Source organism: Carassius carassius, chromosome 6, assembly GCF_963082965.1.
Source record: "Carassius carassius chromosome 6, fCarCar2.1, whole genome shotgun sequence".
Classification (NCBI taxonomy): Eukaryota; Metazoa; Chordata; class Actinopteri; order Cypriniformes; family Cyprinidae; genus Carassius; species Carassius carassius.
In genome coordinates this window covers 23,087,921-23,232,099 of record NC_081760.1, presented here as the reverse complement: position 1 = coordinate 23,232,099, position 144,179 = coordinate 23,087,921, and the positions used below count along the sequence as shown (strand labels likewise).

The 144,179-nt window shown below is 37.5% G+C and overlaps 4 protein-coding genes, 1 long non-coding RNA gene and 1 pseudogene across 6 annotated transcripts in view; 3 read left to right on the top strand and 3 right to left on the bottom strand.

Annotated features, from left to right (window-relative positions):
• pnpla4 (patatin-like phospholipase domain containing 4) overlaps positions 1 to 2,261 on the top strand; it is a 17,772-nt gene extending 15,511 nt beyond the window's left edge. Inside the window, exons 6-7 of the mRNA XM_059551578.1 lie at positions 1,571 to 1,723; positions 1,832 to 2,261. Coding sequence (XP_059407561.1) covers positions 1,571 to 1,723; positions 1,832 to 1,963 — 285 coding nt within the window. The 3' untranslated portion in view covers positions 1,964 to 2,261. The remainder of the gene's footprint in view (positions 1 to 1,570; positions 1,724 to 1,831) is intronic.
• A 4,838-nt stretch (positions 2,262 to 7,099) lies between these two features.
• LOC132141670 (steryl-sulfatase-like) lies at positions 7,100 to 17,771 on the bottom strand (annotated as a pseudogene).
• A 23,769-nt stretch (positions 17,772 to 41,540) lies between these two features.
• LOC132142513 (anosmin-1-like) lies at positions 41,541 to 70,165 on the bottom strand. 2 transcript variants are annotated; one of them, XM_059552446.1, is made up of 14 exons: positions 69,779 to 70,165; positions 64,651 to 64,698; positions 57,030 to 57,092; positions 53,460 to 53,682; positions 52,037 to 52,221; positions 50,260 to 50,389; positions 49,943 to 50,139; positions 48,148 to 48,289; positions 47,878 to 47,994; positions 45,324 to 45,412; positions 44,666 to 44,837; positions 43,723 to 43,943; positions 42,840 to 42,984; positions 41,541 to 42,506 (listed from the first exon to the last, which is right to left on the bottom strand). In XM_059552446.1, exons 1-14 carry the CDS (start codon positions 69,959 to 69,961, stop codon positions 42,457 to 42,459), a joined length of 1,965 nt encoding a protein of 654 aa, XP_059408429.1. In that variant the 5' UTR covers positions 69,962 to 70,165; the 3' UTR covers positions 41,541 to 42,456. The 2 variants fall into 2 exon arrangements, with proteins under 2 accessions (XP_059408429.1, XP_059408430.1); XM_059552447.1 differs by having other exon boundaries at positions 43,723 to 43,940; positions 69,779 to 70,164.
• Positions 50,517 to 51,698, top strand: LOC132141928 (uncharacterized). The gene is made up of 2 exons (XR_009433968.1): positions 50,517 to 50,822; positions 50,913 to 51,698. It is a non-coding gene; the product is annotated as an uncharacterized LOC132141928 (long non-coding RNA).
• A 29,191-nt stretch (positions 70,166 to 99,356) lies between the features above and the next one.
• Positions 99,357 to 102,349, bottom strand: LOC132142512 (alpha-internexin-like). Its single transcript, XM_059552445.1, has 3 exons — positions 101,117 to 102,349; positions 100,192 to 100,316; positions 99,357 to 99,948 (listed from the first exon to the last, which is right to left on the bottom strand). Exons 1-3 carry the CDS (start codon positions 102,152 to 102,154, stop codon positions 99,693 to 99,695), a joined length of 1,419 nt encoding a protein of 472 aa, XP_059408428.1. The 5' UTR covers positions 102,155 to 102,349; the 3' UTR covers positions 99,357 to 99,692.
• A 13,310-nt stretch (positions 102,350 to 115,659) lies between these two features.
• On the top strand, positions 115,660 to 142,978 carry LOC132142511 (cytosolic purine 5'-nucleotidase-like). The gene is made up of 18 exons (XM_059552444.1): positions 115,660 to 115,824; positions 117,669 to 117,790; positions 120,967 to 121,040; positions 131,475 to 131,592; positions 131,715 to 131,810; positions 131,918 to 132,009; positions 134,068 to 134,125; positions 134,770 to 134,863; positions 135,060 to 135,113; positions 135,214 to 135,297; positions 136,030 to 136,071; positions 136,168 to 136,275; positions 136,771 to 136,837; positions 137,145 to 137,315; positions 137,892 to 137,943; positions 138,983 to 139,043; positions 140,799 to 140,975; positions 141,907 to 142,978. Exons 2-18 carry the CDS (start codon positions 117,690 to 117,692, stop codon positions 142,132 to 142,134), a joined length of 1,677 nt encoding a protein of 558 aa, XP_059408427.1. The 5' UTR covers positions 115,660 to 115,824; positions 117,669 to 117,689; the 3' UTR covers positions 142,135 to 142,978.
• Positions 142,979 to 144,179: the final 1,201 nt, after the last annotated feature.

Below are 144,179 nucleotides of genomic sequence, written 5' to 3'. Positions count from 1 at the left end.
TCCGTGCTAGCAGCGATGACGTCATGCGGCAGGCTTTGGATGGCAACGCCACCTTAGTCCGCCGTCCAGCAGAGGGCGGGCAAAGGTGAGCTGCTATAGCCTGTTCCACCGGCGGAAGTGACAGGTAGCCTCTGTTCTTAGCACCGTCCAGTGTGGAGAATGCTGGCGAAACAGATGAACGGATTCTCGCCGAGAATGGAGCGTCCCAAGCTTTCGCCACTTCTTCGTGAAGCTCAGGAAGAAAAGGGGCGTGCTTTGAGCTTGAAGAAGAACGCTCATCCGGAAGATAGCTACCATCCAGCCGGGAACGTGAAGGGGGCGCTGGTGCAGACCACTCGAGGCCGAGGCTCGCCGGGGCCAGAGCGAGTACACGCATCAGCTCCTTATCGATATCCCCCCGTCTGCTGGGCCTCTGAGCAGAGGGCGCGAGATCCACGGAGCTCGCCCAACCCTCACTGCCCGAAGCAAGCAGAGAGCACGTGTCCTCTTCCTCCGACGCGGGCCTGAGATCCACTTCCTCGGATGACGCGTCGGCAAGCAGCGGACGCTGAACATCGGGAAGCGATGCAGGGGAGGCTGGCGAAGCGGAGGGAACCGGCAAGCTCGGCCGAGTTGGAGGCGGTTCTGGTAGGCGCTGCGAGCGGCGCTTCTTACGGCGCTGCGGCACAGCGGATGATGCAGGCTTCGAGAAGGACGCCCAGCGAGTCCTCAGAGTCACCTTAGGCAGTAGCTCGCAATGAGGGCAGCCGCCATCAGCGAGCGCGAGCGCTGCATGGTCCTCACCCAGACAGGAGACGCAGATGACGTGACGATCTCCTTCGCTGAGCGGGGCTCTGCACGAGCCGCACGAGGGTATCTTTAAAAAGACGCAGCTCTTTTTTGTGAGTGTGCGTCGCAGGGCGAACACACACAGGATATATATGGATACAAGGATATAAAGGATATAGGCGCCGGATAGCGCAGCAGGAACGGTAGTGGAAGGCGGCGATGCCAGCAGCTTCAGAATGGCTTGTCCTGCTGATATGCTTTCTCAGACGGCGCTTGCTTCCTCCGTGATCCAGCGATGCGTGAGCTTCGCTGAAGAGATGAAAAATCAGGTGAGTCAGCCTTTTCGAGCTCCTTTTATAGGTTGGGCCACACCCGTTTCGGCAGGAAGTGGCAAGAAGCTTATTGGTCTTATGTTGCATCAGCCTGCGCTCGATAGGCTGTGCAGTTGCCGCAGAACAAGCCAATGAGCGAACGAGCCGTCTCGCCTATGGCTGTGTACTGCTGCAAATGCGCTTTACAAAAATACAAAATTAAGGATAATTGTTTTGCTTCAGTATTTCGTGAAAAGAGACTTTTCCCGTACTGTCTTAGCTAATACGCAGTACGAGAGAGCTCTCGTAAGAGAACTGCAATAAATAAACTAATACATAGTTTTTTTTTTTTTTTTTATGCAATAATATTTCTCAATATTACTGTTTTTATTGTATTATCAAATAAATGCAGTTTGGGAGCATACGTGACTTTCAGAATTTCTGAAAAATCTTATTGACCCCCGACTTTTAAAAATTATAATTTTCTTCAGAAATGGATAGATGGGGGATTTACAGACAGTCTTCCTATTCTTCCTGTGGGACGCACAATCATGGTGTCCCCATTTAGCGGCCCTCAGGATATCTCCCCAGCTCATAAAGGTATAAGTAAGCTTCACCTCAGACTGGCCAACATGAGCGTTGTGGTAAGTTTTTAGCATAACTGTTTAAGTATATACACTATATATCTCCTTCCAAACTGACTTTGTCATAACCTGACATGTTTTTAAATTTCAATCATTTTCCACCCTCAGTTCTCAAAAGACAACATCATAAGGCTGAACCAGGCTCTGTTTCCTCCCTCATTACCCAGACTCAAAGCAGTGGAACATCAGGGATACCAGGATGCTGTTCACTTTTTAAAGAAAGAAAGATGGATGCAGTAGCTGATTTTCAAATTTTTTGCAGTTTTAAGCCCTCGAATGTCTAAAATGTGGCATATTGACACCACTTTCCTGATAGCAGTTCCTCTATGGCATGCAATATTTGCTGTGTGTAATGGAATAATCGTACTTTGATTCGGTGTCTGCTTTCATTCTCCAGATTAATGCATCAATACATCATGTATTTTGGGAGACCGAATGATCATTTTCTACTGCACAGCTTTAAAGTCACTTCTGTTCTCAGGGCACTTACAATACACAGTGTTCCTTACAAATGACTAAATAAATATTTCTGAAACTCTTCTCTTCTGAAAAATCAGTTTATAATGGATTTTAAATCTCAGTCAGATCCATGAACAACAACAGCTCATCTTTGGCTGCACATATCAGTGCAACGTTTCTGTAGGTCCTTGAGGACAGCCGTGGAGAACAAACCTTTGAAGTAAAGCCACGGGAGAGGCTGTTTGAACTCCATGAGTCTTCACCCCTTGGAACAATCGCTTTACCTGCACTTGATTCTGCAAGAGAATTTTATATATATTTATATATATTTTCTTAATATATTATATATTTAAATCAGTCTTTAAATGTGTGATGCACACATTTATATGTGCTAGGTTGATCTATGAACAGCAGGGGAATCTAATGAAGTTATCACAGAGACCGTCTTCTCATACCTCATATGCGTGATGTCATGTACGATGTACATTTTCAGACATGCTGCATGGTTAGTTTTTGTGCAGTGCACCAATGTGCATACACTCCAAAAAAAAAAAACTATTGGTTGAACATGATTCATTCATAGACAGTGGTTCCACGTGTTTGAATCGTGTCATTTGGACATGTCTAATTTTAGTTAAGTTAACTCTGTTATGTTTTAGTTCGTCCTACATGAAATATCTGAATAGAGATAACATTTGTCCATAATGTAGAACCACTGTCTATGCTAGTTCAGCCAAACTGTTAAAATAATAACATATTAACTAGTATAATACAGCTTTTCTTTACATATGATGTTTAAGTTTAAGGATGGCATGTGTACATCCCTAGCACTCCCACTGGAGTTTTTTTTTTTTTTTTTAAGTTTTTTTTTTTTTACTCTTTTTAGCAGGTTCTCAATCCAACCACATATGAGCACAATCGTAACTCGCCCAAAAACAACATAACAGAAAGTCTTTTAAAATGCTAACATAATAGAACATTAGAAAAAAATATAACACTTTATTTCAACATTTTCTCTCCCCATATCCACCACAGTTTAAAGCATGATGAGAAGTATAAAACAAATTTTAAGCTACTGGACTGAATCATGTTCTTTCATAATGAAAACAGTGAGTCAAGGCAAAAAGTAACCATTCCAAGTCTGTTTTTTCTGTGTTTTTAAATTTGTGGGCATTTTCACATGGTGGGTGTTTCTACATCATGCATTGAAAATTATGACACTAACCTGACCCCACCCCTAAACACAACCATCACGGTGACATGAGCAAGTCAGGTAACATGGTCGAAAGCCTCGCCCACCAATCTGATAACTCCCATTACTGTCCTGCAGAGACCAACTGAAGTGAGGGGGAGGGACAATGATGTTTTTGAAAGATTACAAGGACACAAATGTGCATTTAAATCATTTATAATGAATACCACAATGTTCTATACTGCAAATGAAGCCAATTTCATGGTGACTTTAAATACTTCTATCTTTATCTACTGGGCAAATCCATTAACTATATTTTGCTTATTGGGAAATCAAAAACATGACGTGCCTTGAAGTGCTTTTACAGTAATTTCAGTATTTTAAACAAGTGAAACCTGCAGTCATATAGGTTAATTGCACTGGTACAACATTCAGCCGCAGGTAAAACACATTTGCAATCAAACAAACTAGCAGAACAACCCTTAATTGTTAATTACAAAAAAATAAATAAATAAAAACCTTGCAACTCAATTATGTACTGTTTGTCAGAATAAATTCCAAAATATATTTTAATGTCATTCAACAATAAAAAAAAAATAATAATAATTTAAATTCAGTTGGCTTATGGAAGGAGCAGTTTTCAGTGCAGTAACAGACTGTGCTTTATTGAAGGAAAAGAGAATATGTTGTTAGATGGCAAATGAAATCTAAGTTTATGCTCAAATACACTTGGTGTCACATCTGCCAGGGGAATCGGCTTAACTGTCATAAGATTCTATTTGTTAAAACGAACTTGGAGTCCATACCAGCCACCCACCCCACATCATCTCTCCATTAATACATATTTACTTAGTGTACGAAATTTCTAGGTTTCAAATGTGGCTGTTTTCAAATTTTTACGTTGTATTCTGCCTACACAGAATGTCAAAACAAGTCCGTCACCTTGCCAGTGTTCCCTGTTTCTCCTAATTTATATTCTTCTAATGTGTGAATATCAGTGGTCCCATAAGACAACAACATACAAAGAATGAGCGGTGAAGGTTGCGTGGTGCCAGGTGCAGTGAATAAGGCGACTCTTTATGGTACACGTGGGCACTGGCCTTGTCAGGCTGTGTGGTGTAAATGATCATTTTAGCCTAAATTGCCAGAGGCTGAAAGTGGTTACAGGAAAAACACATAAAAACACAGGAGCCCCGCCAAAGCCTAACTCAAATTAACAGCAGTTAATGTCAAAGCAGAGGACAGAGCTGACGCTGTCTGCTTCAACGCTCAGACAAACAGTGAATCTGGCTGTCTGAGTCATACACATTGGCAGCGTATAGCTGAAACACGTCAGTGAGGAATCAGAGGTCAAAAACTGCTTGTTTACCCTTAACAAAGTTATCAAAAGTGCACTAGAATTAAAACAGTGCACTTTATAACATATATAAATGACATATTAAGGTTTACTTTAAAGTACAGTTTAAACCATTGTTTTATTAATATTTTGTCATGCTTTAATACTTTTGTCATGTCACTTATTTTGACTTAACACATAGCACATGAAAACTGTACTTTAACTTAGTGTGTTCTTGGATTTTAATATATTTTAAATGCACTAAATTGCAACTTTATCATAAAAAGATTGGGTATTACAAATATATTTTAATACTGTACATAACATTTCAGAATGACATTAAAGTATAATTTAGTTAACCAAAAAAGCGTATTTGGCCATACACTTTAACCATATATCAGACAATATAATTGAATGAATGAATGTGTCAAAAAAAAAACTAAAACAAAAAACACAACTACAACTAAATGCATTTAATAAAAAATTTAAACTACATTTCAATTTAATTTTAAGTTTTCGAAAACAGCATTCAGTTCACATTTAAGTATTCTATTAAAGTACATTATTTCCATACTACTGTATTTTTTTAAGGAATTTAATGCAATTCTGCAGTCTAAATTCAAACAAAATATATCAGACAAATGTCATCAGACAAAATAGCAAAAATAATGTCTTACTCATTTACCTTTTTTTAACCAACTTTAAATTAAGAAAAAAAAATCCAACTTCTATATAGTCATTATAAATCAAGTTTCTATAGGCTTTAGGGACATATCCTTAAGCAGAGCTCATGTTCTCTTTTGGTGCCTTTGATGATTTAAGCAAAGCCGACCTCCTATAATGCAACTGATTGATCTCTTCCTTCTGCAAGAGTGCCCGGAAAATCAGAATGATTGAACTTGTCTATTTTGACATAGACCTAGATCTTTTTCATTTTGAGAAGCCCCATGGTTCAATCGCTTTCAAGGCTCCCCTGGGTACCGCCATCTGCTCTTTTAGCTATATCTTTAAAAGTCAGTATCTGTTCACATAAAAGTGATACAGTTTAGTAGACAGGCTGTAAGAAGTGGTCAAAATATCTTCAAATATGATTCATATATAGATGCTAGCAAGACTTACTTGATCACAAGTAACACCCACTTGAAACTATTTTAAGAAACTGCACTATTTATTCAGGACCATGGATAATCATGAAATTTTGAGTAAATTATGTATGAAACTATCAAACATATAGTTAAAGATTAAAAGCTCACAGAGTTGACATTCTTAAATATGAAATGTACCTTATGCAAGTTACTATGAGTATCTGATTAGCAAATATATTCAATATTACAGAAGCAGTGATAAATACATTAAGGCATGAAGTACAGCATAATATCAATAAATATCACATCTGGCTCTTAAAAAAACAAAACAAAAAAAAAACATCTTTTTATTTCCTGCCACAGACATTTTTAATGTGACGAGATTAGTGTAATGAACATGATGTTGAGATCGTGGAGAGCCTCTTATGGCTGGCAAAAATTGTAAACCATTCAGCCCGATTAGTCATGAAAAATAAGCAAAACAGATTGGATACCAAAAATACCGCAAGAAAAATCCTTAGAGCACCAAAGCCTGTAAGAGGCATTATGGATATTGAGTCGTTACCGGTTGCAGGCTAGATGAAAGCTTACGAAAATAAAGGTAGTAATTACTGCTTCACAAAATCCCTCATTTTACGATGTTCAATAAGGATGATGCATCTCCAGCCTAGGAAAAATACAGAACTCACAACAGATCAGAGAACCTGGCTGTACTTACAAACACTGTTGCCACAAATGACCTTAGATGTGCTATCTTGAAAAAAAAAAATGTGTGCAGTATTGTTTTTCCTTTCCTTTTCTTCTCTTTCTTCCAAACCTGTATAGAATAATATAATTATTTAGATTGTTTACAGTGAATTTGCACACTTAGCCCATTACAGTTCAGTCGAATAAGCCAAATTTTTCATCAAAGTATGATGCATAGCTCACACAGAAGTCACTTTTAAATGTTGTTTAGAGAATTTTGTGGATGAAATGCCATAATTTCAATCGAATCGACTGGGATTTTTTTTGAGGGCGAAACTTCAGTCCACCCCAAAATTCTTTATCTTTATTCACCCTCATTTCGATCTGAACCATTATGACTTAATTTTTTCTATTGAACCTAAAAGATTTGGAACATAAAATTCAGTGGTCACCAAAACTGTCTGATTACCTTATTTATACATACTGTATACTTCTGAGACCCAAAATATCTTCTTTTGTGTTCCACAGAAGAAAGTAAGTTATACAGGGTTTGGATGACAGGAGGATAAGTAAATAAAGACAGAATTGTATTTTTACTTTATTTATCCTTTTAAGTATCACATGCCCTTAGTGTGCATTAAAGCCATAGGATTTTGAGTACCTGACTTTTCTTTTTGAAGCTCATTTTGAAGCTTCTCTATCTTATGATCTCGTTCACGTGTGCACAGCTGACTGAGAGACAAGCAGCAGGGTTGGAGCCAGGGCTTCCATACTATTTGTAGAGGAGAAACTTGTACTGGAACAGGCTTCAGACTCTGTGCATGACGGCTCACTGCTGCCCTTATGACCTCCAGAACGCAGTAGAACTGGGGCTCGGTGTCTGGGGTGCTTTCTGACGGGTCATAAAGCACGGAGGGTCATGGAATGTGATGTATGGCTTGATGCAGAAGCAGATATGAGTGTGGAAGCAAACAGAGCTGTTCTCTGGGTAGAAGTCAGGGGTAAAGCAAAAAGGCAATGTAAAGAATCGGTCATCACCTTTATCTATTTATCATGTACAGAAAAAAAAATCTATTTACCCATTAAACTATTTTACAGAAAATAAACACCAACAACTGGGAGCTATCTGAAAGTGTTCTCTAATTTTGATTAGTGTTCTTTTTCAAATACCTAATTTAAGTTTTTTATACTGTGCTTCACAATATATTTAACTCATAAAATATGCTTAGCAAACTGTGCTTTTACTCCTGTTAGGATCACTTCAAATAGGACTAAGCAGTGACCTCGAAATTTAGGAAATTGTAGGTTGTTCTCTAATTTTGATCTCCAATGTACTTTTTGGTAGACTTCAATTTATATAGTTTGAAGAGCAACCCAGAGCAATAACTGCTCAAATTACTAATTATTAAGATTGTCAAAATATTGGTAAAACTTTACAATAACCTTCCATAGTGCATTAACTGGAATTAAATAACAAGCAATACATTTGTTAAAGTAAGGACTCACTGTTAGTCGGGTGCCATCTGACAGCATTCAGTTGGGCATTGCAGTAATGAAACATAAATTCATGTTCAGAACACTCCACTTGCCCTTGCAGCAGAGGCAAGAGATCATGACAATCAATTGCCGAAATTACCCGGAACATTTGTACCAGGAACTTTTTTTCCCAGGAACTTTTTTCCCCCAAGTCCCATTGCTTTCTGCGTTTCCACCGCGGTGTAAAGTACCGGGAAGATTAGGCAAATAGACTGGTGACGTAGGTCTGCGGGGGTTTCTCAATACAAAGTACGCTGATTTTGGACTTGCATCCTCAGTAATTCAGACTTTGTGCATTCGACTCGGGAGTGTGATGTCCGCGACAATGCAAATCCAGTAATTCTGCAAACAGCAGCGTACTTGATAACATCAGTCAGCTCGTCTTGGCTACTGCAATTTTCCTCTCTGTATATTTACAAGAAAACGAAATAGGATATCAAATACCACTGCCTTTAGTTTTCATTTGAACATAATAATAGCCGCAGAAATGTACTTCGTTCAGGGAAGTGTATATATACAGTCATTAAAATGAAACGAAATATTATATCAATTTGCCTTTTTAATTTTAATTTTAACATATAGATAAATTGAATACAGACCAAAGTTTACCTGTTAGATTTACCCAAAACGAATTATATTTTGTTTAACCACTAAAGAGACATCAGAGCCAACGGCACGGTGACTCTGTAATGAAAACAAGTGGTAATGCACTGCAACTGCTAGCCTAGTTACATGCTCATTATATAGGTACTGTATATATTATATTATTAGCCTAGCAATATGCTTATCTTATTAACTAACTGAAAACACATTCTAATCTATTGACTTCTGTATATCAAAATATTTCAATCTACCTCCAGATTAGTAGCATCCATTTTATCTACATCTGTTGTCTCAGTAACCAAATCCTTGACTGGCAGATCTTGTTGCTAGGCGACATGTTCTCACCTGTTGCTGGGTATGGAAGCATCAGCTAAATTCAGCACCGTGGGGAAAATATCCATGTTGCTAGTGGGCTCATCAATGACCTTCCCGGCAGGTAAGACCCCTGGCCAATGAAGAATCCCTGGTATCCGAATCCCACCTTCCCAGTTGGTTGACTTGCCAGCTGCTCAAGAGATGGCACGGAAAAACAAATGGGATGAAACCAAACATTGTTACTGTTCACCTCATATTTAAAACTGAAAATAATGCTGAAATGTGCTATAACCCCCATGCATTTCTTTGTGAATGGAAATCTCCTCCAGGTGAGGCCCCTGATCTGAAGTCATGTACACCAGTGAGTTTTCCTTCAAGTTTAAGTGCTCCGAAGTATGCATGATCTGACCTAACAAAAGCAACAACACTATGAGCTGTCTAACTGTCAATTAGATCAATATTAAAATCTTAAAACCAACTTGGTGCAACATTTAGCTATAACTACTGGAAAAGCTACATCTTCCAGTGCAATGCAGTATTGATTTTTATCAAAATTGTCATTTGGGCTTTTTTTAAATCCATAACACCAAGGTTGAAACTTCTGCAATTCATTAACACAAGGCACAAACTATTACTGTACATAAAACATACAACTGAAAAACACCATAAGCATTTTACAAGGCCTAACAAGCCGAAATATAGGGAAAGAAGAGTGATTTGTGTTTAAAGAAAGTTCAAAAAAATAGAATAAGCCACTACATCTGCAGATAGTTACAACTTAAAGGGGTAGTTCACCCAAAAATGAAAATTCTGTCATCATTTACTCACCCTCACGTCGCTCCAAACCTGTATGAGTTTCTTTCTTATGTTGAACAAAAGATGAAAAAAAAAATAATAATTATATGGAAGTCAATGGCAACTACCAACTGTTTTATTACCAGCAATCTTCAGAATATCTTCTTTTATGTTCAACATAAGAAAGCAACTCTTATGTAAAGTAAAAGTAAAGATGGGCAGAGGCTCTCCAATCTGTGAAAGACTGCGTAAAAAAATTGTGGAAAACTTTAAAAACAATGTTCCTCAACGTCAAATTGCAAAGGCTTTGCAAATCTCATCATCTACAGTGCATAACATCATCAAAAGATTCAGAGAAACTGGAGAAATCTCTGTGCGTAAGGGACAAGGCCGGAGACCTTTATTGGATGCCCGTGGTCTTCGGGCTCTCAGTCGACACTGCATCACTCATCGGCATGATTGTGTCAATGACATTACTAAATGGGCCCAGGAATACTTTCAGAAACCACTGTCGGTAAACACAATCCGCCGTGCCATCAGCAGATGCCAACTAAAGCTCTATCATGCAAAAAGGAAGCCATATGTGAACATGGTCCAGAAGCGCCGTCGTGTCCTGTGGGCCAAGGCTCATTTAAAATGGACTATTTCAAAGTGGAATAGTGTTTTATGGTCAGACGAGTCCAAATTTGACATTCTTGTTGGAAATCACGGACGCCGTGTCCTCCGGGCTAAAGAGGAGGGAGACCTTCCAGCATGTTATCAGCATTCAGTTCAAAAGCCAGCATCTCTGATGGTATGGAGGTGCATAAGTGCATACGGTATGGGCAGCTTGCATGTTTCGGAAGGCTCTGTGAATGCTGAAAGGTATATAAAGGTTTTAGAGCAACATATTCTTCCCTCCAAACAACGTCTATTTCAGGGAAGGCCTTGTTTATTTCAGCAGGACAATGCAAAACCACATACTGCAGCTATAACAACAGCATGGCTTCGTCGTAGAAGAGTCCGGGTGCTAACCTGGCCTGCCTGCAGTCCAGATCTTTCACCTATAGAGAACATTTGGCGCATCATTAAACGAAAAATACGTCAAAGATGACCACAAACTCTTCAGCAGCTGGAAATCTATATAAGGCAAGAATGGGACCAAATTCCAACAGCAAAACTCCAGCAACTCATAGCCTCAATGCCCAGACGTCTTCAAACTGTTTTGAAAAGAAAAGGAGATGCTACACCATGGTAAACATGCCCCGTCCCAACTATTTTGAGACCTGTAGCAGAAATCAAAATTGAAATGAGCTCATTTTGTGCATAAAATTGTAAACTTTCTCAGTTTAAACATTTGCTATGTTATCTATGTTCTATTGTGAATAAAATATTGGCTCATGTGATTTGAAAGTCTTTTAGTTTTCATTTTATTAAAATTTAAAAAACGTCCCAACTTTTCCGGAATTCGGGTTGTAATATAGAATGAGATATTATCACAATAGTCCACAAAACAATCCACTTTACAGCCCAGGTATAATACAAAAACATATATATATATATATATATATATATGTTTTTGTATTATACCTGGGCTGTAAAGCGAGAGAGAGAGAGAGAGAGAGAGAGAGAGAGAGAGAGAAATTTGTCAAATTTGTAACTGAAAAGAGAATGTATCTCTTAATTTTGCTCTCATAGTGCAACAGATTAATGCATGGACCTATTGTCTCTCTTTATTTGTTTCACCAAATTGTTAAAATCTTTTCACACAGACATTCACCTGCAAACAACAAATTCCTCATGTTTACCTGAGACACGGAACTCACAAATATCAAGCAATAGCTTTCGGGCTCTCTCTCATCCCTTGGGGGTTACAGGTGGCTTTGAGAAATGTCAGTTTCAGAGTGTCTGCTTATTTAGACAATCTGCTTCTCAGCACTCCCTCACAGAATGTGGAGGGACAAGCTGATTCCTTCGGGATGTGCCTTCGTCTGTTCGGCTTAATGGTTTTGACATGGGCTGTTATTCTCCTGGGGTTTTTGCAAAACCGGGTTTGGACAGCAACCCAGCATTGCCCACCCTAACCTCAACTGTCAGTTGACTCTTCAGCTTACATGCAAGACTCCTCATTTCTAATAATTGTAACATAGGTCCCAATTCACAGAGGTCGAAGGCAGAGCAATGAAGGGCTTATGGCCCCCATAATTTCAAGGGACACATTAGCTTAAATTATTCTTCTTGTTTTGAATCTGCAAACTTTTTCTGAAAACACTGCATTTTGGTCAGATCGGACAACTCCACAGCGGTGGCATGCATAAATCAGCAGGAGAGCACGCACTCGTCACAGCTGCACAGTGTGGCAGCTGAGTGGAGGAGTGCACATTCCCATTCATTTTATGCAACTGTAATCAACTGGTGAATTAAGTGTGCGAGAGATACGGATATTTCATTTTATGAGGGATGCAAATTGTCTACAAACCACTAAACCCATTCTCGGATCTAACTGTGATTCTGAACATGACTCTTTCAGCCCCCTTTTGAACCAAACCGTGATTTCCTAGAAAAGATGAAAAGCATTTACTGTTTCCTGCAGAGTGAGTTAGCAAGCTGCATACTCTGTCATTCTGTTGCATGCATTTTGTTCTTAATTTTTCTTATTTCTCACAAATTTTGCTTTTCCTTGTCATTTTTAAATATGTCAACATATACAGTCAGATATCATAACTAATATTTATTATAAATTTTGACAAATCTAGCATATAAATGAGCTAATTAATTAAAAAATAATACCTTTATTCAGCAAGACTGCATTAAACTGATCTAAAGTGACAGTTAAGAAAAAAAAAAAACATTTAAAATAAAACTGTTCTTTTAAACTTTCTGTTTAGCACAGTATCACACTTTTCATGAAAATATGAAGCACCACAACATGTTTTCAACACTGATGATATGAAGAAATGTTGTTAACTGTCACTTTCCCGTATACGGGACGCCTAAATTTACCTCAATATATTACAATTATATCCTAATCTAATTATGACAAACTATATATCGTTGGAAAGGTCTAAGACTCCTTAATAGATATTTGACCCCTTTTTGTTGTTAAAAATTATGAAGGAACAGTAAAAGATTAATTTATAAAAAGAGTGCACCTCAAAACATATACATCATAACAGGAGTTCTGACCTTTGTCACAAAAAATCTACTCCGCTTCCTTTTTCCCTAACACATGTTTTAGTAATGATCATAAATTATATATCATTTGAAAGCTTAAATACTCCAAATTCATCCTATGAAAACCATTTTGAAATCGGACACTGCGTTACCATGGAAATCGTACTTTAAAATATTTTAGCGTGCCCCCCCCCCCCCCCCCCCCTTAGTGGGAGGGGTCATATTCCAAATATATTACGGTCTTTTAGAATCAAAACTTTTCATAATCTTGACAAAATACATATCGTTGGAAAGGTCTGAGTCTCAAGATTCCATATTTGGTGGTTATTTTGTCATAGACATAATATTGAGAGAGAAATTGATACATTTGTGACAGAAAAATGCATCCAAAAAATTCAATGGAGTTTCAATGGCACCCGGTGGCTTTTTGTGGTATAACGCCTAAACAAAATTGCATATGAACCTACATTTTTTTTATATCAACTTCAAATTTGGAACACAACTTATTTAGACATATGGCTTTAATTTTATAGCAATTTTGGATTAAAAAATATTTTATAAAATATTTTTATATAAAATATAATAAAAATAAAATAAGAAATGTATTTACAGTAAATTTAAACTTCTATAACTTGTTTATACTTTCATTTTTGAAATGATTTCACTTCTGCAATAATCTGCAGATTGTCTTCTTTAAAAAGAGACCAACCTTTGGTCTGTATTCAAAAGCGTTTATGAATTATAACAATTTAAGTGTGAATAGTGTACTTTCACGTCTATGTTCAAAAATGGGGGTGACAGTTAAGAGGTTAAAGGAGCTATGTGGAGGTTTTTACTTAAAAAAAAAATCTTTAAGATAATGTTTTTATTTGTACATGTATGAGCCAACCATGATGTAAAAAAAGAATGACACCTCGACTGTCCACCACAGTTGCCTCTATCAGCCTGTAGGCTCAATTGTGTGTGGAGGAGTCGGGCCCGAATTGGCGCGAAAATTCACAAAATGTGACGTCATGCGCGTTCTCATCTACTTGGGCTTACAACTGTACGGCACACCAGCCATTATAGTAAGCAGCGGCAATAGTGTTTTCAAATGGACTCTGCGGATGGAAAGAAGCGACCAGCCTCCAGCACAATTCAGACACCCACGGACACTCCTCGTAAGTAAAAAAAAAAAAAAAAAAAAAAAAAAGAGCGTGCGCACTGAGAACGAGCATGAGACTGGCTGCAGTTCCTCTAACGGCCACTGGTTTCAGTAACGGTTAGAAATTTCAGAACCTACGCAATGCTCCTTAAAGCAGCAAATCAGCATATTAGACTGATTTCTGAAGGATCATGTGACAGACTGAAGGCTTGAGTAATGACTGCTGAAAATTCAGCTTTGCATCCCAGCGAAAAATGAAATTTTTAAAATGCAGAGAACAGTTATTTAAGATTACAATATTTCACAAATATGTAGTTTTGATCGAGTAAATGCAGCTTTAGAAATAAGACACTATATCAAATAATCTTATAGACTCCAAACTTTTGAACAGTATATGTTTCATAAATATTTACAAATAGAAACACATATTTTAAGTACGCATACTTATATTTATCTTGACTTTACTATATCTACAGTATATATAGGAAGTACAAATTATGGTCTGAGAATAGAGATTTTTTTGTAATAATTCTGATAAAAAACAAAAAACAAAATGGTTCATACAATAAAAGGGCATGTGTGTATTAAGAACGTTCTATAAATAATACTGAGTTATTTTTTACAGCAGAAATGTTGCTGTTTTCAAATCCAGTGTTAAGTTAAATCGATGGACACCTTTTGTCCCATGTCCCAAGAATCCGTGAAGCCAAATTATAACAGCATGAGCTTGCCCCAGGAGGGTTTAAGCAATCAATCTACCTTATAGATACTATTTAACTGCATATCAGTCCAAAGATATAAGCACCAAGTTAGCTTGCACATCACTGCACTCAATCATGAGATTTTATAGGTTGTATAATACGACACTGATCCGAGTCCATTGTTTAAAAATAAATGTACACAGAATTACATATTTTTGAAAAGAATATCCCAATTTTTCATTAACAACACTAGTTACTAGAATATCTGAACTATGAGCTGTTTATATACCTAATGAGATCCCAAACGATTTTTAGGTTAATAGTATAATTACAATTCACTGATAGAAAGTGACGATACACGATACACTCGATACACTTCCCTCCATGCAATTAGAATGAACAAGAGATATTTTAAGAATTGCGTAACAACAGGTGACCCTTGTCATTCACGTGGCCTTTCTGTCAGCCACCATGCGTATTGTCATTGGCCACGCCTGAGGCATTTTCCACAGTGACATATTTACAGGACCCTGTAAAGATAACCAGAGTTATGCAAGTAACATACCAATCACAGCAGTGGAATAGCCTTGCTCTTCGACAGCCTTGGCAAAGGTGATTTCCTCTTGCGGAAGACCCCCTGACGATGCAGAAAGGTCCAATTTGCTAACAAACCGCAAATTTTTTGAGCCTGGTTTGGTTTTATGAATATTAAAAAGAAAAAAGACTGGATGGATTTTTATCATTCTGATGGCGGTCTACACATAATTCCAACACCTTGCAAAACTGGATTTTGTATAATAGGTGGCCTTTAACACTAAGTCTCAACAATGCTTTAAAAATTGCATGTTGCTTATTCTAGCAGTACTCAAAGTGCAGTAACTCCAGTACGGACCTGACCAGACAGGGTATCTGCCTGTGAGGAACACCACCCTGCTGGGAGTGCAGCAGCTGTGTTGGGTCAGTTTCACCCCTTCCAGAGCCAGTCTGTCAATGTTAGGTGTCCTGCAGACCAGAACATCCACAATACAACACAGTCTCATTATTCCTGCACTGAAAAAATAATTCATTCAGCCAAAAAATTAGGGTAATGATTCACATCTATATGTTTTAACTTGATTCAATAAATAATAAATAACTTGCTCTTAGTGCAATTAATGTTTTTCCCATTGGCTCAGGTTAAAGTTGAAACTCTTTTTTTTTATCCTGTGGCAAATCAAGCTTCCAAAACAACTTTATTCAGCTTTGAAACACAGTTGATTGGTCAACCGATAGAGCGTAAATTACGTTTTAATAATCAACACTTTTGACCTTTAATCTTTAAGTATGTCCAACAACACAGCGATTTTCAGTGTCAGCTTGATTTGAAAGAAGCGCTCACATAAAATGTCCATGTAGAACCCGGAAATGTCGTGTAGCGCAATGTAGCACCAGTGATCTTCAGGAACCCTGTTTTCGCCAAAGAACAGGTCTTTGGTTCCAGCTTCTGCTATCTTGTTTGGAGACTTTCGCTTTTGTTGTGTAGGTTTGTCTGCCGCCACATGCGTAGAGATTATAATTATTTTTCAGTGAAACAGCGCCACCTCTCGCTCATTTTTTATATACAAGCCGTCTTCCACGCTCTCTATCGGGATTTCTGTGGTCTAACTTTACCGTTTTCACGACAGGCAAGAGATCAAGCTATGACAAGCTTGTCAAAACACCGTTTTCAGCCGATAATCCCGCTGCATATTAGCATAATATTTAAATGTTAACTATAAAAGCTCACATATCACAGGCTGACAGAAATTGCTCTAAAATTAGCTCTTTTGAGGTTTATTTCATTGTGCTGGGATCGTGTGCGTTGATGGGAAATGAGCTCCCTCAGTGGAAATGTGTTGTGAGTTGTTTTGGCTAAGCATACGGCAGATCCCACAGATTTACTTTAAACACACAACAGTAGTCCAGTCTCACACTGATCAACTCAAGAATATTCTGAATCTGCAATCGACAGCACTTTGTGGCATAATGATTCCCAAAAAAATATTAAATTACTTTTTCCTTTAAAAAAAAAGACAACCTTACAATCCAAACAATACATACATTTTAACAGAAGAAAAACGTTATTATATAAAACATAAGCATCACATTTTTGGTGTTAAATCCTGCAATAACTGCATTGCATTGCTTCACTGTGCTTTTTTTTTTTTTAAGAAATAAGGGACAAGACTAAATTATTGTATTTTTATATTGTATATTTATTTATTTATTATTAATTGTTGATGGGGGAATTGAATAACCAGCACTCGCTTCCACCCTCAATACCATGACTGATGTGAGACCCTTGAGCAAGGCACCGGACCCTTAAATGATCCTCGGGCGATGCAAAAATATGGCTGCCCACTGGTTACCATCATTCTTTAAAATACATTCTTTTGTATTTTACAATAGATAGAAACAAGGTGATGCAGGTTTGGAACAAACAATTGTCATTTTACGTTAACATCCATTGAACCCAATATATCCCATTCATTTCTCTTTTCTGTCTCCCTCAACCTGATAGACCATATCCTGTTTGTTTCTCTGATCTATTATTTTGCTCTCAACCATTCTCTTTCTACAGCATCTTTATAATAATTATCTATCAAGTTGACTAGATCCACCCACACTGTTTGCAGGCTACACAGCCTAGCATTTATTTTCATGGGATGCATGCAGCCTTATAAACTGCATTATTCTTCTGTTCAACTTTGAGGCCACTGGGCCTTCCGGGGGTCATTTGCTAATATTTATCCTCAAGCACTCTGACTGTGCTTTGAGTTGCTAACCAGCCGTTGGTGCTGAGCACACTTCATATTAAAGTACATAAAAGGAAAAAGCTAACTGCATAACACACATCCAGGCCATTTCACTGCTTTGTTTGCAATCAAATCTGGCTCATGGGCATAAACGTACCAGCTGCCTTTACCATTTTAAAAGGTTTCCCTGATTCATTGTGTAGGCTAATAAAACATCATTCCCCCAGTTTGCTGCCACGTACCAGTGCACAAACAGATGTGTTGACATTATACATTACATTGTTTTACAATTTCACTGCATCTCACAGTTAAATGCTCACATAATAGGCCTCAAGAAACTGTGAGGCACAGACTCTCAGGTATGATTTGAAAAAAAAAATTCTGTCAATTACTTTCCCATATGAAATGGGATCTAAATAAACTTTGAATTAAAACTCTAACTGCATGAAAAGCTAAAGCTTCTGCCATTCAAGTGAAAATCCTTTTAGGGAGTTATTGATAGCTGCAATGTACAGTACATTGATCAAACACAGGTCCTCCTTTTGAAAATTGCAGGAAGAAAGATTTGAATGAGTACAACTAAAGTCTGTTGACGTTTCACTATAATGTCACTTTACAAAGTCACTGGAAAACCCTTCAACAGCAAGCCTCCTGTTATTTGATCAAAGGAATATGGTGGGGATGCATGATATATATATTGGTTAAAACATTTGTTTTTGTTTTTTTCTGCAGTCCTTCTACAATATATACCCCATTTTCACATTTAGATAATGCTTGTTGTTTAATGCTCAAGTAAACATATTGTTTAAAATTTTAATAACACTGTAAAAATGTAATCCAGCAAATTAAATATAAAAATTAATATCAATTTTCATACTGTACAGATAAAATAATTAACTTTTTAATTTATTGTTTATCATCTTGCGTTAGTGTTGTATCTTAAATGTATTGAAGACAGAGAGAGAGAGAGAGAGAGAGAGAGAGAGAGAGAGATTTCAGTATATATGTATGTATGTATACAGTATAGTTGTGTGTGTGTGTGTGTGTGTGTACGTGCGTGTGTTTGGGCAGGAAATCAGCATATTAGAATTCAGATTTCTGAAGAAGAACGTGACACTAAAGACTGGAGAAATGCCTCCTGAAACACTGGATTTGTGTTCAAATAAATGCAACCTTTCGTTTATTTTTTATTTTTTTTTATTTTTTCAAAAACAACAATTTATATGACATTGTATGCATTGGATGTTAATTTTCGTCTTAGAACATGAACACAGTTACCATTTAACAGTTTATGTTTTAAACTCAAAAAAAGCAGCATCCAGTCAATGTAAGATGTTGACCAGTTGATGGCAGTATCGGCTTTCTGACATGGAATTTCCTATCATCTCTAAGCTTTATTATACTGAAATAGAAGTTTACGTTCTAAAATCTGTTCTATTTGCCTACATTTCAGTAAAAATAAAAAAAATATCTGTATGGTATGTCCTTGATTTATTAAACTGAAACACTCAGCACACACTGACTATGGATCACCCAACAAAGAGGTGGCCAACAGAATCACTTTTCTGCACCGTGCATAAAACAGAGCTGAAAGCACTGCAGCATAACACAGAATTTGCACTGATGCAAGATGCACAACACACAAGCGTATTTAAAAGAAGCTGCTGGGCATCACAGTGTATTAAGTTTAAGAAAATTTTACACAGATAGACTGAATAAAGACCGCAGTGGACTGCAGAACCCAATTCTGATTATTTGTCCTCAAATGGCACTCTATAGTAATGTGATCCACCCTATTCTCTCTTTCAAAAAGACCAGATCAGCATGTTAATTGTTCGTAGTTCCTCCACCTTCTCCAACCAGGGTCATGCCACCGTCACTCAACACATGGGGGTCTCCTATGAGCAAGAGCCCAAGGCTCCTGTTTCAGCAGGTAGTCCCCTCTGGCTCATGTTGGCGTGTTCCAGCACAGATGGCCCACCCAGGTGGAACAGACCATTGCATATCATGTTAGGGTCCTGAACTCACCTTTCATGCTTGGTGGTCGATCTTATCATAAAGGGAATCTTATCATGAAAGATAACACACCTGTATGGGCCTCTGAATGATAGCAGGGATTTTGAAAACATTTAAAACAGGGTTAATCCACTTATATTTTAGGAGATTAAATTAAGTAATCAGTTTAGTAATCTTTTTCTTTCTTTCTTTTTTTCTTCTTCTTCATTCTATTTAATCTCACGTTTTCTCTTTCTTTTTCTTTTGTCTGCCTGAACAGAGCCTGGTGCATTGCTAGAGGCCCACATTCCCAAACTCCTGTAATGACTGAATAAAGTCAATTTGTCAAACATGAGTGAATGCCTTAAGGGAGATAAAAGAGATAGGAGCATCTAGCACAGTTCCTTCACAGAAGCCCACACAATGCATCATAGAAAAGTCCCCTTAGAAGTGGCCAAAAGGTTTACTCTGATCTTGTATTAACATGTCCTTATTGTAAAAAGTAATATGGTCCACAGAACCTTAGGGTGCAATAAATCAGTATCAGTAAATGTAATTATAAGATGACCCTCAATTTAATTAGATGTATTATTAGAATTCATTGAATTAGTAATAATATGCCGATTAGATTTCTTAAAATTTACATCTGCTAAGTACAAAGTGTCTAACTGAATATGTTTAAATCATCCCTTTTTAATTCGACCTAGCTGTTTTTTTAACTGAAGCAAGAGTTTATTTATTTATTTTATCTCAAGTCAGTGTTTTCTATTAGAGGCTTGTAGATCCAGTGTTTAAAACTGAGATGCACGGCAGTAAAATAGAGAAAAATCTTGAGACAGGTTTTTAAAATGTTGGCCTTATTTTAGCTTTTATTTTATATATATATATATTTTACTCATAATGTGCACATTTGAATTTATTTATTCATTCATTCATTAATGTATCACTAGATACACTAGATGTTTCAACATCTTGTCTCGAATCATTTCACGTATTCCAAGAACATTCCAAGCTAAGTTGTATTTGCAAGTTGTGACGTTAATGAATCAGTGACGAATCATTGTCATCGATTTGAATTCTGTATGTAAATGTAGGTTTATTTGGGTTTTTCTTTTGTTTCCCAGCATTAAACCCAATTTAAAGCTTAAAGAATATATATGGAGAATATATACAGGTGCTGGTCATAAAATTAGAATATCATCAAAAAGTTGATTTATTTCACTAATTCCATTCAAAAAGTGAAACTTGTATATTATATTCATTCACTACACACAGACTGATATATTTCATATGTTTATTTCTTTTCATTTTGATGATTATAACTGACAACTAAGGAAAATCCCAAATTCAGTATCTCAGAAAATTAGAATGTAACTTAAGACCAATACAAAGAAAGGATTTTTAGAAATCTTGGACAACTGAAAAGTATGATCACGAAAAGTATGAGCATGTACAGCACTCAATACTTATTTGGGTTTCCTTTTGCCTGAATTACTGCAGCAATGCGTCATGGCATGGAGTCGATCAGTCTGTGGCATTGCTCAGGTGTTATGAGAGCCCAGGTTGCTCTGATAGTGGCCTTCAGCTCTTCTGCATTCTTGGGTCTGGCATATCACATCTTCCTCTTTACAGTACCCCATATCTATGGGGTTAAGGTCAGGCGAGTTTGCTGGCCAATTAAGAACAGTGCGCAGGTGCCAAGTCCTGTTGGAAAAAGAAATCTGCATCTCCATAAGAGCCTGTCCTCCAACAAAAAACGACCATATAGGTCGTTTGTGCAAGCATTTATTACGACCTATATTCACGTTTTAAAGTTAAGCACCCTCTAGCGGGCGTAAAAATAATGACAGTATCGTGTTGCGTCTGTCGTCATGAAATGACGTATCACGTCATTACCAATCAAAACGCACGTTTATTTAAATGCAATGTGTGGGCTTTTTACACCGATCTCACAGTATTTCCTACATATTTTACTAGGTGGCTTATTCGTTCGAATGACCACACCTAACCCCACCCCTAAACCTAACCCTCACAGAAATCATGCTAAATTATGATTTAATTTTGATTGAGCATATACATTTTCGTGCATATCCGTTCCCTGGGATCGAACCCATGATAGCATGATTACATATCAAGGTATAACGCAATAATCTACCAACTGAGCTACACGAAACACAAACCAGAGTGCAAATAAAAGAATACAAAACATTAATATGAAAACGATGTTTTGCCGATAGGGGCACAATTGTAGGATACGCTCTTATGGGGCGTATTTCAGGGATTTGGACAAACGACCTATACGAGCGTATTGGTTGGAGGACAGGTTGCTCCATAAAGTTGGTCAGCAGCAGGAAGCATGAAGTGCTCTAAAACTTCCTGGTATACGGCTGTGTTGACCTTGGACCTCAGAAAACACAGTGGACCAACACCAGCAGATGACATGGCACCGCAAACCATCACTGACTGTGGAAACTTTACACTGGACCTCAAGCAACGTGGATTGTGTGCCTCTCCTCTCTTCAAAATTTAATGCAAAATTTACTTTCATCAGAGAACATAATTTTGGACTACTCAGCAGCAGTCTATTCCTTTTTGAAGCGAGATGCTTCTGACGCTGTCTGTTGTTCAAGAGTGGCTTAACACAAGGAATGCGATGGCTGAAACCCATGTCTTGCATACGTCTGTACGGAGTGGTTCTTGAAGCACTGACTCCAGCTGCAGTCCACTCTTTGTGAATCTCCCCCACATTTTTGAATGGGTTTTGTTTCACAATCCGCTCCAGGGTGCAGTTATCCCTATTGCTTGTACACTTTTTCTACCACATCTTTTCCTTCCCTTCACCTCTCTATTAATGTGCTTGGACACAGAGCTCTGTGAACAGCCAGCCTCTTTTGCAAAGACCTTTTGTGTCTTGCCCTCCTTGTGCAAGGTATCAATGGTCGTCTTTTGGGCAACTGTCAAGTCAGCAGTCTTCCCCATGATCGTGTAGCCTACAGAACTAGACTGGGAGACCATTTAAAGGCCTTTGCAGGTGTTTTGAGTTAATTAGCTGATTAGAGTGTGGCACCAGGTGTCTTCAATATTGAACCTTTTCACAATATTCAAATTTTCTGAGATACTGAATTTGTGATTTTCCTTAGTTGTCAGTTATAAACATCAAAACTTAAAGAAATAAACATATGAAATATATCAGTCTGTGTGTAATGAATGAATATAATATACAAGTTTCACATTTTGAATGGAATTGGTTAAATAAGTAAACTTTTTTGATGATATTCTAATTATATGTCCAGCACCTGTATGTATGCATATAAAGACATACATATATATATATATATATATATATATATATATATATATATATATATATATATATATATATATATATCGTGACGAGTCAGCTGCCTCCTTCCTGATTGTCACCGGCACCCCGTCCTAAATCGCCGCCCTTCACCAGGCTCCAGACTGGAGTGGGTGTGTGAGAGGAGGGGCGCTGGACGAGTCAGGGCTGGCGGCGTGTGATGGGGCACACCTGAAGGAAATGGAGCCTCATCACCGACGCTGTTTAAAAGCCCAATGCGCCTCTCTTCGGGAGACCGGTCTCTTCCCCGTGCATGCACACTGGTGTCCTCGTGGGTCCAGGAAGGGTGCATTGAGGGACTCCCGCGCCACAAGAGACGTGAGCTGCCGGACCCGCGATCCAGATGGGAACCGCACCCGTTTACACGGCCGTCGGGCCAGGATGCCGGGCCGTCCATTCCCTGCCCGCTGCGGCCAATGAGAGTGATGCGGCCGCTAGAGGAAGCCGCCGCCCCTCGCGCGCCGGGCCGAATAGGGGAGTGCGTGCGGCTGCCGGACTCCGCCCCTTACCTGGACCCTTCCTCCATGAACACTGTCCGACCCACACGAACCCCGCAGCACGACGAGGACACCAGATTCCCAGTTTATTTTGGACAGTCTTCCCCTTTGGCCACCTTTATCCCGTTTTATTTTATTTTCTGTTAATAAAAGCCTCTCCGAGGCCTGACGCCACGCCCACTGTGTCTGTCTTGTGCTCCTCCCGTCAAAGTGGTGGAGAATGCGGGCAACGCGGAGCCTAGACAGCGCAGTTGGGAAACATCTGGTGACGTCACTCCCTCTTGCTTCCAAATGTTCGTGAGAACCCGGACTGGGACGGAGGAAAACCGGGGACAGCCTCCCAGCCACAAAGGGGGAAGTGACTTCTCTGTTATTGTCATTTTACCCTGTGGTTGGTTGAGGCTGTCACTAAAACCCGGTTTCTCTGTCCCTGTTCCGGTGCGCTGCGAGAGGGAGGACTGCCCGAAGAGGAATCCCCGCCCACTCCGACCGTTTGGAGCCTGGTTGAGGATGGTAGCACTCCCGTGTGGGTGGCGCCCTGATGACGGGGATGTCGCTTGGGAGGGGGAATGTGACGAGTCAGCTGCCTCCTCCCTGATTGTCACCGGCACCCCGTCCTAAATCGCCGCTCTTCACCAGGCTTCCGACTGGAGTGGGTGTGTGAGAGGAGGGGCGCTGGACGAGTCAGGGCTGGCGGCGTGTGATGGGGCACACCTGAAGGAAATGGAGCCTCATCACCGCCGCTGTTTAAAAGCCCAACGCACCTCTCCTCGGGAGACCGGTCTCTTCCCCGTGCATGCACACTGGTGTCCTCGTGGGTCCAGGAAGGGTGCATTGAGGGACTCCCGCGCCACAAGAGACGTGAGCTGCACCCGTTTACACGGCTGTCAGGACAGGATGCCGGGCCATCCATCCCCTGCCAGCGCCGCGGCCAAAGAGAGTGATGCGGCCGCTATATATATATATATATGTGTGTGTGTGTGTGTGTGTTTGTGTGTTTATAAATATAAATGTGTTTTTACCCTGTGTTTATTTTCCATTTGGCTACTTAGATTTCAAATGTAAAAAAAATGTTTTTGAGCAGCTCCTTATTTTTCCTTTTATTCATTTCTATTCTCTTTACTTAATGACTTCGGTATCTTCTCAGAGATGAAGATGGTCTAAGGAAATCCCATTTCGAATGTAAACACAGTTTTTATTAGGTGGGGTGGTTCTCTTTAAAGGAATCTGAAATGTTTTATGGGAAGAATGCTTTTAAGAGTATAACTTCCAGGTTTCATCTGGTCACTTTTGGGAAATATTATTTGAGACAGCAAACTGTTAACAGAAAAAACAGCATTAAAACAATTTGTACCAACAAAATGCTTACTTGACAACTTTGAAATAAAAAAGTTTTGGATATTTTTTTTTTTTTTGGCAAGCTCATGTTGGCCCATGTTTTCTATATAATCATCAGACATATTTCTGTGGCAGGATCATTTCGTTCTATTAAAATAAATTGCTAAAAAATGGCTTTCTGGCTCAAAAGGGCTCTCGTGGGAAACAGGGTCGTTTGTTGTGTATGAGGCTTTGTCATTGGTAGACACAATAGTGGCTTGTGTCCCATTGCTGTGTCCAGTAACATACTTATAAGAGGGTTCAAACCTTTTTACATTTAAACAACAAATAAAATATCAAAATGGCCTATTTACTTGATGAGCTGAGTAATTTAGGCATTTTATTTATTTTAACTCATGAACTGTCTGACCTTCTCTAGTGGTGCAAAAACCACAATAAATGATTTTATAGTTTTTGTAAAAATCTCACAAAGGCAAAAATGTAATCTTTTCTGTTCCGAATCAAATGGAAAGCAAGCATGGACCATTAAAGGCAAATAACACTGGTTTATTGTAAGGAGGATTTGGTTAAATCAGTCACAACCTCTTAAAATTGTGTAGACAGAAATTGGGAATGATTTCCAAACAGTCAAAGAGTTTTTTTAAGACTAATCTTCATAAACTCTTCAAGCAAGCCCACAGAACACTTTGCCCAAGCAGTCTTTTTTTGATTATGTGTAATAAACTACACTGGTATCAGACTTCGAATTCTGTGAGGAACTGTCACTGAATGTCAGAGGAAAATTATAAACATAACAAAGAAAGTTTTCAACAAGCATAGTAATGTTTTCTTCTATATGCAGTTCTACAAAAAACAAGGTTGTGACAAGAACAGCCTTTCTCTCTCTATTAGACGTCATGTCATCACTTGTCGCTTCTTGTTTATTCTGCTTGGGCTGAACTCTCCCTCCTGCTTTCTTTTCATCTCTTGTTGTTTTCGTTTCTTGCTCTGTAGATATTACCACCCCACTGTATCCCTTTGACACCTGAATATGTATAAATATATTGCAAACTGTAAACATTAATGCAGGCCTACAGTAGTAAAATGGTTTGCATGTAGTGATGTGTCACTTTGAGATGATATTCTATGACTATAAAATGGATTTCAGATGTCATTTTCTTTATTAACCCATTGTTGTGTTTCAAACAACTTGAATATTAATGCAAACATTGGCGTTCCAACCAACAGCATGATTTTGAGGGTCATGCTTGGAGACAACAGTTCAATAAATAATTGATAAATAATCATAATAAATAAATAATTACATTTTAGACATAACATTAACATTAACAGTTTTTACCAGTTCCAAAAATGGCATCTCTGAGCTACAAAGCTCTGCATATGACAAACAAATAGATATTGTAATAATATCTATTAAAATAGAAATAGTTACCTGAAAAATAAAAAATTGCTGAAAATTCTGGCGGCAAACATTCATTGCAGAGGATCTATTGGTGAGCAAATGATGCAATGCTAAAGTAATCCAAATCTTTTAATGAAGAAGCAAATACATACAGTTCATCATGATGTATCGTTTTACATCTTGGATGACCTGACAATGAGTGCACCCTCAGCAATCCTTAACTATTTTACGTTTTGTTGAATTGGTGGCTAATTTGTATGAATTAATGCTGTCTAAATCAAAAGTTTCCATACATTCTGCTTACACACCAGGTTGGCATGTCATGTGCAAGGCTTGCTATACCTAGCATTTTTTTTTTTTTGCGGTCATAACTTTTGCTCAAACCTCTGTTTTAGTGCAAATCAGACTGTACAAACTCTTAAAAAATTGCCATCTCGTAATTCATATGAGTACTCCCAACAGCCTGTCTGGAACACAGACATGGACAATTGGAGTGATTTAAGTAGTCCCAGTCCCTTTTGGAACACCAATCGGCCTATTCAAGTTAAAGACCTAAAAAAAGGGTTATATGTAAAGTTTAAATTGGAAATTGGAAACAAATGGATACTTTGTATTAACAAGTCAGATCAGTCCAGTATTGGTCCAGGTATAATAAACTAAACATCACTGAACTGTCTTGTGTGGTCCTGATGAATAAGATCATTGTGGTATACAGCAGAATCCACATTCCCCCCCAGAATCCACAATATTGTTTAGACACAACACAAAAGAGATGGCCTTGAGCTATGTCTGCATGTGTGTGTTCTGTGAGTGTCAGTCCCCCACAGTCCAGTAATGCTCTAAAAACATAGCATGTGCCTGAAGGTCGATGTGGCCCCGTGTCCTGCACGCATCTACCGTAGCGTCAACCAAAATGAACCACTTAACTTGAAGAGTCGTTTCCTGCACATCCCTTTGAAAACAAGTGGTTTGATCCCTCTCCACAGAGCTGTGCCACAATCTCAGCACTGCAGTCTGGAGCAAACGGAGACCATTAACACAGCAGGCAGTGACAGTCTCTATTATTTCTTTTACTATGAGAAAAATGTGGCCTGGGGAAGCAATCACACTCCCTTCAAATGGTGGCGTATGTTTTTTGTCATCAAGCTGGCCTACGTTTTCATGCACTGTAGAACAACCCCGTAAGGCTTTTTTTTTTTCTGGCCCAAAAAAAATGTATATATGCTAAATGCGTTATAAATAAAATAGGCTTAAAGATATATATATATATATATATATATATATATATATATATATGGTTTAAATATGAAAAAAACCTGGCGACTGGGTTGTTTTGAGCCAGCAGTTAAATGTTTAAATGTTAAATACACAAACTTCTGATTAGTTTTATTTAACTAATCTATTGTTTAAAAATTATTATATTGCTAGCTTAAAATGAACCAAAAATAGGTTGTAAATTAAAAATCAGATGCATAATTACAAGAAGAATCAGCAATAATCAAAATGTGAATATTTATTATTAATAAGCAATTATAATATATATATATATATATATATATATATATATATATATATATATATATATTATTTATTTATTTAACTTAATAAATGTTGATTTCCAACCTATTTTGGTTTCATTTTAAGCAAGAAAGAAATGTAAAGAAAAGTAAATAAATAAATCTTATTGGAAACATATTTATCACAAATTTTAAAATATATATATTCTCTTGTTTACATTCTGTATAAAAATGTACCTGAATATCAGTCATTGTCCATCTTTCTGAGGAGGAAGAGAAGTGTCGCTGTGGCAGTGACAGAGCCAAAGGTGATTAGAGGATCTCTGCACTGTACAGCTGCTACTGACAACTTAATTGTTTCTTTAAAACACATGTGAACTGATCCAAAGAAAACTGCCATCAAGGTCTGCTAAACTCAATAGACTTTTTGTTCGTTTTACATAAATACTCTGTAATTGTCAGTGTTTCTTGCTTGAGGTGTGAAACTTGTCAACTATTTTATTTATTTACTGCAGGAGCAGAAAGAAAACTTCAGTTCTGAAAAGTAGTGACATGCTGTCTGAATGAATTAAGTTCCCACATAGGGATTTCACTCAAATCAAATAATTACTTAATCTCTTTGAAGTTTCTAATTTAATTTTAGTGCAAAATACAAATTTCTCTATATGTTTTTGTAATGTTGATACTACATTGTCTTGTTTCATGTTGCCCCCTCACTGGTCTACTTTAAGGTGTTTAAGACTAGTTAGGATTCATTCCCTTAAGGTGGTTTGTCTAATCTGTAGTTGCTGAATTCTCGGTTTTCATTATGATCGCATTTTTGCCTTCAGCAATCATAACTGGGACAGTAGAAAATGGCAGTTTTGAGGGATGACTAGCACTCACTGATGTGCGGGCGTTAAGTTTTCATCACCTCAAACCTCTGTCTCGCAGGTTTAGCAATCTTATAAACAATCGTAGAGGTGTGGTGAGGACCAGGTGCCCTTCACCATCGAAACATCTGGCACATGTCACCAGTCCTATCAGGTGTACTGTATATGCGTTGATGTCTTTGGAGAGCTCTTCCTCTGTTTAAGCTGATCTGTTATTTGTTGTGAGGCTATGATTGGCAGCAGCTTTGACTTGTTTTCATTGTAATGTTGATTCTGAGTAATCCCAGTACTATCATCACCGTCAAGCTGATGTTTTCTGAGGAGTTTGAACAGAAACCACACCCCAGAGAAGCATCTTAACATCTTACAGTCTTCCAAGTTTGACTTTTTTAGGGCAAGCGGTGTTTTCATGTCTATTCTTCAAATAAATCCGAATAATAATCACTTTCTGACCAAGTGCTGGTACTCTTGTTATGCTGCTGGTCAGGTTCCTTTCTTTCTGACCTCATGAGTACAGTGAGATCATCATTCATCAGGTCTGCTCCTATGATATGATAATACTTGATCTGTAGGAGATCATTTGAGGGTCAGTGACCAATAACAATGTTCACAATAAAAGAAAAATCTTTTCAAAATAAAGTTTTAAATGCCAAGTTCCAAGTAAAAATGTACTCTTTATGTTGGTTTCATATGGTTTTGAGAAACCAATCTCGCTTTGTCATAAAAAGCTCCAATTATCTGATATTTTAAGAGTCTTAATGATCTTGAGATGAAGTTATGAGGGTCTTCAGGGTCCTGTTTATGATGAAGGTCACGTCTTTCGTGTTTTTTTTTTTGAAGCTTTGATTGTGTTTACAGTGTGCAATATAACATGTGTTCATGTTTCGCGTGTAAAAAAAAATGTATTTTTTACACAATTCACCTATCTGTATACCACTGTTTTCACTGTCATAAAAACTGGCTGATGTCTTCCTTGTTCTATGAAGTCCCTCCTTCAGAAATAGGTAACGAGTTCTGATTGTGCCAGCGGTTCCTGTGTTGTGATTCGACAGCAGCTGAGCGCACGCTGCCATCCTGGAAACGCGATTGGGCTAGTTTTGAGCAGCAAGTGGGCAGGATTTGTTTTGAAAACCTGGCAATCCTGATCTGAACGCGCGTGCTGGAGATGTACTTATAATCACAGAACGATTTTACTGACGAGATGTGCATGAAAATCGCATTCTTTTTTTTTTTCACAGCCCTAAAATCTAGTTAACAAAGCTAAACAGCATTGCCCTTTGTGTAATAAGTTACAGAAACTGTTAAACGCACAAACTTAAATAATAAAATACACTTACCGGTTGTGGTCCATAAACAACGCCTTCTCCAGACAAAGAGGAAACCGCTCAATCTTTCAAGAATAATCTTTGTGCAAATTAAACTGATTGAGATTGAGGAAGCTGTCCTCAGCAAAATGTGCTGCACATAGTTTTACATGTGGATTATAATTTTTGGGAACAGAGTTAAACATAAATTGTAACCATTGATCTCTAAGTACAGTGTCCCTGGGAAGCCCAAACAAAGATGATTGGACTCCGAGATGAAAATAACAGCGTTTCGACGACATGGCGAGCGCAACAAGACCACGCCCCCTTTTTTGTGTATTCATGTGGGCGGAGGTTAGTCAAAAAACTGTTTTAGTGACGTCATTACTGCATGAACTAGAGGGATGTAAGCCAAACGGGTCGTTCGTTGTAGGCGAATTCTGTTAAATAAAATATCTCGCTTGGCATTGAACTTTGAGCTTTATAATTTTACAGATATTATTTATACTCTGACAACAACATTACACACAAACTAAAGTTTAAAACATGGGCTCACGAAGAACGGGACCTTTAATACTGTTTTAGGTTTATTTTGATTTTCATGTTGGCGGCACCACATAACTTTGTTTTGGTGGAAAAAGTGAAGGATAAAATAAAATAAATTAAGCATCATGCCAAACAGGGGTTTCATTCTTTAATAAGGTATTTCTGCATTATGATGTCAGGACAGTGTTGTCATTCATGTATTTTTTACTTTCCAAAAATATGAACACTGAATTTTAATTCAGAATTGAAATCCATGCTTATCTCAAATAAGTGGTGTATTTGCATCATTGTATGTATGGATTTCATTTTAATGTATTTTATGTGTAATCTAATAATGTAAGTTAACAGATCCCCCAGAGAAAGAAATGTATAAATAGCATGTCACTATCCCTTACATCTATACTCACCTCTGTAACCAAAGTTGACTGCAGAATAAATGACTGATGTCAGTCAGTCTTGAAAAAGGAACAATTAACTAGTCTGGATTGGCAATATTTACCCATTTAACCAGCATTTTGAGTTCAGGATGAAAGAAATCTGGTCAGCTTGGATGGATGTCAAGAAAGTCGTTTGAATAGAACTGGAATATTAAACCAAATCATTAGCATACAGGAAAGAGAAATAAAGAGCAACCTCATAGAATCATCAATCATAAAGCGTCTGACAGCGGCAGCAGTAGAATGATTGATGATGAGCCAAGATAAATTTGATCCCTTTTCACATCACCGTCTGGATTTGTCGCACTTGTGAACAATGATTTGTTTAGTACACAAAATAAATATTTTGACAGTCATGTAGTCTCGGAGAAGATAAATAATGCTGTTATCAACCAGGGCAAAACTTTAACTTCAGTGAAAACTATTCTGGACTGACAAATGTTGAAATGTAATTTATGTACTTGGCATATGTACTTAGTGCTAAAACCCTTTAAAGATGTTTTGAGATTTGAGAGATTTATTCACACTGAAGAAAGACTTCTCACACTTATAAATTCCACTTATAACCCCGAGTAGAGAGGAATAGTGTTAAATGGTGACAGAAAACACATGAATTGTTGTGAAGAATAAACTGTTTTATTTTTAACTTTATAGTGTTCCAGAAAATCCATTCAGGAAAACTTGCAGTCAGTAATATAGGCGTAATAAGAGGATATGCAATACTAGATCCCATTATCAGGTCGGCAAATATGAAAATAAGAATGTTAACCCAGGATTTAGGAATGTGAGGAATGTTAGCATAAGAAAAAAAATCTTTAAAGGGATAGTTCACCGCACAAAAAATAAATGTCATTATTTACTCACCCTTCACTTTTTCCAAAGATATGAGGTTATAATTTAATTATTTTTAGAAGATATTTTGAAGAATGTTGGTAACCAAACAGTTCATTAGTAGCCACTGACCTTCATATTATTCTTATTATTATTTTTTTTCTCTCCATATTATAGAAGTCAGTGTACCATTACCCCAGTGGAACAGCCACAGACCCTGGTATCTCCCAATAATAAGATGATCTCTGATATGAACATCCAGGATTATTCATTAAACCTATATTATGAGCATTGTGAAAAGCCCTACTGAGCAATATAAGTGTGAAAGCCCTAGAACGTGTTCACCCATACTTCTTATCTGTCAGTATGTTGTCAACCTTGTGAGGAGCAGTTTTTGGCAAAGTGCAATATTTTCCACACTTTCTAAAAATAATGCAAAACATAATGATGTCAGCCTTCCAAGACTGTGTCAGATGTCAATTTTGGTTGTGAAACTGAGACGCTCACGTGCTGTCTCATAAGCTAGTGTTAGCGCTGTTCATTTTCCCGGGCTTTGGGGGCAGATGTGCAGTGGGAGTATCTCAGTGCAAAGTTTCTCTGAGTCTGGAGCTGAAGCTCCCCAGAGGAGTGCTTTCAGTGGGTTTGCCATGAAGTCTGGATGACTATCTAGACGATTGCCAAAGTCAGAGACTTATTTCAAAGCACGCAATATTCATGAAATGTGTGTGAATGCACGTCAGTTTGCGCTTTAACACATATCACTCTGTTCTTGTTCACAGCCCATCTGCTGTAGTGTTCCTGATAAAATCCAGAGCATCATGGGAGAGATGGATTGAGTGTCAGATGGTGTATGTGGCTTTCTCTCTCTCTCTCTATTTGTGTGTGTGTGTGTGTGTGTGTGTGTGTGTGTGTGTGTGTGTGTGTGTGTGTGTGTGTGTGTGTGAAACCCCCATACCTGTAAAGCTGAATAACAGCCCAAAAATTATATCAAATCAACTGTCTGATCTCATCCGATAATATCGTTCAGAAGTCTGGGTTTAGCAAAAAATAAATAAATAAATTTTTAAAGAAATTAATACTTTTATTTATTAAGGATGCATTCAACTGATTGACACATGAATGCTACAGAATTTTTTCAAATAAATGCTGTTCTTTCTTATTTTCAACATCAGCAAGGATGTTTTAAAATGAACAAATGTGACAGTAAAGATGTATAATAAAAAATAAAATAAAAAGATTTCTACTTTACATTTCTTTTGATCTTTCTATTTATTAAAAATAATCCTGAAAAATGTATCGCGGTTTCCACAAAAATATGAAGCAGCACAACTGTTTTTTAACATAGATTATAATCAGAAATGTTTCTTTAGCATCAAATCAGCGTATTAGAATGATTTCTGAAGGATCATGTGACACTGAAGACTTGGGTAAAGGCTGCTGAAAATTCAGCAATGCATCAATGAACAGTAGGTAAAAGTGCCTACTTGTATTCTTCTATTCAAAAATATTTCAAAAATATTATTTTCACAAGTGTCATTTACCATATTTCTTCATTTTTTTTTTCAAATGTCTCTTTAAAAATACATACTTTTTCTGCCCTTAGGAGCCGAGTTCTTTAACTTTTAGTAACTTTTCAACAACTTTATTGCCGTAAAAGTTTAAAGATGAGAGTTTAAAGATAAATAAATAATATTTTTATGTATTTTTTTCTTTCTTTTTTTTTCTTTTTTTTTAAGGATGTGTCTTAAGGATAAATAACATCAAATATGTGTTGTTAAATCGAAAGGATCTAAACTCTATTGACAGAACTGAAGCCTGAAATGCACCTTGAAAAGCATTCAAGTATGTTCATGACATCATGATATAGCATTGAAATGTCAGTGTCTCACCGGCAAAGTCTTAATGATAACTGGCACCTGGGTTTATTTTTCAAGTTATTCAGAGAAAAATAATGCACTCCAGCTCTACATGTATGTATCCATCCGTTTTATTTCCATGGAAACACACACACACACACACACACACAATGTGCTGCCTCATACTGTGCTTTGTGTCTGCCAACACCTCCACCGATCAATACTTATCTTCATATCGTTTGGTTTAAAAATTGATTTGTAGCCTTGTTTGTTGGTTGTAAAAGAAATTAGCCCATGGATCAATGCTTTCAAGGTTGGTCCAAACTATATGTTCCATCAGCTGATATAATGCTCAAATTCCACACATTCATTCATTCAGCACATCTATGTTTTTAAAGATACAAATATAGCTAATACATCTTTAAATCTCTGATCAATAAAATCAGGTGATTGTATATTTACCAACTTAAAGCCATTAAACAGCTTATTGTGGACAGTGTGTACTAAACACTGCAGGGAAAACTGATTGACTGAGTTTTTTTATAAGACACATCAGATATGAATCTGTGGTCTTGTGGGAAGAATCCTTGATTAAATATTGATTTCCTTTTATTTATTTGTTTTTCAGCAGACATCAAGCTCTTTTTTTAATGAGACTCATCTCGATTGTCAATCACAGTCGTGGTTTGTGCCCCTCAGTGGCCCTTCAAAGCCTTTGTTAATCCGTTTAGTGGCTTGTGACAAAATGATCCTAAATCTGGGTCATATTAAAAATCATTGGTATGATTTAAACACAGCTTCAGCCTCAGTGCTCAGGAATGTGATCGAGTCCTGTTCATACGGAGTGCAGATGTCTGTTTATGAAACCAGTGTGCTGATCATTTGCATTATTATGTAAAATTTTGTGTGGGGTGTTGAACTATCGTTTCAAAGCTCATAATTTTGCACTTGGCATATCTTAAGTAGCTGCTTGCCAACAAGGCTTAAAACATTTCCTTTTAATGGCCTGCTGATTTACAGTACATTATTTTGATGTACTTATTAATTCCTTAAGTAAGAAGTGTCCTGCAAAGTGCACCCCACACTCCAGCGCACAAAGTACTCAAAGTGTTTTAAAAGGTGTCCCTTCGCTGTGCTTTCAGTGCTGTGAGTTGCATTGTAAGCTGCACTCTGCGTTTCACTGTAAATTTATGACTCCCATCTCCGGAGTGTGATTCCACAGCCTCTGCTTTTGATTAAGCGCCGATGTGTGCCTCATCAGCACTATCAGAACAGCCATCTCTCCGGCTGTCAGCAACAACCACTCACGCAAACAAGAATGTTCACTTTCGCTCTCACACATACACAGATATGCCCACGGAGGAAATATATCTCCCTCTTGGCCGTGAGCGAGGTCGGCAATCATTCGAGAGAGTCTGGATAAAGAGTCCAGGCTGAACCAAAAGAGCTGATCGCTGTTGACATGGCTGTCTGGCACAGAACATCTCATCTAGTTTCACTCTGAACTACTCAATAATCCAAACAGCAAAGGTTTTTTTTTTTTTTTTTTTTTTTTTGAGTTACTATCATATTGTTACTTATGTGATCAACAAAAATATCACAAATCATTTTAGTAGCATCAGCTGTGAGTAGCAACATTGGGAAAATAGTCTAATATCTGTAAAACTTCAAATATGTACCTGTATAGAAAATTCAGTTTACAGCTGAAATGAACGCAAGTGGCGGTAAAACGCCAAATTGTATTGCTTTTTACACATATTATGATTATAGGTGCAGATTTTCACACGGTTCCTTACACAGTACTATTCTATGAGCTCAAACCACTTTTGCCACAGTGCAATATTACACAGAGTGCAACTATTACATTCTGACATTTGCATTACATAGTCAGTTCCATATGTGTGGCTTTTCTTATGCAGTAAACATACTCTTTAGCTCACCTGGTACAGAACGCAAGTCTGCAAAATGAGCTGAACTAGCTTGGTTACTACAACAAATGTGTTTTTATATCACGTTTGCTTATGCTGACACTAATAGTGAGGTTTAGGAAGGTTAAGAGTAGGTGGTATGTGATTTTCAAATTCGTATAACGTTAGCCTCTAAGCGCCACTCACCCGACATTTCATTTCTAAACTGCCACGACACGTACTGTACTACATCTAAGATAATAAAACATTGAGATGATCACACTTATCTGTTTCAGATTAAACTGAACACGCTTTTAGTGCCACTAAAGCAAGGTATTATCATTTTGCAGAAAGGAAGGCATGTATTTTCAACGAGCCTGGGTCGGTGATTAATGTATCGCCAGTGGAATACAACAAGATGTTGCCATGGGAACTGTCTTGGGAACATAAATAATTCAAGATGTGAATGAAAACATTCCAGTTAATTTGCTGTGATGAGATAATCCTCGAAGAGATGTAGGAAAACACAAGCGGTAATCTGGTACTTTGTCATAGTGGATCTCTTAAATGAGTGTGCAAGCTCACTCAGCGCTTCAGGCCATCAAAAGGGTAGAACTCTACTGTTAAAAAGATTATAAAGTGCTGTGTTTTGCTGTCAGCTCTTCTAGCACTTGTCCAGTCAGCCACATTTTTAAAATCAGCTATTTAAGTAACACAGACTTCATGCAGTGTCTATAACGCAGGAGACAAAAATATCCTGTTTTGCTGCTATTTTGTTATGGAACTAATCCCCAGTAATCCCAGTGCAGACAACATGCATAATCCATATTAAATAGGATTTGGACGGGGGGAAAAAAAAGCCTCAAAGGAACCTGACAAACAAAAGCAGCCGCAATGCACCAAAAAAACAAAGTTTCAAAACTCTAATCCGCATGGAAAAGGAGAAATCAAGGCCTGCAGATGTCCATATGGGACTATAATCTCTTTATATCAGGAGGCTTCCCTTAAACATCGCCCGTAACGCTGCTGCAACGCCGCCCTCTTTTTGTAGGGTCTGATTTAATGGAGCAAACATATAAAATCCTCAGTGACTGATATGGGATGGAATCAAATATACAGCGCCGATGTAATGGCTTCCTGTACCGTGTGCTGATGGGAGAAAACAGCATCAGCCATGTGCCATAAAACTCAGAGTAATAAGTGCACATCTGCTCACTATTCTCACAGACACAAAACACATGCACTTGTGCGCACACAAGTAATCTAAATAGAGGCTTACCATAGGAAACATATGCATACAATGTATTAAATCCATACAGGACACTACCTAAGATGTTTTCTCATTTGTCCATGTCCCGCTTTCTCATTGGTCCCCATTGCTGGACAACAACAACATTGAAGTAATGGCCAAAAGGTATCTCCCTGGAGTACAGCAATACCCATTTTACCATCCAGAGCGTATCCTATTAGATTAGACTGGACATTCACATTACTTTGAATTCATTATCTTTTAAGCAGTTTTTGTTAAATCTTATTTAAAGGTCCTGTCCAAAGGTCCTGTCATTACAAAAGCTTACTGAATGCAAAAGACTCATTTTCTTTTCAAATACTGAGAAGAGAAGAAAGTGTTGTTCTTTGAACTCCATATTTGAATAATATTTATTCTGACAGCTCTCACCTGTAGGCACATACTGTAGCAGTCTGGGAAATGCAAAGATGATATTTTGATGTTGGAAGAACAGATTGTACCTTTAAATACCTGCTCTTTGAAATGTTGCCAAAATGAATCAATTAAACAGAAAAAAAAATCAAAATAAATCAAGTGTTCAAACCCAAATGCAATTCTGTTTCATCTGTGGTGATGCACAGACAAATTCCTCACGCATTCAGGGTTTAAACGCTCACGAACGCCAAATTTTCAATACCCTTGAGGGAAGTCACTCCATTAATCCATGAGCTGTATGTGCTTTCTTTACAGTACAACATGTGAAATAGCTTTCGCCTTGAAAAATGACTGTCTTTCAACTACATGAGCGTTTCTTCTTCCTGTGGGTCCCACAGATTTTTAGCTCAAAATGTAATAAATACTGAATAATCAAAGCAGCTCTTTGCAAACAAACAAGCTATAAAATGTCTCCGTTCTCTGCACTATGCAGTTTAGAACATGGATTCATTTGAGCATGGATTTCACACGAACTCATTATGAAACACATATGAGGGATTATAAAATCAATATAGAGAGGCTGGATTGAATACTACAACAAGTCTTTCATCCCTGGATAAAAACAGTGTCGAAGAATTCAGGGAGATTCAAAAAATATAGACTTTGTGAGAAACTGATAAATAAAAACAAGTGGGCCAATGATGTGGCTCTAACTCTCATGCCGTTAAAAGTTAAACAAAATAAATAAAAATTGACTGCGAAAAGTAAGATGTTGAAACAATGCTGCAACATCAATTTCAAGTCTCAGATCTTATCTGTTAATTTATTCAAAAATATACTGTATTAAACATGCAATTCATACATACAATGTATTGGATACACCTCTTCTGTTACAAGCATGTGTTAATTTCTGATTTAAATTATATCATAATAAAAAAGGTTAAATTCTTGAAAAGAAAAACTTTTTTAAATTAATCATGATGTCCAACAAGCATGCATAAATATAATAATAAAAAAATAATAATAATAATAATAAAAAAATAAAAGAGAACCCCTGCAGACCATTAAGACTCAGAACTATATGAAAGTCGATGTCAAGGTTAGTTCAGCTTGTAAAATATCGTGTGTCAATAATAATAATAATAATAATAATAATAATAATAATAATAATAATAATACTTTGTATAAATCTATTTTTCTTAAAAATGATATGCAGGAATTATGCAGGAATTGAAGCTGTAATGGTGTAAATGATAACACAGGCCAGAGTGCAAATATATTTTTAAAATGTTTCTTATGGAACTGGCCAGTTGTGAGGCAACTTGTCTGGGAGGCTCATGGGAAAGTGGGAGATGGAACAAATCTCCCTCTGGCTTAAAAAGTGTGAAGTATTTTGATACATATTTCATCTGTTCACACTTTCATTCCCTGAAGTCATCTATTCTCTTCTTCACTCGCTGTCCCTATTTTGCCTCTTCTCCCCTTTGGTTCCTTTGCTTCTCTCCCCTCTAGGTTTCCTTCTTCCTGATGCTGCTTCCCTTTTAGTCTCTCTCTCTCTCTCTCTCTCTCTCTCTGTACCATTCTCTGGCCACTCTCTGGAGCATCATAAATGTGTTGCAAGCGGATCGAGTCTTCCCAAACTCTCTAACCCCCACCCTTCCTTCTCTCTGTTTCTTCTAAATCCCTGTCTCTGGGTCACCAGAGTCCAGAAGCACTCATAAATCCTGAGGCACAGTTCAAAACTTCAGCAGGAAAGCAAGAAGACACTTCCAACCAGGCCATTACGTTCCCTAATGTTCTCACTGTGCTCCAGATGCAGCATGCAGGGCTCCATCGATTTATTCAGATCAGTCATAATAACATTAGGCCTGGATTCAAACAACTAGCAATATTTTCTACTTAACTGAATCCACTGAGGCCTCATTGACAAGAGAATGATTACTTTAAAAAAGGTTGAAACTAGATGTGCCTCATTATCAGATAAAACAACAATTTTTCAGACACTCCTTCAGGGAGTACAGATAGATAAGATACATATTTCATTTTCGTATAAAGAACCATTTAAAGTCTAAAAATATCAGTTTAACCCAGGCATACACATGCAAGGTACTACATATGGAAGTCATACTCCACCATCCAAACAAGCCACATGTAATAACCATCACCGAGCCTGACACTGTGTAGAATAGATGCCTGCTGAAAACAAATCATCTTAGACCAATATTAATTCTCATGCTGGATTATGCTGGTTATACCATATACTTTCCCATGTTTGAATCAGCTTTTTCTTTTTTGCACATTCCAGACAGACTCTGCTTTCCATGGGAACATTCTCGGAACTTTGGTTAACATTCTGGCAAGATTCTCTCAAAGTTCTCAAAATTTGATCTCAAAATTATACATTGTCTGATAATGAGGCACATCACTATTAACCTCACTGTTTAATCATTCTCTTGTCAGTGAGGCTTTTAAGTCAGTATCTTCATTAACAGTACACTACTGACTCTTTCTTCAAATTCCGTCATTACATCACAGTAACATCAATTGATTTGTTAAACAAACTATTTATTACAGGAACAAGTTGTCTTTCATTTTGAGTGAGTTGTTGGACCTGTCCTAAATCGAAATGGTCAAGAACACTTGTGGCCTTTCAGACTTACAACCACATACAAGACTGTAGGGTGGCCCATATGTCTATATTTTTCAGAAGTGTGCTCATGAGCACCCCTTTAGCGGCCCTTGTTGAGTACTTCTGCTGAAGGGAGCTTCGCCGCAGAGTTCTAACTGACAGTCAAAGTGGCATCATGTCATGAACGTGTGGGCTCAGAGGAAGGCTTTAAGGCCCTAATATACTCACAACAAAGTTATTTTTGTGTTATTTTTCTAAATTGTTGTTACTGTGATGTAATGAAGGAATTTGAAGAAAAAGTCATCACTGTACTGTTAGGAAACATACCAACTTCATTGAATCCACTTAAGCCTCACTGACAAGAGAATGATTGAACAGAGAGGTTGTTAGTGATTTTAAAGAATCATTTAAAATCTGACCATAAAGTTGTCAGCATTATCAGCCTGAACCAGGCATGCACACTAAGTCACACACAGTCAGTTTCAAACCAAGCAACTTTCCGTTGGCTGGAACAGTGAATTGAAAGTTGACCAATCTGAACAACATGAACTAAATCTGTGCAGGGAACTTTGTCGCCCTTGCACAAAACTCGAGATAGCATGGATTCCTATTCAAGATTCACCCAAGAAATTTCACAGAGCAACAATAAAATGCCCCTGTAGGGTGACATTTGAGATGAGATCTTTGAATTATTTGCTCAACCGATTTATTCTAAAACATGTATTCATACTTCATTACAATTCATATTGCCTTAAAGAGTGAGTCTTTTAATCTTTCACTCAAATAATTTAAATTCAAAACAGATTCAATCAAGAATGAAACACCGGAAGATGAGCTATGATTGATTCCGCTTTGACATTGTTTGAGCAATGAATCCTCTTTTCGTTGGCAGAGCAAATATAAACAAAGTAACTGGCAATATCACTTTTATTTAAAAGCAAATATCACACTAACAGTCATGCTAAATGCTCTTGGTCTGAATATCAGGGCAATAACAGACCTCTACTGCTTTTGTATTGTTGCTAAAACATATTCTGGTGATAGTCCATTGTATTGTGCGACATCTGCAGCATATTGTAGTGAATGTACAACATAACAATCTCACTGAGGATCTATAAATGAATATTGTATACGAAATTCCACATTGTCTCCTGTCTTTTTTCTTCTTTTTTATGTTATTGTAAAGCTTAATGACAACAGGGCACAATAACATTCCATATAAAAAACAGGCACACACACACACACACATGGCAGTTGTGACACGAGGGCCAGATGTGGAGTTGAATTCTAATGAAAGTGACTGCAAAGCCTCCATGCATAAGTGTATGTTTGAGTAATCATATACTTGTCCCTTGAGCGTTGGGCTTTAGGAATGCTTTGTTTGCACACACACACACACACACACACACACAAACACACACACAAACACAGAAATAGAAGCAAAACACAGCGTAGCTGTATCAACAGAACGTTTCATTTATCTCAAATTGGATACTTTTTTGTTCCAAAGTAGTGTGTACATTTGTACATATTGTTGATGTCAATCCTGAGTTGTGGATGCTACTCTCAGTTTCGGTCTCTTTTTGGATTTATTAAAGCTTGTATGGATTTAACATGTGTGTGACATGCATAGATTTGGTTTATTTTACATATATACAATTAAATGTTGCTTTGTGATGCGTGATATATTTAGGTAAACAGGTTATTTACATTTCATATGCACTCTGGTAGCGTTTATATGTATATTATTAGAGAATTTGTGTATTTTAAATATACAGTTTGAGTGAATATTGCTTAAGTGGCATGATAAATTTATATAACACACCGTTCACTCCCATTATTATATTCACCCTTGTAATTACAAAATACACAACCAGCTTGGTAAAGGGAAACAAGGTTTAACAGTTTTATTCATATAAAATATGTACAGTAATATTCATTATGGGAATTTACAAATATATCTATACAAAATCTCCTTGCAAGGGTTTGTCACTTTGTGAATGATGCTGGGGGGACACACGCACACACACACACACACACACACATTCATGCATTCACACAGTAACAAATCCACATAACACATTTATATTGCATAAATAAATAAGAAACATACAGTATATACATGAATGACATCACTGCAAACATATCTCTACAGCATACAGAGCGCACATCACAAAACCCTCATAAACTTAAATGACATTTTCTTTTTAAAGAGCTTCAGTCATTTTTTTTTTCATTGATTCCTCATTTGTTGCTATTGACACAATTATGATACAAACAGTAAAATTCCATGCTTAATGAACACATGCAAAACCACAAACAGTTGTATTGATTCAGGCTTATTTACAAGTCAAACCAAATTAGTCATTACATGCAATATTGGATTAAAGAGGCTCAATTTGCAGTGCTTAGGGTGTGGGTAACCATTTTTTAAGGGAGGGTGCAATTCAAAGCATGTCTTTTAGGCATATAACCACAAAGTAACAGTTTCAAATACCTTTTTTATTTTTTGTATTTGCACTTGTTTTGTTTTTATCATATGGCTTTTACTTGTGATGCCCTAGTCTTTGTTGCATACTCCATTCTAATTTGTTTGTTGAAGCTGTTCCCCCACAGGAAATAACTGGAGCTTTAAATATTGTAACCTCAATCCAAATTTGATCTTCAGATTACAGCAGATCCTCATGTTGAGTTATGAGGCAGCTGACTGGCTCAGGCTGAAATGCGATTGGCAATAAACTGTTCTTTGGTTCGTCTGGTTCCTGAGGAGTCCAGGATGATTCATTGCAGTGTGGTCTTCAGTGCCGTTCTATCACCGACCTTAGATGGGGTTTCTTAATCCTCGGTTCTGCGAAGTTAAATATACACTATAGTCAAGACAGGAAAAGCAATTCATCTCAATTAGATGATTTATTGGTTGACCTGCACATCTAGAGCTGGGGCCAATTGCACATGACATTTGACCTCTTCTACACCTTCTGAACTTTGCCTTTCGATGAACAAGAATGACTTCTCAGCTCTCCCTTATTAAGATTTACGTATTGGGGTGCAGTTCTTTGCACTGGAGAGGTCAGTGTCCACAAAAGATGTTCAATGATAAATTGTGAGTGGTGATGCTATTTCAGAGTAGTATGTGCTTTGGAGATACACATATGTCATCTTGTAGGTTTAAAGAACTTACTGTAATGCAGGACTGGCTTGCTGTGAGCTGGTGTCTGAAAGGTTCTGGAGGTTGCTGGGCCTTGCCCTCCTGTAGTGATCGCCTGCACCTCAAGCCTGTAGAGAGATGCCAACTGAAGACCAGAAACTACCAAGATATTGCGCTCCTATTTGTGAAGAAAGAGAAGATATTTTAGTTCATTCAAAATTGAATCTGAAAAAGAATTAAAATACAAACTAACTATTGTTTGGGACTGAAAGATTAAAGATGTAAAGTTTTTTCATGTTCTCTTATGCTCACCATGGTTGCATTTATTTGATCAAAAGTATAGTGAAAACAGCAGTATTGTGAAATATTATTACAATTCAAAATAACTATTTTGCATTTGAAAAAAATATCTACAAAATTATTCCTATGATGGTAAAGTTGAATTTCAGCTGTCATTACTCCAGTCTACAGTGTCTCTTCATTCTTCAGAAATCACTCTAATATGCTGTTTTGCTGCTCAAGAAATGTTTATTATTACTATCAATATTGAAAACATATTTTTATACTTCTAACTTTTGATTTGATACATTGACATTTATTTAAAAAACGACCTCAAGCTTTTGAAAGGTAGGTTACATTGCAGAAGAACAGACATTGATACACTGTAGAAGAACTTTTTGGTATTAATACAATGAATACAATAAATTTATGGTTTAGTTATCAAATTTAGTAGTTTCTAAGATCAAATATGGAACCAAAAACTGTATATATTCTACAGTATTCTGGTTTGATGGTCTTGCTGCTGGACCAGCACACTAGTGTCCAAAATGAAAACATATCTCATGCTTGTGAACAGTGTGCAAAACACAACATACTGTATGCTCTTGACCAGCAATCATTATTTAACGTGACTTACTGGAGGCAGGATTTGAGACTGGGATATGAGGCTGTTGGGCAAATTATTTCTGCGGCTCTCTGTGATGACCTCTGCCCATGTGACCTGATATCCTGTGACCTGCTGTGGCGGTTGAGGCATGGCCACCATCCATGAGAACAGGCCGGTCACGTTCCCCATGTAGACCGAGAATGATGCCGTCAGGTTCTCTGCCTTGACCAGGACCTTTGGAGGAACCGCTGCTGATTGAGACAACATAAAAATTCATATAAGACACATTAAACCATATACCAGTAATAGATATAGGGCATAAATGCAAAACACTCAAAAAGTTATGTTTTTTTTTCTGGGATTTTTGGCCATAAATTAAAATGTTACAAAGACACAATTGCCCTGATGTCAAAATGAAAACATGAATTGAACTGAATTGACTTGTTGTGTTGAGTTGAACTGAATTTAAGTTAATTTCCTGAGAAGAAAGTTTGGCATAATCTATTTTATTAAGATTTTTCTTTTCTTTTTTTCTATTAGTACTATTTCTCTTGTTGTGTTTGTTTGTTTGTTTTTTCAAAAACGGCAACAACATTTAAATGATCCACCCAACATGCAAATATTCAAATATTCATGTTATGAGGAAATATGTAATCAGGTTTTTTTTTTTAAGGCAAATAAATGTAAGCGATCCACCCAACATGCAGAAAAAAAGCACACATTAATTAATAAATAAATAAAAAAATACCGTAAAATATTTAATAAAAATTTGTGTGTACACTCAAATATTCAAGGTAATATGTAATGTATATTTTTTTTCCAAAACCATAAATCCTAAATGATAACAAAGAGTACATTTGCAAGAAGATTCTTTGACCCACCCATTTGATCCAACATACCTCATAACCAAAGCAGTTTTGCAGATTACAGCAATACAGTTATCATGTTCTGAGAAATCAAATTTTAGTATTACCTGAGACTGTGGAGCAGGGGATGGGTTTGGGACTCTTGCTCTGGATGGTAGCACAGGACGGGGTGTAGAAGGTCGTGCTTTCTGCCTGGGCTCTACCCTTTGACCCTGCAGGCTGGATGATCACTTTATACTTGCAAGAGAACTGAAGGCCATGAAGGCTGGCGAAATTCTCCTGCTCAGTGACATGAGAAGAGAGCAAAGTGAAACTTTATTCCAACTCCACTGAGAAGAATTCAAGTAGAAATATGATGACTGATCACCTATCACCACATCCAGCATAGCTGTGAGCCACAATGGGAAAACCTATAGTTCATGTTTTGCATATGTCAAGAAAGATTTATTTTCATGCTGAAGATATTCTCCCCTTTTTCATTGTCAAAGATTTTAACACAACCTCTCACATTGTAAATGACATAATTACACTGACGAAAATCTAAACCTAAGGATGTTTAAAAGAATGTTTTGTCTCATAATTCTCTGCAGTTTAGTAAAGAAATCTCTCTGGAATTGGGATGTGCCTCCTAATGGTGAGTTATGCAGCATGAATGATCAATGAACAACACAAACACTCTCCCAGGAAATTCAGCCTATGTATGAGCTGTCGGAATGTGGCCTCGCACCTGTAGGGAGGATAGAAGACACATTCCTGACTGGTTACCTGGGTGATGAGCTTCTCCTGTGTTCTGGATCCATTGTGACTGCAGAATTCCGGAGACCACTGCACACGGTAACGATTCACAGTGGGATCTGAAAAGGAGAGATGGCGAAATACACTCACCTAAAGGATTATTAGGAACACCATACTAATACTGTGTTTGACCCCCTTTTGCCTTCAGAACTGCCTTAATTCTACGTGACATTGATTCAACAAGGTGCTGAAAGCATTCTTTAGAAATGTTGGCCTATATTGATAGGATAGCATCTTGCAGTTGATGGAGATTTGTGGGATGCACATCCAGGGCACGAAGCTCCCGTTCCACCACATCCCAAAGATGCTCTATTGGGTTGAGATCTGGTGACTGTGGGGCCATTTCAGTACAGTGAACTCATTGTCATGTTCAAGAAACCAATTTGAAATGATTCGAGCTTTGTGACATGGTGCATTATCCTGCTGGAAGTAGCCATCAGAGGATGGGTACATGGTGGTCATAAAGGGATGGACATGGTCAGAAACAATTCTCAGGTAGGCCGTGGCATTTAAATGATGCCCAATTGGCACCAAGGGGCCTAAAGTGTTCCAAGAAAACATCCCCCACACCATTACACCACCACCAGCAGCCTGCACAGTGGTAACAAGGCATGATGGATCCATGTTCTCATTCTGTTTACGCCAAATTCTGACTCTACCATCTGAATGTCTCAACAGAAATCGAGACTCGTCAGACCAGGCAACATTTTTCCAGTCTTCAACTGTCTAATTTTGGTGAGAGTGCAAATTGTAGCCTCTTTTTCCTATTTGTAGTGGAGATGAGTGGTACCCAGTGGTGTCTTCTGCTGTTGTAGCCCATCCGCCTCAAGGTTGTGCGTGTTGTGGATTCACAAATGCTTTGCTGCATACCTCGGTTGTATCAAGTGGTTATTTCAGTCAAAGTTGCTCTTCTATCAGCTTGAATCAGTTGGCCCATTCTCCTCTGACCTCTAGCAGCAACAAGGCATTTTCGCCCACAGGACTGCCACATACTGGATGTTTTTCCCTTTTCACACCATTCTTTGTAAACCCTAGAAATGGTTGTGTGTGAAAATCCCAGTAACTGAGCAGATTGTGAAATACTCAGACCGGCCCGTCTGGCACCAACAACCATGCCACGCTCAAAATTGCTCAAATCACCTTTCTTTCCCATTCTGACATTCAGTTTGGAGTTCAGGAGATTGTCTTGACCAGGACCACACCCCTAAATGCATTGAAGCAACTGCCATGTGATTGGTTGATTAGATAATTGCATTAATGAGAAATTGAACAGGTGTTCCTAATAATCCTTTAGGTGAGTTTATGAAATGGCAGATTCTGAATGTGATTGTGGAGGGCTCTGAGAGGGGGTCAGGAAGTTTATTTTGCTCCATTCATATATGCTGTTCCAAACCGACTTCCAATCTGTGTGTTGCTTGATGACACGCAAACTGATGCTTTGTTTTTGCCTGAAACTATTTCTACTGTATGGGCTGGCCAAATGTTATCTGATACTTAAGTTAATTAATATTAACTACTTGAAACTGTAATTTACACCAAAAAAATTATTCTGTCATCACTTACTCTCATATCTTCCAAAATTATTTGCATTTATTTATTGTTGAACTATGTCTTTTTTAGTGATATCAAGAACCCCACTGACTTTCAGTGTATTAGCAAAAACTGTGAATAAAAATATAGAATTTCTTAGAAATATTATCCACAGAAGAAAGTAAGTCTTGGTTTGGAAAAACATGTGGGTGAGTAAATGATAACACATGTTAATTTTTGGATGAGCTATCCTTTTCAACACATCTTTTTGATAAATATTTAAAAACCTGGATAAGCCTTTCATTATATTAGTCATTTTAAAAATCTTCATCAGTAAACAAACAGTTTATGATAATCATCAAGAATGATCCATTTAGACCTTACAAGTAATCAGTGCTCAGTAATATGCCCTGTAGAAATCAATGCTTTTAATTCATCCAGAGAATATGCAAAATATGCAAAGCAAAGCAATCTTGAGAATGTGCCTGACAGATCAGTATGAGATAAATCTGCTGGACATCCATTAGAGAGATTAAAGGATTTGACATGTGGCCAGTATGACTCTTACGTCATACTGAAATTCAAAACAGAGGTCAACAGAAGATTTCAAGCACCATTTTGCATGGCTTAGTATGACTTAAATGTTTTTTTCACTTCTATGGCAGTTTTCATTTGTGAGTTTAATGGAGAATTATCTCATCACTCACTGACAGAATGAAACTGTTAAAATGTAATTTGCTGCATGCAAAGTTAGGCTGAGACATGCCTCATCAGCTCATGTTAGCACACAAACAGCTCCACACTTATTACAAGAGTGGTTCTTATCACTTCCCAAAACAAAGAGCTATTGTTCTTCGTTTAATTACATATCATTCTGTTTCTTAACTCTTTAATGAGCACAATGTTTACATAATTACAAAGCAGCTCTAAGGAGGGAAAACAGTAACAGGACAGTTTTCTAGATAAAAGACGTGATCTATTGCAACTGGCATACCTTTCTTTTTCCAGTAGACCCGGACCTGAAGCTGACCATCTTGATAGAATGGAGTGCCCACGTCTGATAGATCAGACTGGGGTTTTATAAAGACCGGGCTGACTGTGCTTTCCAAATCTGAATGACATCAAATATGGGGGAAAAGTTTAACGTTACAAATTGAAAACATTTACAGCTGTTTTTCACTGTATTTCACAACACCCAAATGAGTGCTGGTATGTATCAAGCAAAAAAAAAAAAAAAATGTATAGCAATTAAATAGTTTTGTACCAGATTGTCTTTGGCTTGTAGTAAACTGAAGAATGGCCTTGGAGCTCTTGAGAGGGACCTGACCCCAGTATGAAACTGCCTGCAACTCCACAGTGTAACTCCTGTTCTCTCTCAAGTCGTCCAGCTCAGCAAAGGTAGAGTCCTCCACACACACACACGAACCCACAGGCAAGGATTAGAACAGTCATGGCAATCCGAATCCCAAAAAATAAAACAAGAACAAATGGAAATGGAAGGTAACCCTATGTAGAATTTTTAACTAGCCAATAATCTCATTTTAGGTGGAGGGCCATACAAAACTGCACCTCATGCATGCATGCAAAAAACATACAAATTATTTGATAATCCTTGGAGAAGTCTAATTACAAAAAGAGCATGCAAAGAACATGCTCTTCTGAAGCAGATCCAGAATCAACTTTAGCTGCTTTAAATGGCCAGTGTTGGGAGCAATTTACTGATTTTAGTTACCAGAGACCATTGGACTACATTTGCACATGAAATGAGTAATTAGGGAATATTGATCAACTAAAAATACTGAAAAAAAAGATAAATCCACTTATGGCTTATCGGTTTGCCTGGATAACTTAAGAGGCTTTAATACACCATCTAAAAGTAAATCTGACCATTAACACAAAGTTAGGCCAAATAAAAGAATACTGCTTAAAAATAAAGTTTCCAAAAAGGATGTTTACAGTGATTCCAAAGTAGAACCCAAAGAACCTTTAAGTGAACATTTCCTTTTAATTTTAAATTTTAATTCATTGGCCTGCTCGGCAGTCAAATTCGTACAGCATCAATTAAGCCTGAATGTAACATATTTATGCAATAATTATTCAGTGGAAACAATAATGATCTTCTTTCAAAAACATTAAGAAATCTGCCGATCCCAAATATACTTTAACATTAGTGTATAATATACAACTGTTGTAGATAATAAAAAATTCTAAAAATGTATGACACCAATAAAAAATAAAAACATTTTTAAACAATGTCAGCATTTTTCTCCAAACTCATCCCACAGAACAGATTAGATTCTTAATTCACTTAATTCAACATTGGATCTAATACTGTAGCTGAGTTACATTTTAATATCACTTCTATTGGTAATCATATACATCACACAGCAAAAAGAGTTAGGCAACAAAAGAGCTGTAAAGTTATCAGAATTTTTGCAGATTGTGTTGTAATCGTATGTTATCTTATGTAATCATTGTGAACTAGAGTAATCAGCATATTTTTCCCTATTATCTAGCAGAGCCAAACAGTAAAAGCAGCATGGTTTACGTTTGTCCGCATTAACTATTTAAAAAAAAATGTAATGCAACTGACAGAGCCCTCAGAAATATAACATACAAATAAGAATCAACTGCCATCTCTTGGATTCCTAAAGGAGGAAAAAATAAACTCTTCAGCATGATCTCACTGAAAGAAAAACTATTCAGCTGTTTTTGAGAGATTTCCTTTTCTCAAGCACAACTAGAATTGATATGCTGTTTTTGGCAGTATATCAAATGGCGCCCAGAAATGTTTGCATTTGCCAAGAGTGGTGACGCAATGCAGTACCACCCTAGTTTGGTGTCTGAAGCCCTTGAAAATAGGGCTTGGTGTGATCAAAAGCCCAATCCGGAGTTGTTTATCTTTCACTTATTTGCACTAAGATTTCTAATTTGTTGTGGCTTGCTGAAAGAAGGGGCTTGGGAGTTAACCCTTGAAGGGTTTTGGGAACAATCCAATACATGAGCAAATGAAAGCAAATGGGCAGAGAGGGAGTGTGTGGGCAGACTAAATGAATTACCCCTTTTGTAGTCTGTCTCCTCTTGAGTTTGGATGGAATAGTATGGTCAGAACAGCTCCAGGAGAGTTTGTAGAGGTTAACAGGGATGTCTAAATCAGCAGACATGCTCCAGCTGAGGCGGACAGACACAGAGCGATCTGCACCAAAGGTCATGTCACTGACGTGAAGTTCAGATGGTGCCGGGGGAGTGGCAGGATCTGAGAGAGGGTGAAATTTAACATACGGTTACAGTTAGAAAGGATAACATGTTATTTTAATTATTCTTCTTATTATAAAATGGAATAGAATCCCATTAGATTACAGTTTCTTGATCTCACCTTTAAAGGATCTGAAGTGTCTGCTTGGAGTGGTGTATCCTCTGGTGCCATGAACATTGACTGCTGCCACCCTGAACTGGTACCAGCGACCGGGCCGAATGTCCGTCAGCCACACACGCTCTTCTGATGTCTAGAGTACACAAACACAGAAGAATGAGTTTAGGAAGGAGCATATAAATGACTACAGGTGTGACCAGATTAAGTGTTTTAGTTGGGATTTAGACGCCTATGTAGGCTATCTATACTTACTCCAGTCCTACAGAGGGAGTCTGTTGCAGGCTAACTTCCTGTACATAGTTTTCCAATAGGAAGTAGATAAAAGCAGGGTGCAGGGTGGATGAATCGTTTTGGTTGGCCCGGTCAGCGTGCATTAAGTGCGAGCTGAAAAGTTATTTATAGCAGAAGTGTATCTTCGCGTCAGGCGCAGCTTGTTAAAAGCGGGACGAGTAACTGGTCGGCGCTTGGCTTTTGTCCTCAATCAAAAGCAGGGACGTTGCGAGTCGGAACAACGAGAGCTTTTCATTCATACGGGCGAATTGCTGTCGTAGCTGTAAACAGGAACGGTAAGCTGCTGTTTCTTGACTGCTGCGTGTAACGCAGAGAGCTCGGTAAACGAGATCGTCTTTTAATCGAACTATTTTCCTCGCTCTTAGCTTTTTGGGGATTAAACCGGATGCCGAGGAGTCGGGTGGAGCACCAGTAATTAATACAACTAGGAGCGGGGATCCCAAGTGCAAGGTGGTGATTCACTGACGTGATTTTGTAATGATTTAATATATTAATGTGGGACGGACTGTGCCAATTGTTTGCTTCTTCCCTGCTTAAATGTGTTGCACCATTGCTGTGAGTAGAAATAGATTTTATATATTTATTCTGTGTGGTATGTTGTAAGTGACACTTTATACTGTATGAAACACTATTGTGTAAACCAGGGAAGAATAATACAGTTAGAAGGAAACTGGTGCAGTTGGTTTTATGCTATGTGTACTTATGGTAGGTTTGTGATTTATTGCAGAAACTGAGTGCTTCGGGGTGTAATTGCCGCTTTCCCCTATTATAAATGTGAGAATTATATTGTACCTCCAAAGTGTATTGTACATTTAGCTTGTTTTGTTTGTTGTTTTCTGTACTTTCCTGAAGGGGTGGTTTCTTTTTTTGAATGGTTTGGCAAACAGTATCATAACATTGTGCAACACTTACTCAAGGCTAACCCTAGCATAGATTTGGGGTGGTTCCACATGTATTATTCAGTTTGAGCTTGCCGTGTACAGGGTTTCCATATTGGGGGTGCTGTGTTAACTAAGATTGTGGTATTTGATACACTGTGTGATAGTGAGGTTCTGCTGTTGGCCATTTGTGTGCCTATGGACAGTATTATTTGCCAACCTTCAATATTTTAACTATACCATTTGTGATGATAAAGTAAGATATTATTTTTTTTTGTATACCAGCCTCTGTCTTCCTTTGAATCCTTTAATATACCTGTTAAAGGGAACCAGGTAAAGCTGATAAAGAAAAGTTCCATAATGTTACACAGGAAATAAAAAAATGACTACTGAATGTATAATAGTTCAAGTATCTATACATTTATGTAATACATTTAAACTGTATGTGTTACATTCATTTTAATTGTATGTGATGTTTTTTTAGTGAATGCATATTTTCATTTTTCACAAAAATGTGCTTCAGAGCAATCCATAATTTTCAAATCCCTTGCAGTATTGTGGGCCCCCTAGAGACCTTTATTGAAGACTGTAACACACACAGACACACTTACTCTAGCCACCACTTGCCACTCAGTTGCTCCATCCTCACTGGGCTGGATGCCGTAGTTCCACCTCCTCTGCAGAACATTCAGCACTGGCTCCGCTGACACATTGAATTTGGAGGACCAGTGCACTTCCAACACTCCAGACTCCAGCTCCTCAAAGACCAGCTCCTTTCTGGGCTTCAGAGGAGCACCTGAAGATCAAGGTGGATTGTTGTATGGATTATTAACTACACAACAAAGTCCTTTATTGCTTGCAGCTAATCCAAAACTCACCTATCACCTATTGTATTCAGTCACCGATCCTATCACCTATCGTATTCAGTTTAAGTTTTCAAAGCCCGTCATGGTTTAGCACCTTCTTACTTTTCTGAATTAAATCTCCCCTATGTCCCTGTCCGTACTTTGAGATCGAGCTCTGAAAATTTGCTTGCAGTACCAAAATTCTGTCTGTCTACTTTGGGTGGTAGGACTTGCTGCATTTCTGCTGCCAAGCTCTGGAATAAACTACCACAAGATCTCTGTCTTATCTCTTCACATCATACCTTTAAAACTGCTCTCAAAACTCACTTATTACAATGTTTCTTAATTGATCGCTTGCCTTAATTTTCTGTTCTATGCTTGTTTTGTAACTTACAGTATATTGTATATTGCATATAATTTAACCTCTGTCTGCTGTTTGGCTGTTTACCTTATGTAAAGTGTCCTTGGGTATTTGAAAGGCACTATGTAAATAAAACATATTATTAGTATTAGTTAGACAAGAAAAAACAGCAAATCTCAACCTGAGAAAGAACAACCTGGATATGGCTTTATTCCATCCAGTAGTCTATCAAGAACAATATATTCATACTTGCTTTAGTCTGAGCAAAAAATATGCTTTTTCGTTTTCTATTTGGTGTGACTTTTTAAAGGACATAAGGGCACATAACCTAACCTAACCTGCATAAGGTTTTTTCTTTCCTCAAATCCTATCATGGTTAATTTCAGGACACTTTATTACATTTTGAAACAGAATGTTTTTAATTTGTACGAAAAATGAAAAATCAGAAGTTAACAGTTCCTCTATGTCAGTGGTTCTCAAAGTTTCTGACTCCTTTTTCGACTACTTATGGATTGCTTTGATGTTTTTATCAGCTGTTTGGACTCTCATTCTTATGGCTCGCATTCACTGCAGAGGAACCATTGGTGAGCAAGTGTTGTAAATAAAAATTTCTCCAAATCTGTTCTCATGGAGAAACGAACTCATCTACATATTGGATGGCCCTAGAGTGATTACATTTTCAGCAAATTTAAATTTTTGGGTGAAATATGCCTTTAACAACAATCTGCTCCAGATAACATGCAAAAAGGTACCAGTTATTTGTATCATCAGGTGGGGTTAAAAACTAACTGATAACTGGGTTAAGCCAGGTTCAGTAGCAGGTCTTACCCCTGTAAAGGTTCTTAGGGGACTGGCATGTGTGTCCACAGCCGTTTGGGCAGCATTTCTTCTGGGTTGAACACTCTCCATCTTCCTCACATCCCTCCACACAGGCAGCTGCAAACCCGCTGGCTCTTTCTGGTGCCGGACAGTCACCCTGTTTCACCACCATCACTGATCGCAGGAACTCACAACTTGTCACACACTCGCCATGACGCTTGGGAAATGCATGCTGAGGAGATGTCATAGTGTAAAGAACCAAACTTTAACACCTGTATATCATCGTCATACATTCTAGCAATTCATTTGTCAATGGATTTTGGACTCACACTTTGAGTATCATTCACTCTCAAAACATGTATGCATTAGAGGTTGACCGATATATCGGTCATTTTTATCATTGTTATTTTTTAATATATTTTGGCATCTGCCGATATCCGTGTTTAATAGCGCCGATTAAAAAGTCAGGCACGTCGGCCGGCAGCCCCGTGTTATTGGTGCGGTGGAAAGTTCTGCTGACACATGTGAAGGACCCCAAGCCAAAACTTTTGGAAGATTCAACAACAGTCCTGGGAGATAAAGGTAGTAAGAGAATTTCACTCTGTAAATGGGGTGGAGAAGTTGGCAGCTCTCACAAACACTGCAGCATGATTGAGGGCTATGTTACTCCTCCCCGCTCACAGACAGCACCGTGATCGGAGAGACAGCTGTCCTGGAGCTGCCCGGAACGGTGAATGACATTTGTTCGGAAGCATGGTTTGATGCAGACAATAGCCAGGTTTCCATCCAACTCATTTGCATTTAGGGATGTCAATATTCGATAATTTCCATGATCGATCGTCGTTTAAATTAACGATCAATTAATAACCTTAATGCTGCAAAATGCTTCTGCAGCGGTATTATTATTATGTGCAAAAGCAACGTGGAAAAAAGCTTTCTCACCTGAATTAAAGGGGTTTTAGTCTGAATAAAATGCTAGTAGCAGGACTGTAAAATGAATAGATGTGATTATGATCATTCGATAAAATGAAGAGAGCGCGCCATACGTTTGAGTTCATTTTAAATTGTTTCCCGTCAAGGAGAACGTCAAGGCCTCTTTAAATGGATTCCTGGTGCTCGTTGTTGTATTTTAAAACGCAGTTGCAATGTTTTCAAATGACACTATAGTATTAAAAATAAAATTATCCCAAACGTAACTGTGGCACTTGTGGCTGTGCTGCGCAGTCAGTGAACCGCTTTTATCACATCAAACATTTTATGCAAGTATTATGACCAGTACTTTATTTGATCCTGTTCTGCAAAATTTTTGATTTTGAATTTTTGCATTCTGCTAGGCCTATTTGTTTTTTAAAAATCCAGCATTTACAGTGCATTAGATCGTGACAGTGCATGCGTGATTCCATACGAGGTCTCGTTCTGCACATATCCAAATGTTTCCATATTCGCAATGTATCTGAATGTTAAAATATATATATATATATATATATATATATATATATATTATTATTATTATTAATAATAATAATATATATATAATAATAATATTTTTTTTTTATGTAAACTAGATGGAAAAGATTATCCTCTTCACATGAGCAAAAACGTCCTTGGCATAATAGCAGAGTGGAACGGTATACTACGGTCTATTTAAACTGACCAGTGTAACCTTTTATATGTTTGGTTGACTGTACTTTATTTTAATAATGAACAGTCTGTAATGTAAATTTGAAATTAGAATGCACTTTAGATGTTCTGTGTCATTTATACCAAACACAAATGTTGCTGGTTGCTAGTGTGTTTGCAGCACTACTATTATTTATTTTTTATATATTTTCTTTTTTATATTTTTCAGTTTAATTGATTTTTTTATTTATAAAATATTATTTATTTTATTTAAATGTATATTTAAGTTTATATTTATGTTCCAACAAACTTGAAAAATTCTGCTTGATAAATGGTCTAAAACTTATGTAAATGATTGACCAACTAAAAAGTATGAAAATTAAAAGTATGAGCATGTACAGCACTCAATACTTAGTTGGGGCTCCTTTTGCCTGAATTACTGCAGCAATGCGTCATGGCATGGAGTCGATCAGTCTGTGGCATTGCTCAGGTGTTATGAGAGCCCAGGTTGCTCTGATAGTGGCCTTCAGCTCTTCTGCATTGTTGGGTCTGTCATATCTCATCTTCCTCTTCACAATACCCCATAGATTTTCTATGGGGTTTAGGTCAGGCGAGTTTGCTGGCCAATTATGAACAGGAATACCATGGTCCTTAAACCAGGTACTGGTAGCTTTGTCACTGTGTGCAGGTGCCAAGTCCTGTTGGAAAATGAAATCTGCATCTCCATAAAGTTGGTCAGCAGCAGGAAGCATGAAGTGCTCTAAAACTTCCTGGTATACGGCTGTGTTGACCTTGGACCTCAGAAAACACAGTGGACCAACACCAGCAGATGACATGGCACCCCAAACCATCACTGACTGTGGAAATTACCTCTTTTATATATTTAATACTTGGTCAGTTTATTGATTTGTTTGGTTAACTTTGGATACATTTTTTATTTTAATACCATGCAGTGGACAAAATTAAGATTCGAAGATATTGGCCCTAAAAATCTGCATCACATATCATATCTCTAAACATCGGCATCGGCTATAGAAAAACCCATATCGGTCGATCTCTAGTATGCATGTATTTTCACACATAACCTTTCTACTTGCAATTAGCATTACATATTAACTTATATATATATATATTTTTTTTTCTTTTTTTTCAGGGATACAGGAGCATATAATATAATATAATATAATATAATATAATATAATATAATATAATATAATATAATATAATATAATATAATATAATATAATATAATATAATATAATATAATCATTTTCCCAAACCCTTGTCCTATGTAGGGTCATTGGGGATTCTGGAGCCTATTCCAGCTTATATTGGAAATATAATTATAGAAAATTATATTACTGAAACTTTAACAGACTTTAACATGCAGTTTAAATCTATATGAAAGATGTATTGTTTTTTAGCTGGCTTTGAGAATGGATTTTGGATGGATTGTTTTTGGCACTATGTTCGACACAAGACATTACATGTGTTGTGAATGAGCAGATTTCATGTTGCTTAGTGTTATACAAGTCTAAAATGATGGATGAAGGTCCTAATCAATGCTGGCAATTGAAAGAACTAATATTCATTGTTTTAAGTCCCCATTGCCCTTAACAGTGCATTTATAGCCAACGAAATAGGAAAATCTAGATCTTACAAAGCCAAGAGTTTTGAATTGTAGAGAAATGCCACAATAACAGGATTCAAGACCAAAGAGAAATGATCAAAAACATTCTCAGACTGTTTAAAAAGAAGATCAGAGCAGAACAGAACATTATCCTGGTAAACAATGGGAGACCACTTAAACAGTAGCCAAGTCTGTCAAGAAAAACAATGGAGGATTAATATTTGGTATGCCAGAACACCAAGTTCAGCCATTTTGTATATATATTTTTTTTCTTGTTGAGAGCACATCCCAGAAACTACTAGATCAGTTAAAAATGCTGTGGTCTGTACCTCACATAAATCTCGACAAGGTCCGTCTTTCAACTCCCATGAGTCTTTGCATGGCTCCAGACACTGTGAACAGACAGCAGAGGTCTGAGTATCAAGAAGCAGTTTGACTCTTGCATTATTCTTTTTCAAACAATCACAGACAAATCAAAAGCATTTGCTCTCTGTAGGAGTATTGCAATATACCACTTGTGATGACAATCATGATATTTTTTAAAAGTGAAATATTTATATCATGTTAATATTACACAATACACAATAATATCGAAAATAAACCATCACTTGTAACTGGTTGACACTCCCACATAGTAGGTCCCACATTGCACCTTAACGCTGGTTGCACCCATCATAAAACGGAAATAAGAAGTAGATACAATGTGTAGTTACAACTGCCGCACAAAATCATGTTGGATATTGACAGAAAAAACAAGTTACTCTACCCACACCACACCCACAGCTTGCCAGTGTGTGAGTTAAAGATGAATTTGACTAATAGCATAATATACATATTCCCAAAGGTACTTATAGATAGCGTAATAACATCATAATTGTGAATTATTTTGGCCACGATAATCTTGTAGATATCAGATATTTGTTGCTGCTGATCTGAAGAGCTACAGCACTTCAATAAGCACTTTTCAAGTTCGCAAAACATTCGGATAAAAGTTATTTTATCATTTTCTGTTGTTTTTGATCAGTAGTAGATGTTTGAAGTCTGTCATTACCTTCTCAGCAACCTGGAAGTGTGTGCGTAGAGAGGTTTTCCTGTCACTGACATTTGCATGCAGAGTTTAAATAACATGCCAAAATTATTTAATTTCAATGTCTACACCTGCCTCTCTCCCTTGCTCTTTTTCCTTCGCTTTCACTCCCTCTCATCTTCTATTCTCATCTCCTTAAAATTGACACTTCACTTCCTGCATGAATGAGCGTGGCTGCCTCTGGGGAATTCGCATTTCTAATTTCATGCCACGATGAGACACAGCGGTCACTATGGTGCAGGGCTCAACGTTGCTCTGCAGAAGCATGCTAGGTAAGAGATGTGAACATTACAAATTATGGTGATCTTGTAGTCATCTTTACTCCAATGGTCACATTTTCAAAACTGCATGAATGGACCCTTATCACCACCTTGGGAAAATGTATACTTCCTTCCGAAGGAAAGATTCTGCATACGTCAGTTAGAGCATTTCACATTAAAATGCTTGTTAATCCAGGGATTTAGTATCAGGAGGAAACGATAAGGTGTGTGTCTGTTGGTGTGTGCGTGCCTGTGTAAATCGTTAATATATGTGTGTTTGTGTCAGGGGAACCAATGTTATCCTGGGGCGATGTTTCTGAGCGAGAATGAGAGTGGGAAACACATTTATCTGGTGGGGCAGTAAAAATGCACACCTTTTAAAGACAACTAGGGCTCGGGTGGTGCAGTTGTTGGAAACTATGAATAATGGGAGAGGCACAGGGGCAGTTAGAGGCAGCAGAGGAGGCAGTTTTATGGAGCTCAGCGCAGCCAGTGCCCTGCTGAGATTGCCTGGAGCTTGTGTGCTCAAACACACGCTATTGTTTCCCATGCATGTAAATATCAATTCATAACAAACACACGACCTTATGCCACATTAAAAAACAATGACATTTCAAGCATTGCATATAGTTAAAGTGTAATTTATGGTGTAGTGTTTACTGCATGTTTATAACTTGCAAGAAGTGTAATACACAAGTAAATTACAATGAAACGATTGGAGTAAGAAATCAATGACATGCACCTTATTTTCATGTCCAGATCTATTCACTAATGCTTGTTTGTTTTGTTTTTTTATGAATAATCCATAAAAAGTATCGATTTATTAACTTATAATGTCTCCTGTAAATCTGCTTTAAACTTGATAAAATATAGACCAGGGGTGGCAAACTCCAGTCCCAGAGAGCCACAACCCTGCAGAGTTCAGCTACAACCAAATAAACTCACCTGCCTGTAGCTTTCTAGTATCCCTTCAGACCTTGATTAGCTTGTTCAAGTGTGTTTGATTAGGGTTGAAGCAAAACTCTGCAGTGTTGCAGCTCTCCATGACTGACGTTCTCCACCCCTAACTAATCAGTAAGTCTCTTTCAAATATACAATATTTTGACCTTTTTTATTGCAAGGCAGTCACAGCTACTCTGTATTAAATGGGCAAAGACTAAGAAGAAGGTTTATAAAGTCTTTAATCCAACACACAGGGTAGCATTAACACAGATGTAGGCGAGACTGGAATTTAAATACACAGACCAAACATGGATAATTGATTACACACACCTGAACAGAATGACACAATTAACACAATGAAGGGGAATGGTGCAAGAGGAAAACAAAGTCCAAACTGAATGACACTGTGACAGATTGCCCCCTCCCGGAAGGCGTGACCTCACACATAGAGAGAAGTATGTGGTGGCAAGGAGGATAAGGAGATGGCGAAGGCATGGCAAAGGGCAGGCACGCCAGCAGAGAGATGCAGCAGGATAAGTTTCCAGAGGAGGATGGAAGACTGAGAGGAGTATAACAAACAAAATCAAGGGAAGTGCAGGTGGAGAAGATGACAAGGGATGAGGCTTGAGCAGGAGAGGATAGGTGGAGATCCAGGCCAGGACTGCGCTCCATGGTGGCATCATTGGAGGGAGGAGCCAAGGCATGATAGGGACACACACTGCCCTGGGATGACTGGGGGCAATGATGACAGAGGTGGAGCCTACGGTGCAGACAAAAGCCAAGGAGGTGGAGCAATGCTGAGGATCCTGCCATGCGATGGAGCCATCGTGATGATTGCCCAAGATGTGGGTGGGGATCCGGAGGCCAGAAAAGGAACTGGATCAACCGAGGAAGGAGGCAGAACCTGAGGGAGAGTGGAGCGGGAGTGCAAGTCAGCAGTGGAGGCATGGCAAAGTCCAACCCAGGTGGAATCGACTGAACGAGGGAGCACGGTGAGGCCAAATGGCCAATGGTCCACGGCAGCAAGAGTCTGGATGGCGGGACAAGGTGAAGAGAGGCCAACTGAGGCTGGAGTGAGAGCCGCTGGATCCTCAAGTCCAGGAGACGAAGACTCCCGACAGTCCTGAGATTTAGCCCCACCACTGAGAGGAGGTGAAATAGAGGGACTGATGGGGGCAAAGATGACTGGACTGCAGGAAGTCTCTTAAAGCAATTTGGAGAGGAGAGGTGAGAGAGGGAGGCTGAGTGGGACCAGCGAGTCAGAAAGAAGACGAGTCAAGCAGGCTTAGGGGAAGCAAACTATAAAAACTATAAAACAGTGTCCAAATCCAGTAAAGGCTCACTCTCAGTGGTGGGAGATTGGGCATTGCTCACATCATTTCCCTCTAACTCCACTAATACTCTCTCCAGCATGTGCGGTGTTGCTGGCTCACCTGGTCAGACGCATCAGTCAGCTCAAGCTCCAGGGTGATGGCAGATAAAGACACTTCTTCTTGCAATCGGTCTTAAGTAATGGTGGGCTCTGGCTTTCCATCTGTGGTGGTATCAGGCAGACCCATCATGCAGTGGTGTTGGTGACTGGCTGGGCAGTGGGTTGGGTGTGGGGATTGTGTCTTCATTCACAAGGCCACCAGTGAAAGCAGATTTGCAGGAGTTCAGCACCTACTCCACATAAGCAGCGAAGCACCCTCAAGGGCCCTCCTTGCTCTCATGTGCCGGTTGTCAGTCCGGCATGCAGAAACATGCACGGGCAGTCATCTGGGAAGGTGGTCTGATTGGCGAGACTGACGAATTCCTCAACATGTTCCTCGAGGGAGCGGGTCTCCTGAACAAGGCAGAGCAGGTGGACAGTGGCAGAGTGATCCATTGACAAAAAACACTGACAAACCGGAAAAATTTAAATAAAACTAGATAATGGCATGTCAATATATTCTTTCTTTTTGGGTCTGGTCTTCGGTCACAACTAAACTGTATTAAATGCACGAAGATGAAGAAGGTAGTTTATAAATTCTTTAATCCAACACACTGGTAACCTAACACACAGGGTAGCATAAATGTGATGTGTGGTTTGTTAGGATAGGACAATATTTGGCTGAGATACAACTATTTGAAAATCTGGAATCTGAGGGTGCAAAACAAATCTAAATACTGAGAAAATGGACTTATCCAAATTAAGTTCTTAGCAATGCATATTACTTTTTAAAAATTAAGTTTTTATATATTTATGGTCATGGAACATGATCTTTACTCAGTATCCTAATGATTTTCTAAATCGATAATTTTGGGCCCATACAATGTTTTTTTTGCTATTGCTTAAAATATTAATAAATTTAAATATGATTTTCAAACTTATACTTCTATCAGATTATATCTGATAAGTAGTAATGCCCATAAAAACTGTGGAGTCTTATACATTACATTGATTTAATTTGCAGCATCATATGTGATATATAATGCAGTCTCTGATAAACATCTATGTCTCTGTGCTCAATATTCTGCGTGTAGTGCTTTTTTGTGCAATACTGATGTCAATGCAGGAAAATTACCTTCTACCCACACACTTTATTACTGAATAGATATAATGCATACCTCATATGACAAGTAGATTCATTGGCCTCTTTATAAACTATATTCTCATTCACCCTCACCCTTAAACCTAAACCATTGTAAACAATAGCTTGTTCTGAGGAACGCCACATTCACAACCCTAGTCTCATTCATCAGTCTCTCAAATACAGCACTCAATAGCTCATTCCCTTTGTGTAGTGGCCCTTTATGATGCATTGCATGTTGGTGGAAAAAGCACAGCATAGAGCTAAGCTATAAATCACTTAAAGTATTTCAATCCCGCAATGCTGGGTTTAAATCGCTTTCACCTTTCTAAAGTCACCTTTTGGCTTGTTCCAAACCCACCCTGCTTTTTGTCCATGAGGCACCTGTAATCTCCATTAAAGCATTTGCTCCTAGTGTCTTTATTGTACTCCTGTGCCAGTTAGTTTTCCGCCTCATTTCAGTCTCAAATCAAGCATTCCCTTGAACCGTACAGAATAAAGGTTATTTAAGAGCTGCAGACATGGAGATTGAACTGAGGAGAAACATTGGGTGAGTTCCAGTTCAGCCAAGATGCATTGCCCTTGAACAAACCAAGACATGTTTTGTACTTTTAGCATTACGTAAAAAATAAGACCTGTCCCTTTTGAATAAAATGGTAAAATCTGACATGGTGTCCTCCATTAGGGAGTTTGGACGATGTATCCTTTGGGATTTTTAATGCTAGGAGGGAATGTGAGAATTTCACCCATGTCTGTGGCAAACATTCGGACAAATTGCAGTTACAAAAGAAGATTTAGGGCCTGGTTTAAACTACAGTACCACTGAGACACTCACTTTGCCAGTCTCAGCAAATTATGTAGAGCAACTGTAATTGAAATTTCGTCCATGTCATGAAAATTGCTTGCACTCTCAGTTTTGCAATTGCACTGATACTGCAGCATTAATACTTGAACCAGCGATTAAACTGGAGGGTAAGAGAATTGTCAAGGCACACTTATTTCAGTGGTATTTGAATATCAAATGCCTAAAGGCCACTTGCTGCAGAGGTATATAATAACTTTTAAGAACAGATCTTCGTTTTGTGGGCTGTCTGTGTACTTTAACATTTGTCATTTGAAATTGAGGAATTGCTGTATGTAGTTACAGCATGCTAATTACTTTTAAGAGTACTTCAGTGGAAAGCTGGCCAAGTGCTGTCTGAGTATAGTTATTATAATTCAAAAGCTCATGAGAGGAGACCACTAGGTTATGTGTCAGTTCTAGGCAAGGAGCCTAAACAAGAAGCACGTTAACTGGCCATTTTGTAACTAACCAAGCAGTAACATCTAAGACAGTCTGAAACAGGATTTTGAAGCACAAGTCTAGTTTGTAAACACTCTATTGGGAGTATTATTGCTTGTATATAACACATGCTGAATGCAAATTCTATGAATGAAGTGGTAAACAAGGTCAGGATAACAAAAGCTGCTGTTTGCTTTGTGCCTGCATGCAGTGATATAATAGAGCTCTTTAATCAGACGTGCACACTTTGTTGTGAGATTTCAACACTTTAAGACCCCTATTCACCTGAATGTGGCATAAAAGCCAATGGAAGTGAACAAGGTGTATAATTCCAGAGCAAACCACAATGTTACGCATTAAACTCAGTCTTATCCTGCACAGAGCCATTAATCCCATGGGGGGATATTTTAATAGGAGATAATACAAAGCACATATTTAATTGTACCTTTTTACACTCGCCACGCTGCATTAAAGTAATATTGTGAAATATTATTACAATTTAAAATAACTTTTATGTGAATATATTTTAAAATGTAATTTATTCCTGCGATGCAAAGCTGAATTTTCAGCATCATTACTCCAGTCTTCAGTGTCATGTGATCCTTCAGAAATCATTCTAATATGCTGATTTGCTCCTCAAGTAACATTTCTGATTATCGATGTTGAAAAGAGTTGTGCCATTTCATATTTTTGTGGAAGCAGTGATGCACTACTATTCAAAATGTTTCAGTAATATTTTTTTAATAATAATAATTATTATCATACTTTTATTCAGCAATAACACATTCAATTGAACATTCTACTCAAAGAATCTTGAATCTAAATCTCTACTCAAAATGACAAAACTAACCGCAATATTAGAGACACAGGGTTTCAAAAGCACATTGTCATGAAGCATTTGGGCTTCTAACTGAATGTGAATCCTGTATAATGAGCAGAAAGTGTTTAAAAGGCATTGTCCTTGTTTGAATCCAATGGAGGAAACTCTCTGGAGAATAATGTAAAGATCCATGAACCAGTTGGCCAATTGTTTTCATGGATCGTAGAAGAGAGGTCAGAACCCTGGTTGTTCCAGTGAACTTGCCCCGAGGGTGATATGAAAACATGTGCTGCACCCTTTCTAACCATATGCACACATACATCAATGCATTAAAAATCTCAAATCCTTAAAGCCGCCCCTAAAGCCACGAAAAGTCTGCTTAGGCACTTAACCGTAACATGCACAATCATGAACAATTTTGAATTTTTTTAAAATAGCCAGGCATTGTGCAGACTGCAATAGCTGGTTGTAATGTAAAGGAATGCAAGCACAGAGTATTGAAAGGAAAGCAGCCCTCATCTTGAACAATACATCAAAGGGAGCTTTATATAATACCACAGTGAAATGTGTGGAAAATCTGCATTGGCAACATGTCAGCTCTATTTCCCCCGTGCTACCGGCATATTATTGTTAATGTACTCATTAAGAAAAGTGGGTTGAGTTCTTCACTGAAATTAGCATTTTGCCTTAAAGTGAAAAAGAAAAACACCGGCTGCATAATAGAATGCGAATCAAAACACATAGCCTTTCAACTTCACTTGCATCAGTCTCATTACAGATGTGACCTCTAGCTTTGCTAGTGAATCAAAATCTAATTTCTGTACGACAACCAGCTAGCACAAATATAATAGTCCAAGGCGATAGCTGACAAGTACAGTAGCTTTTACGATGATGTATGATGTCATTACAGAAGGTGGGCAGGCATTCCAATATTTTACAGTGACAGATCTGTGTTGGCTTTTATGTCAAGCTGCTGTGAAATGCTGTGTAATTTTGACAGAAATTACCTTTGCACACTGTTTATGGCTTTGACACCATCCAAGGGATCCATTAGTCTGCGGACAGAAGAGACAGATTGAATTGCGTGTCAGAATTCTGTAATCACCACTCACATCAGAAAGCCTCATTTGAATCGCGTTATTTTAATGTGCCCCTGCTGAGCAGAGAGGCTTTAAGAAGGAAATTTACTATTATGAACACATTACTCTTATTTAAAAACACCGCCCTAACTACAGCAATGTAAAATTGCTCAAACCATAACAGATCCCCTCCCTTATTAACAAGACTGGCCAGAGCACCCGGAAACACAGAAACAGAAGAAATCACTCATCAGCGCCCGGAAACACAAATTTGTTTGCATAGCAGATCTCGGAATGTTCCATATCGTGTCAGGTAGTGTCAGAGTGTTTTGCTTATCTGAATAACACTGGCTTATATCCAGCATATTTGATTGGCAGTGCACAGGAGAACACCCCTAGCCAGTCTCGTTGGGTTCAGAATAATGGGTATTGAATAGCACAACAACAAGAAAGGATTAAACCTTTATAATGCACTGTATATTTTACTGCACATGGTGGGGACTCTTAAGTAACCACAATATTATCACTGCCAGATCTTGCGACTTCACCACTATGGGGATTAGAGCTATACACAACCATTTTGGTCTGCGAAGGGATCAATGGACTAAGTCGGCAGCATAAGCATGGCTTGTTCGCATGCACGTTATAAAATAACTCTTACTGGGTCAATGAGATATAAGAGCATACATGATTGTAAAAATTGGTCTCTTAGAGATTTGCATTAATTTCTATTTTTAACATTTTCAAGAAAAGTTTATATTCAATATCATGTGGTGTAACCATCAAATAAAAATGTACAGTACAGAAAGTATTCAGACCCCCTTAAATTTTTCACTCTGTTATTTTGCATCCATTTGCTAAAATCATTTAAGTTCATTTTTATTCTTCATTAATGTACACACAGCACCCTATATTGACAGAAAAACACCGAATTGTTGACATTTTTGCACATTTATTAAAAAAGAAAAACTGAAATATCACATGGTCCCAAATATTCAGACAGAAGCACCCTTTTGCTCTAATACACCCATGAATCTTTTTGGGAAAGATGAAACAAGTTTTTCACACCTGGATTTGGGGATCCTCTGCCATTCCTCCTTGTAGATCCTCTCCAGTTCTGTCAGGCTGGATGGTAAACATTGGTGGACAGCCATTTTCAGGTCTCTCCAGAGATGCTCAATCAGGTTTAAGTCAGGGCTCTGGCTGGGCCATTCATGAACAGTCACAGAGTTGTTGTGAAGCCACTCCTTCGTTATTTTAGCTGTGTGCTTAGGGTCATTGTCTTGTTGGAAGGTGAACCTTCGGCCCAGTCTGAGGTCCTGAGCACTCTGGAGAAGGTTTTTGTCCAGGAGATTCCTGTACTTGGCCGCAATCATCTTTCCCTCGATTGCAACCAGATGTCCTGTCCCTGCAGCTGAAAAACACTCCCACAGCATGATGCTGCCACCACCATGCTTCACTGTTGGGACTGTATTGGACAGCTGGTGAGCAGTGCCTGGTTTTCTCCACACATACCGCTTAGAATTAAGGCCAAAAAGTTTTATCTTGGTCTCATCAGACCAGAGAATCCTTCAGGTGTTATTTAGCAAACTCCATGGGGGCTTTCAAGTGTCTTGCACTGAGGAGAGGGTTCCGTCAGGCCACTCTGCCATAAAGCCCCGACTGGTGGAGGGCTGCAGTGATGGTTGACTTTCTACAACTTTCTCCCATCTCCCGACTGCATCTCTGGAGCTCAGCCACAGTGATCTTTGGGTTCTTCTTTACCTCTCTCACCAAGGCTCTTCTCCCCCAATAGCTAAGTTTGGCCAGACGGCCAGCTCTAGGAAGGGTTCTGGACGTCCCAAACATCTTCCATTTAAAGATTATGGAGGCCACTGTGCTCTTAGGAACCTTAAGTGCAGCAGAACATTTTTTGTAACCTTGGCCAGATCTGTGCCTTGCCACAATTCTGTCTCTGAGCTTTGCAGCCAGTTCCTTTGACGTCATGATTCTCATTTGCTCTGACATGTACTGTGAGGTGTAAGGCCTTATATAGACAGGTGTGTGGCTTTCCTAATCAAGTCCAATCAGTATAATCAAACACAGCTGGACTCAAATGAAGGTGTAGAACCATTTCAAGGATGATCAGAAGAAATGGACAGCACCTGACAGAGGTAAATATATGAGTGTCACAGCAAAGGGTCTGAATACTTAGGACCATGTGATATTTCAGTTTTTCTTTTTTAATAAATCTGCAAAAATGTCAACAATTCTGTGTTTTTCTGTCAATATGGGGTGTTGTGTGTACATTAATGAGGGAAAAAAAAGAACTTAAATGATTTTAGCAAATGGCTGCAATATAACAAAGAGTGAAAAATTTAAGGGGGTCTGAATACTTTCCGTACCCACTGTATATATTAATGGAATTATCAATTCATAAATATCATTACAATTTTGAGAAGTCACACCATATGGCAACCAGAACTAACCATCATAAAAAATCAAATTATCTGATATTTTCAGTGACATATTGACCTTATGAGGGTCCTCCTCTCTAATTAATAATTTTTTCTTTTAATTTTTTTCGTGTTGGTTGGCCCACAAGACTTTGTTGGTCACTCCATATGATTCTGATTTGGCAGGCTATAAGGTTTTCTTCTTAAAAAATGTCCTTAATGAGAATTTTTTGTATCACCCTGACATTTTCAACTTAATGCTCCCCTACAATAAATAAATAAATAAATAAATAAATATTTGAATACAAATTAAAGACATGAACATCCTTAAATGCATATCCAAGTCACTGTAAGCACAAATTGCATTTTTATTGTATTTTTGAATAAATTAATGGAACAGAAAAAAAGTGCATGCCATGCCATTGACCCCAATTCTTTATTTATTTTTTTATTCTATACTACACAGACTAACTATTTGTTTCAAGATTGAGTTAACAAGATAAAAAATAAAAAATAAAAAAACGATGGCAGTCAAAAAGGATGCTGAGACAGATGAAAGATTTGTGTATTTCCAGGTAATTGTCTGCATAAGCCTGACAGATCAGACATTCTCCAAACCACATCAAATACTCTCTAATTTCCCATAAACATTAATCATCAGTGATAACTCCTCATAGCTCGATGTTCCAGCATAACTTCACATTCAGCTCAACCCGTTCAAATTAACCCATGACCCTGGTCTCCATTTGATACTAGAGGAAGGGGCATAATCGCCAAAATGGCTTCCCCACCAGGAGACAGCATAAGTGGGCTTTAGGGATGTGGACATGAAGACACTGATCAGCAGATATGAAAAGCATTCATTCTGGTTTAGTCGCTGCTCGGACAACAGAATGAAAGCAGCTGTTCAGGAACACTAGCTGCTGTTTGAGTCCGAGAGCTCTGGAACGCTTTGAACGCATTGTGGAATCAGTGAAGACAACGAGGAACTTCTAGACCAGTGTCTAATTTGATAGCATCTCCAGATGGACAGCTTGCTATAGAATAAAGCATTTGATAAGAGAGACTGATCTGCATCGCTTCCCTTTGTGCTGATGTCTGGCCTAGATAACAACAAGACCGTCACTGTGATGAGCAGACAGAGGACAGGAGATGATTTCATTCAAATGGATGTTTAGGATTTTTATTTAGGTCTTTTGGATGCCTTTTAAAGGTCTAATTACAGACAATGGTTTAGTCCATGTATAAAGGTTTAGTATGTGGAATACACCTTGGAGTTATTATTGTGGATTAATACAGCCATTATTCAGTATCAACAGTATTATTTACTTTATTATTGTTTCATGAATAATATTTGACACTCACTTAGCTTTTTAATATTAAACATAAAAAAATGGATGCAATGTTACATAATTTCTCCATTATTCATATTAAAGGTTTGCAAAATAATTTTAAATTAATGTCTTTGTCTAGCTAGTCTATTTCTGGGTCGGACGTCAGTGCTCATGATAAAGATCAGGAAGGACATGAGGATGAATATAATCACAGTAACAAGGGAGTTTGTTGACAGCAGACAAAAAGTGCAGAGACACGCACAAAGATCCCCCTCCACATGCCAATGTGCACATACAAACACACACACACACAAGAAGCCACTAAAACGCACTCCTCTTCTGCACTCCCACCCAAACCCTCCCACGGTCTGTCATAACCAACATAAACAGAGAAGCAAGTAACTTTAAACTTCTAATGAAAACCCCAACCACAGTGTTGAGACTGGGGCTGGCAGAGATCTGTACAGTTGTGCCTCCAGTTTTCCAATCCTGCGCATCTGTTTGTTTATAGACAGAACTCCTCTGGGTGAATGGTTAGGAATTCAAATGGATGAGCTGGTGAGTTAGTTTGCTTGTGTTCACTGGTTAAGGTAGAACTCCACAAATAACTCTCATTTAACTAACAAAAGCAGCTTTAGTTGATCTGAGTTGAAGAATGATGGTGCACTTACACACACACTTCTTTTATCTTAGAGATGAGATAACATGCCACTAAATGGTATGTTTGGAGTGTAAATATGAAAATTAATTTATTATTATTATTAGATCAACCGATATGTTTTCTTACATATGAATTCCCTCTGTGTGTGTGTGTGTGTGTGTGTGTGTGTTTGTAGATAGATAGATAGATAAATAGATAGATAGATAGTAACTTATTTAATGTATTGTATAATTCTGTACTTTTACAACCATTCAATCTTCCCGACCATTTTGAGACAATGAATTTAGACCGTTTTTGCATTTTATATCCAAAATCAGCCTTGCATAATAATAATAATAATAATAAAAATAATAAGCTGGTTTAGTTATTGTGTCAAATGCAGAAGAAAAACAATAATATCACCAATATCAATTATTTTCACATTAATAACATGAATTAATATTATTATTAATTATTATAATATAATATTCATCTGTATCTGTTGGGGGCGTAATTATTAGTAATGATAAAGCATTTTGAATAAATGGCGGTGTAAGGCACTTATTAGTGTATAACTGTTTCTCTTACTCGGTACATCTGAGTATAACACTCAATTCGCTTTTTTTCAACTTTATTTTCTTCCTTACCTGGAAATGTCTTGGAGAGAGCGCGATACGCGTGCTGTGAAGGCTCAGGCACCTGGCGGCGCACCTCGTACGGAAAATACTGGCGAGAGCTGAAGACGAGTCCTGCCTCCTCATAAGCACAAACCCGCTGTTTAATAACAGTATAATCCCAATACACAAACCGGTGAGCGCGTCGCGCATCATGACGAACACAAAGTGCTGTGTTAAACCGTCTCCCGAAGAGCGTGAAAGTAAAAGTGGATGTGAAGGCGCTTGATGCAAATAATGAAAGTTCAATGAGCGCGTGTGGGCGGGGCCTGTGCAGAGACGCGCGCTGCTGTTGGCCAAGGGATGCGCCCGTGAGACGCGCGGGATCAGGTGCACCGACCGCGCACAGAAGCTGATCAGTGGAGAATAAATGTACACAGCTCGATGCTCTCTGTGGATTGCTCACTTCATGGCTGAACTGTTTTTAGATGTGACATTTAACGTTTACAAATGTTCACGGTAGCAAATTAGTATTCTTTAAAAGACAAAAAAAAAACACAATCAAACGTATTTATTTATTTAACCTATTTACTACCTAACCACCCACCCATCCAAATGTGGTTATATCTAGCTCTAATTAAAAAGCAGTAATTAGACATTTTGCACTGCTGCCATCTTTTGGTGATAGAAGTAGACCACAAAACAGCACATGGGAATGATTTCTTGCTTTGAGACAGAAATATGATGGCCCACATGATTTATTTATTTTGTCACGAATGAAAGATTATTTGCCCTTTACTTATTTTCTCACCCAACGCACTGGGTTCGTTTTTACAAGGGGTTTCTACAATCTCAGCCAACATGCCATGTAGTGCACATATTTTCCACTCAGTCTCATCTGTGTTGAAATGCAGCTGTGCACGTGTGTGTGTCCGATAGAAACCCCACAGCATCATGGGCCAAACCCTGAGCCCATCTGTAGGGGAGCAGGAAGCATCCAGGGAACCCCACAACTATTAAAAGGTATCACTGGTAGCTGAGAACAACAACCGTTTTATATGCGGAGCGTTTAAAACGACCACTAACGTATACCACAAGGTATCTCGAAACGTTCTGGCTCTAGTCCCTCGCCCAGGGAATGGAGAAAATATGAGGTGTTGGAAATATTGAACAAAATGATGTGCCTTTTTCACTCTGTCATGCGAGCTGCTGTAATGAGTGGGCTTCACAAGGGAGATCCCAGGGTGTTAACGAGACGCCCGTCCTCCTCCCTACTGGGTTTTATGAAGTAGAGAAGCTTCCTGGTGTTGTGGCAGCTGTGCTGTCAGCAATTTGGATCAGTGTTTTTTGTTTTTTTTAATACAGGTTATTCACAATGGCTTCGTTTAGCAGGCAGAGCTGACATCATGTTTGGAGGAAGGATTCCAAGACAGGAAGGCATCAAGGCACGTTCGAATCCAAATTCTGCTTCACCTCCTGTCTCCGGAAGTACCTTCTTCTAAACGAGTTTTGAAGGCAGCATATACTAACCTGACACACTTTACACCTGTTCAATTGCTTGGAAACACAAATTTCTAATCAGCCAATGAAATGGCAGCAACTCAATGCATTTAGGAATCCAGATGTGGTGAAGACGAGTTGCTGAAGTTCAAACCAAGCATCAGAATGGGGAAGAAAGGGGATTTAAGTGACTCTGAACATGGAATGGTTGTTGGTGCCAGATGTGCTGGTCTTAGTATTTCAAAAACTGCTGATCTACTGGGATTTTCACGCACAACCATCTCTAGGGTTTACAGAGAATGGTCCGAAAAAGAGAAAATATCCAGTTTGCGTCAGTTGCCTTGTTGATGTCAGAGGAGAATGGGCAGATTGGTTAGAGATGTTAGAAAGGCAAAAGTAACTCAAAAAACCACTTGTTACAACCAAGGTATGCAGAATATCATCTCTGAACGCACAACACGTTGAACCCTGAAGCAGATGGGGGGGCTACAGCAGCAGAAGACCACACCAGGTGCAGCTACTGTCAGCTTAGAACAGGAAAGTCTCGATTTCTGCTGTAGCATTCAGATGGTAGGGTCAGAATTTGGCATAAAGAACATGAAAGCATGGATCCATCATGCCTTGTCTCAACTGTTCAGTCTGCTGGTGTAATGCCTGAAACAGTGTAATGGTTTGGGGGATATTTTCTTGGCACACTTTGGGCCCCTTAGTACCAATTGAGCATAGTTTAAACACCACAGCCTACCGGAGTATCGTTGCTGACCTTTATGACTACAGTGCACCCATCTTCTGATGGCTACTTCCAGCAGGATAAAGCACCATGTCACAAAGGTCAAATCATCTCAGACTGGTTTCTTGAACATGACAATGAGTTCACTTTACTCAAACGGCCACAGTCACCAGAATCCAACAGCACACATTTGGGATGTGTTGGAATGAGAGATTCACATCATGGATGTGCAGCCGACAAATCTGCAGCAACTGCATGATGGTATCATGTCAATATGGAACAAAATCTCTGATGAATGTTTTCATCAAAAGAATTATGGCAGCTCTGAAGGCAAAAGGGGGTCTAACCCAGGACTAGCAAAGTATACCTAATAAAGTGGCCAGTGAATGTAGATGTATCCTTCGCTGCCTTTGATATCCCACAATCCTGTGGGTTCCATTCTGTGATGGTTGAGCTAAAAAGAAAAAAAGGTGGCGTCTAAAAGTTGTGTTTGGTGGTCAGTTTGTGTGTAAATGTATATTTCTGACTAACTTTTTGCACTTTGATGTTAGTTCTAGCAAGAAATCAATATCATAGTAATTAAATATTTAGTTATCACAAAAACTCTTTTTATTTGGTTGTAGATCATTAAACTGTTGCACTGCCTCAGAAGTCCAAAATCAGTTTCACGAGGTGCCTTAGTTCAAAAACGCTGCCTGCAAAGTCATTGCCTCATACGGCATCAAGTCAGCTGCCTAAGTTTTTGGATGCAGCCTGTGGGTGTCTCAATCAGCTCTCTAGCTCCATAGCTAGTTAGTGAATCAGTGCACTGTGTACTGTACATGAATTTGGACCCTGACTCACTACACATTAGCTCTGTCTCAAAACCCACACTTGCAATCTTTGACCACTTGTCAAATCACATGACGTGTTTCCTGTACTTGGCTCAAGTGTTCAATATGTAGAACTTTTATTACCCGATGGAACACACTTACAACATAGTGTTGTAAAAATGCAAATAAACTAAGCTTTATTTACACATTTTGATGTTCAATGCTTTGCACTTTAATGAACTTCTAAATGTCTGTTTAGTAGTGCCTGTTTAACAGATGACTGAATTTAATAGTCGTGCTCCTAATTAAATGATAAAAAGCAGTCGTGCAACAATTTTTAATTTAATACCAAATTATAAGTACTTGTATTATCGAATTAATTTAATTTACACTAAAACGTTTTACTTGAAATCGTGTGATTTTCAGGCCATGTGAGTTCCTGAACATGAATAGTGATGTATTTTGTTCTTGTTTTTTGAGGTTTTTGACATTTTTCAGACCCGACACAGTCTTGCACACTTACTCCCTGTCACATGAACATGGTCTCAAGTGGGCAAGAATGCATGCAACCCTGCATCCTAATATTCATACTATTTAGAGGGAAATCTACTTGAGCCAAGTAGTATGTCGGAATTTGTATTCATAAAACAGTAGGCAAAAGTACCCAGATGACTTATTACTTCCAGCGAGAGTCTGAGGTATGCATCCAGTGGACACTTTTTTTATTTCCCATGAGGCCACGGGACAGGATTGGAGAATGACAGTGAAGTGCTGCAACTGACGTCACAGGTCACATGACAGTGATAACATGGTGAATGTAGTACATCCAATCATAATGCACACATTCATAGTGCATTTTCAAACCAAATGTATTTACTAGTCATTATCCGATTCTGGACACAGTGCATTGGGGGTATTGGGACAGGCCTCCCAATCCTCTCCTATGGCCTCATGGGATAGAATCTGGACTTTTTACTTACTGTTTTCTGAATACTATGAGTTCAAACATAGAGCTCTTTCTTTGTTTTTTGTTTTTTTGCACACTATATAGTAGGGAAGTATGCATTTTAAGATACAGCCAGTGACACCATGCTTACGTGCAAGTATTCTCTGAATGAAAGAAATAAACAATTTGGCCAGATTGGTGCTCCTGGTAGTCGAACCACACACCATTACATTTAGGAAGTGAGGTGTCACTCCTAAAAATGTCTGCATCAGTCCTTGCCGTCTGTGACGTCTTTGCAGTTTCCTTACAGCTGTGAGTTTCTATGTGTGCTAAGTGTTTGTACTTCAGCAAAATAGTGTGTGTGTGTGTGTGTGTAGCATTGGCAGTTGGTGTGTGTGTACACACATACCAAAGAAGAGTAGTGCTGGTGTGGGGTCCTCTTTTTTCCTGCAGCCTTATTGAATGGTATTTCCCATACACCCTTCTGTTTCAATGCCTTGGTCGTTGAGGAGCCCAGCTCGTAAATTTGGAGGTTAGTGAGATCCTCACAGTTTATTTAGGCTTAGTAGGAGAGCATGAGGTAGGTTGATTTTCTCATTTCCCTTTTTTCTTTAGCATTAGGAAACAACTTGTTAATATGCCTTAACTTTTTTATTGTGTTATTTTGGGGAAACTGAATGATCACATGTTGATGTCAGTCTACAAATGAGTCACATTTACCAAGGAGCAAACAATCCATTTCAAATTACCCAAAACTGATATTCAGTAAATAATAAAAATAAACTGCTTTTCTTCTTAAACAGGTCGGAATGATGAAACTAGTCAACATCTGGCAGGAAAACATAGTGAAAACTAGGATAAAATCCAAATGGAATAAGTAAGAGGAAATAGGAAGAGATTTCATCATCGACACATTGATTTATTTATATTCGATCAAGTATATGGAATCTTGGCAGTGGCACAAGAAAACTTATTTTGTGCTAAATTTATACATGTTGTCTGCTCAAAAAGGGCTATTAGGCCTGACAGTGAATCCTTGCCGTCTCAGTTTAATAGCTCTGCTGACATCTGCTGGGCATTAAAGCCATTACAGAAGTATATTTAGGGGTTTCCCCAATGACCAGTTACTGTCTAACTAATGGATGCAATATTAACCATAATGTCTAGGTTTCCTTTACCCAAGTCATCTTAGATCATAGAGTCTGCAAATCACTGACAGAGTGAAGCCTGGACTTCATTAAGAACTAGACTTTATCTGAAAACATTCCTGTCAGAAACACACAAAGTATTTAAAATCACTGGGAAGAGCTCCATTTTGATTATGTGGAACTATATCTCCTTTGTACAAACTTCCAGCCTAGTCGTGTTACGAAACAACAGATTATGGATGTCATATTGTTGTATTACAAGAAAGAGATTGAAACATTTGGAAATGACTGATTACATTCCACTTAACTAAAATACCACACAAATGACTGTATTACATTTATTTTCAATCAGTTACCATGGAACCATGATAAACACGCCTGTTTTATTTTTCATAAGCCATGTTCATGTGCAGCTATACAGATATTTATAAATAAATATCTAAAGCTAAAGAGCAAACCAAAGTCAACTGTGGAAAGGAAAAAGATGTTTAGGTAGTGGAAGAAAAAAAAAGTGAAAGGAAGCCGATTTAGCTGGAGGAGCTCGTCCTTTTCTGTCATTACAGTGAATGCACATATGCTAAGCATTATCCAGTTAGGACTAATACAATCATCTGTTCATTGAATGCAATAAAATTATTTCATTTTCAATGTGCTAGTGTTCAAGAGAAAGTAGCTACAAACTATAAGCATAAATGGTTCAATTGCAAAACGTTATTTTGTTCATAAAATCAGTTCTAGACCACAGGAATGCAAACAGATAAAAATATAAAAGGCTTTACACTGTATGCACTGACTGTCACATTTACCAGAAGAGGATGATACTATGGCAAAGCTGATAACAGATGAGTGGGTACTTCAGTGAATGACGAGGAACTTAACTGAATCATTAAGAGTCCCACAAACTCAGCTCAGGTGGGCATGGCTGAACAACAGGCCGACTTGCTGGTTTGGCTGAAGAACAGACTGAAGACTGGGGTGAAGATAAGTTGTACACAGGTGAGAATGTAAATCACTCGCAACATAAATCAACAGTTCTTAGGTGCAGAAGATCCAATAGTCCTAGCAAAAACAATACCAGACAGTGGATGAGCGTTCGGTGCTTGCTTTTATAGAGGATCTGAGACGGTTGATGGCAAACAGGTGTGAAAACTGAGCTGAGTCTGTGTGTTATGGCCAGGGAGGATTATGGTTAAATGTATTATTCTGTAGTGACAGGCGTGGTGAGTGGAGAAGACACTGACATAACATTTGCAGATTTCACATAAATTATATATGTCTTCATTTTACTTTGCCTACAGTATTTATGTTTTGTTCAAAATTAAACATAAAAAAAAATCTGTGGAAAAATAATTTCAATACTCCACTGTGCCTAATATCACATAGATCGCATCCTATCTGTCATATTCTGACTGGCAGTTCCTCATTCTATCACAGACATCCAATTATAGATACCATGATGAAAGCAGCATCAATAATCACCAGGCTGAATTAGTTAGAACATAAGCCTGTTTGCATTTTCTTGTGGCAATTGAATCATTTAGTTCTTTTGTTTTTAATTATAATTGATTTGAATCAATCCAGGCGGCTAAATAATACTGTTATCTGTCCTCCACACCACACCTGGTTTTATCCATTAGAGGTTAGACAGTAAGCTGGGTTGTGATCTGGATAATAATTCACATTCATGGCTCATTCCTGTTTACTGCTACAACTGATAGCTTTGCAAGATCCACCAACCTATTGTACTTAGATCCTTGACATTGTCTGGAGTTTTTCCATCAGAAAGAGATTGTTTTGTTTTGTTTTGATCAAATAATAGCTTGTTATAAAATATGTTATGGAAAATAGAATCATTTATCTATTTTGCAGTATAGTGCATGTTCCAACTGACCAACAGATGGCGCAGTAGTTCAGTTATTGCCATTGAATACTAACGCGACAAAGACCGTATTGGAACAACAACAACAACAACAAAAAAAAAGTGTAGCTTAAAAAAGAATATATAATAAAGTTATATTATTTAAAATTCTTTGGGGGAGTAGGTATAGTGGCTCTGGCAAAAGTTTAATTAACTCCAACTGTTAAATCCCAACTGTTTCACATTAACATTTACCTTAGCTATAGAAGACAAAAAAAACACCTGTAAATATGAAACATATGACAGTATATCAGTATTTTAGAAATAATTTAATGTACATCAGACTAGTGAATAACTCATTCGTTAGCATTCTTTGTTTATGTAAAGAACATCCACTATCCAGATACGCTTGTCAAAGACTGTGCTGTTCAGACCGAGCATGACTTAAGCATTTAACACCATAATTATATCACAGACACAATGATCACCCTAAATCTGTTAGTTGCAGTTAAATAGTTAGTTGCTGTGGCTAATTTAAGGATGAGAGTTTGATGAGATGATGGCAGAACAGTTGGCTGACTGTGAACAGTGAAGGGTGCGAGAGTTGAATGGTGAAAGTCACATATGAGATCTGTGTTGGAGAGTCACTCACTGGCGGTGTGTTACATAATAACTGCAGTGCTGCTGAGTGTGAGGGAGAAATAGCAGGCAATTATTGCAGTCTGATACCAGGGTGTGGTCATTCATGGATTTACCACACAGTATGTGCTGTGTGTCAATACTCTCATCTGGTTCCTTTAAAATGGAAAATCCATTGTTGGACAATCCATATGATCAAAGTTATTATTATATAAAAGTCCTGATCATATTTTATATATAAATATGAAACATATTTTCACAATTGAAAACACCTGTGGAAATGTGCATATACAGTAGGTTTGAGGACATGTGCATAGGTTTGAGTCTCACAATAGACCATTATTGATTTTGGATCAGTTGCTGTGATTCGTTGTTTGATCAATTGCAATTAAAAGGAAGAGTCAGCTATTGCCAGTCTGCAATCATTACTGCTGCATCTCCCATCTGCCTTTTGTCTACTGCTGACCTGAGATCAGCACAGCATCTCTCCCTTGCAATACTTCAAACTGCCCTCCGCAGTTTGTTTTAGTTGAATACTGTGGAAACATGGAAACTGTGGAATGGGAAGGCATGGTTTTTGAAAAGTATTTATTTATCATAGGGGTATCGTAAAAAGCATATAAAGGGAATAATGATGATCATGTGAAGAATGCTTTATTTAGCACTACTAGACGCACTGATGGTGCTGTGTTTGTGTATGCAGTTTCGGGAAGGTTTTCATTCCCAGTATTTCTTACATTTTTTATATGCATTTAGGATATTTTTTAGACATTTAGGATATTCTCTCTCTCTCTCTCTCTTTCTCTCCTCCTGTGATCAGAGACCTCCTGCTGGGCTGGCAGGGTGTGGCTCCCACTAGCTCAGAATGATTTTGCTAGGCATCATATATCACACACATTTTCTTGTAACACAAGCTACAAAGTTCTTTTGGTCCGGACCAAATATTTAACTGATCCATTTAAGGCAGCCTTTTCAGGGGTCTCTGTCTGCTTGTTTGGTGAGCACCAACGTTCGGATGGCAGTGTTCACGCTTATTCAAATGAATTGTAACAATCAAACCAAATCTACCAATTGTAAACACACCCTAAGAGTGAGTATGTTCATTTTTCACTGGAATGTTATGCTTTTGTTTACTAATTTAGTTGTGTGAACCTAGCACTGTATATGATGAATATTGTTATGTCTGTGAGAAACTGCTAATAGTCCTCTATTGTAAGTCACTTTGGATAGAAGCTTATGCTAAATGCATAAATGTAATCATAAATAACACACTTGTTTGTAGCGCAACAGTTATTGCACTTGGTTATTCTTCTAGTCATTTATCTAGTGGCTAATGAATCAGAAGTCTCACTTCTTCACAGAAAGTACCTTACTTTAAAAAAGAAATATGGTGGATAGTATGAAATATAGTAGGGAAGCCTAATTAAATTAGTATTCTGTGAGGTTGTACATGATATGCAGGCATATATAATGTCAGGCATTTTAAAGGTATACTCCACCCCTTTGGACACTTCTGTCATCGTTTGCTCACCTTCATGTGGTCACCGATATGATTTTCTTTCCTTTGTAGAAACTTGAAAGAAGATATTTTGCAGAGTGTTGGGAAAAAAACAACACTGGAACCCACTGACTGTCCCTGTGAACATCAGCTAACTTAATCTTTGTTAAAACGTTTATGAAGTGAATATGTGCATGTTACATGGATTGGCTGATGCAAAAGCATTTTAAATCTCTTAGCAATAAGCCGGCTCTTAATGAGGAAATGTTATGGTTTCGTTTCATACAGTGATCTGATTTGTGCTGGGATGTTTTATGACTTTGTATGTGCTAAAACTGTTTAATTGGTAGTTTTATTCGTGAACATAGATTGTACTGCTGGTGGAAGGAGGTGGAACTTGGAAGGCAGGAGCTGTGTGTGTACAAGGCAACAGCAGATCTGACATAGTTTAATTACTGTCAGTCTGAACGCACATTAATCTTTTGTCAGATCAATATACTTCCTCTAACAATTAAATACAGGCCCTTTCCTATAATGCACTAGGTGATTTTGGGGAAATAACATGTATACAGTAATTAAAAGTCTCATACCTGACACGTGTGGCTTTAAGTAATAAATTTGTGTTCTGTTGTGCAGACTGAGGAAATAAAACCAATAAGGTAAAGAACTTTTCTGTTGGTGTCCCATGTTTTTCTCATTCCATGAAATAGGTTTTCCCATTCCATATCTTCTCAGAGGAAGAGAGTGAAGAATAGAGAACTGTATTTGTGTGTGTGGGGGGGGGGGGGTTGTCAAGACGTGGGAGATGGTGGGTGGACTAAAGAAAAATTTTAATCTAAGGTTGTGAAGGGCATTAACATCAAAAAATGTTTCTTATATACTGTATGTGTGATATGTGATATGAAAACTTTGGTGTATTAATGTCATATTATGTCAACAGAAATTCACATAAATTAGCCTGACACATTAAAATGACAAATAGATCCTACCACATACAGTATGCATAATTCATTATCTCTATTTAAATGCCTTATGCTGACCTGCCAATGCTGTTCTTGCACCACAAGACACACAGATATGATCAAAATACTGTAAGCCAGTGATATCATTTTTTACATTAATTATTTTGCAGATGCTTTTATATCTAGATCTACATTCAAAAAGAGGGTGACATCATGTTTAGTCTGGTTTCTTGAAACAAATATGTAGTTCACTTAAAAAAAAAAAAAAAAAAAAAAAAAAAAAAACTTCTGCTTCAGTGTATAGCCTCCAGAATAATTCCTGTGACATCTATTTTTTTGCGAGGAACAATTTTAGATTTTTTTGGAAACTTGAACACCAATAAAAGAAACATCTTGTCATCTCATCTCTCTGTCTCACTGAAGGTGTTTTCAACCTAGCGTGTTAATTACAGAGATTTGCGTAACTACAGAGAGCGAAACGACTTTACAGTCAACCACAGTTCCACTAGTGAGAGAAAATAGATGTGGCACTTGAGAAACATAAATAAAGTCGCAATAACCACTGGGGAAAAACAAAACTGTGTAAAGAATTAGTAAATACAGAAAGAGTGAAAACTAACCTTGAAAGAGATGGAGGTAAATAATCTTTATTATTATTATTATTATTATACAATTTTAAGCACCAGAGCAAATTAATGTCTTGATTTTACTGAAAAATGAACTCACTGTCAGGTGTACAGATGTACAGTAAATGAGTTTGGAGAAATGTAGTATTACATCACTTGCTCAACAATGGATCCTCTGCAGTGAATGGGTGCCATCAGAATGAGCTGATTTTTTTTATTTTATTGAACGTATTCAATGATTAGTTCACTTCCAGAACTTTTTCAGCACTATAAGGCGCACTTAAAAGCCTATAATTTTCTAAAATAACGACAGTGCGCCTTAATCCGAAGCGCCTTATATGAGGATCAAGGCGTTCTGTCATAATGTTGACATTCCCTTTAGCACAGCTCCATCTAGTGGATGCATAACGCAAACCCAGTCAAACGTTTGACTGCAGTATCTTCTATTCTATGCCAATAGTATGTTCCTGCACAACCGGAGGCTGCAGTTTTAGGACCCCGTCTATAGGACCCCGGTTATAGGACCCTAGTTTTTTTGTGTGACAGCGCCACCTACCGAACTGGATGATATAGCAACGGTTGCAGTTTCAGGACCATAGTTATAAGACCCAGGTGGTTTAGTTTGTACATACATAGTTTGAAAGACATTTAATCTCAGGAGTATTTTTATTATGTTTTATAAATATAAAAGTTTTTTATTCAAAATACATCAGAGGTAAAATTTAAACAATTTACACAAAACAAATTACAAATGTATATCAATCTTTAAAACTGAAAAAGTGAAGTCTTAGTTTCTTGAATTATACTGTATATTGATTAACCTCCTTACGTTTAACTAATTTGCTCGTTATCAGGTAAAATAAAGATGGAATCAGAATATGCAGTCACTAAATGATTATACAAAAATTTGTATGTATATATATATATATATATATATATATATATATATATAATTTATGCAAGAACAAAAGCGCCAAAAAGACTCCCTTTTCCATCAGTTGCTGCACATGGCTGTAGGCTTCAACTCTGAGAGAGAGAAAGAGAGAGAAAGAGAGAGAAAGAGAGAGTGAGTGAGTGAGTGGGAGAGAGAAAGAGAGAGAGAGAGAGAGAGATAATTAAATAAGAAATATTTGTTTAACATGTTCAACTGAAATATATATATCTCTGATTTAACACTTATGAAATGTTTTTGAGCTTTTTCACATTTGGCTCCCAAACTCTGGAATAGCCTTCCTGATAATGTTTGGGGTTCAGACACACTCTCTCTGTTTAAATCTAGATTAAAAACATCTCTTTGGCCAAGCATTCGAATAATGTATCTCTTAAATTGTGACTGCAGTTGTATCTGATCAAATGTGCATTCTTATTCTTTAGCTTGGGTTAAACTAATTAGTTTTACTTTGTTGGAACAGCAGCTATGCTAATGATGTCTCTATTTGTTTCTATGTTTTGCCACCAGGATTTACACAAGCTCCAGTCTGGATCCAGAACACCTGAGAAGAGATGATGCTGACCCTCAGAGGACTTCAGATGATGCTAACCTTGAATCAACAAAGAGAACTAACAAATGCTGCTACAAGTGTGATTGCATCATATAATAATTGCTGTTAATTGTGTTCATCATCTGGCCGACTGCATCTTGTATTGTTTTTTTCAGAAAAATCATGTCATATGCACTTAAACTGACCATGCGCGTAATTTGCACGGGGGTTACGGGGGTCATGACCCCCCCAAAAATCAGATCCAGCTAATATAACCCCCCCAATATCATCACATCATTCAGATTAAAATAGATATGAAATATTCAGAATGAATACTTTTGTTCATTTTCTTTATTAATTTCATTTGCCAGCAAGAAAGATAGTATCATATTTTAAATAATCTGTAATGTACCCCCCGCCCACCGCACCGATTTGGTATTACCAAAGTCTCTGGTATTACCCAACCCGCTTTCTGTACCAAGTTTGTTCACTATTTTGCGCAGTCGTTGGGATGAATGGTTGGAGAAAGCTGACGGAAAGATGAAAAGGACACTGAAAGGCAGCCAGACAACGATTTTTCATTGTTTGTCGACACCAGCCAAAAAAAAAGAAAAAAGAAAAAAACGGAGGTACCCTTAAAAAAATCCTGACCAAACGGAGGTAGCCTACCCTTAAGTTAGCTGTTAAGTTAGCTCAGCGTTTCTCAAAGTGTGGGGAATAGAAACATGACAAACAGGTTTTGTGCCCATCTTTTTAATTCCGTTATTTATTGACCATACACTCAAAACAAAGACACATTTAAATGTAAGCCTTGACGTTACTTAACCTCTTCACACGTAAGTTTAAAGGTATTTCAAGGCTACCGTTATTGATCGTAGTATCGCTTTATGGTTCCCATGGAGACGCGCCATTCATTGCTTGTCACACCGTAGCCACAATAGTGCTGAATGACTGATGATCTGCTTTTATTTCCTTTTTTATTCAAAATTTCACAAATGTGTTAGCTATAGCAGGATATATCTGATATTCCGATTGTCAAATATGTGCAAGTGGATGTGTTTTGTTGTTCAAACACCTTTATAACGATCGCATTACTTGAGCTGTATGCGCAACGTATTTTAGGTATCTATCTTATTAAAATACCTAAAAAAATACGTACATTATTAGGAATTTACCACCTCTGGTTCAATTTGAGATTATTTGTATTTTTGTTTGTTTGTTTGTTTTTTTGTTGTTCTTTTTGCATGGATTTTGCAAAGTGTCAAAATGAATCAAAGCACAACTAGGTTAATGTTAGTCCACACTTGTATTGATGTTATCAGAGGCTAAATGCAAACACAATTATTATTTTTTTTTAATCTAATTTTGAGTCTTATTTCATGCAAAGTGATAATATAATTGCACTTTCATTTTCTTTTTTTGAAAATTTTTAATGCTGTTATTTGATGTTAAGTTTTTAAAATGTGATGTTAATAAAATACATTTTAACAGTTAAACTTAAAGCCTAGTTTATTAACATTTTGTTGGGGTGATTGGGGACAGGTGGGGCTCGAAACCCTTTCCTACCTCTGAAGTGGGGAATGGCAGAAAAGTTTGAGAAACACTGAGTTAGCTGATGATTTGTTTTGTTGACTGGAGTTGGCTGACTAGATGTTCGTTTGCCAGTGTCCTATGAGGTAAAGCCAGAGGGTGCCAGGGACTGTGTAGAACCAATGTCACTGAATTGTAACTGCTGTTTGCTCCAATACAGTCACCCGTTTTGGGGGGGATTGCATAATTAAATTATGCAAATTAGCATGTTACCTTTTACACAAGAAAATAATACAATAAATTAATAAATAAATAAATATGCCGCGAGTTTAACCCCCCCAATGGTAGACCCAAAGTTACGCCCTTGAAACTGACATATATATATATATATATATGATATATATATATATATATATATATATATATATGTATATATATGAAGAGTTCAGATGCAAAAGCCTCTAAGTGCCATCTGAAATTTTCATCTAAAATAAGGATTTTTGTCAAGCTCTAATTATCAAAAATAATTAATAATCTACTCTGACCTGCAATGATAATCCAGACCTGAAAGGAAGACCTGCTCAGCCTCCTATAAGGAGACATTCCGGAGGACAGCCAGGGCATTTATAATGGCCTATGAAAAATATTAATGTAAATATACTATAATACCACTACTGAACATTGGATGGTTATATGCATCTTGAAAAAGAGAGATCATATTATATATAGAACATTTTGAGGTCATCTCAATTAAAATAACCCTAGTGCATTTTTTTCATCATATGTCCTACAATGATCCTAACCAAATCCATAAAATTCATATTGGCCATGCAGAACCTCACAGAAACTAACACATGATAACCATGGACTGTGTGTGTCACGGGCCTGCAGATTAGGCTTAATTGTTACAGACTTTGACAATGCCAAAACGACAGGCTAATTTGTAGTGCAACCAGGCAGTTGAATTATGAAAGGTATTTTATACTTAACTAATAAGATGAAACAACGATTAAGCAAATTTCCGTACTAATACAGTAAGCATCAGCATTTAACATCAGCATGCTTTCATGCTCATCTTTTAAGCTAAATGAATGTGCTGGCTAGATTTACTTATTATAAAACGCAACAAGGATTCATTAAATCATGGCCACGAATTAAGAACGTCGTAGTAATTAATACATCTAGAATACCAATTCTAAATGAATGGGAATTAGTTATTAATTCATAGTTAGCTATGGAAACTTTGCTTCGTAATAAAAGTTAATTTAATATCAGTACTCACAGTCTGATTGTCCATGTCGTCCATCTCAAATGAGTGTTTTCAGTGATCCAGGTCTGTAGGTGGCGCTGTCAGAAAAAACTAGGGTCCTATAACCGGGGTCCTATAGGCGGGGTCCTAAAACCGCTGCCTCCGATTGTGCAGGAATACCCTTCTCATTCTATGCGCTTTATAATCCCGTGCCCCCTATATATGAAAACAGTTCTAAAATAGGTCATTCATTGAAGATGCGCCTTATAGTGCTGAAAATACGGTAAAATTATTTTTTTTAGGAAATGCCAGATTGTTTTGCTAGATAAGAAACATATTCCTCAGCTGGGATCATGTAGAGTCCTTTGAAGCTGCGCTGAAACTGCACTTTGGACCTTCAGAACATTGGTTCTCTTTGAAGTCTATTACATTGAGAAAAATCCTGGAATGTTGTCCTCAAAAAGCGTAATTTATTTGCAACTGAAGACACATACACATCTTGGATGAAATGGGGTGAGTAAATTATCAGGATTTTTTATTATTATCCTGGAAGAGAACTAATCCTTTAAGGCTAGCCTAAGTGCAGAGATGTCTTCATTTTATTTTATTTTACTTTTTTTTATATATTTTTCCTTTTTCACTTTAATATTATTAGTGTGCAGATCTTCATCTTCATAACATGTTATATGGATATCAGCACCCACTGAAAAAAAGGTATATCCACTTTTTAGTAGTTCATTTGAGGGGGTTGACGACTCTCTGCACTGATGTGAGTCTCTCTCCATTTCTCTCCAGTGAGTTGTGGGGGTGGGGGGGTGGATGGCTGTTACATTTAGTCTAGTGAGGCGTTATAATGGCAGACTGATGCTTGCTGGAACACTGGGATCTTAATTCACTGTGCGCTGAGGAAATGTTAGTCTGAATTATTGAACAAGGCCTCTCTGAAATTATGGCGCTGAGCATCACGCAAGCTCCATACAACAGTATCTTTCTGTCCCAAAATAGAGTAGGAGACAGCATGACTGTGTAAAAATGAATCAAAGCACCTACAAAACCTTCAGAGTGTGGCACCAGACAAGGTTATGTGTGACTGATCAACTACTCAGTAGAGTTCAATTAAATCAGTTAACTGAATTTGTTAAATTCATTTAGACCAATGGTGAGCCTGCAGTTTAATTAGTTGGAAATGGGTTATTATATATATATATATATATATATATATATATATATATAAATGTGCTTCCTTGAGATGTTATATTTATTTAGCTTTACTGAATAATTCAACAGCAGCTGACATTTGCAGACACTTCCAGACGAACCACAGGCTCACAGCACAGCATTGCATAGTACGCTATTATGGTACAGTGAAGAATATTGCATTGCTTGCATTTACATCTGACTCATGTTTTTTTTTGTGTGTGTGTGTGTGTGTGTGTGTGTGTGTGTGTGTGAGTGCACTGGTGGTAACCTGCAATGATACTATAAAGAGCTATGTCTGATTTAACCCATATAAAATGGTATAATTTAAAGTATTTAGGTTGATTCAGTGATATTTAATGTTGGTGTTTTTGTTGTTGTTGTTGTTGTTGTTGTTTGTTAACTTTTTCAATGCTTTTTCAATTGTTTGAATAAAATATAAGGAAAAAGGTAACGTTATATTTGTTTGCAGTATTATTCTAATTGAATGTTCATGGAAAAGCATAATAAAAAATTCTCATTAGTTATCTTCTGTCAGCTGCAGAAGAAATGCCGGCCATGCACACACACTCAGTGTGTAATTGATGGATGAGGGGAGTGTGACAGAGAGCGACTGATGCATAATGGAAGGGGTTAATGCTAAACAGCCTATATTAACACCAGTGACCTGTGAGGGACAAGTCTTTTTTCACTAAAGGATATGTGGATGATGATCTAAGAATATTTTGCTAACGTATATCCATTAATTTATGAAAAACATTATTTCTGATCTTCCCTAAACATTCAAAATGACCAGTTTTGAACACTTTTTCTTGATTATGCAAATGTTAAAAGAACATTCCATTTTATCATTTGACAAACAATATGACAATGTTACCATATGTTTTCTGAAAGTTCTGAAACAAGTAGTAAGTAGTAAAATGTAAAAAAAATTAAATAAAAAATAGAAATAAAATAAAACTGTATTATTGGTGTATCAAAAATGTTTCAGCGTTGATGTTTTCAGTACATTATTAAAGACCTTGCCAAGAGAGAACGTTAGCCAAAGTTCTGAGAATGTTGTGTTTTAGTTGTATGTATATTACAGTACGCAATTTTTTTTCACTTTATGCACCTCAATTTGTAGTAGAACATAAGAAACTCAGCAGCTGCAAAGATAGAATTATAAAAAAAAGAGCTGAACAAAATTGAATAAAAAAATCAGTTTAATTTATCCAATAATGTCTCAATTACAGACTGTAGCTGTGTTGATTTATGTTGTGAAAGGCAGGAGCTGAACTCTTTGGGGTGTCGTTTTACTTGTATGTCAGCAAAGACCTACTGCAGGGAGTGTTTGCCAAGGATGACTGCCAGAACACAACTTTACAGGCCTGGCGTTGATCCATTACAGTTCATTTAATACACAACCAACTACAGTAGAGAATCCCGAAGTACATTACAAATGCATCAGCCTATATACATCCAGTTCTCTTTAGGGTTTAAATAAATCTGTAATAACCTCATTTGATCCTTTATCTGATACTTCATTGAATTAATTTAACCATTTCATTAGATTTGCTGTGACTGTGAGGGTAAAGCTCAGCTGGATGAATGTTTAGAGAGCTCTGGGGTGTATGACGGGGAAACCCTCCCCTGAGATTGTTTTGTCACAGACTGCTTTTTCTCTGCTTTCTAGACTACTAATGATCACTAGCTTCCTGTAGAACACAATAGCATAGAAATGGCCTCATTTTAGAAACACATGAGTGCAGAATGTACTAAAATTGCTTGTTATTTTAAACAAATAAAGACTGAATTTTAGTTTTAATCTATTCCTTTATATCAGACTGGGGTTCACAACCCGAACTGCAGGGGATTTGTGAGCTGACTGCATGGTAATAATTTAAACAAAATTAAAATGTAACCAAAAATAAATAAAAAATGTATTATGATGGAATAAAATAAATAAATAAATATAAAACAATTACTAAAAAAGTTTAAATATTTTGTTTACGTGTATGGCAAGATCAGAGAACCACGAATACATGAATGTGTTGTTAACATTGCTGACATATTAAAATTTCAGGGGTACTTCTAGTAAATATTTCAGGTAAAAGGAATTCAGCTGACAAAAAATAAATAAATAAAAACAGTTTGTGAATCCCTGCTTTATCACAAACATGTTGTTTGACTATAGATATTAGTGCACATGCTTTGAATCATGGTCTTATTTATTGTAGGTAATGCGAGTTTGAACCTGGCTTGTGACATTTCCTGATCAAATTACCCCCTCCTTCCTTTTCCATAAAATTTCCTTTACATTTAACACTATTTGCAGAAATATATAAATGAAAAAAAAAGATAACAAAGTCATAATGTATTTTTACTTTAGCTTAGTTTTTCAGTGAATAATAATAATAAAAAAAACAAAATATGCTGAGCTAATTGTGTTTTCTCACATGCACAGATGAGCACTCAGAGGGGCACTGAGTTCTAAGAAGACACACGCTGCAGAAGTGGCATTGGCTTTGCACAACAAACAGGCACATACTTCTAATGTCCCAATACACTGTTTATTATAGTCAGCCTAATTGATTTTCTCACTGCTGTCTGTCGCTAGTGTTGACTCACCACAAAAAAAAACTCAGACTTTCCTGACCCACACCTTGTGTGTGTGTGAGTGTTTGTGTGTGTGGACTTGCAATTTAATTGTCCTTGACATGTCATTAAGAAATCAGGGCAGGTGGTTCAGACTGGACACAGGCTTCTGAACAGCTCTCTCTCTCTGTGTGTGTGTGTGTGTGTGTGTGTGTGTGTGTGTGTGTGTGTGTGTGTGTGTGTGTGTGTGTGTGTGTGTGTGTGTGTGTGTGTGTGTGTGTGTGTGTGTGTGTGTCCTTTAAGCCAGACCATCTGACCTCTGTCCGCTTTTGAAAACAGGGGTCATCTTAAACAATGAAGAGAGCATCACCATTTATTCACTCAGTAATCTTTAGTCTTTATATTCATGTTGTTTTCTTATATCTTAGAATTTGGGGAACTATTAAATGTTACAATATACGTAAAAAATGAACAAATGTAGCATACTGTATAAATAAACACCTGCTTTGTCAATGCAATTGTATTTATTTATTTATTTATTTTGTTTACTTATTTATCCATCCAAATAGCAAGGTTTTTTTGTTTTTGTTTTTGTTTTTGTTTTTTTAATCCTGGCTGGAATTCATCACAATGAGTCACAATACAGAAATATTCATGAAAACCTCTTTAAAATGTCATCTGTTTAGATTTTGGTAGAATCATTTGAATAGTGTGACAGTTATCTGTAATGTAGTCTGATTTGAAAGAAAATATCATGAAATATCTTCTTCTTCCTTTTCAAAATATATTTTAAACTGACATCAACGTAGTACTTGCCTTTGGAATTACATTTCTACAAGCTTTGAAAATAATGCCACTGGCTCTGGTGACACATCTTATTTGCCTGTGGAGAGAAAACAGAGAAGAGAATCCAGATCTTGGGTGAAAATGTTTTATTACAAGTCAAATACAAAAATGAGTAATCAAGCATCAGTACAGTATATAAGAAATGACTGATAGTGCCTTGCCACACTCTGTAATGTCATTTGCATTAACAAATGATATTATCAGGGGGTATTTCCTGTTCACCAATTCACCTCGCTAATTATTATACCATAAATGCATCGCTGCAAAAACAAACCAGCTAGTCACGACAACAGTTTCTCAAAACCATTATTTGTGGTTATTTGAACCACACTGATTCAACAATATAGGACTATCGTTAATAATGACACAGGCAGGTGATTGCGTAATAACTAATTCATTGATTTCCAATTTGCTACTGGCACCTGACTTATTAATATTATTTATTTCTTTATTTTTTCAAGTCAATTTGCTTTAATTGATGTTTGATTCATCGCTGGTTCCCACTTACTCTCATACTCCATTGTTTTCTTACGCATTTATGTACATGTACATGTACACTCTTTAAAAAAACATTGATTGATTGGTTAAACATTAAAACACGTAAAAATGTGAATGTGTTCACATGCTAAATAAAAAAGACTGATAGTGCCCAAGCACATGATCTCTGCAAGTCTATCATACTAACAAGAAACAATGCCTCTAAACACAGGATCACAGAATGAGGCTGTAGTTCAGCATCATAACTTTGTGGTGCTGTTTGTGAATTTGTTAGAACTTTAAAAATATTGCACTATGTTGGTAACAATAGACCATAGCTGGATAACCATGCCTTTAGGAAACACACTCCAGGTCAGATGTGGAAATATCATGTCTCTTTGGAAAGAATCATAACAAATAATAATCCTGCTCACCACTTAAAAAACGTGTCTGCTTCTGAAGAACCAGGTGTTCTTAGATTAGAACTGCTAAAGAAGAAGCACTTTCTCATATGAGAGAGAAAACATTTGCATTTGAATACACAAATCAGCAAAGACTTCAAGTTCCATTGGCATTTAATTGACAAAGGCATTATAAGATTGTTTCCTACTTTTCTAGCCTTTGCTTTGGGGACCTCAGAAATCTTAGAGCTGTATATTGCTTATTTAATTATAAGCACACAAAACCTAGAATCACCTGCATGGACGTGCCAGTGGTCCCCTCGAGAATAAAAACACATGCTTCTCTGAAATGTTTTGCTATGATCCAGAACCCAGACTAATTTAGCTAAAGGCAGCATTATATGAATCTTTTACTGCGAAGCATCTCAAAACTTCAAACTGTGTATACAACTTCATCTTAACAAAGCAAACCCGGAGTATGTGATTTGACATATGTGTATTTTATTTTATTATTTATTCATAAATGTAAAAATCTATTTTAGGATGAAAGTTTATAATGAAACTTGGTGTTGGTGAAATAATCTGTGTAATGCACAGATTTGGGCGAAGAAATCCAAAATAATATTAATGCGAAAAACCTTTTATGTAATGGAAAGGTTCCATGGATGTTAGAGGATCCTTATAGTGCTGTACCATTAATGCCAATAAAGAAGCTTTCTTTTTAAGAGTGTATATTATGCCTCATATCATTAAAAAAAATCATAAATATATACTATACTATATCACATTTATGAGCTTTAACTGCCAAAGTTGTGTTGATTTACTACAGCCATTTGTAAAACAGTCTCATTAATCATGTGTTTAAGCATCGTGGGATGTGTCTGTATATCAGCCACTAAAGGAGACACTCCAAATGTGTTTACTATGCAAACTTGAAAAGTCACATTGTGACTGAGTGGATATTTATAATACACAGGGTCACACATGATAACAACATCCATCATTTTTATTTCCCCCACTGGTTTAAAAAATTATATGACATGTCTGTGTGTCATGTTAAAGCAATAGATGTAATGTAAAATTTCTCCAAATCCATGAGGAAACGAACTTATCTACTGTAGTGTACTGAACTTAACATAACATACTGCCCACACACAGTACATATCCACTGCAGCAAATCAAATGTGAAGGATCCATGTGTGTCTGTGTGCACCTGTGTGTCAGCAGTGCCGCTCTCCCCTCCCTCTCCTCTGCAGTAGACATGTATGCATCACGGTGTGTGCCAACCGCTCTCTGCCCTGCTCCCTTCACGCATCGCATCACATCCCCCCTCCACACACACACACACACACACACTCACACATTTCACAGGGTGTGGCACTCTAACACTTTTAACCCCCCTTTACAATCTCAATCTCTGTTCCTGTCTAGCCCATGTTGCTTTTCTCAACCTTATCTTTGTCTCTGCCACAGTCTCATTTTCTCACCTTTTCAGAATTCAGAAACAGTCCTTACATCATAAAATATGCATACAATGTATACAAATGGCCCTCCACCTCTCCTTCACTTATTAAATGAATAGTATTAGATAGTTAAATTCCAACAATCCATTCTTTTAGTTTAGTGCTTTTGTCTGGTTTTGGAATTGTGAATGTGTCATATTAATAACACTTTAGCCTTATCTCTTAGCTGAGCCTGGATGATTTTTGACCCGCCTTTGACCTTTGTGTCTGTCTGTGTGTGTATGTGTGTGTGTGCATATTCATGTGCTGATTTGTGTTGTTGATTTAACATTTTGGTTTCATCAGATCGCAACTACTGCACATATCTAACACTTATTTAAATACACTGAAGATATTAATAATAATAATAATAATAATAATAATAATTTTAACCTAAAATGATAACATCTATATTAACTGGTTTTATTCAAGTCAGCAATATTATTTAACATCACTGAAATACACCTAAATACATAAATCTATACCAACAAACCTTATTTGTATGGGTTAAATCAAGTAGCTTTGTAAGGCAACAAACAGTGTCATTTTAATACTAATTCATTATTATATTTTATAATTATGTGTATTAGTAGTTTAATTTATCTCTTTTTTTGTTTATTTCAGTTAAATTTGTTTGTAGTTTTGTTATGTGCTTTTGTAATTTGTATTAGTTTTTGCTATTTTTAATATTACTATTTTTATAAGTTTTTATTTAATTCCAGTTAATCATTTTAGTGCTTCAACTTCAGTTGCCAAGGCAACTTTTTATTCAGTTTAATTTAGTTTTATGTAATAGTTGTTTTATTTTAATTACTTTATTTCAATTAACATTTTTTTTTTATAGTTTAAGTTTTTATTAACAATAACCCTGCTTTACAATAAAAAAATATATATATGCAGTCTGTAAAGTCATCGCATGCCTTAGGTTTTGGACACTAGTCAGTGTCAACAGTCTGAGACTGTTCTTGCCATTTTAATTAATTTAATTTATTTATTTATTTTACCATAGCTTTCTCTGGTTCATTGTCACCTACTTGCAGAAGTAGAGGTGTGAACTTTCTCTATAGCTTAAAATATATGCAGCTTGGGGATATGGAGCCCATCTGTTGTGAGTGAATGTTCTCACTAAAGGATGCACCCATCAACCGTAGTGCATTTGAGGAGAAGTCTCAGAGGAAAATACTGGTGTCTGGTGCCACTGCAGCCAAAATAATGAGCCTCCTCTGAATAGGCACAGGCCTTTGAAAGCCGTTATCTAAAAGGTTTGACTGTCAAAGGCTTGTTTCAACAAAACAAAACTAGAATAGTTTGCAGAAAGAAGAGAAAACTGGCAAATCTCTATAGAATTGCAGATGAATGTGAAGTAGAATTTCTGATGTTCGCAAATGTTGCAGAGTTGAATGTCAGATCGAAATAATAAATGCAAATGTCTCCCACCAAAAAGTCCTACAAGCACATCTTTGAAATTTCTGTGGATTGCTTTACAAGAAATAATATATAATATAATGTATTGTTATATTAATAGACATTAATAATATATAAAAAATGCAATTATAAATAAATATTATTATTATCATTTTTTAAATCTTGCACAATTTCTGTGGACAGCTTTACCAAAAATTATACATGAGATAAATTGTGATTAATTTTACTAATTTATTTATTAATACAAAAGCTTATCAGTTGCTCCAATGGTGATATTTCTTATTATAGAATGTGGGTTAGAATGTGTGTGTGCGTTTGTAAAGTATTTTTGAGGCATCCAGTAGACTGGTGTCAGTGTCTCTCTGCAATCGCTATGTCTGTCTCACTCTGTTGTGTCTGTCTGTTCTATTTTTAGCCCAGTTTCTCTCCCACGAACACACACACATAAAACCAATCCAGAAAAACAGACAGACACTGGATCATGTGCTTTCTCCCAAAGCACAGTACACAGAGGATGAGATTTCCAACACGTTTTCGTCATAACTCCCAGTATCAGTGAATTACAGCTATGCATCTTCTCTGTTTTCTCAGTGCTTTTGAATACAAAAGATATTTCTGTTCAAGAACTCTCATTCCCGCTCTCCCCAGGACACCCATAAGCTGATGACTCACGGTAGACTCTAAACACTCGCATTACACAGTATCTAGTTATTTCCCTCAGGAAAGCCTGCAGGTTACTAATGCTGATGAGAACTTCATTCAGCTGCATCATGGGGCCTGTATTATTTAGCATCCATAAGGAAATGTTATTTAACCCTATGACACTGTGATTGGAAGACTGTTTAGGCAACTGGACCATAGTCAAAAATGACTGGCCTACAAAAATATTGCTAATATATTTCTTTTTATGCCATATTGCCAAATATGGGATTCAATCTCTTTGGCAACTTGTTTTCTTTCAGCTAGCACAGGTTTTGTATCGCCCATGACTAGTGACTAGTAAGAAATACGAAACCTGTGCTAACTGCAAGAAGTTGACAAAAACATTGAATCCAAAATTTGGTAATAATATAGCATATTCGGTAAAGGATTTCCAGCGCAGAATAAGGTCTAGCTGGACTTGATCTGTCTTCAGCATTTGAAAATTGATTAGATGTTTAATGTACAATAATGGCAACAATATCCACTCTGTGGTCGACAGACAATGGCTTGTAGGAGTAAAACACCTCCGTTTCCCTCATTCCTTATTTAAGACCCATTTCTAACCACATTTGACTGTGGTTTCAACTTTTATTCGGGGTGACACTGGAACACATCACTGGAAGCCCTTTAAGTGACTATGATGTAGTTGTTTAGGCGAACTGAAAGTCTTATTTTGAGCAGAACTTCAGGCTGTTCTTTCATATAAATCAGTTTTCTCTTGATCACAGATTACGGTTTCTGTAGGGTGGGCTTGTGAAGTGTGCGTGCGGCTTCTCACAAGCATCTCTTACTGCTGCAAGGGAACAGTGGGTTGGGGCTTGGTAACAGTATCCACGGCAACAGTTGCTGCAGCAGGCCGGTTAACACTTTACTGACAGGTAACTCAACAGCCTTGTGCTCATCACTGACCTACTGTTTCATCTCTCTGTCATTTTGAGGGACATTTGTAATGATCAAATTGACTGGTTCGTTGAGCCTGAGGGCATGACTGAAGAACTGATAAAGTCAATGCTTGTTAATGACTGATGTTTTAGATTGTGTCTTAGCAAATAGATAGTTACTTTTTATATATGTGTGTGGTAATTAGGTGGCATCTGCTGGATTGTTATCAGCAGCCTTCAAGAACGGATTGCCATTATCTGTTAATAAAATCTCTTTTGTTTGAGAAAATGGTTCTGACCATGTGCAAGATGACTACCCTCTGATAGGAGAAGGTCGTGTTGAGGACACCGTTGAGATTTGTCCTCTGTTGCCTCATCCAGTCATTGTCCGTCCACCAGCACAAACACACCAGGAGAAAAAAAAACATGAATAATTCAGTGGCATCTGTGTGCATATTCATGCTTGAAGGGATAGTTAATCCAAACTGTAAAAAAAAAAAAAAATCTGTGATTATTTACTCACAGTTATGTTGTTCAAATCCTGTACAAAGTTAATTTTGTTCTATGGAACACTAAAGAATACATTTTAAGGAATATTGGTAACTTCATGACATTCCAAACATTCATGTTATTTTCTGTGGAACACAGAAAGGTTTTTTTTTGTTTGTTTGTTTGTTTGTTCAAATTTTTCTCACTCAGTGATGGTTTAAACAATGATAAAAAACACCATAATAGAATTACTTTTATACCACTTTTGCATAATTGAATAAGGTGCAAATTGGACATCAAATGTATTTGGTGTCAAGTGGCTTGTGGTAAAGGTTTGCTATTTTTATTTCATTAGAAAGTGAGGAACCTTTAGATTTTGATGCCAGTTATACAGATGGGATTTCAGGTGTTGCTAATTTTTAATAAATCCTTTCTTTATTTCAGTAATGTATTACATGCTCCATAGTGAAAGCGAGTTATTTGATGGTCTTCAGTTGCTGTTTTAATAAAAATGGTCTTATCAAATTAACTTGAGTTGGGTTTTGTTTTATAATTAAACACAACAAATACAACAATCCAAAAACTCACATTAATTGTCATACACCTCCTTATTTTTACCTTTAAATAACAGCATTCTCTTTTCTATACAAAACTAAACATTTCCATTAGACAGTTTAAGTGTATGTAATTAAACCTGAACTAATCATATGTTTCATACTAAACACATGCATTCATACAATGTCGAAGGGCACGTCTCTAACTCATCTTTAATGCCTGGCTGCTCATGTTAACCTGGTCCTTACAGGATAGTTGAACAGCTCATTTAGAGTCTATGTGCACTGAAATGTGGACAATATATCCAAGATAATATATCCAAGTAACTTCAAGGAAGTCTATTTCTACTTTATGTCTGTCACAGAAAAGACATAAATAAAGAATGGTGAACACACACCGCAGTGAACACACACACACACTGTGAACACACACCCGGAGCAGTGGGCAGCCATTTATGCTGCGGCGCCCGGGGAGCAGTTCGGTGCCTTGTTCAAGGGCACCTCAGTCGTGGTATTGAGGGTCATACATTCACAGCAATCCCTGCTGGCCCAAAAGACTCAAACTCACAACCTCTGGATTTCGAGTCCGAATCTCTAACCATTAGCCCACGATTTCCCCAGAATGGCAGTCTCTGATGATGTTAGTGAGGTGGAGACAGATGTACCAGATGATACAGAGAATGGCAATGGAATATGAGTTAAATAAAGTCTTTGTTTAGGCTCGGCGTGTGTGAGGTGGTTCTCAGGGTGGATTTGTCACAATGGGATGTTCGTAGCTTGTTGGAAGCATTGCAGGGATATAAATCTTGAATAACTGCAGTGTATGTTAATTACCCACACAGCTGTCTACAACAGAGAACAGCACAGAGGTGCAGTCACAAGTGTTACCTGTACCACACACCATATGTGGGCTTGGAAAGGTTATGTAGGTAGGTGTGTGTGTGTGTATGTGTGTGTGTGTTCACATACAGCAGTACTGTAGCTGGTTTATGTGTGTCCTTTGTACTATCAAATTGTTTATAATTATTTTATAATTCATGTCATACAACATTGTCCTTGTCCTCTTGACTTCTCTTCCCTAAAGACTCACATAAACTAGAACATGATGGATTATGGGGTCACTGATTCACAACAGTCAAAAAGTTGAAGGTGGGCTTCCTGCTGTGTTCTGATGCTCTATCAAAAAAAAAAAATAATAATAATAATTACTTTTATTATGTAATAAAAGTAACAAAAAAAATCACTTTTTTTTTACTAAAATTAAAATTAAATCCTGAAAATCTAAAAATTTAATATCTCGATGGTACAAAAACAGCACTGCTATAGGCTCACTAAACACTTGGCAAATGAGTTTTGCATCAAAACCTCTCATTAATTATTGCACTTCAGATTGTTAGCATCCCTAATCCACTCTATAATTATTAGCTGAAAAGAATAAGCCACAATCCAGACATAAACATTTAATAAGGTTTGGAAATCAAGCTGAGTATCAACGCTTTGCATTAACTGCTGGCTAAATCAATAAAATTACTTCATCCACATATTGCAAATAGTGATAACCTGCAATTGTTGATACTAAATAATGTTTTTGACTTGAATACAAACAATTAATATGGATAGCTAGCTCATACCTTTTTTTAAGTGCATTAGTGCATAAGTGCTTTCAGGTAGACTGGAAAGATGACAAAATTAATTATTTCCCATATTTCAAGTGGCTTACCATAATATAATAGATATGCATCAGTAGTTTAGTTTTAAACCACACAATAATATAATGGATATTGACACTTAATGTCTTAATGCAAAAGTTAATTCATTTTCACAATGCTTGATACAGAAAACAATGTCTGTCATCAATTCTGTAACAGATTCACTAGCCATTTCCTACGAGCTTTAAGAAATCACATTAAATTTAACAAGGACAGACACATCAAGGTGGGCTTCATAATGTCAAGTCTTTATTGGTCGTGCCATACAGCAGTAGATAATGACTAAATAGAAATTACATCAGCTACATTCAGCTCCTAAAGTTTTCAGTCATCGAGTACACAGTGGCCCCTAGACATTAGATACTGTAGCAATGTCACATTCTTAGCAGAAATAACAGGTTAATGCACACCTTGCCAGATTCAGAAAGCTGCTGGTGGCTTAAGGCATTTTGTTTTTAACCGAGAGCGTTCATACATAAACAGTAGCATGTTTTAGACGGATTGTTACTGGTGTAACTGTGGGTTGCCTTTTTTATTGGGGATGTTGATTACAAAAGTTTGGCAGTGCAGTTTGAAATTCTCCTTCAAACTACATTGTGTCACTATGCTTTCTGCAATCTCCTTTCACTCTCCCAAAAATAGCAGAGCAAATTCCCTTTGCAGCTAAGAAAAACTGATTCCGATAGAGACAGAATTCCATTTAATTTGGTTCTCATCATACAGTCCTTAAAGTGAATTAAGCCCAACTATATCAATCTGTTCAAAGTGGCTATAGAAAGAGTGCAGCAAGTCAGGCTTAACCAAAATCATAACATAGAGGCAAGTGGTATTAAAACCTGGCAGTGTAGCAGAAGTGTTCTGAAATTATTTCACAAAAATTGTATAAATTTACCAAAGGGATTCATTGTTGACCCCATAGTTAATGGAGGTTTGCTATGACAGTGACTTCTTTGTATGAAAGTACAATAGATTGAAGTATGAAGTATAGGTGTTTGAGATGCATTGTGAAAAGTTGTGTTAGTAACTGTGTTTCCACACTGTAAATGTGCTTCAGGCATCCACAAATATACAAGTAAAATGTTGAAATGTTAATGCATTTTCTCAATTCTAAATATAGACTGTTACTTTCCCTAATAAATTCATAATATTTGTATCATCCGGCCAAACACAACCAATTCTGGACTCACACTATCTTTATTCTATTATTTCTATCACAATATCTTCCTATTTTCCCAGTCATTCCACCATACCCCTTCATTCTGAAAACTGATATGAATGAAATGCTGTTTACATACATTTAAGGGCCCTGACGTGATTGACTATAAAGTGTTTGTCAGAATTTGTATTAATAACAAGCATTCAGCGCAGGTTCCAGCAGTACTGTGTAATATTTTGTTCTCAGAGTTGCCCATTAGCTGGTCAACTAATGCAGCCTTAAGTAAGCACACTGCTATGAATGTATAGGTATACTTCTGTAGGACCCACATACTGTAGTCACCATATAAAGAGCAGATACACCTCATGCAGTGAGGACTTGCTATTAGGCTCAAATCCTTGTCACTTTTATAGGGCAAGTGGGTGAGATATGTTTAAAATGGAATCGAGAGCAGTCTTGGAGAGGAATTTGGTGTATGGAGTGTTTCCGAAAACTATACATGTATAGTTCTGGATTCCTATTTTTACTTGTTTATTTTTACTTTTTTATTTTTTAGCATTATGAACATACCGAGAAGATAATTGGAGTCAAGAAACTGATGCAATTCTGATGCGATGATACTCCAGTGCCATTGTTACTAGGGCTGGCATGATGCAAAGACAACAAGCTTATATTGCAAGACAGAAAATATAATTGCAAGTCAATTTTGAGCTAGCTTTTGGAAAAACTGCAGCACAATAAGCTAAATTCACCTAAGCTAACCATATAGACATTTCCTTAATGCAATGTGCTGAGAAAAGCCTGTTATAGTACAGTTAAATGTGACGATAGAAACAGAGAATATATGCATCAAATAGTGTGTATTGAGTATTTAGTGGTTTGCTACAGAAGAACTGCTGCGCCGTGAATGAGTGGGAGGTGAATTAGTGGAGAATAAGTTGAAATTCCTCTCTGAGACCCCTTTTGTGGAGGGGGGTTGCTTGGGAAAAGGAAAAAGAGGGTAATGGAGAAGGCAGAGGGAGGAGAGGAAGAAAGAAAGAGGGTTGAGACATTTAGTTTTTCTGGTTGGTGGGGTTCACATCTCCAGAGTCGATTGTGTCACTCTTCTTGGAGTCGTCAGACTGGGAGGAGCCTTTGCCGGGTTTGTTGCTCTGCTGATGTTTGTCGTCATCATCCTTGACCTCCTTCTTTCCACTAGTGCTAGTGCTGCTGTACATACGGGACAGGTAGCTGTAGCTGGACACTGAGGCAGGGGTGGGGTAGGGCATCCCAGTGCTGATACGTGTCTCCTCCCCTTCCAACAGTTTCCTGAGATGGATAATAAATGAGAAGGTGAACAAAGAAAAGGTGGTGAGGAAGGGAGTGGTGGATTTATGGTGTTAAACACAATGAAGAGAGAACAATGGAATACAGCTTTGTTTAACATCAGCTAATAACATTAAAGCCATTCTCTTGATTTTCATTATAGGTCACATGTTGATATAGAATGGACAGAATACAGATTTCACTAGCATTCACTTTCACATATCAATAACAAGCATTGCTTATTACCTGTAAGCAGCTATCTCTATGTCAAGCGCCATCTTGACATTCAGCAGGTCTTGGTACTCCCTGAGGTGATGGGCCATCTCACTCTTAGTGCTCCTCAGATCATTCTCCAGCTGCCCAATTGTTTCCTGGATGATGTTACATGATAAAGTTATAATACAAAAACTGCTACATTTATACTGAATTCCTTGATTTGACAATAGAAATGTTTCCATACACTTTTTAAAAATAAAGGTTCCAAAGGGAAATTAGCTATGCAACAGAAGAAGCATTCTCTGTTCCCCAAAGGACCGTTAAGGGAACAGTTCTTACACCATTTTTCTTTGTGTGAAGAACTAAAAATTCTAAAAAAAAAAAAAAATTCTACTATTAAGAGCCTTTTGCGGAATGGAAAGGCTTCATGTATGTTAAAGGATCTTTATGAAACCAGTGATTTCAATAAAGAATCATTAATTTTGAGACTCTGCACATCCATTGCAGAAAGAAAGAAAGAAAGAAAATTTACAGTAGGCTACTGTTAAGATGTAAATTTGATGCTTGTGGAAAAGCATTTTTTATGGCCTAAAGCACTTATATTCATTATTTAATGACATTTTGTCATCATTATTTGATGATAATAGTAAATAATTTATATCCAATATAGGCTGTTCATTTAATTTAGTCTGATAACTGTCTGAAGTCATTTTAGCACCATGGACAGAGAACCAAAGTCAATTGCTTTGGTCACGCCCATTTCACTGGGATCTTTTGTCTGCAGTAGGCTATAGTTCACAGAAGCATATATGTTTCAAAAGCTGATTATTCGATTTTTAAGCAAATTATATAACGATCGGTTGTTTTAAGAGAAGATGAATATTCTCAGCGTGTTTAATAATTACAAAAAAATCTTTACCGAAATGCGTGCAAAGTTAAAACTGATGAAACCAACCTGGAAGCCCATGACCTCAGCGTTGTTCCTATCCTCCATCTCATGAATCTGTCTTTCCAGCGATTCATTGGTGCCCTTCAGGCTTTCGATCTCGATGGTCTTTGACTGCAGCTGCCTCCTGAACTCGTTGAGCTCTTCCCTGCTAGCACGAATTACCTCGTTGCTCTTGTTGGCCTTTTCGCTGAGGTCGGCGAACTTGGACTTGTACCACTCTTCAGCGGAATGCACGTTCTTATTCGCCATAGCCTCGTACTGGCCGCGAATCTCCTTGAGGGCGGAGGTGAGGTCGGGTTTGGCCACTTCCATCTCCACGGACACCTGGGCAGCCTGGATCATGTTCATGAGTTCAGTTACCTCCTCGTCGTGCACATTTCTCATAAAGTTGATCTCGTCCATAAGGGATTCGACCTTTTTCTCCAGGTCTAGGCGCACCATGGTGGCGTTGTCCACGTCCTTCTTGAAAGCTCTAAGAGTTTGCTCAGCCTCCTCGCGCATTCTCATCTCCTCCTCGAACTTCTCCTGGAGTTTCTGAATGTCCTCCTCAATGCTGTCGCGCTCGAACATCATCTGGTTCTTCTCCGCGTTAAGTTCCTCGAGTTGGGAGCGCAGCTCTCGGATCTCCTGCTGGTAAAGTTCGGCCAGACGGGACGGTTCTGTCTGGCGCTGTCGCAGGGTCACGAGCTCGGTTTCTAACACTTTGTTGTGCTGCTCCAAATTGCGAACTTTATCAATGAACATCGCGAAACGGTCATTGAGTCCTTGCATCTGCTCCTTCTCATTGGTACGGATGATTTTGAACTCATTATTAAGTGCTGTGCTCTGGGTGAAGTCGAAGCTTTCCAGAGTCAAAGATGAAGACGGAAAGGCAGATCGGGTGCTGCGCTTGTAGGTGCTGGGGATGCTGGCGCGGGTCGCGGACTGAGACTTAAAGCCGCTCCGGGAGCTGCTCAGCCGGGATGGAGAGGCTGAGAAGCGGGTAGAGTCTCCGAAGATCTTCCGGTAGGAAGAGGCAGAGTAGAAGTCGGATCCGTAGCTCATCTTGGCGTCTTGAAGACAAGGTGCAGAACCCAGGCGGCGTTTCCTTTTTATAGCAGGACCGGCCCAATCAATAATTTACCCGTGCTGCTCCTCGCATTCAACCTTCCCTACTGCAGATGTACAGACCCCGAAGAATACGACAGATAAGCTGATATGTAGGTTATTTTTAACTTTTAAAGGCACAAAGAGTGAATTTTTTTTTTTTTTTTTTTTTGCCAGTGAAGGTGTGCTCAGTCTATCAGTGAAAACAATGTCGGCAGGAGCGAGCGGGTGGAACTGTCCTTTTTGGCGCAGTGCTGATGTCAGCAAAATAGCGTTTATTTTCTCACTCATAAACCATCACGTCACATAGGCTATATGAAGAATTCTTCCTGCTTCCACCTCAGAAAATAGCACACAATTCAAAAACACACACTAAAGACATCCCATTGTGATACATTTTGTGTATTATGATTAACATCATCATCATCATATGATCATTAATATTATATTTTTTATTTAGAGTAAAAATAAAAAACAGTAGGCTAATAAAAGCAGAAACAAAGTGATGGTGTTACAAGCATTACGCATTGCAAATATATTCAATTCTGCACATGTAATTAAAGTGTGTTAATGTATACATTTGTTAAATTTGCTATTAAGATCTGTTCAAAAATTCGGAATTACAAATAGGCTCTAATGACAATCAACTGCTATAGGTGCAGGGAATTCTGGGAATGCCCCTTTTTCTGTAGTAAAAGTAAAGCGATGATTAACCATCGATTTTAATGGCCAGTGGGTTAATATAAATCTTTCTCTGTAAATTTGTAGGTAATTCAAACTTTGTACTATACTGCGTTATTATTATTAAAAAATATATAATATTACTATTTACAATAAAAATATATATATATATATATTTTTTTTTATTTTTTTATTGTAAATGGTAATAATATACACACACACACACACACACACACACACACACACACACACAAACAGCCTATCGTAGATTTGCCCTTTTAATAGTCCGAGAATCCAGCCATAATATGTTATTAATTTGACACTACTGTAAAATATAGGGCTACTCAGTAAATATTCAAGCAGCAGTTATACATTGCTGCCACCTGTCTGCCGCTTCGAGATCTCAATAGATTCAAGGCAAACAAACAAGGCAAAGCTTGGCAAACTTTCCAGGACTTGTGTGGCCTTTAGTTGCAAACAGAATTTGACAGCTATTCCTTTTTTACTTTTTACTCTCCATACGAAAGACATATTCTCAAAAATCCAATATATCTATTCAGTGTGTTTTCAAAAGGTGCAATGAATATGTGACATGGTCATGAGGCTTTGTGTTATATGAATTACCATTACCATTACATTACCATGATTGTTTCCCCTCACTTCTACACAGTCTGACACACACACACACACACACACACACACATGCTTTGAACACTGTGGTTTTCATCTGAGAATTTATCATATTTGGTTATCCGTTTCAGAATAAGTTCTATTCAGAATCTAGAAATATAGCTGTACCAATGAATCATTGATCAACAGTTAAGGTCACATAGTTTAAATGAAACAAATGCATTAGAGAAGAGACGCAAATGGAACGTTTGATAGAAATAGCATTATGAAAGGAATAAAAAATTAATGTAGTTGAAAATAAAATGATTTCGATGTTGTATTTTGCACTAACAATTAAAAATATGTTAACATTTTTGAAAAGAGTGCATTTCTGCATATGTTAAAATAGTAGCTACTTAGATTTGAAAATGTACCACTTGCTTGTGAAAATTATAGGCCTATAAAAAGTCGCATTTTCATTAACTAACATTAACAAAGATGAACAAATTGCTCATTGATAGTAGTTCATGTTAGCTAATGCATTGACCATTGTTGACAACTGAGACCAAAATTTGTTGACAAGTGTTTTAGTTAGGCTAGTTCTTAAATTAGTCATAAACTAATCAGGAACAATAATTTGTATACAATTTAAATAAAAAATGTTATTTCCCGAACAGTTGATGGGCAACTTCTATAGTAGGAAAAGAAAATACTGTGAAAGTCAATGGTGTCCATCAACTGTTATACCAACAGTTTTGAAATGATCTTTTTATGTTTAACAGAAGAAAGAAACTCATACAGGTTTGGGACAAGTGGAGGGAGTAAAATGATGACAGAATTTTCATCCTGAAAGTGATCTTCTCCTTTAATTTAAATACATTTTTATGAATTTATTTGAATAATATATTTTTAAAAATGTTTTATAATTTATTTAGTTAGTGCGATAATCTTACTTTAATTATTTATTTATTTGTACTCTCAGACACACAAAAAATATATAAATTTTCCTCCGTCAAAAAGAAAATAGCTCAGAGACGCAGTTCTGCTGTTTGTTCTGTTTTTATCCTCAGCGTTACCCGAACAAGTAATTGATTCAATCAGGCTGTCGGTACAGTCCTCTGTGAAGTTAAATGATTAGCATTTTAAATGAATCGGTTGATTTAAGTACAGTAGATATTCAAATCATTCATTAAGACTTGCAACCTACTGGCGGTTGTAGTTTCATATTTTAAAAAATAGGTTACTGTAGCTTATTATTTAAATTTTGCAATAGGCCTGATTTAATATTTCTACACTAAAATATTCTATTTAAACATGACATAATTTATGCAGAATCTGGGCTATCTATGTATTTTGTTCATGGTGATTTAATCTGATTGTTAATAGCCAACATGGTTTTTACTCTGATTGAATTTATTGATTCAATTTAAGAATCTGACAAAAGAGGACACATTTATGCTATGACAATACAATTTTATAATAGGCCTACTCATTTTTATTTTTATTATTTTTATTTTTTTGCTCAGTGTAATTTCAGGGTTTTGATCGCTCAACTGAGAGAACATATCCTGGGCTGCGTTTCCCAAAAGCTTTGTAAACCTAAGAAGTTTGTAAAAATGTTTGTACGAATACGTTCTCCCAAAAGCATCGTAACTTAAAGGGGTCAGTCATATGAGGCTACTAAAAAGAACATTATATTTTGTATTTGGTGTAATGCAATGTGTTTATGCGGTTTAAGGTTCAAAAAGCACATTATTTTCCACATACTGTACATTATTGTGTCTCCTCTATGCCCCGCCTTTCTGAAAGAGTCGTTTTTTTACAAAGCTCATCGGTCTGAAAAGTGAGGTGTGCGCCGATTGGCCAGCTTTCCAGGGCTTTGTGATTGGCCGAATGCCTCAAGCATGTGACGGAAATGTTACACCCCTTACCATATTGTCTCTCAGTCAGAACACAGAGTGGCAAGACAAAAACAATAAATCCCATAACAAACAAGCATTTGTTGCATCCAGTGGGGACATAATTACTTATTTTAATGACTTATACTGTGTTTTTATGCATTGCATTGCATCACGCCCATGTTTGCATTTGTGATCAGAGAAACAGCAAACAACAAGCTCTACTCTACACTGCTCAAAACTCCAGTTTGAATCATCAGGGGCAAATCCTTTAAATATGTAAACATACTTACAGATTGTGAGTCAGAACAGCCGGCATTGGGTTGAACTGTTCTAAAACAGTGTTGTAAATACAACTTAGCCACTGATTGTGTCCTCTTTTGGAAGACCAAACAAAGTATTTTAGCTTTCACAACGAAACAGCGTCTCCACAACATGGCGCCGGTGGCAACAGCAAGAGTCAAAGCTAAGCCTTCTTTCTTTGCATGAACATTTGGGGGGAGTTGGTCGTGACGTGGACATGTGGGGGTGTGTTAGAACGAGCCATTTTAGGAGGGCGTGGTTGACGCTTAACTTTTATAAAGAATATATCTTTGTGTTTGAGACTTTAGTCTTTGCAGCTTTACAGATCTTCTTTATGCACCAAGAGCTTGTAACACTCCAAAGAGAAAGGAAAACTTCACATCACATCATATGACATATGACTTGCATGAAACCGGCCACAGGAAATAACGTCTCTATATAGATATTATACACTATTATATGGATCATACTACAGAAACGTCCACTTTTGGTATGGCAAAATGTCTAAAAATTTATTTATTTTTCTAACATATAAACTTAGACCACATTATTAGATTAACTTTTGACTTTATGAATGCATATAAATGACAGCTTAAGTATTTTGCTTCTTTTTTTTGTTCAGTTATTTCAAGACCACATGTACCATTTTTTTATTACTGGTGTTACCTTCATCAATATTAAAAGATTTTATCACTTTTTTCTAGTTTTTATTTTTTTTCTGCACATGTATTTACAGTCAGAAAAATAATGAAAATGCAAGAAATAAGGAGATTATGTTTTATTTATTTAATGTGAAAGTATAAAAACAGTACAGTAACACAGCGCAGTTACACCAGTGAAACAATAAATCCCCATTGTGATATACTGATCTTCACTGCTGTTACCCATAAGGAAGGTAACACCAGTGACAATTTTCATGAAAAATGCATTTTAAAAAATGCCTGTTGTAAGGTATCAAACCATATGTTGTCAATCATGGTATACTCACTAAATTAAGTAGTTTTGTATTCAGTTGTATTATAGTTTTGTTTACAATTCCCTAACAATAAATAGGTCATACCAGTGGTCAACTTAATATGAAATCGTTAAATGAGAAAATTACTGATAACTGAAAAGAAAGAGTGGACTTAACATGGGCCTTTTTTTCATAGATCTTTAGAAAACAGGAAGGAGGTGTCATGATCCTGGTTTCTTTTCCTCTTTCTCTGTCTCCCTCTTGTGGTCACACACTCACTCGCACACTCACTCACACAATCACGCACACACATCCACTCCTCTCATTATCTCTTACAGCTGTTTCCCCTTTCGTTCCCTTCTCCTCACCTGTTCCCTTTTTTCTCTTGATTGTCTCTGCTTCTTATTCCCTCTTCCTAGCCCTGTCTTGTTGTCGGATTATTCAATGAACTCTCGTAAGAAACGTCTGTTCTCTAGTCCGGTCCTGTCTTGTCTGTGGAAAGTGAAACCATAAAATCTGCTGTGAGTAATACTGCCATCAAACTGTTTATTATCCAGCTGTGCCTGTTTGCAAAGTACCTGTTCAGCGCCTGCCCATGGTTGTTCACCCTTTCTGCTGTCTTCACTATTCCTGACTGACTGAATGCATCTCGGGGTCCCTGCCTCTGTCCTAGTGGAAGTTTATGCTGATTTTCTAACATCCAGTCGTCTGGCAGTTTCTGTTCTGGATCTGATAATTGCCTGTAAATGCCTGTAATTTGTGTTCTAATTATTCATTAAAGACTGGTTAACTGCATCCCGCCCTGGTCTTCCATCGTTCTTACCTTAACAGAATAATCCGACCGGAAGATGTGGTAATCCCCTTCACAATGCTGTAGAGCTCCAGGGTGCTCTGCTGAGTAAACATGAGGAGAATTTACCCGCGCGAGACGTGCCGTTGATTCCCTGACCACCCAGCTCTCGGATCTAAACCAGCAGTTCCATCACTACCATCATGAAACCACTGCTTCAGCTGGACAGCGCTACTCTTCTGAGCCACGTATAAACAACCCGCCGTGCTACTCTGGCGAGCCTTTACAGTGTCGAGCCTTCCTCACCCAATGCGAGGTTGTATTTTCCCTCCAGCCGTCCACTTATGCCAAGGATCGATCTAAGGTGGCTTATGTGATTTCCCTTCTCAATGGACCAGCTCGAGAGTGGGCGGCAGCGAACTGGGAGGCAGAGGTAGACTGCATCTTCAAGTTTTCTCTTTTTAAGGAGGAGATGATCCGAGTCTTTGACCGGTCTGCACACGGTGACGAAAGCATCCCGCCTCCTATCCACCTTGCGCTAGGGGAGAAGGTCAGTCACTGATTTTTCAATAGAGTTCTGAACCCTGGCCACAACGAGTGGATGGAACGGTCCGGCACTCATCGCCCGCTTTCTCGAGGGCCTGAACTGAAATTAAGGATGAGGTCTTTGTCCGAGAGGTTCCTGACAGTTTAGATTCCCTTGTCGAGCTGGCTCTCCGCATCGAAAGACGCTTTGACATGTGACAAAGGGCTCACAGAATGGAGGCTTCGTTACTTCCAGCGACCCAGCCGCCACTGCCATTTGCTGCTGATCCCTAGCCGATGCAGCTAGGGGGGGTTCGTATACCCACACGGGAACGCCAACGCAGGATTATGAATCGCCTTTGCATGTACTGTGCTCCTGCTGATCATTTTGTCTCTAGGTGCCCAGTAAAAGCCAGTGCTCATCAGTAGGCGGAGGGTTGCTGGCAAGCGCTACATCATGGTTCTTTCCGTCTAAGTCCACTTCCCTTCCCGTACACCTCCGCTGGCTGGGATCGTCAGTTTCCTGCTCTGCATTACTTGATTCGGGGGTGGAGGGGAACTTCGTTGACAAGACTTGGGCTTTGGAACAAGGTATTCCACTCTTAGATTTACAAGACTCCACCCCACTGTTCGCCCTAGATGGCAGTTCCCTTCCTAGGGTACAGAGAAGGACTCCATTGACTCTTACTGTTTCAGGAAATCATAGAGAGACTATTTATTTTTTTTTATTTTTCATTCCCCTTTTACTCCAGTGGTTTTAGGCCACCTGTGGTTAGTTCTCCACAACCTCCAGATTAACTGGGCGGAGGGCTCTATTCTATCTTGGAAACTGTCTTGTCATGTTGATTGTCTGTCTTCTGCTGTGCCCCCGTCTCGCCTGTAACTGTATTTCAGGAAGAGCCAGGTGATTTGTCTGGAGTTCCGGAGGAGTATCACGATTTGCGGGAGGTCTTCAGCCATTCCCGGGCCACTTCTCTCCCCCCTCATCGCCCGTTTGACTGCAGTATAGATCTTCTCCCAGGTACCACCCCCCCGGGGAAGACTATACTCATTATCCGGTCCCGAACGGGAGGCGCTCGAGAAATACCTTTCTAACTCGCTCAACGAGGGTTGCTGGTGAGGGCTACATCATGGTTCTCTCCGTCTAAGTCCTGCACTTCCCTTCCCGTACACCTCCGCTGACTGGGATCGTCAGTTTCCTGCTCTGCATTACTTGATTCGGGGGTGGAGGGGAACTTCGTTGACGAGACTTGGGCTTTGGAACAAGGTATTCCCCTCTTAGATTTACAAGACTCCACCCCACTGTTCGCCCTAGATGGCAGTTCCCTTCCTAGGGTACAGAGAAGGACTCCATTGACTCTTACTGTTTCAGGAAATCATAGAGAGACTATTTATTTTTTTTTATTTTTCATTCCCCTTTTACTCCAGTGGTTTTAGGCCACCTGTGGTTAGTTCCCCACAACCTCCAGATTAACTGTGCGGAGGGCTCTATTCTATCTTGGAAATTGTCTTGTCATGTTGATTGTCTGTCTTCTGCTGTGCCCCCTGTCTCGCCTGTAACTGTATTTCAGGAAGAGCCAGGTGATTTGTCTGGAGTTCCGGTGGAGTATCACGATTTGCGGGAGGTCTTCAGCCGTTCCCGGGCCACTTCTCTCCCCCCTCATCGCCCGTATGACTGCAGTATAGATCTTCTCCCGGGTACCACGCCCCCCCGGGGAAGACTATACTCGTTATCCGCTCCCGAACGGGAGGCGCTCGAGAAATACCTTTCTGACTCGCTCAACGCCGGTACCATCGTCCCTCGTCGTTTTATACGAAATTTCAGTCAGGTGGCGGCTCCTCTTACAGCTCTGACCTCAAACAAGTCCCAGTTTAGGTGGTCAGAATCTGCGCAGACTGCGTTTAACGTTCTAAAATCTCTTTTTACTACCGCACCTATCCTTCTTACTCCTGACTTCATTAAACAATTTATAGTCGAGGTCGACGCCTCTGAAGTGGGGGTCGGGGCTGTTCATTCTCAGCGTTCCACCGCTGACTGAAAGATACACCACTGCGCTTTTTTCTCTCACGTCTTTCTCCTGCTGAGCGCAATTACGACATAGGCAACCGCGAACTGCTCATCATCCGTCTAGTGTTAGGCGAATGGTGACAGTGGCTAGAGGGAGCTGCCGTTCCTTTTATTGTCTGGACAGATCACCGAAACCTAGAATATATCCGCAAGAGCTATAGACGCTCGTCAAGCCCGCTGGGCTCTTTTCTTTACCCGTTTCGATTTTACCATCTCTTATCGCACGGGTACCAAGAACGTCAAGCCTGACGCGCTATCTCGTCTTTTTGACTCCTCTCCATCTTCTGAGCCTGGGAAGATTATTCCTGTGTCCGCGCGTCGAGCTTTCCTTCAATGGGAACACACCTCTAAATTGACTGCCCATCCCGGCGTCCGGGGCACCCTCGCTTTTATCCATCAGCGCTTTGTGTGGTCTTCTTTGGAACGAGACGTGCGACAGTTTATTGCCTCCTGCGATACGTGCGTGCAAACTAAGGCTGGCAATTCCCCTCCGGCCGGTCTACTTCGTCCGTTACCGGTTGCTACATGACGGCCCATTTTATTCCACTCGCAAAACTCCCCTCTGCCAAGGAGACCGCCCAGATCATGGTTGATCATGTTTTTAAGCTACATGGTTTACCAACTGATATTGTGTCTGAAAGAGGTCCCCAATTTTCTTTTCAATTCTGGAAGGAGTTTTGTCGCCTGATTAGGGCATCCGTTAGCCTTTCGTCCGGGTTTCATCCCCAAACGAACGGTCAAGCAGAACAGACTAATCGAATTGTCACCCGTATGCTTTGCAGTCTCACCCATCAGAATCCCGCGTCCTGGTCACAGCAACTTTCCTGGGCCGAATACGCCCATAATTCGCTTCCCTCCTCTGCTACCTGTCTTTCGTCCTTCCATTGCCGTCTCGGCTATCAACCTCCGTTATTTGCGTCCCAAGACTCTGAATCTAATGTTCCGTCAGTGCAAGCTTTTATTAGCCATTGCAAACGCACCTGGAGGAGAGTGCGATCTGCTCTCTGTTGAGCTAGAAGACGCATGACAGTTACAGCCAATAGGCGCAGAATTAAAAAGCCCTCGCTACGTTTGCGGTCAAAGAGTGTGGTTATCCACTTCAAATTTACCTCTCAAGTCCGAATCACTCATCGACGATTTCCTCCGGTCTCGTTAGTTGTCCTCAGGAGCGCCAGGTGGTGCTCGTTGAGAGAGGGGTACTGTCATGATCCTGGTTTCTTTTCCTCTTTCTCTGTCTCCCTCTTTTGGTCACACACTCACTCACACAATCACGCACACACATCCACTCCTCCGCTCATTATCTCTTACAGCTGTTTCCCCTTTCGTTCCCTTCTCCTCACCTGTTACCTTTTTTCTCATGATTGTCTCCGCTTCTTATTCCCTCTTCCTAGCCCTGTCTTGTTGTCGGATTATTCAATGACCTCTCGTGAGAATTGTCTGTTCTCTAGTCCGGTCCTGTCTTGTCTGTGGAAAGTGAAACCATAAATTCTGCTGTGAGTAATACTGCCATCAGACTGTGTATTATCCAGCTGTGCCTGTTTGCAGAGTACCTGTTCAGCGCCTGCCCATGGCTGTTCACCCTTTCTGCTGTCTTCACTATTCCTGACTGGCTGAATGCATCTCGGGGTCCCTGCCTCTGTCCTCATGGACAGAGGACAGTTTATGCTGATTTTCTAAGATCCAGTCATCTGGCAGTTTCTGTTCTGGCTCTGATTAATGCCTGTGATTTGTGTTCTAATTATTCATTGAGGACTATTTCCTTTATTCATTAAAGACTGTTAACTGCATTCCGCCCTGGTCTTCCATCGTTCTTACCTTAACAGGAGGAAGTCAAATGATGTCATCGGTCTGACTTTTATTTCAAAATAACAGATTTTTGTCAAACGGTTACACCCGTGACACAACTTCAGGGGACCACTGTTGTCATTATAATATTTATTCAGCATTTCGTTTATTTTGCCATTTATATCATATATTTGATATGTACAAATGTTTTATTTTAAAATATAATATAAATGGGAACCCTAATGTGTTTTTCAATTGTAATACTTCTGTAAAGGCTAGGGACAGAAAAATTGACGTTTCTGTAGAATGACCCATATTCTAAGTTGACATTTCAGCACTTAGCTAATGGATAGCAATTCCTAGCACTAGTAGCACTTAAAGCCAGTGATGGGCAGTAGCGTCGCTACAAGTTACGTTAGTGATGCTAGTTTAACTACATTTCTCAGTAGCGCTGCCGTATCAAACCGTTTTTCTGTAGCGAAGCTCTTTTTTGGTCAAGAAGCGCGGTAGCGTCAACAAAACAATTACATTATCCAAAGCATTTCTGAAACTCAAGCTCAAATCGGAAATATAGCTGATCTTGGACCAGTAAGAGTGACGCCACCGCCACTAAACCTCATAACGTCGTTGGCTCATCAAACCTCATCAAATATAAATATATATATATATATATATATATATATATGCTATACTTTTATTTATTTAATTTTGAGGAGCGGAGAAGATTGTCTTACCATTTGTTGTCTACTCAGTCAAATAGCTTGTGCAAAGTTCTGACTCTTTTATAATATGGTAATTTTGTCAAATAACAGAAAAAAACTGAGCGCCCACTAGCGACAGAAAACTATAAAATCTGCAAGGTCATGAAAATTTATATGCGATGGCCTTAATGCCTTTGATGTGGCGTTAATGACAGGAAAAAAACATTCACTGGTCAAAAACTTTGTATTTAAAATTGATTTTGGTGACACAAATAATATATAAATAATGTGAAATAATATAATGGCACATGCAACAATGCAAACATAGCCTAAGTTATTTGTAGGCCTATACATCTGGTAAAACTATATGGGCCTAGTATACAGTAAGATTTCATTAATGTTAGCTAATGTATTAACTAACATCATACAATGAACAACACATTTATTACAGTATTTATTTATTTTTGTTAATGTTAGTTAATGAAAATACAGTCGTTCATTTGTAGTTCATGTTAGTTCATAGTGCATTAACTTATGTTAACAAACAGCTTGATTTTAATAATGCATTAGTAAATGTTGAAATTAGCATTAATAAATGCAGCAAAGTATAATAAACAACTAAACTGAACTATTATTCCTGGCTTTCTGCTTGACTGATAGTTCATTTAATGAAGACTAACTGTTAGCTTAGCTCACTACATTTTCCATGTAGCTTGCCCAACACCCTCTGGGCTTCTTCGGGTCAAAAAAGACCGAAACCATGTACGTTTTAAATTTTTAAATTTTTTTGCTTCATCGGAGGGGGATGAAACTTGGTGACTTTTGTTGTATTACCTATGTGAACACACAAAAAAATCAAGGAGATGATTCTGATATGTTAAAGGGTCGTAAAAAAAAATTGCACACTTAGCTTCCTACGGGTCAAAAATGACCCACATAGGAAATGAATGGGAAATACAAGAAAATCCGAAAACTCAGAGAAACTTTGGTGGTACAAACTACAGATCAGCCACTGTGCAGAAAAAAAGTGTACAGCAATGAAGGGGTGACACTCTAAAACATCAAGAGTGCAAATAAGACACCCTCCCCCCCACACACACACACCCACACACACAAACACACACACACACAGAGAAATTAACTGGTAAGACTGAAACAGCAAATTTTGCTATATTTTACTATATAATCATAATAACTCCAAAACTATAGCAAGGAGAGTCAAAAGGTAGGTATCGTTTGAAAGAACTCTTTTTAAATTTTTCAAAAATATAAATTAGATTACATTTAGACATTGTCCTGCAGAGAAATTGCGGATAAAAGACAAAATATATATATAATTTGTATTATGATTTTGCATATCTTTCTTATTTGTCATGGAATAACTCAGGAAGGAAATAAGGTAGGAGGAAAATTCTTTTTTAGTGAAGTCCCCCTACATGTTAGCTGCATCTGGATAAAAAATAATAATAATTTGGATAAAGGAATCAAAAGTTACAGCATTTGGAACAGAGATAGCCTTTTTGTACAGTCTTTGACGCCCCCTCATGGGCAATTGTTTCTCCATGAAGAATATCTAGTCATAAAAGCAATAGATTATGTTAATTTTAGGCTCATTGTAATTGTAATAATATGCTGTAAAAAATGAAGTGCCATTTTCAATGATCTGTGAATGTTTCATGAGCTGTATGATGTTTTTGACACATTGCAGTACATTATTTTATAGATTATGAAAAAAAAAGAAATTGTATTTATCACCAAATAACTCAGCAATACTTAAGATTTTTTCAAAGTGGATACATTCACTGTAAAGGTCATACCCTAAGCTTTCAAATGACATCAACTTTGTGTTAATCAAGGCAATATTTTTGAAAAATATGGTAATGAATATTTTCGCAGCTAGGTGGCGCCTGCTGGCGGTACACTCGGTTTTAGAGGGATTACTCAGCACTCGTTAAGAGTTAATAAATGTGATTAGATGCATTAAAAAGCTGAGATCCTAAGCTTTAAAATGATATATAGATTGTGTTGTTCCATTCAGTGGTTGCTTAGTAATTCGATTTTTTTTCTTTCCAAATGGGAATAAAAAAAATAAATTAAAAAAAGCTATGGCAGCCTATAGGCGGTTACAGGACATTACACACATTTATTATATTTTAAAGCCACTGGATGGCGCTCTTGTCACTTGAATTTTTTTTTATTTTAGGCCTGCACTCTATTTTGATGTGCAATGGTGCATTTATTGAAAAAAAATTAAAATTAAAATAAAATAAAAATATATATATTAATTCTAATGGAAAAAATTGCTCATAAAAAATATATAATTAATGCAAAGTATCATAAAAATCTTTAAAAATTCTAAATAATATACAAAAAATATTATTGAACAAAAATATATTTGATTGGTTTTCCTGGGAAAAAAAAAGTTACATTTTTAAGGCTTCGGTCTTTTTTGACCCGGAGGAAGCTAAGTGTAACCCATTTACGAAGAAGCCCAGAGGGTTAAAGCATGGCTACATGCGATGATTTTAAGTGCATTTTTGGGAAATGGATGTGAAACAGTATACAAACGATCATAAAATATCTCATAGAAAATGCTCTTAAGCGCAAAGATCCACTGTTATCGAGAAATGCAGCCCTGTCTATTGTATTTTAAGGACTATTATATCTAAACTTTGACTATAGACATATGCATACAGTATCAATTGTACTACAGGGTATATGAACCTCAAAGCATATTTAAATATTTTACTATATTTTGTGTTACTCCATAATGATGTTCTAGTTGAGGGGATTTGTAGTGTATAGGTTTAGGGCCCAAACATAACTTCACGACCAGCTGGCAGCTGCCCCAGACCACAGTTTGAAAACCCCTTATATTTTCAATAGGCTATAGACTAATTATTATAAACATTTTTTTGTTTGTTTATTTTAACTATTACATCAAGTAGCATAATGTTAACAAATTATTTTGTTTAAAGTGTTACTTTAAAAAGTCATAATAAAAAAATAATAATAAAAAAATCCTGTAAAACAATGAGCTGTCAGTAGACCAACCATCTTCAAGATGCTGACTCTGTCCCGCCTTCACAATCGCTCCGTCTCTTATATGATGACAGGTTTGCTCCGCCTCCTCTGGCCCCGCCCAGTCCTGCCCCTAAACAACTTACAGCTCGGTTATGACGAGCTTTTAATTCACATTAACAGTAAGACTCGCAGCTTCATTCGAATACAGCATTGCATTCTGTCTTACTGATATTTCCCGAAGTGTTTACAGCGCTGCCTGTGGACTTGAGCCTTTGTGTATTGACGGAAGGTAAGTGAACGAATAGGGTTGAACTTATAACGTTAACGTTAGCTGTTTTTGTTGTTAGTGTCAGTGGCGTGTTTGTTTGCGTGACTGTTGGACTGTCTTCAGCTTGAAAAGGTCGGTGATGTTTGATGTTTTGTGCGAAGCTCACAATGATGTTTACCACAGCGCTGTGTGCATTCAGCCAGTGTCTGACAATCTCCAATGGAAATATATTTGACACGAACGTAAATAAACAATATACCAAACTCGAGACCGAACACAGTGGATATTGGCTTTTTAATTCATCCTTTACACATCAAAACTATCTGAATCTGCTGGAGTGTCAGTCTCAGTTTGAGCCATTTTCGTGGGAATTCTGTGGCTGCTTACCAGCCAGCTCTCCAAACGTCCTCGGGTGCTCTGTGCTTGTTTTTCAGCTGCTGAATGTAACTTTTTTTTATTATGACGTGAAAAAAGCACTTAAATACTTCAAGTCAACAAACTGGCACGGGTAAGATGTTTATAATAGTTAGGTTTTAGCCTCCACTCCAGTGTCTCCAGTGTAAAATGTTGTAAGGAGGCTATGTCTTGGAACAACATTTTGAAGCTAAATGTGACTCAAACCATGTTTGGATATTTGTTATCTATTTTGCAGTATTTGTGAAATATTGCTAAATATAGAGATACCCGCTGAAAAGTTACCAAAAACCCATCAACCTTCAACTTCTCCCATGACAGCAGAACATCCGGCCAATATAAACAAAAACAATTTTTTTTTGTCTTTTCTTTTTTTTGTGTGTGTCTATTTGGTGTTCAAGGACCAAATGCACTCAAAAGAAAGAAAACTCTTCTTTCTCCTTCTGGTTTTCCCACAAATTTAGATGCAAATCATCCTGATAGACCACAGTGAGCCTTTAAAGCTGCCTGCTTGGAGTATTATTTATTTATTTATTTTTTTGTAGAAGTAGGCGTATTTTTTCGGTTGTTTTTTTTCTAAGGGGCATGCATTTGAAAAGAGTAAGTGTTTATTATTATTATTATTATTATTATTATTATTTATATGTTTGTATTACAGAAAAGAATGATGTCAGCACCACCTAAAGTTCTTTTCAAATCCTACTCTCTCATATCCCCTTTTCTCCCAGCGTAACAATCATAAATTAGATGGACGGGTGGTGGGAAAATCTCCTTCCTTTGCCCTTAAGGTCTCCAGCTTGTTTGAGCAAGTCAGCCTTTATGAAGGCCACCGGCCTCAGTACGCTGACTAAGTTTCTATGCTGCATATCTTGCTTTGACAGTTTGAATGGTCTTCAAATTTTTGTGAGATGTAATTTAACTTCATTCAAGAAAGAGAGTGTAGAAAATATCAGGTTGTCTGTTTTCTGGTTGCTTGCCTGCATTTTGTTCACGTACTTGAACCCTTTTCATAGCAAAAACCAAGTATTTTAAACGCAGAGGTTGTTTGTGTTGGCAAGCATAGTGTCTTTCCCAGAAGTTGTGAAAACGTTATAGAAGACTTAATATTTGTCAATCATTTCAGTCAGCAGTGCTAAATAGATTTCACAACTTATTGGGCTTTTCTTGTACGAGAAACAATCAGTCAAAGTCTTACAAGTTTTCATGTTATCTCTTTAAATCACTCAGGTAATCAAATCAAGTCATTATTGTTGTCTTTCTTGATTCTGATGCAAATAGATTAGAAGCTGGCACATGAACAGGCAGAAGTTGTGCATTGGCTTGTTCAGTAGATGATAAAATCTAAAGAAAATAACTAATCCAATCTAAGAAATCTCAGTGCATTCATGCTTTAATGTGATCTTTTGGTACCTAAGACAGATCAAAAATTGAGCTTTTAAATCTTTTTACAGACTCTGGGCCGAGATTTAACGATGACGACATCATGGAGCGATCGACTTCAGGACTATGCAGATCTCCCAGCAAACATGGATGGACTGGCGATGAAGAAATACAGGAGAGAGGCCTATCATAGGTAAATCAGAAGAATAGACTGACTATATACTGACTACGTTTGGGTTGCTAGGCTTAGAAAGGAAGATTTGTCAGTTAGAATACAGAGATATCATCTCCTCAAAAGGAAATTGCATTTTGTGTGTTATCCTAAATTCTTTCTATTTAGATAAAGTGTCGTTTGTTTGCAATCCGCTCATTTTAGAAGAGCTCATTGATTCTAAGAGTTTATAATAGTTTTCACTAAGCATTCCATACTATGAGATTTTTACATTTTATGTGTCATGTTAAGAATGTAAGCAACTCGTCAAGAAAAGATCCTATTATTTAGACAGCAGCTCCTCTGGTTAATTAAAATAAATTAAAATATAGACGTGAATTACCTAATAATAGGCCAAACAGTGCAGCGCTGTTTTAAACTACATAGTGAAAATGGGCACATGGAACATGTGAGGAACATAGAGAAGCTTGTGCAACCGCACAAATATGGAATTGGCAATGCAGTGGCATTATGCGATCTTCAGTAGATAATAGGGGTGCCATTTGGTTCTTCACAAAAATCTGCCTCTTTAGCACACACCGTCACTTGTGGCATTAATCCAACCGAAGGTCACATCCGTATTAGAATGTAGTTTACTCTTTGTACTCTACGTGAACTTTGACCTTGCATTTCTCTGCACTGAAGCCAAAAGTTCACTGCTTTGTTCCATTTCACAGATAAGTGGTTAAGATAAGGAAAAGTAAATGTCGTGTGTCATGGCAGGGATTCCTCTGTTCATACGTATGGTCTATTTAAGGTCCAAAGGCAGTGTTTTCTTTCTGGTTTGTGACATATGTAGTGACAAATTTCTTTACTCAGTGGGACATAGGCTACATTCACACTGCAGGGCTTAATGCTCAATTCTGATTTTTTGAAAAAAATATTTTGCAAGGCCGTTCACATTTCCAATTAAATGCGACCTTTTGTGATCTCCTGTGTGAACGTGAAATGACCCAGAAGTGATCCGCATGCGCAGAAGAGTACTCAACGGCCAACGACGTCACTCGTTGTTTGCGGAAGTAGCTAAACATGGATGTCAACAACAGTGTAGTCAACAGCCGAGCTCGTTTAGCAATATTAAAGTTATTTAAGCAGCATCGTCCGCCATGGTTGTTGTTTATCTTCTCATTCTCGCCTACTTCAACGCAGAATTATGACGTTTGTAGCGTATCAATGACGTACGGGTCGGACACATGTGGCCTGGTCGTTCAGACGGAGGTCGCATTTCAAAAGATCGGATACGTATCGGATTCAGGACCACATACCCAAGTGGCCTGGGTCGCATTTGAAAAGATCGGATCTGTGTCGTTCAGACTGTCATGAAAAGATCAGATACAGGTCACATAGGGGCAAAACAATTGGAATTGGGTCGTTTCAGCCTGCAGTGTGAACGTAGCCTTAGTAGTGGAGCTGTAGAAAATGAACAAAAATAACAATAAAATACTGGTTCTGATGTTATAATAATGACAAAAAATTGCTCAACCCTCATTGCTGTGTAAAAAAAAAAAATCAAATATATCATGTTTCTTTTAAGGTAAGTCTGTTTTGAAAACTTCCAATCTGTTTATCAAGATGACATTTCAACCAGTGATACACAATTTTCACAAAAAACCAATCAGCTGAACCTGAAAAAAAAAAAAAAAAAATATATATATATATATATATATATCTTTCGGAGAGCAATCATTGACCAAAAGGATTCTAAAACAGCAATATATAAAATGTGTTCAGAAGAAATATCAAGAGACAGAAATATTCAACAATATTGTTGTTGAAGAACTTAACTGCAACTGGTTTACTACCTGAAAACAAGTTCAACTGTTCAATTACTCTTTTTAACTAAATTGAGCTACTTTTTTTTTTGGTTTGCTTAGTTTCAGTTTCTGTGTTTCAGTTAAAAATGTATTTTGGTATGTCCCCATTTTCAACAAAATATTACCAAACAAACATTACTTAATCGTTTTCACATGCATGTTTCGAATTAAACAAACTTTAAAAGGCAAGTAGCTCTTTTAGCTGAAAGGTGGGACTTCCCATTTCTACATTCACCATCATTTCTTCCATTCGTTTTTATATGAGAGGTTAATCTCCTCCCCTTTATTATGCCTCTGGTACAGTATAAGTAGCCTATTACAGAATAGGGCAACAATGAAGATCCATTGGAGATACAAGAGTAATCTGTTTACCAGCTCTCTAACTAGTGATGCACACTCTGTCTGAGCCACTGTTGTTGATTGTTCTAGATGTCTTTGAAGGGAAGCAAACAACCTCTAACTCAACAACTGGCACAACAACAGAGAATGAAATAGAACTGGCACAATCATTTTTGCAACAAGTCAGAAATTCAATGACAAGAAAGCAGAGAGAGGGGGCTATTGTTTGCTGTGGGGGTAACAGGGTGAACAGGGAAACTGGCTTGACAGAGCAGCTAGAGCAGTGACATCCACTCAGAATGCAGCGCACAGGTCTTACCTGGAAAAGTGAATCATGGGATATAGTCCAATGTGATGCCACAACAAGGTAGGATTGATCACAGTAATATATAGTAGAATATATTTTAAAAGGTAATGGGGTTTCCTATTTTTTTTTTACATATTTACAGGGTTGTAAAATGTATAACACAGGCTTGACAATTCTGATGATCATTTCAGATTATTATATATATTTTTAAAAATATATTACTTTACATTTATTCAGCTGCTATTTAAAAGTTTAGGATTTATTTTAAGTTGTTGAAATTATTTATGGCTATAGTAAAACTTCTCTTCATGAATACAGTGGCAGTTTGTGATTTATCTGTGTCAGTATCAGATTATATGCATGCATAGAGAGTGATTCAGAATTTCCTTTATGTTCAAATCGTAAAATTAGATGGCATGGCTTGTGGACTGAAGCATAGAGCTGTCAGTGTGCAAAATAAATGCAGATCACTCTTAGCATGTTGGCCTCAGTGATGGGAGTTTATTTATTGCTTGGAATGCCATACTGTAGTAGTTTGTAATATTTTTTCCCTGAAATGTAACTTGAGAAAAAGAGAATGCCAGCACACTTTTTTTTTCTGTTATTTTTTTTTTTAAATGTTACATTTTCAATCAAAATTGAGAATTGCAGAATATTGCAACCAAATCCACCTCTGAATGTTTCACGTTCTTCCCCAGAGTGTTTGTGAACAGAAGTCTGGCCATGGAAAAGATTAAATGTTTCGGCTTTGACATGGACTACACTTTAGCAGGTAAGGTGTTCCCTACTTCCTTTGATGATTACGCTTAAATGTTCACAGTCCAATTCCCCCTTCTACAGCACTAGGAATGTGCCGATTTCAGAAAAATCTCAGGAGATCCGACTTTATGTTTGGGTGTCTCTTGGAGTCAGTAACACTCTTACTTAGAATCTCAGGGTAAACATTCAGTTGGATTCTTCGATATATTTAGCGACTCCTCGTCTGGTTTTGGAATCTGGAAAATCAAGGTGATGTCTCGTGTACACAAAGTGCCTCCTTTTATGTGATCTAAACCCTGGAGTTTGTTTTTGGCTAGTAGCTTAGTTTGTTGGAACGACCATTAAAATTAACAAGCAACAATATTTACAGCTTAAACTATTTATGAGATTTAAGTCCGCTAAGAACCTGAAATAAGAGAGAGTTTGGTTCTTATGGTCAACATCAGATGCTTTGGGTTTCTGAAATTCCTTTGCTTTCTGTTCTTGGTCCCAGGGACTCAGCTGATGGATAAGGTTCTCACTAAATCCAGCCTGTGGGCCCTGAGAAAGCAGATCAGTTCTTTGACAGTTAGAATGGATGACTCTTTACATGCATCATAGCCAGCAGCTAATATGGCTTAAGCTAAATTCTGAGGCCACTCAGCTGTTGACATCCTCCACATTACAGCTGGCTGTAACCAAGTGCAAATGTTTACAAGTGTGAAGTTACATTGCTTCTTATACTCCGATCAAGTTGCAACCACAGATTAGAGGTCCTGAAAAAGTCAACCGTAAATGTACAACCATACCATAGTCTTACAATCCTAAGATGTCTTTTTAGTAGGGCTGGGCAAGTTAACGAGTTATTGCATTAATGCATTAATTGATTAACACAGATAATTATTTTATCACTCGTTAAAGCAGTTTTTTATTATTTTAAAAGTGCGTTGCTCTCTGGCTCTGAATACACATACAGTCAAATCATAGGTCACAGGAGGGGATGCTCCCGATCAAATTATTTAGGCTAAACATCAGCATTCACAAACCACTGTCCACTGTTATTTTAAAAAGAAAATAATGCAGATTGGACTTCATAAGGAAATAATACGTTTCCGAAAGCACATGAAGACAGCAGAGAAGCGCTCTCGTTCAGCACAGTAGATTGCATTGTTTTGTTAACTTTGTGATTTGTTATTTTGAGTCGTATGGGATGCGGTAACACATGGCTCTCTCACAATATATTGCTTTACATATCTATTTGCCGCTCAGAAATATTCACTCAATCATGTAGCATGTATCAGAAGATCTGCACTCCAGCGCAGTTAGCACTCACACTGGTCTATATATAACTGGACTGCACTCTTGCCCACCTCTTCCAACCGAGCCAGGGACTGCTAAAAGGAATGATCACACTAGTCAAACGAACCAGGCTTTAAGGGGTTAAGATTGTCTAGTGTGAGCCCACCCTAATTATTCACCCGCATCCTGCACACACGAGTCTCTACCTGCTCATCAAGTGTTGTCCCACGCTGCAATCTACTGCGATGGGTCCCGCGATCGTGCAGGTCTCTAATTATAAGGTGCCTGTTATAATGTTTGATCGAGGCTCTGGACTCTGAGCATAGCTTGTTTTTCTTTAACAAACTGTAAAATATTTTTTATAAAAACGTTTGTCCTGGCAGTGACAAATAGCTTGTTTTATATTTAATTTAATTACGTTAATGTTATAAGTTAAGATTTACAAGAAATGTTAACCTCTGAAAAGCACCTTATCTGTTTGAAGTGTTTGCAAACCAAATGTTAGTGCACTTTTGTTCATTTAGCAGTACTTTTAAATGAAAAAGTGCACAATACACTACTTTTGAATGCATTATTAGTTTTGTGCACAACAATGTGATTAATTGTGATTAATCACAGACAATCATGCGATTAATCACAATTTTTAATCTCAAATGATCGTTGCCCAGCACAACTTTTTAGCCAAGTAACTTTTGAACATTATTAGCAAAACAATGATAGCAAAATTAGAATTTTGTCCTCATTTACTTTCTCTCTCATGACTTTCCAAACCTGTATGAGTTTCTTCTTTAATGCAAAAGATGAATGTTTCGAAAGTCCTGGGTTTCAAATCTACACCAGATCACAATGACTTTCATTGTATGATCAAAAAAAAACATGGAGACATTTCTCAAAATATCTTCTTTTATGTTAGAATAATGAAAGTCATACATGTTTGAAATGATATGGTGAGTAAATGATTTTTTTATTTTTATTTTTGGTCAACTGTCGATTTAAGGTATAATAAATTACATAAAAATTGTTCATTCTCTTTTATATATTCCATTATGTTATATTCACAAGCCTCTCAATACAAATTTTCACTCTTTACTCTTGGTGGAGACCAATTTTCTTTTTTTTTGTGGCTCTACAATAGAGTATTAATAGATGTTATTATTTATTGTTGATCTTAAATCCAGGCTTTGGGAAGCATTAAACCAAACCATACAGGGTTTTAATACCATGTTCCAAGCCCTGATTAATATTTCCTGTTGCTTATTCCATTCCATAACCAAATCCCCTTTGTGACTGGGACCAGCATGCAAGATAATACCCTGCACATGGACAGAGCTGTGGCTCAAACCCTCCATCTGAGCTTGGTGTTGACAGCTCTTCAACCTGACAGTCCATTAAATCACAGATGAAACCCACCACCTCTGTATTCTTTGAAAACACCAGATGTTTTTTTCACAGGGCAGAGAAATAAAATGCTGATTAAATGTTTTTTTAACTTCAGAATGCTTTAGATTTTATAATAAATTAAGCAAATTAAAGGGTAACACTTTACAATAAGGTTCCATTAGTTAATGCTAGTTAATGTATTAACTTACAAGAATAAACAATGATCAATAACATTTTTACTGTATTTAATCATCTTTGTTGATGAAAAATAATCCTTAACTTTTAGTTTGTTAATTTACATTGCATGAACTAATGTTAACAAGCACAACTTTTAATTTTAATAATGCATTAGTAGATGCTGACATTAACATTAAGATTAATAAATGCTGTAGGAGTTTTGTTCATGCTTAGTTCATGTTATCTTAAGTAGTTAACTAATGAACCTTATTGTGAAGTGTTACCAAATAAAGACTTAAAAAAGTAAAAAAAAAAAAAAATATTAAATTAAATTAAAAAATTAAATTAAATCTTTAAATTAATATATATATATATATATATATATATATATATATATATATATATATATATATATATATATATATATATATATATATATATATATATATATATATATATATATATATATATATATTTAAGGGTGTATTCTAGGGATGCACAATATTTGCCTATATTTTTTTAACTCATTTTGGCCGATAACCGATGCCAATATATTTCCTTTTGCTTGGAAAAAAACAAGTTTCTCCTGTGCAGAGATTATAAACAAATTATATTTAATTTCAGTTCATTTTCTACAAAAACTTGCTTGTTAGATAAAATAATAATAATAATGAAGTTATTTTATAAGAGTTCATTAAAAGCTTTGAAAATAAATATAAATTAACCACTGATTTTTTTTTTCTCTTAAGACAGATGCAGTGGTAACCTTAACATTTTGTTTGAAGATTTAACATTTGTAGATGGTCTAAAGCATTAGAGAATCTGAAAATCTTGCATAAACTATTATAAACTCTTATAAATACGTCTGTACATATATACACATACACACAGCGCTGCTGGTGCACTAACTGATGACTCTATCGCACACCAGACTTGCATTCTCAGATTAAATTGAGGGATTCAAAACAGAGAATCTAATCACCATTCAGACAAAAGTTTGCTTCATTCATTCATTCATTCATTCAAGAATGACCACACTGCTGACGTCATCTTATTGCTAACACCCCCAGAGCACATGTGAGTTATTCGTCTTATCGGCAAGTCATATCTGCATAATTTTTCATATCGGGCTGTTTACATTTTAAGCCTTTCTGATAACAGCATGCATCTCTAGTGTATTTTGTTGTACAACCCGAATTCCGGAAAAGTTGGGACGTTTTTTAAATTTTAATAAAATGAAAACTAAAGGAATTTCAAATCACATGAGCCAATATTTTATTCACAATAGAACATAGATAACATAGCAAATGTTTAAACTGAGAAATTTTACACTTTTATCCACTTAATTAGCTCATTTAAAATTTAATGCCTGCTACAGGTCTCAAAAAAGTTGGCACGGGGGCAACAAATGGCTAAAAAAGCAAGCAGTTTTGAAAAGATTCAGCTGGGAGAACATCTAGTGATTAATTAAGTTAATTGATATCAGGTCTGTAACATGATTAGCTATAAAAGCTTTGTCTTAGAGAAGCAGAGTCTCTCAGAAGTAAAGATGGGCAGAGGCTCTCCAATCTGTGAAAGACTGCGTAAAAAAAATTGTGGAAAACTTTAAAAACAATGTTCCTCAACGTCAATCTCATCATCGACAGTGCATAACATCATCAAAAGATTCAGAGAAACTGGAGAAATCTCTGTGCATAAGGGACAAGGCCGGAGACCTTTATTGGATGCCCGTGGTCTTCGGGCTCTCAGACGACACTGCATCACTCATCGGCATGATTGTGTCAATGACATTACTAAATGGGCCCAGGAACACTTTCAGAAACCACTGTCGGTAAACACAATCCGCCGTGCCATCAGCAGATGCCAACTAAAGCTCTATCATGCAAAAAGGAAGCCATATGTGAACATGGTCCAAAAGCGCCGTCGTGTCCTGTGGGCCAAGGCTCATTTAAAATGGACTATTTCAAAGTGGAATAGTGTTTTATGGTCAGACGAGTCCAAATTTGACATTCTTGTTGGAAATCACGGACGCCGTGTCCTCCTGGCTAAAGAGGAGGGAGACCTTCCAGCATGTTATTAGCGTTCAGTTCAAAAGCCAGCATCTCTGATGGTATGGGGGTGCATAAGTGCATAAGGTATGGGCAGCTTGCATGTTTTGGAAGGCTCTGTGAATGCTGAAAGGTATATAAAGGTTTTAGAGCAACATATGCTTCCCTCCAAACAACGTCTATTTCAGGGAAGGCCTTGTTTATTTCAGCAGGACAATGCAAAACCACATACTGCAGCTATAACAACAGCATGGCTTCGTCGTAGAAGAGTCCGGGTGCTAACCTGGCCTGCCTGCAGTCCAGATCTTTCACCTATAGAGAACATTTGGCGCATCATTAAACGAAAAATACGTCAAAGACGACCACGAACTCTTCAGCAGCTGGAAATCTATATAAGGCAAGAATGGGACCAAATTCCAACAGCAAAACTCCAGCAACTCATAGCCTCAATGCCCAGACGTCTTCAAACTGTTTTGAAAAGAAAAGGAGATGCTACACCATGGTAAACATGCCCCGTCCCAACTATTTTGAGACCTGTAGCAGAAATCAAAATGGAAATGAGCTCATTTTGTGCATAAAATTGTAAACTTTCTCAGTTTAAACATTTGCTACGTTATCTATGTTCTATTGTGAATAAAATATTGGCTCATGTGATTTGAAAGTCTTTTAGTTTTCATTTTATTAAAATTTAAAAAACGTCCCAACTTTTCCGGAATTCGGGTTGTATAAAAACCTGACAGCAAAATCCAAAGTCGACCAGCAGCTTAATGCAGCTAAAGCATGTTAGTTAGGGAGAGCTTGATGAATGGACTGAGGGGTCGAGGGAGTTTGTTTACCTTGCAAGATGATACAAATTTTATTTTCTTGCTGAAGGTAATCTGAGCTACAGTATTACCTCAAACCTGACATCGTACCCTCATTCTGAACATACATGCATATGTAATAATCTATCCAGGAATGTATGGAGAAAGAAACATGATTCTTCTTAGTTTTAGTGGCCCAAGTTTGGAGCTGCAGAAAATATAATATAGCATAGTATTTAAAGTTTGATCTAGTGGTGTAAAATAAATTGTATTAATAATCAGTTTGCCTCTGTGTAATACAGGTGCAACTCAAATTTTTTAAATAATTAATATCATAGAAAAGTTATTTTTGTAATTTAATTTTAAAAAAAGCTAACTTTCTTATATTCTAGATTCATTGCACACAAATTGAAATATTTCAAGAGTTTTTTGACTTAATTCTGATGGTTATGACTTATAGCTTAGAAAAAAAAAATCTGTATCTCCAAATTTTTTAATATTTTCTCAAATATCAATGAAAAAAAGATTTCCAAAACAGGTTTAATTATGCACTCAATACTTGGTTGGAGCTCCTTTTTGCACGAAATACTGCTTCAGTGCGACGTGGCATGGAGGCAATCAGCCTGTGGCACTGTTGAGGCATTGTTGAAGCCCAGGTTGCTTTGATAGCGGCCTCCAGCTCCTCTGTATTGTTTGTCAGATGTTACTTATGTTCCTCTTCACAATACCCCAGAAATTCTCTGTGAGGTTCAGGTCAGGTGAGTTGGCTGGCCAACCAAGCACAATAATATCATGGTCAGCAGACCACGTGGAAGTGGTTTTACCACTCTGGCTAGGTGCTAAAGTCCTGCTGCAAAATGAAATCAGCATCTCCATAAAGCTTTTCAGCAGATGGAAGCATAAAGTTCTCCAAAATCTCCTGGTAGATGGCTGCATTGACTTTGGACTTGACAATGGAGCAACACCAGCAGATGTCACAGCTCCCCAAATCATAAGTGACTTCAGAAACTTCACACTGAACTTTGAATTCTGTGCCTCTCCAGACTTCCTCCAGACTCCAGACTCCAGACCTTGATTTCCAAATGAAATGCTAAATTTACTTTCATCTGAAAAGAGGACAGTGGACCTACTGAGCAACAGTCCAGTTATTTTTCTCCTTACCCCAGGTGAAATGCTTCTGACATTTTTTCTGCTTCAGGAGTGGCTTAGTTTTAGGAATGTGACTGCTGTAGCCCTTTCCTGAAGACATCTGTGTGTGGTGACTCTTGATGCGCTGACTCCGGCTTCAGTCCACTCCTTGTGAAGCTCTCCCAAGTGTTTGAAATGGCTTTTCCTGACAATCTTCCTAAGGCTGTGGTCATCCCTGTTGATTGTGCACCTTTTCCTGCCACACTTTTTTCATTTCAATCAAATTTCTATTAATATATTTTGATACAGCACTCTGTGAACAGCTAGCCCTTTCAGCAATGGCCTTCTATGGCTTACTCTCATTGATGATTGTCTTCTGGACAACTTTCAAGTCAGTAGTCTTTCCCATATTTGTGGTTGCATGTTCTAAACTAGCCCAAGAGGTATCCAGTATTCATACTCAAAATTAATCAAACTAATCAAGCTCAAAATGGAATATTATAATTTTTTGAGATACAGAATTTTTTATTTTCCTAAGCTTTAAGTCGTAACCATCAGAATTAAAAAAATGTATGTATATACAAATTAATGTGCAATGAATCTAGAATGTATGAAAGTTTTTTTTTTTTTTAATTAAATTACAAAATATAAAAACCTTTACCATGATTTTCAAAAATTGTTGATATGCAGCTGTAGAGTGGACAAGTAGTCATACAGAAGACTAAGGCATAATTTAGCTTGTCATCTTACTGCCTTCTGTAATATTGGCAATGAAAGCTCTCTGGCGTCAGCTTTAAATTGATGATGATGATGAAGAGTTGTAAAGGGAGTGTAATGGTCTTATCTGATCACCAGGCAAGGTTTTGGCCACAGAACAGATAAATGAGTTAAACAACAGCTTCCCCGGGCACACTGGGGGGTGTCGACCATGGTCCGTTCGCCGAGGGGCCCCCTCAAGCACGTGGCCCAGTGCGACCGCACCAGCTGCACCCCCCTAAGGACGGCCCTGGTAAACACCCTTAAAAGTAACTATTTACATTAACTATAACTGTTCATTAAAATATTTATATCTCAGGAATCTCAAGTAGATATTTTAGGTGTTTTATGTATAAGCGGTATGGACAGTATAATTTTCCCATTTTATATACAAAAATGCTTTATTATGAAAAAGGAGAAACAGATTTATTAATGTTGACTAGTTGCTGGCTAATTGTTGATCAAATCTAGGTGAGGCTCCTTTACTTCACTTGAACTGTAAATACATTAATTGTCATGCAAACTGAAGTTTGACCTGTATTTCACAACAATGCATACCTCATAAGGTTTTTTTTTAATTTTTTTTGTCAACTAATTTTACCCCTGAAAAATGTTACCCTTTCTTATTGTAGGCCACATATAATGAGGTATAGACTGTCAGCTGTAAAACTGCCAACAATATTTTATTTTCACCCTAGCAGGAGTTTGCTAGCTCAAGGCCAACATTGTCCAAGGTCAACACTGGTGTATGCAGTTAAGCAAAGAGTGATGATGGGAATAGTGACTGAGGGGGAAAAGAGGCTCAAAATAGGTTTCGCTGTAGCTTCGTGGAACATCGTATGGAGGAGAGAGAGAGAGAGAGAGACAGAACTGGAAGGGGCAGTTGGGTTTGTGTACAGCTGCTATCTGGGTGGAAGAATCTGGCCTGAGTTAGTGACTCTGTTGGGGTTTGCTTGCCTGTGTGTGCCTTTAATTCTGGCCTTGGCTCTCTGGGGGATTGATTTCTATCTGCCTCCTGCTCCAGAGCCTGTCTGTCATACATCTGTAGATTTACAAGCCTGGAACAGATCGTGAAACTCAATGGAGGCAGTCCCACAAATAACTTACTGTAATGTCTCATACAACTCAAAGATTGTGATTGTGATGTCATTAAGATGTAACTGGAAAAACTAGGCTATGATAGTCTGTATGGTATAATAAAATAATAAAGAAATCAGTAGCTGTGAAAAAAAAAAGAAAAACAGTGCTCAGGCTTATACATAGTAAACACAGTATTTTGGTCAAATGTCAACAAAGGTCTACGCCGGTGTGTGGAACCATTGCTATTTTTTGTTATATCGAATGTGTCACACCTGTCTGTGACCATCAAGGAATTTATTTGAAAGAAGAATTTGGCTTTGAAAGAGGGAAACTGAAAGTGGGAAACTGCACAAAATAGAACAACTGCAGATTAAAAGAGGTTCTCAAGGACCGTAACAAAATAAGGTTTCTCCTTTTTGTGAGCTTATCTTGACAAACAATGTTCTGACTTGCACAAACACAAGCCTATTATAGAAAAACAGCATTCTGACAAAAAAACAAGCAGGTTGTTGTGGTCAAATGTCTCAGTCTTCATTAGCAATGGACCTAGGAGTTCACCCTGAGGCACTCCTCTTCTTTTCATACCGTACTCTCAAGAGATCCTTCTGGGTTTCTACCCTTTGACCTGCCTCCTCATTAACAACAAGCATAACACATTTCCAGCTCTTCCATAACAACATGTGACGTGAGCTTAAGTGTGTCTGTGTACAGTTTAGTAACCCCTATCTTTGCTGAAGCTGTTGTTCTATACATGCCTGTGTTATTTTAATTTCTTGTTCAATTGGGTGTCAGGATGGAACAACAGATTTTGTGGTTAGGTCTTGCAAAATGCCTTTTGTTGTTGAAATACTACTCAAATCCTTCTGCAGAGGCTTGGGATCTAGTTGGGTTTAAATATTTTAGGGCAAGTGGGTCCGGTTTCATACTGGATTAGATCACAGGGAATACATGGCCCTGCTAAGCCTTTGTAATGTGAATGTACTGGTACACTTCGCTTGCTCTGTGAAAGAACAAGGTTGGGGTCGACACGTATCACAGAGTGTCTTTAAATACAGCACTTACACTGCCATGTATGCATCTTTGTTTTATTTTTGGTCAGTTATTATTGAGATACCTTCCAGAATAATCTTGGCTTGGAGGGATTTTACAGTAACAGTAACAGTACAGTAACAGTTATTATTAAATGAGAGAATTATTTGAGCAACTAATACTTTAGCATGTAACAAATTACAGAGCCCGAATATTTTCAGGAAAATGTACAAAACTAGGAGGTTACCCTTCAAAAAGGTACAGTACTAATATACACCTTTAAGGTAATAATATGTACCATTTAGTGGTAAACTAAAATGTACCATTTAGGTTATATGCTTTAGAGTACCACCCCAGTGACAGCTTTGTACCTTGCACATGGCATGCAGGGAAACTTTAGGGATCACAAAAGAGATTATTGATTTAGTTGGCCACGTTGTATTAATTTATTCCCTTGTTACTTATTAATTGTGGCCACAATTTAATTAACCTAGGGAACTAATTAGTACAAAGTGACCACGATTAAACTAATACAAGGGAACTAATTAGAACAATGTGGACACAATATCATTTTTTTCTTTCTTCTGCATGTCATGTCTGGGGCTTGTAGCTAGTTTTCTTTTTTTTTTTTTTAATGAACAGTTCCTCTTTGATACATTAATACTTATTACAGGACTGTACAGGATGTAACAGATGGAATTGTATAGTAGTCTGTTCATTTTATTTGTGCTGCTCAATATATCTTACTGAATATCTCTCTATCAATAGTATACAAATCACCTGAATATGAATCTTTGGGCTTTGATCTGACCGTGGAGCGGCTGGTCTCCATTGGATACCCGCAGGAACTGCTGGGTTTTGTTTACGACCCCACTTTCCCTACAAGGTAATGAACTCTCATTTGCAGGCCGTATTTGAGACAGTTGGCCTTACCAAGACTATCATTTGATATTATGTTAATAGGATAAATAACATATTTAACCCTTAATTTTCCTATTGTTTTTAAAGAGGTTTGGTGTTTGACACAATGTATGGCAACCTACTGAAGGTAGATGCTTATGGAAACATCCTGGTTTGTGCCCATGGCTTTAACTTCCTGCGAGGGTGAGTAATCCCGGTCCCCATCAAGCCCTGCCTGGATGGTCTTGGTTACTGAACTCTGATGAAACCTATGGAGTATGTGCTCGTAATGTTTCTGTGTTCACTGCCAGCCCTGACACCCGAGAGCTCTATCCCAACAAGTTTATCCAGCGTGATGACACAGAACGCTTCTACATCCTCAACACACTCTTTAACCTTCCAGGTATGCACTTTATCTTTGTCCTACTCAACCCTGTCACTGGCTGCCATTCAGATACACATTAACAGTGGATCTTTTAACTATTAATGCTTATGTGTGTATGAGGAATGTGTTTTTGATTTTTTAATTCCTGAGTTGCTTCCTGAGAACTAACTGCCATGTACAGTATATAGTCTTCAGAAACAGGTTGTAATTGTTTTTGTGTGCAGTTATTTATTTATGATTTTTTTTCGTACAGTACGAGTAATAAAGTGATTAATTCTTGGTGATTCAGAGATTCATGCTTGGATTGAAATTTAAGGTCATAACTGTAACACATTAATTACATTTAAAGCAGGAAATTAATTTTTTCCAAAGATCCAACTGAATTTGATCAATAATAATTACACATTATGAGAACATATGGCAACATTTTGTTTGCCATTTTGTTTGGAAAAAAAGGCCATGTTTTTGGAATGGCATAATGTAAGTAGATTGTAAGAATTTTCCATTTGAAGCAAATGATCACTTGAACTGATCAAATGACATGAGAGTTTTAGCCCTTCTTACCTAAAATAAGGTAAGTGCCTTTTTCTTTCCAATATAAAATATTTTTGTTGCCTTTTGAAATGCACTTTCATCAAAACTGCTTGTGTAATTTTTTTTTTTATGTTACTAAAAGAAGTCTAAATAAAAGAAAATGCTCAATAAGGCTACATTTATTTGATGTAAAAATAGTAATATAGTGAAATATAACAATTTAAAAGAACTATATTTGAATATATTTTAAAATGTAATTTTGGCATGCAACTCATCCCACACTGTTTTTCATAGACCCATGAAAGATGTCAAAGTTGTCAAGTAATGTGGCTTTTTGAGGAGAGGTGTGCACTGAATTTTGTAAGTCACTGGGCATATGATGCTCTCATAGCATGAAAAAAAATGCGGGCAACTTTGACGGTTCGTAGCATAGAGTGAGAATTTCAAAGAAACATGTGGGTCACCACATTTGAAGAGGATGGCAAGCTGTGTGAGAACATACCCTGCAATTGGGTATAAGTGGCCCCATAGACATACTATGGTGAGGGATGGTCATGAAACAGGATCTGAGCACACTTTGTTCATACTAAGGTAGCTTGCATAGGATTTTTGCATTGAACATAACTCTACATCACAATGTCAGTGACATGGGGGTGGATCATTCTACTTAGGCAATCAATCAGTCTCTCAGGATCATCGACAAGCTATCAAGCTCACCCTAGCAACCATTTAAAGCACCCTAGCTACTGATCCCATAGATTCCAATTCTATAAAAAGCCCAGATGAATATCTTTGTATCACAGTGTCGTAGAGACATGGGGTTGGATTAGTTTGTTTGGGGCCAGCAAGTAGCCATCACTTATTATCTTCACCACTTCCTATCCATGCCTTAGCAACCATTGTGGAGCACCCTAGCAACCCAAACCTAAAGAGGGATATTTTCAAATCTGTATACCGCAGAGAAATGTGCATATCTATTTATTATTATTATCCTGCAGTACAAAATTTGTATCTAAACTTTCGAAATTCAAGCTTTTAAAACTGCTTCAAACTTTAAGTCGAGGCTTTTACAAGCCAACTTCAAAGTTTGTTCGCGAACTCATCTAATGTATACCTGTAATGTAAAGTGGAACTTTCAGCACTTCAATGTCACAAGATCCTTCAGAAATCATTATACTATGTTGATTTGCTGCTCATGAAACATTTCTTATTATTTTCAATGTTGAAAATATAATTTGCTGGTTAATATTTTTGTGGAAACATAATACTTTTTTGTATTATCTTTATTATTAATATTATTTAATTCTTTGATGATTAGAAAGTTCAAAAGAACAGCATTTATTTGAAATAGATATCTTTTTTAACATAAAAAATGTTTTTACTGCCATTGATCTTTCATAATAATAAATAAATAATATTACTGACCCCAAACATGTGAACAGTGGTATATGAATTAAATTATATACAAAAATAACCTGGATTTGAGAACTTCTTTCATACTCTCCTTCTTTCTTTATCTGTTTCTCTGTTTCTGTTGTACAGAAACATACCTTTTAGCCTGCCTGGTTGACTTCTTCTCAAACTGTGACCGATATTCAAGGTAGGAGTTCCAGTGAATTCTATTTCTCGGTTGCCTTGGACACTGCATACAGCCTTACCACTGATTCATAATCAGTATTATTTACTGTGGGTGAGGACTATTTGATGCTCTCTATATCAGTTCACCACCTAACACGTTACGTTTTGATAAGAAAATACTAATACGGCATAACATTTTTACAACTATGCTATAAAACCGGACACAAGCAGATTGTAGTCTGTGGTTCAACTTGGAATCATTTTCATGCATTACATAATGTATCATCCGTTTACTTTAATGTGCTAATGACTAAACATAATGCATATAAAGCAGGTAAAATAAACGTTTAAAATTACAACTTTTTAAAAGGAATGGAAATAATTCTACTCATGCTCTGAAAAAAAGCAGAAAAACGGCAGAGCTATTTAGTCTAGATGAAATCTTTTAAACCGTAATAGTCTGTGATTTGTGTTTTGGTATGGATGCATGTCCTCTGAAACACCTGTTGGTCCTTTTAGGGGGAGAGAGCTTTCCTGTTTGGCTCGGACAACCTCAAACAAGGGAAGACTGTCCCATTTAAACATGTCTGACTGTTGATAAAATGTGTCAGAGCTGGAGCTCGGCCTCTTAGTCTGCTGTCCTTCTGTTTTTTTCTAAACCTTTAGCTGTGAAACAGGCTTTAAGGATGGAGACCTCTTCATGTCCTTCAAGAGCATGTTCCAAGATGTTCGAGACGCTGTAGACTGGGTACATTTCAAGGTAAAAAGATTCTCTGTTTCTCTTTCTGTCAGATTAATATGCCAAAGTACTATTGCTGTATACATTAATAGCAGACAGGTATGATTAATGGTGAGATGTATATAAGTATTACAGGTAGGTACTGGATTCCTAATTTAAGTTTTTGATGTATGTCATAAACTTGTTCTGTTGTTAAAGGTTTTATTTATTTTGTCAGGGAACATTGAAGGATAAAACAGTGGAAAACCTAGATAAGTATGTTGTGAAAGATGTAAGTTTTTTTTTTTATTATTATAATTATTCCTGAAGTTACTGACTTTGTTTTTTGTTGTATTTTTTAAGAATAACTGTTTTTCTTTTCTAATTTAAAGGCCAAGTTGCCATTGCTGCTGAGCCGCATGAATGAAGTCTCCAAAGTTTTCTTAGCCACCAACAGTGACTACAAATACACAGACGTTAGTTTAATGATGCAAATGCATACATAAGCTCTGTTTCAGAACCTAGTTAGCTGCATATTTAGCTGCATATTGAAAACATGGTACCTCTAAGGTAACCTCACAAATGAGAGGTTTGGATCACTTTACACTGGCTGATTTACATAAGCTAACAGCTCAGTACTCTAATAACACACCACACACAAATGATGGTTGAAATTTTAATAGACCGTAATCGGGCCATGTGCCATATTGAATTTAGTTCATGTAATTTTCACAACTCTCAACTTTCAAAACTGTTTTTGTCTACTGAAAGGTTTTTTGGAAAGATTCCATCAACTGATTAATCGGATCTGTTTAACAACCCATTTAACTCACTGTACTTCAGTCCCTCACAGCCTGTTTTATTTCCTGTCTTAGCAAGGGCTTTTTATTTATTTATTTATTTATTTTACAACTAGAATATCTCATGCCTGGAAAAGGCTCTCAGCCAATCATATTCAAGAACCAGAAATAACTGCTGTTATATATAATATTTTTTTTTTCTTGTCTAGAAAACAAGAAATAAAATTTCCACTTTAAATAACAGTTGCTTTTCAAAAGGCTTTGTGTCAGAACTTTGCCTTAAAAATCCCTCTGGATGCAGCTTGCATAGTTTTGAATCAGAACAATAGACTATTTTACATGCAACTGGTTTGTTTAATTCTTGGACACATACAAACCATCATCTTTTTGTTTGGATTTGTTTTACAGAAAATTATGACATACTTGTTTGACTTCTCCCATGGCCCAAAGGTATTCAGATTGTTTTTTCAGCCTGTCCTTAAAAGTTTAGAAAGCGTTTCCTATCATATACAGTATTGTTGCTAATAATAATGTTTTGTGTTATAGCATGGCACTCCACACCGTCCTTGGCAGTCATACTTCGACCTTATCCTAGTGGATGCCCGAAAGCCTCTATTTTTTGGAGAGGGAACTGTTCTAAGACAGGTGGATACGGTGAGTATATCAGACCAACAGCTCAGTATTACAAAAACAGAAGCAGAATCTCAAAGTCAGCAGGTGTAGTATTGCACATTCTGGAACGTTTTATCCTGCTGAACGTGATCACACAGAAGGTTAGTCAGCGCTGAGTAATGAGCATTTATAATGTAGTCTGCTGAGCACAATAGAACTAATTAAAGATATACACAGTAATAGTAATAAAGTTGATCAGTGTTTCTCAGCCTTTTTGACTCCAAGACCCATTTAAGACTATATCCAAAGGCCACCCAAGATATTTCTGTTTTTTTGTTTTCTCCACAACTCCTTTCTGTTTTAGCTTACTTTAAAGCTTGTTTGTCTTATTTTAAGTCATCTTGTGGACCCCTTTTGAAGTGTGCCGAGGGGGCCCTAGTGAGCCCTGACCCCTGGTTGTGAACCTCTTAAGTACATGCAATAAATATTCAGACAGTCTGGACATCTAAATATTAATCAGTCTGTTCTCCATCACAGACTACAGGACGGCTGAAAATAGGAACATACACTGGACCTTTACAACATGGCATTGTTTACTCTGGAGGTACATTTAAAGATTTGATAAAGATGCAAATGACACACTCATATGGACACACACACACATTTTACTATGAAAAACATATAACATATCATATTGCTGTTGATTGGACATCAATGCTGAAAGAACAAAGACATAAAATCACACTGGAAGAGCGACTCTCATGTTAAACAGGGAAAATATTGTAATGAAATAAATGCTTTTTTTTTCTTTTCAGGGCATTGAAAATACCATACATATTTTATGTGAAAATGTCACTCATTTCTAAAAAAAACAAAAACAAAAACAAACATATGTTTTAATCTCTGCCCAGGGTCTTCTGATATTATGTGTGACTTGCTCGGAGCAAAAGGGAAGGATATTTTGTACATCGGAGATCATATTTTTGGAGATATTCTTAAGTCCAAGAAGCGACAGGGTTGGCGGACGTTCCTGGTGATTCCTGAATTGGCTCAGGAGCTGCATGTGTGGACTGACAAAAGCTGTGAGTGTCTCCATATATCAGTAAAAGAAGCCATTGGCCTGTTTCACAATGTACATAAGCCGCAGACATTTATTTTAAGTGCCCATAATAATAGGATACAGCATTGTTGCTATAAGCACACTGGTGATGTATAACTGCAAGTAAAGTGGGTGCTGAACCCTGCAGAAAATAGGCTGACAATCCCATCTAAACATGTTCATCTGCAGTCTTTTGTGGCAGTTTAAAGCATTCTATGTAGATTTATTACCATTTGGACCATTTGATGATGATCAGTTCTGTATTGATTATCAATGGCCTATTTCGGATAACCATTTTTTTAAAGAGTTGCCATTACTACAAGAAATACTTAACTGTCGTAACCTATAACTAACTTAATATTCTGGACAGAGCTGCAGTTCTGTCACTGTGAAAGCATGCTTATGTGTGTAGTGTGAAACAAGCCTTCTTGGGAGAATCTCAGTAAAGGAAGGCTCACTCAGAGAAAGAGAGGGTGACATGAGATGTTGACACTTGAAAGGCTGAGGAAAAAAAGATGTGAAACACAGTCATGACAGGGTTCTGCCCTCTCATTCACAGCTCTGTTCGAGGAACTGCAGGGCTTGGACGTTTTCTTGGCAGAATTATACAAGTGAGTAAAGCTGCCTCCTTCCTCAGCACAGGTGTGTGTGTGTGTGTGTATACAGTATGTGTGTGTACATTCAGAATTTAGAAATGGACTTTCTTTTATTTTATTGGCCCTGCCCTGCTAGCTGATAGGAAAGTGGTCTTGACTGAATTGCAGTTCTAATAGAATCAAGTAACATTAGCCCAACACAAGATCATCTACACAGCCATCAACACTGGTTTTTATTTTACTATTGACAAAATGTCCATTGTGTTGTTTTTAGATGACTTTATAAAAACAGATATTGACTTCAGAGTTTGAGTAAATTGATTATAATAAAGGTTCAGCAGTAAAAGCTGGTTAAGTAGTTATCTCATAATATTAACAATTGAGTGTTTGACTGTAAAATGGTCACATCTGATGATTTAATAATGAAAGATAAAACGCATAACATAGGGTTATGAAAATAAAATGCATAACATAGGGTTTATAATAGCTAGAACAGAGTTGGATAACTAATGCATAATGTCCTGCTAAATAAATGAATGAAACTAAATAAAAAGTTTACAAACAAGGCACTTCCATATTGACTGTCACTTGATATATTGTGGTTTTGTCAGTTGATTATTCAAATTAAACTGATTCTTATTGGCATTAACTTCTGAGTCATCAATAACGCACCATAATAAGTATTCAGTAAATTAGAGGATTCTGGGAAATTAAGTGTCCTTCTGCCAAATTGAACAGCAAAAGTTTTTAATTAAAAATATGAAAAAGCTTCTATAGGTGTTTATAGATATATATTGAGTATTAATCTAATGTTTCTAGAAATAACCCATATGTTCTGTGTGTGTGTGATGTATATGGAAAATGTACATTTATTATTAAAATCACTTATGCTTACAGAAGTTGTATTCTTTTCATTCCATTTTAATACTCCTTTTACCTTTAGTAAGCAAAGACTTTAACTCAGTGACCTCTCCTTTTCTGACCCTTCTCAAATTTTTTCTCTTCACATCCATGGAATCTATTTTTCTCTCACTCACATTCTTTCTTCCTTTAGGCATTTGGACAGCAGCAGCAATGAGAGGCCAGATATCAGTACCATCCAGAGAAGAGTGAAGGTACATAGACTAAATCACACACTCTCGTTCCTAACATTTCAGTTATACACTCACCTAAAGAATTATTAGGAACACCTGGTCAATTTCTCATTAATGCAATTATCTAATCAACCAATCACATGGCAGTTGCTTCAATGCATTTAGGGGTATGGTCCTGGTCAAGACAATCTCCTGAACTCCAAACTGAATGTCAGAATGGGAAAGAAAGGTGATTTAAGCAATTTTGAGCGTGGCATGGTTGTTGGTGCCAGACGGGCCGGTCTGAGTATTTCACAATCTGCTCAGTTACTGGGATTTTCACGCACAACCATTTCTAGGGTTTACAAAGAATGGTGTGAAAAGGGAAAAACATCCAGTATGTGGCAGTCCTGTGGGCGAAAATGCCTTGTTGATGCTAGAGGTCAGAGGAGAATGGGCCGACTGATTCAAACTGATAGAAGAGCAACTTTGACTGAAATAACCACTTGATACAACCGAGGTATGCAGCAAAGCATTTGTGAATCCACAACATGCACAACCTTGAGGCGGATGGGCTACAACAGCAGAAGACCCCACCGGGTACCACTCATCTCCACTACAAATAGGAAAAAGAGGCTACAGTTTGCACGAGCTCACCAAAATTGGACAGTTGAAGACTGGAAAAATGTTGCCTGGTCTGATGAGTCTCGATTTCTGTTGAGACATTCAGATGGTAGAGTCAGAATTTGGCGTAAACAGAATGAGAACATGGATCCATCATGCCTTGTTACCACTGTGCAGGCTAATGGTGGTGGTGGTGTAATGGTGTGGGGGATGTTTTCTTGGCACACTTTAGGCCCCTTGGTGCCAATTGAGCATCGTTTAAATGCCACGGCCTACCTGAGAATTGTTTCTGACCATGTCCATCCCTTTATGACCACCATGTACCCATCCTCTGATGGCTACTTCCAGCAGGATAATGCACCATGTCACAAAGCTCGAATCATTTCAAATTGGTTTCTTGAACATGACAATGAGTTCACTGTACTAAAATGGCCCCCACAGTCACCAGATCTCAACCCAATAGAGCATCTTTGGGATGTGGTGGAACGGGAGCTTCGTGTCCTGGATGTGCATCCCACAAATCTCCATCAACTGCAAGATGCTATCCTATCAATATAGGCCAACATTTCTAAAGAATGCTTTCAGCACCTTGTTGAATCAATGTCACGTAGAATTAAGGCAGTTCTGAAGGACAAAGGGGGTCAAACACAGTATTAGTATGGTGTTCCTAATAATCCTTTAGGTGAGTGTATCTGATTGTACTAGATGTGAACCTGCTGAACTTTAAGCTTAGTTTACAGTATGGACCTACCAAGTATCAATACGTTTTAAAGAGTTTAAAGTTTAGAAATGTTCTGGTTTATTTGGTTTTTATAAACGGCATCTGTGACATTCTCTAAAGAAAGTTTAATTCCATGGTAATCGACAGCTTATCACATATGCTGTTCATAGGCAACATTAATAAGCTACAAGAGTGATTTTATATATTAAATGTTACTGGGTCATTATTGTCAACTAAACCCCCCCCCCCCCAAAAAAAAAATTAACACCTTAATAAAGTGAACTAAATAAAATAAACATTAACTGAAATAAAATCATTAAAAAAAAAACATTTTATTTCAGCTAGTTGTCAATTTCTAATTTTCATTTATATTTCATTTATATACTGTATATCTATTTAAGATACTAAAATGACACTGAGGAATTAATTTAGTGATTTCTTTGCATCATCAGAAAGTGACTCATGACATGGACATGTGTTACGGGATGATGGGAAGTCTGTTCCGCAGTGGCTCTCGGCAGACTCTGTTCGCGTCTCAGGTGATGCGTTACGCTGACCTGTATGCTGCCTCTTTCATCAACCTGCTGTACTACCCCTTCAGCTACCTGTTCAGAGCCGCCCACGTGCTGGTGAGGACACCTTCACAATAGGTGATACCAATTTCAATTACCCAGAAACAATTCATTTATTTAAAAAGTTACAAATAATTGGGGGGGGGGGCGGTGTATGTAGCCTTAATGTTATATTTAAAACATGGCTAGATATTTTGACATTTTTAATACAATGAATTAATAAAAAACATGGCCAGACAGGAATAGGACATGGGATTTTTTTTTTATTAGTGATTTTTATTTTTTTTAATTTCTGTTTACATTCATCAGATCAACTGTTTACGTGAATGTCTTTTGCAATTTTTAACATGAAAGGATTTTTTTTTTTGGAAAGAAATTAATTCCTTCATTCAGCAAGGATGCATCAAACAGTGGCAGCAAATTCTTTTACATTGTTACAATCATTTTCAGTCCTTTTGAACATTGGTAATCACAAAATGTCTGTTTGCACAAAAATCTGAAGCAGCACAACTGTTTTCAACATTGATAGTAATAAGAAATATTTCTTGAGCAGAAAATCAGCATATTCGACTGATTTCTGAAGGATCATGTGACACTGAAGGCTGGAGAAATACATTACATTTTTACAAATATATTCACATAGAAAACAGTTATTTTAAATTGTTATAATATTCCACAATATTACTGATTTTACATTATTTTGATCACATAAATGCAGTCCTTCTTTCAAAAACAAAGAGATCTTACCGAACCCGAGCACAAGGCATATAACTGCAAGTGCCAAAACAAGTACTTGGTGCTAATAATAGAAAAGCCTGGAATGGAAAGACTAGTATTGTTACATTTTTCTAAGTTGAGGAGCAAAATACCGCCTACTGGACACATACCCATACACACCCACACTACTCTTCTGTGCCCAGTGGCCTATTTAACATACCTGTTATATAAATTTTTTAACAGTTTCTGTCTCCTCTTCTCTCTTTCCCAGATGCCCCATGAGTCCACAGTGGAGCACACTCATGTAGACATTGAGATCGAGTCTCCTCTGGCCACACGCAACCGCCACTGTGTGGACTGCAAGGACATCGACTGCAAAAGAAACCAACTCACACGCTCCATCAGCGAAATCAAACCGCCCCACCTGTTCGCTCAGCCGCCGCAGGAAATCACACACTGCCACGATGAAGATGATGATGAAGAAGAGGAGGAAGAATAGATGTGTTTGACCTGTTCTAGGGTAAAGATCTGTAGGATGATGATGATGATGATAGAGTGATGAGGATGTCGTGTGAGGTAGAAAAGGAAGAGTGAATGTATGAAGGAGACTATAATTGCTAAACCAAGCTCAAAAGCCGATGTTTGTTCACAGTACCAGACTTCAGTTCAGCCTTACTGACAGTTTCCTCCGTTAAAGAATGCGTAAGATTGTATAAAAAAATTTGGGATCTGAAATAGTTTATCAGTCATTATAAAAGTACATCATGTCATGTGATAAACATCCAATGGAAACAGCACTCTACATGCATCATACAGCCAGCATGCTGGGAAAGACTCAAAAGCCTGTTAGGACGAGTGTTAAAGTCGGTGATTGGATCTTATTTTTAGGTATGTTATAATCATTTTTTACTATTGTTTTTAACAGTTTAGACATAACTTTCGAGTAGCCAGTCCATCCAGCTTGGTTACTACCGCCTGCAAAAACTGTATCCGATAACTGTTCCTTTAAAAAAAAAACTCTGTGTGTGTGTTAAAGCGGTGTATGATGGCAGGGTGTGTGTGTTAAGAATCTGAATGAAGCACAGAAAAACCGAAGCACGATTCATTGTTACGTGCATAAGGAAGTGCAGCCAACACAAGAATCCAGTTACTTGGCAACAGCATGCAGCTGCCTTTTTTTTATTTTTTTTATTTTTTTTTATTTTTTTTTAAGGTTTGTTGTTAACCTCTTGGTTTTCGTATTTTTTTTAATGCAGACATTTTGGCTAGCACTAATGCTACAGAGTAGCAAACAGATGCCTCATATATTAGGGCACAAAATGAGTCCAAAAACACACACAGACACATTTGCAACGATGCAACATTGAACAATGACTTACTGTATGTTTATACTCTTATATAAGCTAAACAGAACGGTCTAGTGTTGTCTCAAACATTACATGCCATTAATATCTGCCTCGCACAAGACAGATACAAACTATTCAAATATCAAAGTGACCTTTTTATGCATTGAAAATAGTTATAAAACTATGTTTTATGGCCTGAGCAGCTTGTTATTACACATCAGTAAAAGAAAAGTCATTGAGAGAAGCTGATATGTTGAGAAAGATCAGTTTAAGTGCTGTTGCTTTGGTGACTGTTTCTATGGAAATGAATGTAGCTCTGTTGATGGTTTACTGTCATGTGGACCAAAACGCTGTAGACAAATTAGCTTCAAGGGACCCATTAGACACTTTTAGGTGTCCCCACAGCGAGTATGTGGAGTTTTATAATGTTTGCGTAACGGTTTAGAGAGGAAGCAGTTTTAGCTGTGGGAAGTGTTCCAATGCATGAAACCGTTAGATTAGGGCGGTTAGTGTCACACTTATATGCATTAATCAGAGATAGTATGTTGGATCTGATTGAATGAGGCTACCCAATCCATAGTGTAACGTATTACTCATGCATATTGTAACGGTATTATTTTTATTTTATGAGAATGTCGTTTTTGTTTAGTTTTTTTCTCTTCACGAGTTGTACTTTTCCTTGTACACAGTATAGAGAATGAAAAAAGATCCAGCACCTTTCCTCTGTTTTCATTATCTTTTAATTCAAATTCAGTATTGTGGAGATGTGTATATATACATCATACGGCCGGTTCCCTGGACTTTAATTAAAACTCCTGGGCTAATTTGCACTGGTGTTGGTAGTCGTCCTTTTTAGATGTCCATGCAAGGGAAACTGGCTTAGATTTATATATATATATACAACCCGAATTCCGGAAAAGTTGGGACGTTTTTTAAATTTGAATAAAATGAAAACTAAAAGACTTTCAAATCACATGAGCCAATATTTTATTCACAATAGAACATAGATAACATAGCAAATGTTTAAACTGAGAAAGTTTACAATTTTATGCACAAAATGAGCTCATTTCAATTTTGATTTCTGCTACAGGTCTCAAAATAGTTGGGACGGGGCATGTTTACCATGGTGTAGCATCTCCTTTTCTTTTCAAAACAGTTTGAAGACGTCTGGGCATTGAGGCTATGAGTTGCTGGAGTT

Bases quoted from the DNA above. Each gene is read 5' to 3' on its own strand.
- LOC132142512 (XM_059552445.1), bottom strand. From the start codon at position 102,154: ATGAGCTACGGATCCGACTTCTACTCTGCCTCTTCCTACCGGAAGATC. The intron at 100,317-101,116 runs GTTGGTTTCATC...AACATCATCCAG, and splicing joins CTGAGGTCATGGGCTTCCAG to GAAACAATTGGGCAGCTGGA. The intron at 99,949-100,191 runs GTAATAAGCAAT...TATCCATCTCAG, and splicing joins ATAGAGATAGCTGCTTACAG to GAAACTGTTGGAAGGGGAGG.
- LOC132142511 (XM_059552444.1), top strand. From the start codon at position 117,690: ATGACGACATCATGGAGCGATCGACTTCAGGACTATGCAGATCTCCCA. The intron at 121,041-131,474 runs GTAAGGTGTTCC...CTCTATCAATAG, and splicing joins CATGGACTACACTTTAGCAG to TATACAAATCACCTGAATAT. The intron at 136,072-136,167 runs GTATTCAGATTG...TTTGTGTTATAG, and splicing joins ACTTCTCCCATGGCCCAAAG to CATGGCACTCCACACCGTCC.
- LOC132142513 (XM_059552446.1), bottom strand. From the start codon at position 69,961: ATGATGCGCGACGCGCTCACCGGTTTGTGTATTGGGATTATACTGTTA. The intron at 64,699-69,778 runs GTAAGGAAGAAA...TTCTGTCCGCAG, and splicing joins TCTCTCCAAGACATTTCCAG to ACTAATGGATCCCTTGGATG. The intron at 44,838-45,323 runs GTAACCAGTCAG...GTCACTGAGCAG, and splicing joins AGGAGAAGCTCATCACCCAG to GAGAATTTCGCCAGCCTTCA.